We start from the raw sequence: 121,896 nt of genomic DNA, 5'->3' as shown, positions 1-121,896 counted from the left end.
TGATGAAGATAGTTTTATTACCCTACATTTAAGATTTTAGAACAATTAATTGTTGTATCTGAAGAATTATGATCATTTTCTTACAACCTATACGTAAGGCTGGACGTCTGATCAATTATAATTCGTCTTGCATTACATTTTGAATCTGGACCTTTCTGGCTATTTCCTCATTCATTTAGCCAATGGTCAGCTTTATGCGTATTGTTAAAATCATAAAACATTCAACCTATTACATGATGGAACATAAATATTGTGAAGTTCATTATGCACAGGACAGACTTTTAACTTGTTGGATTCCTCGTGCAAACTTGACGTCTACCACAGCTGAGCTTATTAATGATGATGCATTAGACGTAGATGAGTTCACTATGTCTATCTTCTATATGTAGAAACAGCTCCTTTACGTAAAAATTTTTTTTCAACCCAAACGAGCTGTTTCTACATACAGTCAAACATCGATATAAGGCGCTAGTTGGGGTCCAAAAAATTCGACCGCGTTGTATCTGATTGCGCCTTATACCGATTTGATTATATATTTGTTTGACCCTCGGGGTGAGCGATAATGCAAAATTTACGCGTCTTGTAGTGAAATAAAGAAAAACAAACAAAACTACTTACACCAATGATATAGCATTTTTTTTATTTATTAAACTCAATTTTAAGACTGAAATTAAATGTAAAAAGCAGAATTCTAAAGAAATTTATCGAATTCATTACTTTGATGGGGGCTGATATTCTAAAAGTAGTTCCGTCAGAGCAATCATGTGATCGTTTTTACGATTAGACGCTGATTAAAATTAGTTCAATTTTAAAAGTTAATACATATAGTAATTAATTTTGATAATTTATTTACTAATTATTAAAATCTAAGTACAAACTGAAGTCAAATAATTACCAGATAAAAAAAATGTCATGGCAAAGTTTAAAATACGAATTCAGTACTGAAACAAAAAACGGATTTTTCAAAAAATTTAATAACAATAAAATATAGTAAGCACATAAAACAAGTTGAAATGCACAAATTTATAGTTACTCAGTAGTCTTCTTTCTTTCAAAAGCCTCCAAAAGTGTCTGTTGTCTTCCTCCTTGGTTCCGCATCCTCTTCGCAGTTCTCATTAGGTCCTGGATCTGTAGTATCTTGCAAATTCCTAGATTGTGGTGTTCTGCCTAATATAGAAGTTGTTCTGTGTACTGTACTGCCTGAGTTGAGGTGATGCAATTCCTGAGTTCTTCTGGAATGGGGTCATCTTTCTGGTATAGTTGCTGGTAGGTCTTCTCTGCCTTTGCAAGGACCATGGGTCCTGAGATGGGAATGCTGTCTGCTCGAAGTCTCACAAACCAATCATAAACTTCCATGTCCACTGCTGGGTCTGCTGCTGTCTTGGCTTTCTTCCTCTGTAGTCCTGTCATTCTGTCTACCTGGTTGCAGAATTCTCTCAGTTGATCTTCATTCTTCAGCCAACCTCGAAGTGTAGACTCTGGAACTCCTATTTCTTTCATAATCTTGGTCCTCGCTTCCCCGTTCCGGATTCGCTGCACAATCTGTATCTTCTCTTGTACTGTGTAAGCATTCCTTTTGGTGCCTCTCTTCTCCATGGGTATAAATACGCTGTATGTTGAAAAAATATGAAAATCGCAGTCTGTCGCCACCGGATGGTCACTATCCCATTCACTCACGACAAAATTGATTCGGTCGACGAAATTCTGCCCACGAGCTGGTGTTACAAGACCTTTCAGTTATTCGGCGATATTAGAATAAAGGGAATAGCTGACGTCACAGATTTCCAAGAAACTATTTCGTCTGAAAGCTTCTGGGGGGCGAGCTGTTTCTTAGAAATTTATATGGTTTCAACATTGACGCTATCGTTTGCAGCACTTCATGCCACTGTCACTGGTGTATGAGTGTATATGACTCATCCTTCGTCATCCATCGGTCGATCAAGGATGACTTGTGGTTTTAATGAAAATAAAGTTTTGATACTTCTTGCCTACGCACTGAGAGCTATCCTATGACTGGCAGATTATGTACTTTACTGCAGTTGACAGCGCCAGGAATTATTACATGCAGGCCGGGGTTTGATCACAATATGCGGCGTGAAAACCATACAAAAAGATTGAAGTGGATTTGGTTTTTGATCACATTAACCGGCTGATTACATTAAGCAGTGGTAATATTAAGCGGCGGCCTCTGTAGAAACCCAAAAAAAATTTGGGGCCTAAGACCCCATCGCGCCCAACTGATTATCGCGCTTTATCGATGCGTTTTATATCGATGTTTACCTGTATATAGTTTTCTCTACAAGTGGGTTTTCTCGACATCACTGATTATTATATCTATCTTCTGCTGAAGTCTTTCTGGGCAGGATATTCTCCTTTGGCAGAAGAAAGTCCTGTGAAGTTCAAGCCTCCATTGATCTTATCAGAGATGGAGAAGTTGTGTTAATAACCAACTTGTTGACACTAGAAAAGTTAAGCTTTCAAACAACTAATGCCACTATCCAAGCAGCTTCATAAGAAACTGCCCTACCCGCGTCATAGCGGAATGTCTGCAGACTTATACACTAGAATCTGGCTTTCGATTGCCATGGTGGTCAGAATACAAATAGCCCATTGTGCTGCTTTGTGCTTAACTTCAAACAAAAAAAAAACTATGAGAAAGCCGAGAGTGGAACCCCTGATGTAGTCACAGAAGGTAATCACAGACCAGTCCCCATTTACATCGCGTCATTGTGAGGAGGCGGTTGCCGTCTGGACCAAGATCTGGGGTTTCTACAATAGAGAAGAAATGGCTGCAACGGATAGTAACAACACAGTCCAAGTGTAATGCTTGCGGATCAAGGACGTTGCCATCAAGGTGAACTTTGGCCCGAGACATTTAAAATGTCACTAATGAGTAATTAAATAGACAAATGCCATACTTGAGGGTCTGCCAGTGGCGCCAGAGGGGAGAGAAACGTTGCGTTTACCTTAGCTGAGTAGTGTATGTTTTGTATATGTACCTCTGTTTAAGGATGAATATGCTCCGTATTTTTTCTCCATTGTTTTCTTTACATGCATCCTGTTTATTGCAAGTGCATCTTGTTAGCCTGTGTACGTATTAATGCAACGAGTTTTCTTGCTTTTTTAACTTGAGTATAAACACATGGCATTGTTTTTTAAATGGTTTAATTTTTGCAAACATTTTATGGCTATCTTATGAAGGTTTATTTTTGTATTATTAACCAAATTAACTCAATTTTCTATATTTTTTATCATAGCACAATTAAAAGGTTTGTTGTGTAACTAAACAATTTTTACATAGACTTGTTATAATTGAACTCACTTCTGATGTATCTAGTCTCGTTGTTAATACGCATTTATTTATAGATATTAAACTATCTGTAAAATGGTTGTTTGATTCGTGTTTGAAGGTGTTCTATTGGTATTACAATGCACTAAGAACAGGTTTTTCTGTAGTTTTGGATTTTGTATCAGTTATTTTAATGTATTACTTGATTTTTCTTGGCATTTTTTCTATTTCGGAGAAACTTGCTTTAAATGAGTTACTTTTACTTTTTAGCCTAGCATAAGTTGGTGGTTTTAACATTCGATTCACACTCTACAGGACCAAATTTTGTTGCCGAACATGTTCGACTTTCAACCGTTATAAGGTTACTGTAAACCTCACTATTCATTAGAAAAGTGTAGCCCGAAAAGTTAGTTTAAAATACGAATATTCAAAAACTATCTAAAGGTCCACTGTTCAAACGGAGAAAACTTAAGTGACGACTAAAACAATTACAGTATTGATCCTAATTACGGCCCGCGCTCCCGGTAAAAGGCAGATACTGATAACTGTCACCTAAACCATGATTTTCCACTCTTTTTCGTTGTAGCATTGAAATTCAATGACACTTTGAACAAGAGTACTCAATAGATAGCAGGACCGATTCGCAGGATTTTTTGATAATGGTTACTGCATTCACAGTAATAGTGAATACTGATTTACAATATGCAAAGTTAAAGTAAATAGCCTATATTCGGTACCACTTGTTATAAATGCACGTGTTTATAAGAGGTACCATCACATGACCCAATTAATGTAGCTAGTGTCCCCCTTTGCAAAGCCCCCAAAGGCCTTAATTAGGGTCAATACTATATATTAAAAGACAAATAAGATACGAGAAGTTTATCTCCTTATATAGCAGTGATTACTTGCACTGGTCATGCAATTTAACCAACCACGCCGTTAGATATCGAAAGTATGATATATGCATGTCCAATTACAAATAGGAAACTTTAGAACTTGCATTTCTTGCACTTTATAAAATCTGGAGATAATTTTGAATAAACTACTGAAAAACACACTGTAGACGTACATCACAATTGCAGAGATGTCAACTATTTCAAATGACTGAGCGTAATGATTGTAGATAGAGCCCGTACAGATATCGTACAACCACTGGATACCGTTTTGAGTCATCCATGTCTGTGGATGAACTGTAAACACTGTTAGTAAGTGTGCTTGAAATCATTTTATCTTCACAACCCAACATTTGTACAATGGCTGTAGTTTTGGTTCTAGCACAGCCATTTTTTTTTTTTTTTTTTTTTTTTTTTTGCTATATCATAATCTGGGGACATTTTTCTGAAAAGATATCCTGCATGATCGGCTACAGTTAGGGGTAAATTATGAGCAATGACGAATTGCGTGAACATCACTTCTGCATTTATGGTTTCATATTCCGAGTTCTTACTCATAAATGTTATCTGCATCGTTTTTGTCTTCACCTCAGCCTTTTGTTGGTGAGATGCCGATTTTGTATTGTCTGGAGCAATCGTTTATCCTGCCATGCGCCACAGAAAAATCGATGCGACAAACTATACAAAACGCACGACTGTCCCCGACCTTTTATGCAATGACCAGATATTTTGCACTATACTCTTTCCTAAATATTTGATTCACAGATAGTCCTTTTAGATTTGCCAGAAACAAGACAATCTGGTGAACGAGGCCTTTTTTCCCCATCTTGTGAACAATCGCATTGGTGTTTATGCTGCTTAGAAAACGAGAAATACCCATCTACGAGAGCGCTGATTGGCCGACAAGTACTGATGACGTAACTATTGATTCTCCCACGTACCCAGTATGGAGAAGCACCGCACTCAAAACTATTGGTAGACGTCGGAGATAAATATTTTATTATTTCACGCACAAACATGATTATCACAAGTAGCCATTTGGACAGGTTTATTTATCATCAAAATTTATTTGTGTACCACTAGAAATTTTCTTTTCGCCCCTTTCAAGCCCTGGGGGAACAATTTATCACTTTATTGTATAGGCCTGTATAATATATAATAATTTGGGAGTTGCAACAAGTCGTAATATTTGTCTGTATGAGCGTATAGTCGTGATGTATAATTTGGGAGTTGCAACAAGTCGTAATATTTGTCTGTATGAGCGTATAGTCGTGATGTGTACACCAAAATTGTAATGATTGGCATCTCTGCAGTTCTTAAATTTGGTTAATTCTACAGATGGAAGATCTAGATTCTGTTGGAAACTAATTAGTATATGAAAAAACAATATAAAAACAATTTCACCTACTTAAATTTCTACGTTTTATAACATCGTATTGTGACAGTTAAAACAAACACGACTGCTGGAAGTATCCTATAAACTAATCCAAATAGTCCTCTCACGTGTTTACTGTAGTCTTGCTCTACTAATTAGTTCCAAAACAACGGACGGAAGTGAACGATTTGCTTAAGATTTTACTTGTTCTAAACATTACCACAATGTTTAACTCGTTTTTAACAAACTAAGATAAATATTCCGACGTTTACAAACACTGTCGTTTGGTTTGAATGCGAAATAAAATGTTTGAGCACTTTTGCAAAAAGAGGCACTAAAAACATTCGTGTTTTAGTCTGCAGATGGCGTAAGCTATATAGCGCGAGAGACTACATTAATACCGCAAGTTTACCATTTGATTAAAAATATTTTACAAGTGCGTTTGGGGAACCATCTTACCTTCCTTAAGCGCCCGATTAACTATGTTAACTTAAATTCATTATATAACCGATAACAAATACATCAAAAACAAGTGTATTATGAAATGACTAATGAAATGTAATATGGACTCCTGTGATGTTCTATTTACGGTGAAGGGAAGCTTTAAAAACAATTTTTGGTCAATTACTTTGATTGATTTATATGGGATTCAGTAGAAGTAATTTTTAACGTTTCATACAGTGGACGAAATTAACTTATCCATTTGTTGTAATTATGGGGGCGTGAGGAAGAAGATTAAGGTGTCACTACAAGCCCGATTTATGTCACAAATAAGAGTACAATTTGGTACTTTTTGCTCCTTGAGAAAAAGTGAGTTTAAGGTCAACCACCTTAACATCGAATGTGATACAGATACATCATTGTAGGTCAAGCAGCAATAGTTTATTTTTTAATTCTAGTTTAAAATTTAAGATTGTGTGCTAGATATTTTGCACTGAACTGCAAATTATGAGCTCTTCAGTATTAAAAGCTTCATACTGTGAGTGACTGACATTAAAAACAAATTCCAGCTTACAGTACTTTACCAGTTAAGTGCTTTTTGTAAGATGAATATAAAAATTATTTTGCAACTACCCAAGTTTACACCTGAAACAAAAATGTTGCAATCGCTTAAGAAAACAAAACAAGTTATGATTGTATTGTAACTTTATTCATTTCCAACAAAACATTCTTCTAGTATAGTTTTAAATTTTCTATAAATCTCAAAAAAACAAAAAACATGACTGACAAAAATACTTAAGTGAAATAAATTCGTAGTAAACCAAGTTATTTTACAACTAGCACAACAACAAGAAATAGTGGAAAGTTTTGGATTTCTCTAAAATCCCTAACAGTAGAGGGAGAGTACTAGTATGTGGCAAATAGTTTTATGTTAAGTTACAATGAATCAATAACTAGAAGCAAGAGTGTCAGCTTAAGACAACTCCATCCACATTGGCAGATGTACCAGTAAGGTTATGCCCGGCTGTGTATGTAAGTAATTAGATCAGCTACTCTGCAGCTGTAGTAAGGTTAGGCCCGGCTGTGTATGTAAGTAATTAGATCAGCTACTCTGCAGCTGTAGCCATACTCATTATCATACCTGAAACAAGAAATTACGTGAGAGAGGAAAAACAGTTTAGAAACAATGCACATCTCATCTTGCAATCCATAAGCTAAAACAAAGTAAAAACAGGGATAGAAACAATTATACAGATTATGTCCTAAGTATGAAATTAATCACCTGCAACCAATTCTGCAAGTTTCTACCCATGATATTGTTAAGTAATTCAGATGTCACATTACACATTCTACAAAGTTGTCAGTACATTAGTAATGTGAAGCTAGGCACCATGAGAGTGTTATTTAGCATTATTAACAACTTAAATGTGAAACCAAGAGTTAATGTTCAAGTTTGCTTGAATGTACCTAGTTTTACTTAAAAGGTGATACAGGTAAATTGGGTAATATTCCTTAGTTAAGACAAATGCAATGTGGATAACAGCATACAGTTAACCAAGTTTAGATACACAATTAACATTACTGTCAATCTAGCTACATTTTAGCAATGAGAATTTTTAAAAGAACAGCACATCTGTTCAAATACTCTTATAAATAAATACTTACCATGAAATTAGCTTCACAAAATTTTTGTTCAATGAAATACCTGCTGCAGCATCAAATATGCTGCTGTGAGAATCACCTATGAAGTCTGATGACACAACCTGGGGACAGAAGTTTAATGTTAGTAACTAGTTAATGATGTACCACAAGTTATTTATCGATTAACAACTACATTAGTTATAAAAACACAAAAGTCCATACAGATTAATTTATACTGTACAACTAATGGATTTTCTTTAAATGCTACTTAATATTCTGGAGATTTCACTGGCAACCATTTAAGACTTTATAAAACAGTTTGCATACTGAATCTTCTGTGTATCCCAAGATTCCTTTCCAGTGGTCACTTTCAGAAGCAGCCTTTACTGCAGCTTTGATCTCATCATAAGATGCTTCTTTGGCAAGCCGGCAAGTCAGATCCACAACAGAGACATCAGAAACAGGAACACGGAAAGCCATGCCAGTAAGTTTGCTAAATTAGTAATAAGTTTAGTTTATTATAGATTTTGTTTTGCATCATTTCATGGTCTTCAAATAAATGGCAGACTTACTACCTATAAAAACAGATGTCCTACAGACAGGCATGCCAATGACATTTATGAAAAAAGAGAAAAAGGTATATAGGCTGGCGCCAGAGGCGCCACAGCCTTGCCTGACTGGGGGGGGGGGGTCTGGGGCATGCCCCCGGGAAATTTTAAAAACATGGATGCTATTTGGTGTGATTTGGTGCAATCTGGGACATAATTTATGTTTTTTGACATTGCAATGTTGGAAAAGAACACAATATATATCATAAAATAACAAAAGGAAATTAAAAGACAATCAAACTAATAAAAACTATAACTTTCATTTACAGTTTTTAGCAGATTGATTTATTCTTTTAATTTGCATTCACTTTTTAGAAGATATATCAAAATATCTAAAATTAACAAATAAAATAAGCAAATAAATGAAATTTAAGATTGTTTATTTGCTATTTATTCAGTTTAATTTTTTTCTGAATCAAAATATTAGTAATATGAGTTAATAAAGCCAAAATAACTCAGTAAATATTTCAAATACAAATCATTTCATTATTATCCTTTTTGTCATCAATAACATCATCATCAACTACTGGTATGCTGCCAATTAAATGTTTTACAGTCATTGCCAATAACTACTTCTCTGCTCCATATATTCCATACAATTTTCAAATCACATAAAATTACTCTTTTGACTAATCATGACTACCTACAGTTCAAATTGTTCATCTATGCAATCTTGTCATTATACTACTGGTACCTTAATGTCAGTGAATTTTCCATTCTTTCACAAATTGACAATACAAACTAAAACAGCATATGAAGGAAAGCTATGACATTGCTTACAAATTCAACTACTGATATGGTTCAATATTAAACTACTGATATCAGTGATATGCCTCAAATTAAATTTTGTACAGTCACTGACATCAACAACTACTGCTCTGCTACATGTATTCCATTAAAATTTCTAATTACTTAAAATTACTCTACATGACTACCTACAGTAAAACTTGTTCATCTATACAATCTTGTCAGTAAATTACTGGTACCTCAATATCAGTATATTTTTCATTCTTTCACAATACAAACTGAAACAGCAAATCAAGGAAAGCTTTGACATTGCTTCAAAATAAAATTAATGATATGCTTTAAAATAAACCACTGGCACTGTATGCTGCAGATAATAAAATGTTTTTCAGTCACTGATATCAACTTCTGCTCTGCTGCATAAATTACAGTCAAATTTCAAAACACTTAATTTCCTTTAATCAATCTTGGCTACTTTCCTCTTTTTTGAGACAGGGTTTCCAGTGCTCTTCCGAGCTTTTTTTCTCTCCTTCTCCGAATGGGCAGCTCTCTGTGCCTCTGCAGCTTCCTGGACTTTCTTTAGCCAAGGTGGCTGGGCCAGATTTCACAGAACCATAGGCCTCAAGCCTTTCTGCCCTTTTCTTCCGATTCTCCCTCAGCTTTGAGGTATACTTTGAAGCTGCTGATCTAATGTCCTTACACATTCTCTAGTCTACAGGATCAAAATGAACATCTTTCCTTTTAAACATTTCAATCGCTGTTGTTTCTTTGGAGCTTAGAGAATATTTTATTGTCTGGTATGCACACGATACCAGACCACGAGACGAAAAGAGACTGCCTCCAAGATGGCGGTCAGATTTTTTTTTTTTTTTTCTGCAATAAACATTGAAAAAATACGATTTCTCCTCAAAAACCACCTACCCGGCCCCCAAATCGCTCATATTTTCTCCTCGAATTTACATGAATCTCGTGGGTGATCATTGGCCGTTTGAAAACCACGGAAATCCGCGTTTCAGCGGAAAAATGGCACGCGTGTACAGAGGATGTCCTCTCAGTTAACTGAAGTAAGCAAAAAATAGCTTAACTTCAATTTACTTCATGACTCTAAAGTAACCAAACAAAGATAACTCACTCTGACCAAAGAAAATTGGAGATAACTAATGTAATCTTATATTAGACATTTACACCCATAACAATACTATAATTTAATATTTGTCAATAACTTGTCTATTTGAAAAATTCCAAATAAATATGGAAGGGATACAATAAGACTTAACAGCATAAGGAGTGAATCTTTCAAGCTAAGTTTATATTTCAGAATTGTTTACTGGTAACAGAAAAAAGATACTTGCCCATTTAATTCTGGGATAACTTTACCCACAGCCTTAGCAGCTCCAGTTGAAGCAGGAATGACATTTTGATTGGCCCCACGACCATCCCGCCATGCCTGCAAGAGAAAGTTAATCAAGAAAAGGCCACTACCTACAATTAATGAAATTTTAATTCAGTATTTAAAATGTTAGAAAATAGGAAATACCTTAGAACTTGGTCCATCAACAGTCTTCTGGGTGGCTGTGACAGCATGAACTGTTGTCTGTTGGAGTAAAGAGTACATCATATTAATGTACAGGAGATTCTGAAGTCAAAGTATTAATAAATATTTAATTTAAAAACAGCTACAGTTTAAAACATTGTCACAAACTTGAGAAAAAAAGGCTCCACAATCAATTTTCTTTATCAAAGTATACAACTTACAGCTGCAAAAATCTTTAATGTACATGAAATAAATTTAGAATTTTTAGCTATAGTTCATAGGAAACAATGAATAAATTTGTAAGAGCCAGTTACATACTCTTGTCAATTTAAAGACATACAGCTAAACCTGGAGAACTTTTAGATTCCCCATCTCCCACTAGTAACATCTGAAAATTTAAGATCAGTTTGACTTACACACTAATCCAGGCCCCAAAACTTTTGAGGTCACTGATTTAAACATGGAAGATCAGTTACATTTAAAACTTTGGAAACAAGTACCCCCCAAACTTTTATTAATACAAAATTAAGAAAGGACCCAAAGATTCACTATCCACCCCATGTGTACTTAAGAGATTAATTTGATTCATATATGAAACAAAGGCAGAGTATAAAGCATACAGGAATAATTAACTTTTAAAAGCTGTAAAATATGAAGTGAACAAGTGATTAAAACTACAGACAACTGATTGATGTCACTTTCTCAATCTTCTGAAATTTACAGCAAAAAATTTAAAAACTAGTTTAAACAATAAATACATACAATACCTTAAATAACTGTACAACAGCCTTACACTTTCAGACTATTCCCAATGATTTATCATATATTAAAGCAATTTGATACAGTTAACAATACATCACTGTTGGCCATAAAGTGGTAGTACTGTTTTAAATATTGCACAGATCACAGCCAGACAGCATGACAACTCGTTGGTTATCAAATTCAACACAAATGGAATATTTTGTATGAAATTATGATCAAATACAAGAACAATGGTTTAAACAAAAAAAAAAAAAAAAAAAAAATTCAGCTCCTAGAAGTTACATCAACTAACTTATCTGTATGTATCATTGGCTAGTATGGATATTAACACTTACTGAGAAGTAGAGAACATTTTGACCTCTTAGGTTATCTTTTCTTAACCTGAAGATGACCTAGAAATGTCTAAACATTGTTTTCTCCTCATCAATAAGCATTACTCATATCAGCTGTTCCAAGATGCATTTTTATTTCAAGTGGGTTTCTCATCATGAAGAATTACTTATCTGTATGTATACAAGGAGCATTTAACACAGATTTCCATTAAAAGGTAGAATTATATTAAGACAAACCTACCATAAGACCTTCAACAATACCAAAGTTGTCATGGATGACCTTAGCAAGGGGAGCTAAACAGTTGGTGGTGCAAGAGGCATTACTGATTATTTCCATTGAAGGATCATATTTCTCATGGTTCACACCCATGACAAACATAGGAGCATCAGCTGAAGGTGCAGAGATGATGACTTTCTTGGCCCCTCCCTCAATATGTGGTTTTGCTTTCTCTAAGGTTGTAAAAACTCCAGTTGATTCCACAACATATTCTGCACCAAGTTTTCCCCATGGAATGGAACTAGGTTTCATCCTTGTTAACAAACAAAATACAAAAGATATTGCATTAAAAGCATTGGAAATTAAGATCTTAAATTTTTCTCAAAGAAAAACTGCAACAAGAGTGACTAGTTTATGAAATTAACTATCAATATTAAAAGAGATTAAGGCAGTAAGAAAATACTCCACTTACAAGTATTTCAGAGTTCTGTACCAGCAAGTGGCAGTCGAATACAGATATTAACTAGGTCTTATTGTTAAAACATGTGGATGTTATTTTAGGAAGAAAATGAGAGGTTGCAATCCCAGGATTCTGCATATCAAAAGGGACTTGCAAAATTTTTGGAATTGTATTAACTAATTGCAGTGGTATTGCTACAATCTCCCCACACCAGATTCATCTCAGAGTGGTAATATTTTAGCAAGTTATACAAAACCTAATTCCCTAGATAGTGTCTAGACTTAAATTACAAAAAAAATAGAAATTTAGCATATCTTGACTTATAAACTTTCCAAAATGTGGTTGCAAGATAATTCTCAAAACACTAAAGTACTACATCTCAGATTTTTTAATCCTTTATTTTATAAATTACATTTTGTATACTTAGTTTTAACTAAATGAATATTTAACATCTGACACTTTCTTTGACCGATTACTATAAAATAGAGAAAAAAAAAAACTTTACAATTGTCTAACTAGAGATTGTAAAGTTATTACTTGCAGGCAAAATATGAGACTTACAATTCCAGTTGGTATTGTAGCTATTGACATTTCAGGATTCAGAAAAGAGTGCAAATTTGGACACTCACTGTGAAGATAAATTAGAGAATAAAGTGCTTAAGATAATTTACCCCCCAAATCTATTAACTAAATTAAACCTTGAGTGGGTAGTTGCAGACCAAGTGTCATTTACTGGAGTTAAGTTAGATTACATGTGGAATACTACAGGACTGGTAGAAATCTTTTAGTTTTAACTTGCAATGTTTTGTGTTGCTATCTGAAAAAGACTGCCGATTTAGTGAGCTGGACAAATAAACAGACTTCCAATTGGGTAAGGTAATGTATGTAGGGTATCAATTTTAGTCACAAGTAGTTTTGATAAAAATAACAGTGAGTGTTATGAAGAAAAATCTTGATGGGCTGTTACATTAGTTTAAGCCATCCAAGCAATGTGCTGTTGCTAATAGCAAAGCAGATAGGATTTTTATTTTGCTTCTACAGAAATACTACACAAGTTTAAGAAAGTTAAACTTCCACTGTATAGATCACTTAAGCCACATTTTGTGTATTGTGTTCAGTCTTCCATACCTTACCTACAGAACTACATTGAACTATTGAAAGTGGTTTAGTGTGCTACTACAGTACCTGGAATGGAAATGTTGTCATACAATAACAGGTTAATTTCTCCATAATATCTCTTGAAAAATGAATTAGGGGAACTTGATTGTAGAGTAAAATTATGGAAACTGAGTGTTAATACTGAATCATTTCTTAAAAAGCAGTAGCACTAGAGAATGATTGTGACAAGGTAACAATTTTCAGTTAAGCTTTAAAGTTAAAGGTTGTTGGCCTTCAAAGACTGTTCTTCAGTTATAGTGGATGAAGTTAATTTAAGGGAAGGCTTGATAATATTTGACCAAGGGTTGACTTCAAGTATCTTAAAATTTCAGCAGATGGAGCCATCTAGATAGATAAGGTCCCTCTTTATCCTTATATTTTAACCCTCTGGAGATGAGTACCCCCTTTTCTACACAATTAAAATTTCTGTAAAATTCTGAATATGGTAAACCAATGAAGTTAATAAAATTTGCATTAGTTCTACATTATAGAAATTTTAATTACTATGTTTAGAAAAACCTTAAAAATCATAACATTATCTTATCATGGGATAAGTTCACCCTCTGAATTTTGATACTTCTTTCATATATTAGACAAACTAGATTAACTGCTCTACTTACATATTCTTTAGTTCCTTATAACACATCTGGATCAGGGAGAAATTAATTTAACTCTTGACAGAAGCCATGCCCACTTTCTAAAGTCTTAATTAAACCAGATTGTGCTTCTAACTTGTTAAGCCTTAAGGAACTTTTAAACATGCATACTGTTTGTTGTACTTCAAAATAGCTCAAAAAGTCACTAGGGTCATACTAATGTGTATATCTAATTTATATTATAGGACCACTATTTGATCAAGTATATGGGCAATATCTCAGCAAATAGACAGGACATTATTTTATATTATAGACTGTAAACATCAGTAATTTAAGTTCCTAATTCATACAAAACTATAGACTTTGTATTTTGATAAGTTGAACTACTGATGCATTCAACATAACAGAAAAAGTATTGCCCTTTTGTTTTTTCTTTAAAAGTTAAAAACCAAATGTATAATATGAGAGTTTAAATTGATCTAGTTTGATACCATAGTTAGATAACAAAGACAATAGTCCAATAAAATTTTGAATGCAAGTCTACAAATGTGATTATGTGGCCCTTGAATTGTGTTGAGAGGGTTAATTATGCCCAAATTAAGATAAAACATTAAAGATAGTTAAACTAATAATGTGTGTGCAAGTTCATCCTTAATATCTTTCAATGATTGGCAACAGGAGAACATCTAGAGCACAATGTGTAAGCAGACTATCCTCCTCCTGCTATAATCAGTCCAGTCTGCCAAAGAAATTTACCAATTTAGCAAGAATTTCAAAACCCTGACAATAGAAGACCCACAGAAAACAGATGCATTCAGTACATATTTGATGGTAGCTTACTTCTACACAAGTAAGCTTAGCAACATGATGCAACACAGTGGAACAGTAAGTGAAAACAAGGTTACAATTGCACAAATCACTGTTTCTTTCAATTCAAAGAGGTGCAATACTACAAATACAAGCATCTCACCCAAGTTGAGAAATACAGTTTAAGTTGCTGTTACTCAGTTGCATGTGTTTTTTGCTTTTGAGTTAGTTCTAAATGCTATTACAATCAGCATTATCCAATATGCATAAGACACCTTGTTACCAGATACTTAGCCAAGGTAACAAGATTACCACAATGTATGACAACCAAGTAAAAAAAGATATGGTAACCCCATCATTCCTTTTCATGACTAAAGGAGTCTTCCCAATATGGAACTTTGGAAATGTTATCCTCTACACTTGTCCCCCACAATAGGTAGTTGCCATCTATTCTACAAAGTTATCATGAATACACTGCCTAAACAATCTGTCTTCACAATGTTTTAGCACAATTAGAGACCACTCAGAGAAAGTCTGTAAAACTTTCTCACTTTCTACTTGAATGCAATATCAATTCAAAAGTGCACAACACTGGCAAAAGGTTGATGTTACTTCAATCCAAACATGGATAGACTGTTCTCTCTTACGAGTGAGAAGAGATATGGAAATTCCCAAATTGTATACACCATTAAGCCACTTGGTTCAAGGTATCTGTTTCAACAGATTAGGTTTCCTTTGTCACAAGCAGTGTTCTCCAACTTTTAGGGAGTAGAAGAAAATTATATTAGTTTACTTAGAAGATACAGCAATGACTAATACAACGATCTAAAACTGGTAGATGTTCCAATAACTTCCATGTTAATAGTAGTCTGTTCATTAATTTTTACTAGATAGTAAGACACCTTTCCAGACATGGATTTTATCTGTGCAAAGTGTTTAAAATGTGCAAATTAGCAGTTTTTAAATTAAACTTTTCAAAATGTTCTTTTCACAATCTTAATTTTTTTACACTAACTTCCTGTTATATAAATAGTTGAGATGATTTTTTCTTGTTACTTTGAGGTTAACTTTTGAAGCAATTGAACTTGCCTCTAACAGTTTAAATTGCCAAGAAGGAGACATGTCATGGATGAATTAATATTTTTTTTAGTTTTGTAAATAATGCTAAGAACGTAGAGAAACAAAATTAAAAGTAATGGACTTGTTACTTCTATCTTTCAATTCCACAGGCAAGTTTCAGAAAATTACTTACTCTTGAAAAACATGGATTTTCTGTCCTCCAACAATCAGCATTCCTCCTTCAGCTCGGATTTCACCTTTGTAACGACCATGAGTAGAATCATACTTGAACATATAAACCTGCAAAAACATTACAATTTCAACAATAGTTTAAAAAAAAAACTTGTTTCAAGTATAAGTACTTACTTTTTCTAGAATAAACTTATGCACAACACTATCAAATACACAACGTTAAGGTTCAAAAATAAAGATACAAAAAAGTACTGAAAGTGTTTCCAGATACTAGAAAAACAAACAGATTTATCAAAACATAAAAAGCACTTCCATGGTTATCAATACAATTACATAACAGTGAAAAATACCCTTCAAGTCCAAATAGCAGAGGTAAAAATTGGAAGGTAAAATCTTGAACCTTGAATAACTTAAAGGTTATAAGCACACAAGCAAATAAATTCATGCACCAGTATTATCATAAAGGTTTTTTAGGTTTCACCACAAAAGCAGCAAAAACAAAGTCATACTTAAGTACTAACATTTATGAAAGTTTGTTATAAAAGTATTAGAAATTTGATTTGGTAAGGTTAATTAAAATAATTCTCCAGTAGGTATGTTCACAAGTAGCTCATGCATTCTTACAATGCAACTTTGATTTTATATTTGCCATGCAATTTACAGCTTATATTGCAGGATTAAATGCAGTTCAAACAGCAATTAAATATTAATATTAAACAGATACAAATTGTTATAACCCTTAAACTGTTTAGAATAATGATTTTACAATCTGTAATCAGTCTAGAAAATTAAAGTGTAATTTACATTTATCTATTTTTGGGAGTAGTCACAATAGGTCAAATAAACCAAGCAGATCATGTTAGAACAGAAAAGTTACTGAAAAAAAATTATATATTCATAGCAGTTTCAGAGATTATGCATTGAAAGACAAAAAGCATTTAATCTTAAATAAAATTAAAAGAAATCACCTTATATTTGGACTAGTCAAAGACACTATCTTCACATTCCAGTGAAAGTTATGCAATAAATTTTTTATGCACATAAAATTTAGTTTACTAAGACCATACTAAATTGTGAAAGCACTATAAAGGAGTTACAGTACATAAAACTTGTGGTTACAAGGTTGAAGTGGCCTAACTCATATGAATAGTCAAAAAATGTTGTGTCATACGAGATTACGAAACTTATTTTTGTTGTTATAAAAAAATCCAAGAACAAATTTTCTTCCATACCTGCCTGCAATCAAGTGAAAAAACTGTTAGTAATGTTTAATTAAAGTGTGTGTAACTTCATGTTAACAGTTGTCACTTCTGACATCTTAGTGCAGATTCCTTTTACATACTGCTTAGTTAAGAAACAATGATTTAAAATGTTCTACAATGTAGGGTTCATATGTTTTACTGCACTAACTTGTGCAAACATCCAATTTAGTGAGCATCAAATTACGTTTACCAACATACCTATATGTGCAGAAGTAAGATTTCCATTTGAAATAAGGTAGAATTCTGTTCATAGTAGAGAAAAAGATAATTCAGTTAACTGAATCATATTCTCTACAGGGTCTAGTAAAGTAAAGAAGCCACTCTAATGAGGGTAGTTAACATACCTTACAAAACTGGCTTCCAAGGATTAGTTAATAATACTGGGATTTTTGAGCTCCAAAGTCTTTTCCATAATCATTAGAGTTCTAGTTACCATATTGCAACAGGCTCAGATTTTGTACAACCTTGTAGCCATGATGGTATACACAATGTATAAAAGTTCTTAATATATCTTTAAAAATTTGGCAAGCTTTAGTGAATCAAATATTTCATAGATCAAGAAAAGGGAATCAATTTTTAATCATGCATTATTACTAAAACTAATTTCATGATGTTAATGTTGACTGCTCCAAGTGTTTTAAGGATCAAATTGACAAACCTCAGCATGGTAAAGAAAAAAAACCATTTGAAGTTTTAGATTCTACAGATAAGGAAACTAGAATGAGAATTTAACTGAAGATACTTAATTTTTTTTTACATCAAGCTCACTTTGCACTGATTACATTTTTAATTTTAGTGAAAGCCCTCTATAAACAATTTTTATCTACACTTAATGTTTACCAAAAGCTTCTGCAGTTTTGTAAAGTTACAAAACATTACAAATTAATTCAAAAACTATAAAGGCCAATCTGAGGGTCACATACTTCATCAATCTAAACTAATCCTGTGGCAAGAGGGTTTGAAAAGTTTTTATATTTAACTTTTTAAAGTATGAAAACTTTAATTTTAGGATTTTTAAAATAATTTTGCTTGTACTCTTCAAATGTACAGTTTCTGTATACAAAATTAGTATTTGTGTAACATTAAAATAACACTAATCTTGTGTATTATTACTAGAATTTTATATACCCAAGTGTCAAAGTAAGCATGTAGTTATACATTTACTCCCATCTATACAAAACAAAGCACCTTTAGATAAAAATGGAACTGAACTTAGAGAATTACCAACCATGTAATTAACATCAATAAAAGGATCATTAACAGCTACAACTTCAATTCCTTTCTCCAAACAAGAACGGAGAACCAGTCGGCCAATACGTCCAAATCTATAAAAACATAGAAAGTAGAAGGGAATTGTTTTATAACTAAAGAATCAAAACAATATTTTAGTTTCCTTATATACTAAACACTTCATTTGTGTCTAAGGTATAAATTAATGAAGGCAATTCTGCATGTTATTTTAGCTTTGAGTTATAATTAGCTTATTTTACAAGTTAGTTGAATTTGTGACATTCATGTTTCTAATTCTTTCATCAATCAGTGAGTTAGCTATACTAGATGTGCCTCGTACTCAATGGAATCTTAACCATCAATATATTAAACAATTCTCAAAACATTCAGAAGTGTGGAGTTGGATTTTTTTTTTTTTTTTTTTTTTACTAAAAAAAAAAAATGGAAAAATTCACTACCACCCAATTCAATAATGGGTGTAAATAACCTGTCACAAGAGGTTTAAAACCATTCATTCATAAATTTATTCTATTCCAAAAATATAAGGTTTAACTTTACCCATTGATGCCAACTTTTGCCATTGTATTTTATGAAGTAGACTGGAGAGGAAAGTTAGTCCCTAAAATAAAATAAAAAAAGCCTTCAAGTACACACTTAAGGTGTCCAAGAGAGTTAAAAGTACAAGAATACTTGAAAACATTTATTATATAGTTGGAATAACTCAAGACAGTAATAATTAGAAAGTAGCTGATTATTACTAACACATTTATTTAGTGGCAACAAAATATAAGTGTTTTTTCCTTTTATTTTCCATCAAAAAATATGCTGAGGTATTTCCACCATTGTTTGGGACCTATACCAAATAAAAAATAGGTTAACCATAAGATACTCAAAATGTATTAGTTGAGACTAAAAATGCCTTACTACTGTTAAAAGTAAATTTCACTTAGGCCACAATACAGCATTAGACACTTGCATGAAGTTTAAATTTATAATTAAGTACTACAAAATTTAACTTTCATTAAAAACAGCCCATCTGAACAAAAGCTGGCAAGTTAGCACTGTTTCATCCATATAGCCCCAACTATTTTAAAGTAACAAAACAGTGACCTCAAAATTCAAATTCTGTTAGTTTACAATATAAACAATGTCAGATTAAAAAAAAAGATTAATTCAAATAAAGGTATTTTTATATCTTCATGTTGAAGGAAATAAAACCAATTATTTCAATATATACAATGGTTTGTCCTGTAAGGGCTTAAGGGTCTTCACACTTAGCAGAAATTTACCAAGACATTTATTATAACATCTAAACCACTGGGTCATTTGATGCCAGTTCACCCTGAAAAAGAACTTTTCCCAGTTCAGGTCAGATTTTCTTTAAAAAATTTCAATAAAAAAAACTCCATTATAATTTATTTAGCCATGCAAAATCCTAAAGCCATATTGCATGGCTGAATAAATCAAACTGAAGTTTTTGCTGAAATTTAAGGAAATCTGACAAACTGGAAAGCCTTAGATGAATTAGCACAGAATGAACCCACTATGTCATATTGGCTTGAAGAGTATTAGTATGAAGTGAAAAGACTCTTCAGGAATGAAGATACCAAACAATGTAGTTGATATCCATTATAAGAAGTACAAAATGGATTAATTTATGCAAATCAGGTATTTGCATTCCAACTTTTGTCAGGGTAATACATTTTGAATTTATTCAGACTAATACATAAACTTCCCCCTATTTTGTAAGTCAACAGTCACAAGATTAGCAACTTATTCACTAACTTAAGTTAGTCACTAATACAATTGTGTCTAGATACACATCATCTTTTGGTTATGTCCAATATAATATACAATTAAAATAAAATTAAGTATTAAAGTATATTTGAAACTTCAAATGCATAACTGGTTTTTGTTAGAGGGTTAGTACAATTAGAACCACATAAATGTCAACAATTATAATTAACCTAAGAGCTTAGAGTAATTGTTTAAATTAACTAATGAAAAACTAGATCTGTAAAAGTTAAAATCCTACATAAACAGCTTCAAATAGTTAAATAATTTGTAATTAAATTTAGTTACAGTTATGTCAGATCAATGCTATATTTGTTACTACTAATACAAAGATAGATGCATACTAATCTTGCAAACAGACAACTATACCAGTGGTCCACATGCCACATCAGACCTTCAAGTACAAATATTATTGTTGATATCTTACTCTAAGCTTTTCATTATGCATAATATTGTTGTTATCAGAGAACTAGGTGTTCCTATATTTTTCTGTTGCACGTATATAAAGCATAAGTGAAGGCATTTTGCAACTGTCAATTTAGTCAGAGCATGATATCTAAAGCTCCAAATAAAGTTTGATTGTAATGATTTCTAAAGTGAAATTTCCACAGCTTATATCATTACAAATAGAAAGAGTAGTAGTTTGTCAGTTGAGTTCTGTGTTAACTGAATTACTATGTGGAATTCCAATGTTACAGTATTAAAACTGGACTAACAAATGAATTTAAAATCACCAATTGCATTGTGATACTAAAGAAATAAAAAGTACTTTTGTTGATGAGGTTCTAAAGTAACTGAACTAGGCTGTGTAGACTTTCAAAAGATAGAAAAACTTAAAGCTCTAGATCCAACAAAAGTAAAGTCAATGATTTGTATACCCATTTAACTTGCTTCAAACAGATATTTTAAAACAAATGAATCATGTGTTGTCTGTATTAACATTTATTACAAACAAGTCAGACACCTATTGTAAAGAATTTAACCCCTAACATATGCCTTGGTTTAATAATTTAAGTGGAAAATAATTAGGGACCACTAAATACATAGGAATAGGCATGATTTGCAGCAGCACAATACTTAAACATGCAAAAGTTGCACTTGATTTCTACATGGATCACTACTAGGTTTACAACAGTATCAGTCCACCATGAACTACTTCACTGCTATTTGTTCAACATAATCATGCATTAGAAACCTTATAACAAAACTCTTTGCAGTACAAAGTATTTTGAATAGTTAAATATTTAGTGCTTTATTATCAACAACTGTTACCGATACCACAGCAAATAGGTTTCCAATACTGATACTAGAGGAGACAGTAAAGTGGTCTGTACCTTTCATTGATTACATCATTTGGAAGGGGTTACGGGAGTAGAATTTACACAGTTCTTAAATTAAGTTTATTACTTATAAGCTTAAGTATAAACAAAGCAATTCTAAAGATCAGTGTATTTCAAAGTTTAAGCTCATTTTACAAAATTGCTTTAGTGTCTTTAGTTAAACCCATAAAACGTGTGTTTTACTTTATTAATAATTAAGTAAACATTTTTTAAATTATTTTCATTTCATAGCCAGAAACCATTTTTTTAGTTTAATGGTAATAAATGCTCTCAGGTTTCTTACTCAACGTTAATACATTAACAATACCATCCATTCTTTAGTTGTTAATAATGCCATGGTTAATCTATCCGGCAAAATCAAAAACCACATTTCACCCCAAATAGTAGACCAAAATAGTGTTGAAAATAGTTTTATTAGTACAACCGACTTTAAATCTAGATTTTCGATTTCGAAAATATTTAACTTAAATATATCTCAGAATAAGTTACAATAAACACGTATTCCTAGAAATGTAAGGTATATAAAACCGAAAAACATTTATGTCAAACTCAAATAAAAACTTCAGCAACTTCCACTCACCTTTACCAAGGTCAGAATCAACTTACGTAAGACAAATAGGACTGCGCCAAAGCTTTTATATACAATACGAGACTTCGTGGCATTGTGGGATATAATCTTCTCCCAGGGACCACCAAATGCATTTGTGAACACGTAGGCCATTTGAACTACGTCAAGTTATTGTAGAAAAACTGGGTTGGGGTATACTGAAGTCGTAAAAAAAGATGTCGGTGTCTAGTTCTCAGCCTAAGCAACCGGCAACTATTCCTAAATACATCCGGTTCCTCTTTGGAGGAACGGCTGGGTATGCTGTATTTTATTATTTTGTAAAGTTGTCACAATGTTACACTAATTTTACAGAAATTATGTTAAAACAGAAGTATCTGGCATTAAATTCTGAATGATCTTGTAATTTATGGCTTTGAAACGTACACACGACTAACTTCTTTAATATATCATAATTTTATATTTATATTAATGGGATATAAATTTAAGGAAAACCTTAAAACAATATGCATTTTATTTATTTTTTTTCAAATAAAATATTCTGTTATATGCCTTAAAATTTATATTATAAATGTTTTGTTACTCCATCACTGGGTATGCGGGTGCATCCGAAATATGTGTACATAGTTTGTTAGTCCTAAAATTGAATATGCCCTGTTGTTCGTTCTTCACTCCATGTCGGTTTTATTATGGTTTATTATAAACCTTTTAAGGTTGCATATTAAGATCGAGAAAACATCGTGCATTTACCACATACACAACAACTGTAAGAAACCCATATTAAAGGTCAACAACTTTATTGGAAAATAAAACTATATTAATTGAGATGACTTCAACCTTGCCAAAATTTATATTTGTGCCCTTAGTCGTACCAATTTCACCATTTAGTATGAAAAAATATGAGGTATCAACACTATTGATTCCCTTAACAATCCTAATCAGATCCCCTCTTTTTTTTTTCCAAATGAAAACTATTTCATAGATCTTAACTTGTCCTCATATGAGAACTTTCCATTACAAATATCATCTTAGTAGCCATTTTGTTAACACCTTTCAAGAATTTGAAGTCCTTAAGATAAGGAGCCACATATTGTACAAAGTACTCCAAGTGAGAATCTGTATTTAGAAATATGCAATTATTTATCTGTTACTGAAAGGATCCAGTGAAAAGATGGCAATATCCATTGGCGTTGAAATATTTTTTAAAGGTTACAACTTGGACACAGGAAAAAACAGCTAATTTATTTAAATCAGAATGGGTTTAACAGATTGAGAAGGAAAAACTGATGTTTTGAACTGAAATTATACAAGTTAAAACTCATTTACCTTTTGAGAGGACATTCAACTTTCGTATAGATTTGTAACTCCTGTAATAAATTCTCTTTTTACCCACAAAAGAGGTGAATCTTCAATAAGTTGTAGTATTTGTTCTTAAACTTTGCCATTTGAAAACATAGAGTTTTAAGGAGAACATTTAGCAGTCTTGTTCCTTTATATATGTATATAAGTTGTAAAGATAGTTTTTAATTGTGTTGTGACCAATATTCCTTCTTATTTTTTCAGTCCATGTGCTGAATGACTTTTTCTTGTGCACTACTTGTGTTTGTTTTTGGAGGGTGAGATATTTTTATACCATCAACTATAATGGATCATTAGACTGCTTTGTAATTCTACCAATTGGGTATTTAGGCTTCAGGCCTATCAATTGCCAGTGCCATTAAAACCGTCAGCTTGCTAAGACTCTTCACCATTAATAAAGAGTTTGTGACACTTGATTGGTTGTTGTGTGGCTACTTAGCTTAGAGGGAATATTGGTTGTGACCGGTACAGCTGATATGATAAATGATAAAAAAAAAAAAACTTTGTGTACATTTATGTTGTGAGATACTTAAACATTTTCAAGACTGCACATAATTTTTTATCACATCAACATGTTTTTCCAAGTATTCTTACAATATATTTAAATAATAATACATAATTACCTTATATGTAGGATACTCTTTATAGAATTCTAATATTGTTGAAATTATTCTGTTAGAAGTTTTGAAGGAATTGCTTAATCATGCATGTATAATGAGTTACATTTATATGAATTTTGAAATAAATATTGATTGAATCGTGTGCAGAAGTGGAAGCATGCAAGAAAATGAAAATTAACCAAGAAAATACTGTTTATCTATTAGTTAACTAGTATTAATAAGACACTATATGTATTTTCTGGTGATGCCTGTTATTAATTTAGGCTAATATAAATAATTTTGCTATTGTGTTTCATTTACCTCTGTATTTATGAATATGATGTATTTAACCTCCTTGTGTTCTTAGTTCACTGATATGTTTAATGTTTGGAAAATATTAACCATTATTTTTTGTACTGTATGTACAAGTTAACTGTAACTATTGTTGACCTGCAGGTCCAGCCATATGCTGGAATTTTCATAATGTACAAGTTCTTTTACATTCTTTATAAGTTTATAGAATTAATTACTTTTTGAAATCTATCTATATAGGTTTATTCAAAGTATTTTTCAGTACCAGTGTAATATAACTTCAAACTTCAAATATATTAATTTTATATATTTTGTTTTACTAATAACTTCTCCAAGAATTTGAAGAAACAATATAATAAACTTTTGGCCTATCATAGGATGGCAGCAACTTTATTTGTCCAACCACTTGACCTTATTAAGAACCGTATGCAATTAAGTGGTAAGTACTACTATTATATTGTTTTTAAGGAACAACTAAATGCAATTTAGCCACTGGATAACTCTTAGGATTAACATAAATATTTTTGTCCATCCTGTACACAGTTTCATGGAGATATGTTTCACAATTTATTACATCTATATTTCTAAGTATGTTTGGTGTTACTATTAGTGAATGATGCTTACAAGTAAAGAAAATGTGTTGGCTTTTGTTAGACTATTGACCAATGAGTAGTGTGTGATGATGGTAGATGCTACAATCTTCACACATGTTATGCTCACAACAAACAGTTGTTGATGTAAAAAGTGTACATTTTTTATGTTCAAAGAATTTATTTGTAATGAGATATAAAACAGTAATAATATACTTTGTTTCTGTTTTGAAATATAACCCAAAAGTACTCATTAAACTGTAAAACAACTACCAATGTTATTTTAAAAATAAATCACCAATTCAAACATTCCTAGCAATCAGTTTTACAATTGTTAACCTGAAACTCTTAATTAATAGTTATTAAACTCTTGTATAGTTAACACTTCCTTATTAGGTCATTCAGAGCTCTACATTACTGCAAGTCGTGAAGTACAAAATGTTTAGTTGTAAGAGTTTTATGCTCTTACATTAGTCTAGTAGCTGATCAAAGATTCTCTTAAAATAAACTGCACTTTGGTTGTATTCCATACTAACTGATGTATCTGGGGCTTGTATGCATTTATATGTACTATTGAGGACAAAAGATTATAAAGTTCATTTGAGTTATTTAATAATGAACAAATCATAAGGTTGAACCATCAAAACTGAAAGATGAATAATCACTCTCTTTTGACTTTTGTTTACACATTACTATTATGTATTACTTTACAATTGAAAGAAACCAGATGCTGAAACTCTTTCTTAGTATTGTATATAAGCCAGTAATCAGTAAGTTGATTAATTTGATTGAAAAACACTTCTGTGTTACTTTGTAATATTCAAAACACAGGGATGGTTAAATGTTTTTTTTTTGTTATTCATTTGCAGGAGAAGGAGGGAAAGCTAGAGATCACAAAAGTAGTTTTCATGCAGTTAGGTCAATAGTAAAACAAGAAGGTCTCTTTGGTCTCTATTCTGGGTAAGACATCCTCTTATGGATTTGAAAGATAGTGTTAGTTTCATTCAGTATTTTCAAGATTCTCTTTCAGGTATTTTAGTTTACAGGAAAAAGTTTCAAAACAATACAGTATATATATGATACTTGCTATAACTTTCAACAAAAAAACAATATATATTTTCTGATACATTCCAAAATGTCTGATGCAGTTTTTTTTCTCATAATGTAGTGATTTCATTTTGTCAAATGTTGATAATATTTGTTCTTACAAATAGTAGGTTTTGAAATGAGGTTGTATATCAATTTCACAGATAACTTAAAATGTGTCTTCTTTATTATAAATATTAAATGTATATTTAATAACTACTTAAACCGAAGTATGATAAGCGAAAATTAATCTACAAGTAGCAACAACCTATATGTAAAATTTAGAACTGATTAGTAGCAGTAATATTCTCTGCTATCTAAACTCCTGCAGAATAATAAAATACCTTAAATTGAGATAATACATTAAAAACTATAAAAATAAAATGTGGTAAGAACGAGTTGAAATTCAAGGACTTTGTGTAAATGGTTAAAATATTAAAATATTGAAACAATCAATGTTGTATAATACACATTTAAAATTTTTAAAAATGCTTATAACTCATAAAAGACATTTTATATGTTTTGACATAATTCGTGTCATCCTCAGGGATGTGAATAGCAAATGGTTTGCAACATATGAATACAAAAAGCCATAATCTTGCAACTACTTGTTTACATATTTAAAAAAGATCACACCATTTACTTACTTTCTGATTTTCTAACCCTTCATTCTTATTTAAAATTAAATTATTTTTACTGTATTTCAATACTTCTATGGTTTCTCTAATATTTCTAGCCATCATGTTATTCAGTTGAGCAAGAAGAACAATTTTGTTTTCCACTGGATGACATGGCCAATATAATTTAAATGTTCAGTAAATGCAGATTTTTCATATTTGTTTTTAACATTTCTTGTATGTGAATTTACTCTAAATGTTAATTTTTTTCTGGTTTCACCAATGCATACACCATCAAATTGACATTAAATTTTATAAATACATGTATTCTCCATTAAGTTTATTTAATTTTTAGTTTGAGATATATTTAGTGAAATATTTAATAAATCTAAAGATGAAATTAATTTAATGGACAAAATGGGTATATTATTTTGGCTCAACTAAATATGTTTTTCATACTCCTGAGGGTCATGAACAACATACATAACTGAGTGTCCTTTACAAATGCTGAATCTTTTTTGAAATAAAATTTTTATTTTGTATCATACAGTGTTGACCACTTCAGTATCTTAATATTTTAGGTAAACAATTTTAGAGTTTAAAGAATTGTTGCACAAAATATTTTGGGGTACAAAAAGAAAGTGTTTTAAATTCAGATGATGCTTCTCTAAGCTTTTGTGATTATCATGAGTATTTAATTTGCATCTTAACAGATTATCTGCTGGACTTCTTCGACAAGCTTCGTATACCACGGTACGAATGGGAGTGTACTCTACTCTTTTTGAGAAAATCTCGTAAGTGCATAATATTAGAGGAATATGTTAATGACTACAGCTTATCAGTCTTTAACTGATAACGTATTTATAAAGAATACATGCATTTTTATAAATTCACAATAAAATTGATTAAGGTCTTTTAGGATATATTGAATGACTCTGAACCACTTTCTGAAGGTTAACTAGGGTGTATATGCAAATAAAATTAAGTTTTTAAGTCTGTTATAACAAAAATCTTTCTTATTTCTTTGTTGAATATTTATTAATTTATTTTTATTTCATACTTACTAAGTAAAAACCATTTTTATTACAATTTGTTATTCTAATGTTACTGTGTTTTTTGGAATAGAAATATTCTTTCTTTTTTTCCCCTTCCTACCTGATCACTAGTAAAGATGGGAAACCACCAAATTTCTTTATGAAAGCAGGAATTGGAATGACAGCAGGTGCAGTTGGTGCATTTTTTGGGACTCCTGCAGAAATTTCTCTAATTCGTATGACAGCAGATGGACGGTAAGTTGGGGGTTTAAGCAATGAAAGTAAACATTTAAAAAAGCAGTATTTTTATGTTCTGTTCTTCATTTAAACTTTTGCATTTCTTACATTTTAATTATTATCATGTAATAGTGTTTTCTACAGATTTATACATTATGTATAAATTATAAACCATATATGAAACCAATACATGAACATTGTTAATAGGTTGCATAATATTAAAAGTAATTTAAAAATCATTAAATCTATGAAATATAAATTTTAACTCTTTCTTTGCAGCATGTGTAAATCTGCACAAAGATATGCAAATTTTTAAGGTTGTTAGAATTAATTATTATTAACATAAAATGAAAGGTTATCATACATAGAAACAAGATATGAAAAAAATCAAGTACTCACAAATCCTTGATGTTGACACCATCTGAAAGGCATGCATCTTGAGTGAACTGGTAGTGGGTTGATACCAGGTGGAGGGAATACATTGCTCAGAAATCTTGCCACCAGTGATGACACATTTTTGTTATTTATTTATATTTATATTTACTATGTAGAATTACAATTACTTTTGAAAATATGGTAGATTTCAATTCATTATATATATATATATATACTCTTCAAAAAAAGAAATGCAAAAGGCAAAATTTGAGACAAATTGTTAACAAGTTTATCCCGGGTAGTTCTGTATGACATGTGTGAAACTTTGCACATTCACTGCTGAACATTCAAGGTCTGCAAAGGCAAAGTCCACGCTCACTAGTTGAAGTTTAACGTCACTCAATGTCAATAATGAGTATGCTCCCCCGTGAGCATCAATAACTGCTTGACATCTCCTGCCCATGGAAGTGATGAGATAACGAATCACATCCTGTGGAATGGCTGTCCACTCAGCCTGCAAAGCTGTTGCAAGCTGAGGTAGAGTCTGCGGTTGAGGTTGTTGCCGTCGCAGACGTCGGTTCAACTCGTCCCAAAGATGTTTGATGGGGTTTAAATCTGGTGATCTGGAGGGCCAGGGAAGAACGTTGATGTTGTAGTGTCTAAAGAAGACAGTGGTGAGTCGGGCTGTGTGAGGACGGCGTTGTCATGTTGAAAAATTTCGTTGACGTTCAGCATGATGGATTTCACATGGGGCCTAAGAATCTCGTCGATGGTTGCATATGGTCTGATCGGAAATCCTATGCAGCTCTGGTATGGTTGAGGCAGTAGACGTTGCAGTGGTGGTCCTAACCCGAAGGTGACATAACTGGATGTAGTAATCTTGTGCGGGCGTGGTCACACGAGGTCTGCCAGATCGTGGACGGTCACGAGTTGATCCATGTTGTTGGTGACGATTTCATAGTCTTGTGATGGTGCTTGGGTGGACATTCACAGCTCTGGCAACATCTGATCGAGATGCGTCTGCTTCCAAGCGACCAATGGCGTTGTTGCATTGTGCTTCAGTCAGTCTTGGCGTAACTGTATTGTGTGTCGGTGGCTTAACACTGAACTATGGAAACAGAGAACACGTCACTTTTATAGGGATTTTGCACATGTTGCACTTGCAGAACATGCAGATCTCTTAATCAAAAAAATTATTGGACACGAATGCGTTTTGGCGAAAGATCCGATGTTTTCCTCCGTTTTCAAAGTGCACAACTTTTATTGTCATTTTGGTTTGACAGTCAGTGCCTTAACACGTGTAACATCACATACTCTGAGCTTGTAACGTTATTACATATATTTCTCTTTAAAATAAAAAATATATCCCTTTTGCGTTTCTTTTTTTGAAGAGTATACTTTATAATAATAGTAAAAGACAATTATTATATTTCCATATAATCAAAATATTCAAATTTGCAAAATAAATGTATTCACAAAATAATTTTGATAAATCCATTTTTTATTTAAATTTTCTATATAGATTTCAGTTAAACATGTATACTTTATAATAACAGTAAAACGTAATTGTTTTTAAAATACTAAGAATACTTAAAATTGAAAAATAAATGTATAGATATTAAATTATATTATTTTCTTTCTATGCTATACTTATATAGATAATGATATTTAACAATTTACATATTCAATTCAGATTTTAGAATTTCTTCAATAACTGATAATCTACAGAGCACTGACCCATACACAATGTAACACCACAATCGTGACAACGGAATGATGCCAATTTGTGAACCTTTTTGCATTTGTCCACGTTCTTGCACATCATACAAATTATCTGTTGGAATAGTCTTTTTCCCATAGGTGAAAGATATAGGAAATGACAGGTCACACAGATTTTTCCTGAGAGCCCATTGTATGTAAATAATTGAAGTCATTCTGGCTTTGTTGATGTGAGAGTTTCATATTGCTTGAGGATTTGCAGGATGGCAATGTAACTGAACACCTGCAATTTCTTCCTCTTACCTGTCCATATCTGATGGAGAAAGACCATCTTGATGGACTTGTGAAGGCACTCTACACCACTGATTTGTCAACCATATGTTTGTTTTCCACATAGTCCATAGCTGCATCAGGTTTAATCATTTTTTCATTTGTTACATGGTGCCTTTTGCCACTCTCCTTCATTATGGCTTTTTGAATGGTGGTCGACATGTTGACATCCCTCTCGTCATGCCAATAGAAGCCTGAAATATTTCCCAATATCCAGAGATCAATGGTCCCCATATTTGGCATCCTGCTTCAACTTAGGCATATACTGTCAATTGACATGTTCAGTGCCAACTGAAATGATGTTATTTTCGTGCAAAAACAACATAGGGAAGAACTTGTATACCATTCCCTGTGTATTTGTTCATCATTTTCTTTATAATGGCACCTGATTTGCCCAAGGGATCATCAGATGGGATATCAATATCAGTTGGCTTTAATATTATCATATCCAAAATGATACCAGCCTCAGTCATAATCACATTAAACAAAAGTCTTTATGCCAAAGTGGTGCCCGTTTGATGGTATATATTGCTTGAAGAAAAGCCTTCCTTTAAATAAGATGAGAATCTTGTCTGTTACAAGTTTCCAGAAAGGATAAAAGAACTAGGTAACCCTCTCCTTCAGCATTGGAAATAAGCCTCTTAGTTTCAATAGCCAATCTTTCACAACTGGGTTTACATTATCAGGAAAATGAATGAATCTCAAAAGTAAGAAATTCTTCCTGACCATGTAGGATATCAATAAGAGGATTGTACTTCCAAAAATTGTTGAGAAACATATACAAGTCACTGATGGTTGTAGTATCGATCCATCAACTGACTCATGAATGTGGCAAAAACAGGCTTATAAGTGACAAAATATCTGTATTTGTTTGTTTCATTCATTATGTAATTCATCATTTCATCATCTAAGAAGGCTTGGAAATATCCTGTTTCTTCAACCTCCTCACTGGTTGAGAATTATGATATTTTTCTGAAATTTCAGGATCAAAAGCATAAATTTCTGGGCAAAAATTATCTTCATCATGAGACCAGACAAAGGGTCGTATATCAGGCTCAGTCATGGGACCAAGCATTGATCTACAAACTCTTCTTCTACATCAGTTGCTCTTGAATAAATTTCTTGATACTTCACCAGAGAATAATAATACTAAATTACTGAGTTCTGATAATTGTAATAGTGTAATATTCTCCCAAACAGGGAGGTTTTGTTTGAGAGTAGCAGACACACAAGATGTACTAGGTCCTTCAGCCATGACTGCATCTTGGTAACTTGAAGGTGGGCATAGCATTAATCATAGGTTAACAAAATGTATTGCTTGTTTTTACTGCAGTCAGCCAAAATACATTGAAACATACATGTCAAAAGAGCAAGTAAATGTACTTATTGTCTGAACATAAATCTACGGGACTGAAGTTGCATGATTCGAGCTAGAGTGTGTGAAAGTTGAGATTTTTCATATATTGTGGGTCACATGACAAAAAAACTGAAGTTTAATTGTTTTTAAATGTTTATTTTGAAACAAAGGAATGTGGGTCACATGACAAAAAAACTGAAGTTTAATTGTTTTTAAATGTTTATTTTGAAACAAAGGAATGTGGGTCACATGACAAAAACTGAAGTTTAATTGTTTTTTAATGTTTATTTTGAAACAAAGGAATTAAAACTTAGATAACATAAAACTTTACATTATAACATACATTGTGATATTAATATTATTAATATACATGGATAATAAAGTTGTTTAATTAAATTTTGAATGTAATTCAGTAACACGTACAGAAAGAAGTTTAAAAAGTGCATTGTGTTTAAAGGGTTAACCATAATAATAATAAAAAAAAGTTAAACTCATGTACTGTGTACTTTATGTAGAAATAATTTTTCTCTCAATTAAAGATATACTTAACACATAAGGATTCATCCGAAATCCTATCTAACCAGCTTTGTTTTCATGTTCCTAGTCTACCCATAGCTGAAAGACGAGGTTACATGAATGTATTTGATGCATTAATTAGAATAACAAGAGAAGAAGGAGTGTTGACTTTATGGCGTGTAGGTATTCAATTATTTTAAAGAAGAGTTATATTTACAAAACATTGTCTTGCCATAAGCAGTTAATGTTGAGATAAGGACGATGTTTGTAATTAAACATTGTTTGTGTTGGTAAGCTGTGTGGATCTCGAACAAACAACCAAGGAGTGTTGACCTTATGGCATGAAGGTATTCAGTAATTTTAAAGCATAGTTTTATTTACAAAAAAAAAGTATTTTGTTGATGTAAGGGCTTTATGTTTAATTAAACATTGCATTGTTTGTCTTGGTAAGCTGTTTGGGCCTCAGTAACAAACAACCAATGTCTTACTTGTTTTGTAAGTAGTAACCTACTCCAATTTTCTTTAAATTAGTTTCATTAGTATAATTAGTTATAATTTTGAGTAATTTTTATACATGTGAAGGTTTTGTAATGTTAGATTTATTGCACATAAACTTGAGTTTAAATCTCCTAAACTGATGAATATTAAAATATATTATTGGAATTATAGTTGAAAATACTGTTAACAGTAAGAACACTTAACTGATGATTTATTGCTTTCTAATCAGTATGAATTTTTAGTTTTCTAGTATATTTATTCATGACATTAAATACTTTTATTCAATTTGTTATATATAATTAGCTTCATTGATTTGTATGTTACATTTTAGTTGTTATCTGTACGGTTAGTTTACATTTGATCAGAAGTTTTTAAGAAATACATGAGTTCTTGCATTTACCGGCTGAGTATTGGGTCTTGGTTAGAGTGACCACTAAATTTGCTGTAAACAAATTTGGTAAAAGAGTTTGAATAACTTTTGTGTCATTTTTCTTTCATATGTTTCTTATAAATAACCACCTACAGGCAGATTATCCAAGCCCCTGAATTAAGTTACCCTTAGTCCTTTTGTGTTCCAGAGAAAGCAAGTCTCATTTTGTAACTCAGTTTTGTAACTCATGTATCCTACCACTAGTCCATCTCTGAATTTTTTCTTCTAGTCGATATCATTCCTGAAAGAAGAAAACCAAAACTATACACAGAGACTTGTACAGGATTAAAATAGCCTGCTCATTCTTAAATTTTAAAATTTGGCTTAAAAAATCTAAAAGCTGTATATACTGTTTTTAGTATACCTGAAGACTTTAGGTTTTTATTAACACTCACATGTAATTTATTCCCAGTTTATTTTTCCACAATACTAATGCTCTTCTAACACACAAAGTAAGTTCTTTCTAAATTTCAGTGTCCCAAATGTTTTACCTTATATTTCTCAAGACTGAAATTCGTATTTCCGATACAGTACTTTACCTCAACTCACTGGTACATCTATTGTTCATTGCTGCCCTCTATGTGCAAAAATGTTTTTACATAACACAAGCCGTGAGTTCCCACATATCCCATGATCAACATGGTTCAACTGCATCTGACACGTAAATCATCATGGCATCATCAATCACCAATAGGAGTGCAACACACCCTTCTAATGCATATGAATCCCTCTGTTTGCTTCTACTGAACTGTCACTTTTCATTGATAGTGCTATCATCATAATATATTTTGTTCGAGCTTTCTTCCTCAGTTGGTTTTTTTTTTATTTCATATCAGTTGGAAATATTTTTCTGTATTTTTAGGGTTTGTTTGTTTTTTCTACTTAAGGAAAAGCTTATCTTTATTGTTCTCAACTTTTCCTTTTGATTTTCACTGGAGTTTACGTTTCCACTCTTAAAGTGATATTGTTTACTCCCGGCACAAATACACAGGCTTCGGGCAACGGTACTTAAATGAGGAATTGTCTTCTTTTCTTATGTTAGGAAATTGATTGTTATACAAGTTGACTTTCATCAGGCCTCAAGTTTAGGGCCAACACATTTTTTGAATATGGTCCACAGACTTCAGATAAACAAGCTCTTATACTGTTATTGTTTTTGAATATTTTTTGTATTAATATTATTATTTGTAGTTATTTGGATTCAATAACAAGTTTAGTTTGAGTTGTAAATATTTATTGTAATGTTAGCGTTTCAAATTAGAGCTTAGTTATATCCTTTGTGCTACAACATTGGATTACCTTAACAAGTTTTTGTTATTTTAGGCTTATCTGCCATTTTTTTTACTTATAAATCATAAATTAAGTTAAATATATTGTTTCCTTCAACAAATACCATTTAATAAATTTTTATTATTAATACACACATTTAATTTTACAATGTAACAACTATTTTACTTTTTTGTAATTATTTATATTTTCTACTTGCAATTAATTTGGTTTGTGAGGACTCCTGGGGCTGGAGTCTGCACAACCTTCTCCCATTTTTGCTCACTTTCCTGCTAAATCTGTTGAACCCATTTAGTATAATTTTGAATTTGTCAATTTTCCTTCACCTGATTATGACTTATTTTCCCAGATCCCTACTTCAGAGTCTACTAGGCTTACCTCAGTAGTTTTTGGACATATTTTATGGTATTTGTTTTCTCTCTTTTTCCAGATGTTATGGTTTATATTGGGTATTTTTCTCCCTTTTCTTGAGAGAGGGTGTTTGCATGCCTTTCACTTTACAGTTTTTGGTTAATTTTGCCTTAGCTTACCATCAGGCAGATTGTTCTATTTTCTTGATTCTCTGTACTTAGAATCTGTTGTGTGTTAATCCTATCCTTTTATCCCTTCCCAAGTTTTCCACTCTTCAGCTTCTCCTGCTGACTCTTCTACAGAAATTTTCTGCCACACATCTCCATTCTGAGGCATTCCACTTAATTTTTGTAGATTTTCATGGGATACCTTCCTCCTCTTTATCTCCACATTGGGACAATTGCCATCGTAGTCTCTTTACATATGCATGTGACTTTTTTGCTTTTGAGATCTCCTGGGGCAGGACACTGTCTTGTACTAAGCTTGTTTACCATCCACTTCCATTCGAGACTAGACCAGTTCTTTTTCTCCACCACTCTTTCTACACTGTGCATAGAATATACATGGTACAGTTGTGGTGCAGTCTCCTGTGCAGGATATTCTACAGCAAGGATCTTCATTTTACAAGTACTCTTCAAAATCTTTCGAAGAGAGCTTCTTTTTTTCCCTCACACCTGTTCAATGTGAGATTCTAACTATATCTTTGGGCAGAGGTAAGCTACTGTACCAGAGATTATAATTTTCCTACTGAAAAATGTATTTTAGGAAGTACATACCTCCAATCACACTTCCCACTCTTTCTCCTCACTGAAAACTGATACTTCTATTTTATGCCAAAACTCAAATTGATAGTTCAGTAAAATTGAATAGGGGAAAGGAGGGTTGTTGCATTCCTATTGGTGGAGGGTTGTTGCATGGTGATTAAATCTACTTTGTGCTAAGTTAAGCAGCACTGTGTTCTCATGATTTACATAAAAAATGTTTTTTCTTTATGGATGCCTTGACTAAATTATTTTTTAAACAAAAGAATCTCAAGTAATCTGAAATTTTTAGGTGTTAATGTGTTTTGCTAGATTTTACATAAGTTTTAGAAATGTTAAAATGATTCCAGTTACAAAACCACATACCTATGTAACTGGTTTCTCTTCACAGAATGAGTAAGTTATCTCCAGTATTAATGCCAAATAAGTTAACTTTTTTTTTTGCCATACAGTCATGTTTTGAAGGAGTTAGTGTGCTATTTAATGTTACCTATTATTTCCGGGTATTTCTGGGTTGTTCATACTATGTTTATTTCATCTAGGGTTGTATTCCTACAATAGGTCGGGCTATGGTTGTTAATGCTGCCCAGTTGGCATCCTATTCACAAGCCAAGCAATTTATTTTATCTACAAGTAAGTGTAGGACTTTTCCACAACTTAGAATTTAACCATCTTGATGTTTTAAAATTGAAAAGATTAAAAATCTAAGTGTTAAGTTGTCTAGAAATAAATAAGTATTCATTCAGACGAGAAATTATTTGAAATGGTGGTAAAATATATGACAAAGGTTTAAAAACCCCACACCTATTGTAGTTTATGAAGTTGTACATCTAGCAAAAATGTTACAAAAATACAAATGGCAAAATACAGTATATCATTATAATAGATTTATCTGGAATGCAAATCAAATGGGAATAATTAGATTTAAAAAAGTAAAGAACTTGCCTAGAAAGCAGCATTGGTTGTGATAAGCTAGGTAAAGTATTTTCTTATTCATTCAACTTATTATAAGGGCAGCATATGATTCACTTAAAGCACTGAAGAAAAAAAGATGAACATTTTTAAAGAACAGATGAACAGTATTTTTGAAATAGAAAGCAAATAGCTTTCACAAAACATAATCCTCAGTTAATTGTACATTAATGATTAGTTGTAACATCTTCAACCCAAGAGCTCTTGCAGAGATTTTGAGGTTGTCTCCTAAGGTATCTAATTAAAAATTATCTAGTTCTGTATGTACCTACAAAAAATGTGAAGCACCTAACTCATCCTAATCAGAGACATCATATTTTTAGGTTATTTTGTTGACAACATTTTATGCCACTTTGTTGCCAGTATGATTAGTGGTCTTGTTACTACTGCAGCATCCATGCCAGTTGATATTGCCAAAACAAGGTAAAGTCTCTTCTTTTTTTTCTACAGGCAGTAAAATCAATCACTTTGTGAGCCTGCTGCAATATGATATGTTACTTATCCAATATATATTTTAGTAATTACAAGTAAGAACTTTGCAAAAACAAAATTAGGAGTTTTGTTTGTTTTGAAAATGTAAATTTAATAACATTGTAATTAGTTTTTGAAAATGTTTCTTTTATTAATTTTATAAAGAAATTAGCTAAACTTTCATAAAAATTGTATTTTCAAGATGGCTGATATAGGTATTAAAACTTTAATTAAAATAATGAACAGAACATTTCATCTTTCTTAGGTCATCCTCAAGTTAACAAAGAGAGTTTGCAAACCCTCTTTGTTAACCTGAAGATGACTTAAGAAGGTCGAAACATTGTTCTGTACTTTATTTTAAAGTTTTAATAGCCATACTAGCCATCTTGAGAATGCATTTTTATTTCAAGCAGGTTTCTGATCATCATGAATTATTTCACAAAGGTTGTTCCATCATATATAGAAAGCTTACACAGCTTTTAAGTGTTTGATATTGTGATATTAAGTAATATAAAAAAGAAGGATTTATATATAACAGGCTTTATGTAATTTTCATTTTTAGAATTCAGAATATGAAGATAATAGATGGAAAACCTGAGTATCGTGGTGCATTGGTACGTAGTGTGCGTCTTTGTATTTAAATGTAAAAGCATATTTAAAGAAAGTGTATCAGTATTCTTCAAACATGAAACATCAGTGTCAGAAGAAATTAAGTGTTTTACCTACTTTTAATTGACTCAAAAGTGCAATATCGTGGTGATTGTCAATTAAATCATTAGATGAGGAATATAAACCACGTTAGAGAAATGTTTTTCATAAAACCATTTTTTACCAAATTTATATTTTAGTAGGAATATCAGTATTCATAGATTTGCCTAGCTGATAAAATTTGAAATTGGAGTGATTTAAGAAAACAAGTGTTAAATTTTGTATACCCTGTACTGAATTTATTGAAACTATATTGTTATTACTTATTCCTGTCTGTATTTTTTTTATGTGCAAAGAAATGAATTTGCAAAATGTGATTGTTTTTAAAATTCGGAATTAATATGTTTTATACAAGTTTTGCAGTTGTTAGCAAAAGGACTATTGCCAATTTGTTAGTGGGAATGTGATCATACTTCAGACTATAATAATGAATCATTGTGGAACTAAAATTTCATTTTTATTTTTCCATATTGTTATGAGAAAATGAAAAGAAATAGATGATTATAAATTTAAAAACATTTGATTATACTTTTCAGGAAAGTAAATATCTTTATATTTAAATGGTATAAACTTGAAAAGCAGTGATGCTTTTCATCATGTTAGTGAGATATGTGATTTATATAATTGTGTTATGGGTAGGATTTGGGACAAAATCTGGGTGAGTTGGGTGGGCAAAAAACATCTGTGAATATCATATGTATACTATATCCCACAGAAAAGTGGGAGTATAACTGTTTACCCCCTTCCCTCCACAATATGTCTTGTTTTACAATATCATGTAAAGAAATGCATTTTCTATGCTCTTTCCTTTAAATGTTAAAATTATCATAATTGTTGTGTGTAATATTCATAAATAAATTTGTAGATTTCTTTCTACATTTATTTGGTGGTTTTCATCTTTTGTACTCTGGCATTAAAAAAATTAAATATTCATTTAAGAGTAGTGAGATTTTTTTGGTGTCTTGAACCTAATAGATTTTTAGTTATTGTTTATGATGTATCTGTTTTCATTCTGATGTTGTATATTTTTGAGTAAGGAAAAACATTAATTTAGATTTGTTTTCTCCCTCCTTGGGGGGATTATAGGATGTCTTAACGAAAGTTATAAGGAATGAAGGCTTGTTCAGTCTTTGGAAAGGATTTACTCCATATTATGCTCGTCTTGGTCCACATACAGTGCTAACTTTCATCTTCTTGGAGCAAATGAATAAATTTTACCGAGTGTATGTTCTCAGGGATGAGTCAGCAGGAGGTGGAGGACTTTAATAATAAGATCCAGTGTTTTACTAGAAGTGAAGACACTGGCATGTTACAGAACATTCATTGGAGAAATAAGGCACAATGTTTTGTTGAACCTATGTAAATTGAGGGTATTTTTGCACATTTTTTTATAATATTCCCATAGCATTCCACCAAATAATGCATATTTTTATGGAAAAATGAGCTTTTATGCTACATAAACATGGTTGAATTTACATAAATCTGACCATGGTCTCACCATTTTGTGTGGGTATAGTTTTTTATATTGTTTTATGAAGAATAACTATATTTTTAGACAAAATAAAATAAATAATTTGAAAGTATTTACATGTAAAGCCAATTAATTGTTTATGGTTTGAAGAAGTCAGTTTATCTCCCTTAAAGAATTATCAGACAGTTTGATGGTGAAAATAATTTGTAGTAAAGTAAATAACTAAACTCTATACATGAATATACTCATAACTAAATCCTTATAAGTTCAATGCTTATTCAGAACTGTAAATTGTGCTGTATTTAACTCATAAATTAAGGCTTATAGTGTAAACAGTTTTATCCTTTGCTGCTAAACATAATTCTGCCTGGTTGTTTTGCTACCATGCTTCTCTGATACTTGATAAGAAACGAAATATTTTGGAAGGGTAAAAAATATGTTTTAGTTCTGAAATTAATTTAAACATAAAATACCTAGTGTAACTGATACTCAACAATAACTGGACTCAATTCTGCTTCCTTATCAGTTGTCAAAAAAATTAAATCTTCTAAGTGACTTGCATAATTTGGAACTCCAAATTTGACCTAAAGTTTCTAGAAATAAAAAAATTATTAAAGTTACTGAGATTCTGATGCTTTAGGCTTAAACTCTGAGGAACTGATTATTGAGCACCTGTTGCATTTTTTTTAAAACTGTAAAATGGTTGTGATTGCAGATTGAGTTACATCTAGTCAATTTATGACACAATTTAATATTAGTTATATACCATCAGGTTTTGAGTCAAATTAACAAATAGCTCTAAAACAATTATTTGCATGCACTAATGAAACAATAGCTAATTAGTCCAAAACTTCTCAGAAGAAGTGTGTAAAATATTGGAACTGTAATAATTTTTTTCTTTATTGGTTCACTATTAAAAAAGATGAGGTACTTTGACCAAAAATGCTGATAGGAACAGAATTGGTGGGTAGTTTTGTTTGTTTGTTTTCATTTTTCAAGGGTCTCAAGTTCAACTAAAATCAAATGTTTCCAGTTTATTTTGTCTTGCCAAGTTTTTCCCTGAATAAGAAAGGTCCACCTTTTGGAAGTGCTTTGACTATAGACTCATATTTTTATATTAAACTGATTATTTGAACCTACTTATGTTTCTAACATCATTATTACCAGGTGTTGTTGTATGCTAAGCAAAACTTTGATTAAATAGTTTTGTTTTGAATTCACTTTTTGATTATAAGCATTAGTTTATAACAATGTACAATTTTAATAGCAAGGGACAATATTTTTTTAAGAACAGTTATGATGTATCAATCGCTAGTGCAATCATCCTCAAGTACAAAAAATTTAATAATTAAAACTTATGTACTTGAAAATTATTGTTCCAGTGATCGAAATGTTGTGCCTATATAAAAAAAAATATTCTTCCTTACTATAAAAATTGTAACTTGTAATAAAATAAATCTTTGAATCTTGTAAAATTTTGTAGGTTTATTACTGTATTATTTGTTTTAGATCTGCCTTGACATTAATGCTGCATTTTGAAAATGACATTCTTGTTAAAATGTAACTGAGGAACATAATTCTTATATAGGAACTTGCAAAGATGCTGTAGCTTTCTATAGGATGTCTGTTTTTAAAATAGATGTAAAATAGTAAAGCTGGTTCAAAGATGAATTAAAAAGATATTTCTAAGAGATTCCAACATAAATATGTTTCTGAATAGTATATTTTGTGGAATAAGCATTTTTTGCATATAATGGGAATGAAATAGGTTATACTATTTTTGTAATGAAATTTATATAGAAAAATGTTTTTATTACACTAGCATTGACAAAAAAAGATATTTTACACTGAATCAAATAACAATACTTTTGTTCTTTGTATTTATATCTTCAAAAATAATAGATAAAAAAGTTTCTGTTCTTTTGTGTTATTTCTTATGCAATTACATTAACCTTCAGTATTTAATTGTATGCTCAGTTAACAATATTTTTATTATTTTGTGCCTTCAAATTATAATTACTAGTACATTACTCGAGAAAATTCAAAATTCTTTGTACCTATATTTTCAAAAATAATAGATAGATAAAAAAAGTGCTTCTGATCTTTTTTATTATTTCTTGTACAATTACATTAATGCTCAATATTTAAAATTGTATGCTCAGTTAACAATATTTTTATTATATTTTGTGCCTACAAATTATAATTACTAGTATATTACTCAAGAAAATTCACAAAAAACAATTAATAATTTACATATTACCAAGTTTTTAGTATGTGAAGCCAGTTTTAAAAGCTACTTAAACACCTGCTGATCCACCATTTAGGTTATCAATATGAAAATATTGAACATCTAAAAGAAGCTTCTTATTTTGAATGATCTTTTGTTTAACCGTACCAGTTTTCATTAAATCCATCTATCCAGCCCTGAAAGTTGCAAATCCATTTGACCCATATGTTTGGTAGTTCAGGCTTACAATTTTTGAAAAACTCAATTTTGATTATTGGTATGGAATATATCTATATCTTACCTATATCTATAGATATTATATATCTATATAATACCAGTTTTCAAGTGAATTATTTCAATCATCCCTGAGAGCCTCAAAAAAGAACCTTTGTGTCCAATCTTTAGAGCCTCTATCACAAGGTTCTTTCAGTTATATTTTTTCCTTGTTTAAATTATTTGGAAATCATTTTTTTTGTTTGTTTTTGAATTTCGCACAAAGCTACTCGAGGGCTATTTGTGCTAGCCGTCCCTAATTTAGCAGTGTAAGACTAGAGGGAAGGCAGCTAGTCATCACCACCCACCGCCAACTCTTGGGCTACTCTTTTACCAACGAATAGTGGGATTGATCGTAATTTTATAACGCCCTCACGGCTGAAAGGGCGAGCATGTTTTGTGTGATCGAGATTCGAACCCGCGACCCTCGGATTACTAGTCGAATGCCTTAACACACTTGGCCATGCCGGGCCATAGGTACCAAAGCCCGTTTTCTAGCGGTATAAGTTCGTAGAAATGCCACTGTACCTCTGGGGAGCTTGTTTGTATAAAAAAAAAAAACAGCCCAAGAGTTGACAGTAGTGAGTGGTGTTGGCTAGCTGCTTTCTATTTGGTATATTACTTTTAAATTTGAGAGCAGTTCGCAGAATTAGCCCTCGAACAACTATGGCAAAATTGTTTGCGATATATTAATTTTGTTTCTGACAGCACTCTACTGTTTGTAAATTGAGGATATGTTTGAGCTCTCACAGATAGCCACATTATCAGAATGCTTTGCCACTCTTGGAGTCATCTGTGTTTATTCTATCTACGTAACTCGCAATCTGAGGGTCACGGTTTTGAAGCCCCGTCAAAAAAAATGCTTGTCCTTGATATTTATATTGTTTGGAATTAACGTTCATCGCAGGTAAACTTATTTTTGGACTTGATCAAACTTGAAAATGTTACTGTGTAAGAAAGTTTTGATTCTTTACTTGATTGTTGTCAGTCTTACAGAATGAGTGAATACTACCTGAAAAGTTATTTACTTTGTGTGATATATGATGATGCAGCCAAAAATGTGAGGAACAAGAGTAAAGAGACTTATGAAAAACAAATTTTCTTCTGTAATTGGGTAGCACTATACTAATCACAGATGGCACTTCATGGCCAATTTAGCTGTTTTGGAAAAATATGAAGGGTTAGTGCAACATTTTGAAGAGAGCATGATTCAACAAGAGACAAAAAATAGCAATGACAGCTTATAGCGAAAAATTACAAGCGCAGAATTTCTATTGGATCTAGGGTTGATAACTGATGTTCTCCAAGAATTATCTGAATTAAGTTTGGACTTACAACAGCATAATATAGACTTGTACAAGGCTGATCAAAAGATAGAAGCTCATGTACAAATGTTTGAAGAAAGACTTATTATTCCAGGCCCAATATTATAAAAATGTCGCTGAAGCCACCGAAAATCTTCACTTTCTGGGAGTTTCACTTCACCACAAAGATTGCAAAAAGAATCCTCAAATTAATATTGAAGTTTTTTTAAAAAAACCCTTCCAAAATGGATCGATAACAGGTTGCTTGAGAGTGAAAATGGTGTTATAGCACAATGTACAAATGTGCGTGATAAAAAACATTGGCCTGGAAACGTTTATACTCATTTAACATTTGGTGAGATGGAGATCAGAAAATTATCACTAAAACTTCAGCTAAATTAAAGAGATACGATTTGTAGCTTTCATCAGTTACTGATTGAAAAGACATTTCTAGGAGAATTGCAACATTTGAAACATGCTCTGAGTTCCATTCCCATTTCTTTCAGGGAATGAGAATGAGGGGTTTTGCATAAGAATGTGATTGCCATCTCAACCAAAGTTTCTTTGATGGCAGAAACTATTTCGGCACAACTGTTTTTTTAAAACCTGTTGAACCACCCATTCCACACTTTGACCAAAAAAGGTATGTAGAGTCATGATTGCTCCGAAAAGGTCATTCAGTAGCAGACATCAAAAACCAAGGAACGAAGTTGGAATATTGCATCAGATGAGAATATGATGAAAATTTGGAATTTTCTGTAAAAAATATGATTCAGTATGATTTCATCTCTTAATTTCTTACATATAAGGTGTATGTAAAGTCAGTATCTATTTCTGCAAAAACATCGATAATAGGTAAAATTCAAGCTTATCACGATAGAACGCATACATTCAATGAATACTAATGAAAATGGTTCTACATGAGCACCATCAGTGTCTCTACAGAGCTCGGATCTGTCAGCAGCATTGGAAAACACATTTTGGAGAATTTCAGTGGTTATTTTTAATAGCTGTTACAATATGTCTATCGTTTGATAGACAATTATTTTGATAAAGTTCCATGCAAAAAAATATCGAAGGGTATTAGATCTCGAGATCGAACTGTTCGTGGCCTGTTTCCTTTACGTCCGATCCATCGATTTCGAAATCATTCATTCAGGTATTCCCGAATAATTATTACATGATGACAAGGCTCTCTTTCTTTTTGAAAGATAGTTGTGTACGATAAAGTTGTGTTTCTAGGAATTGCTGAAGCATTTCCAGATAAATAACGCCCGTAATTGTAGCTTCAGCAAATAAAAAGGGCTAATAAATCTTAGATTTTGTCATACCTAACCAGATATTAACGTTAGGAGTGGCTTCTCATCAGCTCATATGCGACAATTATGAAGATTAACCTTTCCGCCCCCAGCTAGTAGAGCGGTAAGTCTACGGATTTACAACGCTAAAGTCAAAAGTTCGATTCCCCTCGGTGGGTTCAGCAAATAGCCCGATATAGCTTTGTTATAAGAAAACACACACTCACATTAACCTTTTCACAATGTGGTTCATTAAATTTTCTGTTTGAATGTGTTCAATGAGATTAGCACACATTACACTTAACTGTGGATAATCCTCTTCATGCAAGTCATGTAAAACATGAAGAGGGTAGTTTTTCTTGTTCAAGTGCAATTTCAAAATTTTGTGGATAGTTGAATTGAGTATTCCAATTCTACATGATGCAGTGCGAATTAACATACCTGGGTCTTCATCCATAACATTTGTTACTGCATTCACAACATGCTCAGAGGCATATGGGTGTCCAGATAATGGCACATAATAAACAAATCCTGTTATTTTGAATTTATTAAGCAATTTACGTGTTGTTGTTTTTTTTGTTTTTTTGTAGAACAAAGCCTGTTAAATTTTCTTTCAAACTCCTATCTGATTTCTTTCCCATAATACGTAATTTTACAACCATCACACGCTCTTTTACATTCATCTTCATAAATAAAAATAAGTAATTTACCGAAATAAATACTTACTTTATGAACACCCTGTATATGAGTATCACCACTTTTTCCAAAAAAAGAAAAAGCACTGCTCATACGACTAATACCCGCAATACAGCTCAAATACATCAGTTAGTTAGACAACTCCATTTGCGGAATAGGCTGAAATCTTCATGAAAAAACAAGTAACAGAACCAGTGACTAGTTTTGAGCATCATTTGTTGCATTTTTAGTGAAGAAAAAACGGATTTTTGTCCCCTAAGCTATTAAACAATTTTCCACTGTAGCGGGTCTATTTGTAATATAGAAAACCGATCAAGGAAACTACAAAGCCCCTCTCATCTTGGTTATTCATGGTTTATCTGAGTCTTCAAGGCCTTCATACATATATTATCTTTAGAAAAATATTACTTTAGTAGAAGTTCTTCTGTGATTACAAGAATTGATTTGTTTTAACAGCCGTCTATTGAACTGACTGTGGTGTTTTTACATAATTATTGACATTAAGTGATATTATTTAGCAACCCCACACTTATGTAGATATATACTTTGTCCAATGTAAATGACACTCTTCCACATTGCATGTACTAAATACAGCTCGCACAGCTTTTGAGAGGTGCTCTTTCGTTAGTTTGTATTCCTAGGAAGAGGCTTGTGAATATAACTTTTGTGTTGCTTTTGTAAAGATAAATCCATATGAATTATCATATTTACGAACTCAACATATGTTCTCTCTTTTTCACTTGCAGTGAACCTGTGACTGACCTGACTGTTGGTCATATGGGAACCTATTTACTTCCATTCTGAGGTTACACAATCTCCAGTTTAGTCGATTACGACTCAGTATCAGAGACGTGCTTTTCTTCGATATGTTAAAATTTCCGAGAGTGCGTGTTTCTGTTGTTATGTCGTTAAAATTTTTTACAACACATACTCGAAACTTGCCTTCCCAACAGGGGTTTATTTTAAGTACCATTTATTGTTCAAATGAACTGGAGCAAAAAGTTTTCAGGATTTTAATCTGTGTAGACACAAACCATGCACAATTACTGGATTTCTTGATGACGAGAAACCCACTTGAAATAAAAATTTATCTCAGAACGGCTGGTATGGGTATTAACACTTTTACTAATAAGGAGAGGAAAGAAAAACGTTGTGACCTTCCTAGGTCATCTTCAAGTTTACAACCGGTTATGGTAAAATACAAACAACCCTTTATAACGAAAGCAGGACGGTTATAACTGTAGTAGATAGTTCATTAACGAAAATATTTTCGTTTGATAAGTTGAATCAGAATAATTAAATCTGAACTACCATACTCCTGTAATAAAATACAAAGATGAAAGTTTTGCTGATACTTTATATCTGCAATATTTCATACTATTATTAAATCTCAAAAAATAAAATTCCGAAATTAGACATATAAATCAATATATGAGAGTTTTGTTTGATTACTCTTAAGCGCAATTTTAAAGCAGTAGATTAACTGTGCTCCACCTCTGGTATCGAAGCCTGATGTTTTACTGAGCTATCGTAGGCAAGATATAAGAGGTTGTAAGTATAAAATTTATTGTTTATAAATTTGTCGGTTTGAATAATGCAATTACTTGAGAAATATATGCATAAAATAATTATATTAATTATTAATGCAGGATATTCAGCATAGGTAAATTAGAGGTCTGAACTTAAATTTCAGTTTATATGTCAATATTCGTTTTTCCTTAAATGTTTTAAATACCTAATAGAAATATTTTACAGTTGTGCAAAAGAAGTGTAAAATTGAAGTTATTTATTTATTATTTATTGTAATTTTTATAGTTGACAGAGGGCGCTATAGAAATGTATGTTTCATTAACTATTAATGCAAACTTATAAATATAGTCATATATTTTTGACATAAAAATTTAAAAAGTGTAGTTTCATCAGGTTTATTATTAAGTGAAATGGCTGGTGTAGGCGATTGGGCTAAATACACAGATGAGCAAGAGAAAAGTCTATATAAGAAGGTAAGAGAAAACAACGCGACATATAATTTTGTATGTTACTTATCATAGTATTAGTAATACTAAATAAATTGAATACCCATTGGAATCTCGCACACGTGTGTCACTCCCAGTTAAAATTAAATATGCTTAGTAAATAACCATTAATTACTTTTATAGTGGTTTCTAAAAACATTTTAAAGTAAGTTTTTGCTATGTTCAATGCCACACACTGAACTAGCTGCCTATGATATTTTTTAAAGTCCAACGAGGAGAATCCGTCATAATATTCATAGGCCCATCTGTTTTAAATAAAATTGTATGTTAAAACTAAGTAAGAAAAGTTCAAAAGATAAAAAAACAGTTTAATAAAGAAAAGTGGTAAATTAAGTTTAAAAGATTTTATGAATCAGTTTTGTGTCAAATTACATTGGATAAAATAGTGACGCCTTTTATTACATAAATACAGTGATGATTAATATTAACGCAATTGTAGTGGGCTTACATTTTATAATACTTTCAAGTAACAGTAACACTGATAGTTCTTTGTGTGTAATGTTACTATATACTGATTTAGGTGACATTTATTTAACTGTTTCATACTGTATTGAGATTTCACAATTATAAGTTACACTGTTTCATATTTTCTCTATATTGATATGTTACATTTAACTATTGATTATAAATCATTATTTTGCAATAGTTATTACAGGTTTTCTCTTGTGTACCATACATTAAGATATGATAGTTGTGGTATAAACTATCACATTTCAGTGGCTACCATTGACAGGCATTGTTAACAATAGTCGCAAAGTCCAAAGCACAAAAACTGGAGAACTTCAAACAAGCTTCTTAAACTGTCTTCAAATAAGATTAAAGTAAATTGTTAATTAATCATCCACATCTGCCTTTAACTTAGAACTCCTGCCCCAAAAGAGTTTATATTTCTATAAATCTGTTTTAACTCTATGAGTATTGCCATTTGATAACCTTTGATTCATTTCTTCTCACAGTAAAATTGGAAAATTAAATATTTGGAAAAAAAAAAAATAAAAAAATAACTCTCTTATGTTCTTTCCTTCCCATTACTTTTTAAACTGAGGGTAATTAACTGTATATTTAATTTGCCTAATGTTATTTTTGAAATACTGTACTTTTATGAAATTTGTAATATTTTAATTTTAAAATAATGCATTTATAAAAAAATGTTATTAGTCATAAGTTGTGATAAATTCCACATTTGAACTATCACAATTATTAGTCAGAAACTGTATATAACATGTAAGGAAACTTAAACTGTACTATATTTGGTTCATGAGTCAGAGGTGGTTTACATTTAAATAGGGTAGAAGCTAGCTTGTTTACAAGAGCTATTAACACAACTGTAAGGTAACGTAAAGCTAGGAGTAGATAGTGGAAAGACCTGAATAATGGAAAAATGAGATGTAGAGAGGAGTACAATGTGATAATAAAGTACAAAGGTAGTTTTAATGGTGGGGTAAAGTGTTATTATTGTAATGCTAGAAGTATAAGAAATAAAATGGATGATGAGAGCACTGATTGGAACAGAAGATTTTGATACAGTAGGAATAGCTGAAATTTGGATAGATGTAGACAGTATTGATGTCCAAATTTTATTTGAAATACAGGGATATATATGTTACTTTATTGAGATAGAGATTTAAAAAGAGAGTTAGTAGTAGAATTTCATGTAAAATGCAAGTTATAACCTGTTGAAGTTGAGAATATCAAAGCTAATGGTTGAATCAATTCAGATTTCTATTAAATATTTATAAGGGGAGAAGGAGTTTAGGTGAAATTTGTTACAGACTGTCAGATGAAACTGATGAAGTGAATGAAACATTCTATTATACAATGAGATAAAGAATTCAACTGTTAATGAGGTTTATATTATGAACAGGTTCTAGATCTAAATAAGATCAAACAAAATGATCACATTAATTCTGAGCATGTTAATAAAAAGTTGGGAAGTCTTAAAGAATCACAAGGCTTCTGATCCAAATAATATTTACACAACAGTTTTGAAAGAGATTAAGGATTGGATATGTGAGCCACTTGCTACTATTTTTTGTATGTCCTTAAGTAGTTGGCAAGTACCACTGGCTGATGTTTCCCCTCTCTTCAAGGAAGGTGATACAAGTTGTCCCAATAATTACAGGCCTATTAGCTTTATATCAGTAGTTCTGGTGGGAAAAGATTTTTAAAGTGTGATTTAAAAAAAAAAAAAAAAGAGCTTTTTGAAGTCATTTAACAAAGTCAGCATAATTTTACTAAGGGGAAATCTTGCCTTACAAATCTTTAGCCATTCTTTGAGAGAGTTAGTCTTATGTAGATAAGGATAAGGGTGTAGCTTTTGGGATGTCTGGATTTTCAAAAAGCATTTGATAAGGCTTCACATGAAAAGGTTTGTCAAATAAGTTATTTCAGTTGATTAGAAAACTGGCTTGATACAAGAAAGCAGAGAGCTATTATAAATGGAGTTTATTTGAACTGGATTAATGTTACGAGAGGGGTACCTCACAACTCAGTCTTTGCATCAATTACATTGATAAAGAAATGGTCAATAAAATATTTAAATTTGCCAGTGGTATTAAAGTTTTGGATAATGTTTACTGTAAGGAAGATGCTGCTGCCTTAGAAAATTATTCTTGTTATACGATGAGTTGGGTGAATAAATTGCATGTGAGATATCACAGTTTGAATTAGGAAGATAATTTTGGTTGGAATAACCTTAACAGTCCTATGGTAGAAAAGGATCTTGGTGTAGTGGTTGATCAGTTTGTTTGTGGTATGGAAAATAGGATTTTAAGTTGTATCTACAGAAATATTTAATACATAATGAAATTATAACCTATTTAAATATATATGTCATTGATTAGGCCACATTTGGAGTATTGTGTTCAGTCTTGGGCTCTTTACCTTAGGAAGGACATTGAATTGATGGAAAGAGTTCAGAGAAGGGCAACCAGGATGATATCTGGGATGGGAATGTTGTTATATTAGGAGAGGTTAAAATCCCTCAAGTGGTTTTCTTCTGAGTTAGAGGTTGAGGTGTTTCAGGTTATAAAGAGAAAAGAGAGTTGATGTATCATTTTTCTCCATACTGAATAATAGGACTAGGGCTACAAATATAAATTTTGGTAGGATAAGAATTATCTTCAATTTAGGCAGGATTGTTGGCATCTGGAATGGATGCTGTCAACTTAAGGAGCTTAAGGGGAAAGCTCAATAAATATTTGAATGCCAATTGCTGGCTTTGAGGTGGTTTTGTTTTTATTAAGAGTTTCACTTAATTTAGTGGATAGGATAACCTAGATGGACCAAGAGGTTTGTTCTTGTGCTTTAATGTTATATTCTATATAAAGATAAGAGGGATGGTGTAATAATTTGAAGTAAAAAACATTTCATAATCTTGGATCTTAAATAAAAAATATGCAGCAGTTATAAAGAGTAAAGAAAAGAAAACTTTAATGGAAAGTAGGGATTATTAGTTATTCATAGAATTGCTGTAAGAAGTATCCAAAATAAAATAAATGCTGCATTACAAAAATACACAAACAAGTCATGTTATACTAATTGGATAGATTTAAAATGAATATGAATTATTACTTTGGTTGGCAAATTTAGACTGCTTCATTTAACTGTATGGATTACAATTCCTACCTTCTTACAGCCCTGATGTAGTTAACTTTTAAGAATACTAATATTAGTGATGAAGCTATGAAATTATGGGATAAACAATATGATAATATAATACACAAGTAACTAATGTGAATTGTACAATGATATCCGAGATGGAAAAGTTATATGAGGAGAGGTTAAAATCCCTTAAATGTTTTTTTCTCTTGAGATGGATTAGAGATTGAGGTGTTTCAGGTTATGAATTGAACAATTATTGTCGGTATGCTTGTTCCATTTTTGGACAAATAAGTTTTATAATTTTTGGCATTAGGTATGTATCTTATTTTACACTTCTTTTATATATATATATTTAGTTGTAATAAAGGTTGAAAAATAAATTCTCCAGTAGGAAATAAATAGAATAAAGAAAAATGTCTAAAGGTTTTGGTCTCACATCTGTTTTGAAATTAAGATTTCCAGAACAGGTATAATTTTTTTAACTGTGTACTAAAACACTACCTAATTGACCAGGTAAGTTTGTTTTTTAGATTGTTTTTGACCCACAACAAGAATTACCTTTTCAAAGTTCTATCAGCATTTATGTTTAATTCACAAAACTACTACAACATCATGAGTACAAGAAACATTCTTTAAGTAAACTTTTCAATGAGCATCTTAGTGATTACCTTAAGGATACAATCATCAACAGTGACATGGAGAGTGCACACATACCTTGTAAGAGAATACCATTATTGTCTTCTCTTGTATAACATGCTGTTTCCTTTGTCTAGGACACATTCTCTTGCATAGGGATCACTGTAAGCTACAGTAACTGTACCATCCTTTGTCGCACTTTTCACTTTTGTTTGTGTTTTGTTGGAATGAATATTGATTCACACTGCTATATGCTGTGTCCTATTCCTTTTATTCTTTGTAACTCAAAGTTGGAGAATAAAATTCAATTCTGCTTTGCATTTTTTGTCAAGTCTCATAGTTATATTGCAGATTCTAAGTGACTGAGGGAAGTTAGTGCATTTGACAATATCACAATACATTCACCCCCCTCGTACAAAAGAGATGTGTTTGTGAAAAAGCTTCTGTAGTGTGAAATTCCGTAACTCAACCTTATTTTCCCACTAATTCTCATGTTGAAAGTGTAGATACATTCTTATAGAAATGTTTTTATCTACAAAACTAATAAAAATGCACACAGGAATGTAAGAAAACATTTTTAAACACATTAAATCAACTGACATAGTTTAATAATTTTACTCACCAGAAATAATAGTGGGTACACAAAAATAATTACATTTTACACAGGAAGGAAAACTCAGTACTGGTAGTGATGTCTGTCTCATCCTGAGAATCATGATTGTCATCATCTTGATGTAGTGTAAGCTCTGTTGTTTTGATGAAGAATATATCAAGAGTTGTTTGCTCTTTCTGCTGCATCTTCTTGTACAGAACTTTGTAGTTATGCATGACATCATATAGTCCTCTTTTAGGCTGCTTTTGTGGCTGGGATCATTAGCACTAAGGATTTGCACAACTTCTTGAAGGGCAAAGAATTAGGATAAGTGGTTGGTAGTCATCTGAAGTTTCATGGGTAGTTTTAATGTTATCGTCTTCTACAGCTTATTCTTGTTCCAACGTTATCAGATCCTCATTCGACTCATCTTCTCCATGGGACTTTAATAACTCCACCACATGATCTTTGATATTTTCAAGCCCAACCTGTTTTGCCACAATGTTTAGATGAACTTCTCTTTCTGTTTGAAATTGTTGGTTGGAATTCTCTGGCTGCATGTTTTTCCACACACCATTAATAATTAACTTCTTTATTTCATTCCACAACTTGGTGATGTTACCTGTTGCATTCAAAATATTATATTTTTTTCAGAAATCATGAACTTTAAGCTTATCCTCTCAATCAGTAACTTTAACGAGTTGTTTCACAGTTCTCTGTTAGTAATATCTCTTGAAATTGGAGATAACACCTTGATCCATTAGCTGGAACAGTACAGTTGTGTTGTTGTGAATGTACTTGACTCTTACATTATCAGAAAGATCAAGTTAACTGGGTATCTTAGTACATTGTCTGAGATGAGCAGCACCTTGTTGGCAATATTACATTTTTTATGGTACTTTTCAACAACAGGACCAAAGAAATTGATGAACCAGTCTTGAAAAATACTTTTAGTCATCCAAGAATGACCAAGAATGATTTGAGCACCAAATCACTGGTACATTAGGCTTGGCATATCTCTTTAGAACCTTTTGAAACTGTTCAGTAGTAAGGGCTTTATTTTAAATTTTCCAGCAGCATATGTTTCTATAACAAATCCAATGAAGCCTTGTTCTGGATTGTAACCCATTCATCAATAATTTTCTTGAATTCATTAGGGTATCTTCATGCGGCTTCTACATTATCATTGGCAGCCTCACCATTCAGTTTTATGTTGTGTAAGTTAAATGATTCCTTAACATATCAAACAACCATTTATTTACCAGGAAGGGAATTTCATCAGAAAGTTTAGCACTTGCCTTGATTTCTTCTTTTTTATCATGTATCTCTCTATCATGTAGAGGTATCAAGCCTTAAAGTTTCAGCAATACAGCTAAGTTTCCTTCTGACATCAAATCTCCTAAAACACCAAATTTCATGCCCCCAAGTAATCACTTGGTGTATTACTTGCATTTCAAACTGATACCCTTTTTCTAGACAAATGCTGCAAAAAAACAACTGTGTGACTGTATGATGATTGTCATGAAAGTGTTTACTGATATGAACAAAGTGCACCACCTACATTATTGAAGTTTGGAAATGTGCTCTGCATTTCTAAAACAAAATGTAATTTTTGGCAAAATTGTTTTTGCATTTTATATGTTTAATTATTTTTTGTTTATATTTACCCCAAAATTATGTAAGAACAAATTTACAGATTGTACCTTGAATTTATTGGTCATGCCATATAATTTCCATTTGGGCAGAATTCCAAAACCCAAATGGCTGTAATGCAAGGGCAAACTGTATTTATAAAACTGATCTTTGAGAAACCTTGATCCAAAACTCTCTTAATACCACTTTTTCATACTAATGGTAGCAATGCACTAAATTATTTTTATTTACTAAAATAATGCGACAAAAAAACATAGAGTAATAACATTAAAAAACAATGCCCCATAGCTATCACAATTTTTCTGGCATTTATAGTGACACAGTGTGAACCATTAAAACACCATCCATCTATAGAATATTGTTTCCATGGGAAAAACATTTTCTTAGGAAATTATCTGCAAATATCTATACAGAAACCAACATATTATAGTACATTATTTGGTAGACAAAAACCTTGCTTGTCTATTGGCTATAACTTATATAGTTGTAAATGTAAGAGAGAACTACATGTATTGCTAATCCTGAAAAAGAGGATGTAACAGGTTGGTGTGGCAGGAGGGATCTAATTTTCTATTTGAAGAAGTTTATAAAACTTTTTCTTAAGAACCGTATAAAATAACATTTACCAAAGCATTCACACTGCTAAAACAAATCCTGTCAAAACTTTTTAACAAGCTGATGAGATAAGAAATATCCTTCCTTGTATCACATCGACTGTTATGAATATAAATCCATTTGTTTCTATGCCTTTCTGTGATTATTTTTAAATATTCATTTAAAAAGAATATAAGCCATCAAGATTTTTCTCATAAAACATGTTACCCAGGTTATTGAACAGTTATGAGAAATGAAAAACTGGAAACACATTAAAAATGAGCTATTTAGTATTAGTATTTCATTGTTTCCTATTAGGTGGCATAAAATACCTGCAATCTGTGACATGATTCAAAGATCCTTCGTGATTGACAGAGTCCCAGTGTACTATCAGCTTTCTCCTTTATCACAAGTTATTTCTGTATCTATCCAAATGGAGGTCTATACCTGAGCACACACACCAAGTTTGATCTTGCTAGCTTTTGGTTGGGAGCTATGAACATATTTACAAATATGAATATTTTGGAATCCTGAGGTTCAGAAACACAAAATTTGATGCCAGGTTTGAGCTCAGTGGCCCTATTATGTCTCATTAAACTGTTAAGAAACATTTTAGCCTCACTTGGTACACACTAGGCAGAGATGGTCTATACCAAATAGATTAGGACACTACCAGGACATGTAAAGTCTGCCTGTCAAGTTTGTTCCATCTAGCTCCAGAAGCAGGAAAAACTAACTAGACATATGTAAATGCAATGCTACAAGCTGAATTAACATGTGATAATATGCCATTATTGAGACAATATACAAATTAAGTGGAACAAAGTTTGTTCTTTTTAAAACGTGTGATTATTGGATTTACCTAAGGATCTATGTTTATTTTTTTGTCATCTGTACTGAGGTGGAAGATATTAAGCTATCTCCAAGTGGCAGCGAAAAAGTTAATGTTTCAGAAAATGAAGGACCAGGAGATACTGAGGAACCAGGTTGGTCATGTTCCATACTCTTAAATTCTATGGCTTTTTTCAATTGTCCACAAATAATTGTTAGTTTTAATTTTTATAAATAACTGCAAAATGCAAGCTTATTAATTGTATGTGGTGTGGTAAGATAGGTTTTTATGCTTTTGAAATTGATACAGATAGTTTATAGAAGTTTATTCTATCATTTTATCTACATTAATGTTAAATGTATTATGAAGTTTAAAACACTTTCTAAGGGAATTTCTCAATCTATTATACATATAAGAAAAGTTACTTTGAAATAGGCTTTTCATAGGACATATTTGAAGTAATCTTGGCACAAGTTATCAATTTTTGTTGCAAGTTATACAAAGTTCTCTTTAAAGTTATAATTATGTTATAAATAATTAATAGTTGGTGTTCAAATTAAATGAATGATACTGTTATTAATTCTTACTTTAATTCATATTTCTAAATGATTTAAAATGCAGTTGATAATAATTAAAATTCACTTAATGTCTTTCATAACATATATTCTGTTCGTGAAATTAATGATATAAATAGTGCCTTTACCACTGTATGTTTGTTGTAATACAACAAACTTAATGAGTCCTGCAACTGGGCAAAAGGCATTTTCAGTGCTGGCTGTAGCATATATAGTGTGGTTGAAATATTATTATATATATTCTTTTGTTTTACTTTCAGTCATAAGTTTGTAGAATTACATACTTCATTCATTGGAGTAATGAACAAGCTTGGAATTACTTCCAAACCATGATTACTTGATTTAGTTGTTTTTTTTTAGCATAGTTTATATAATAATAACAATGAAAAAAATAACACTAAGAGTAAGCCCTCTGTTTAAATCAAGTGAATACTGACAAAAATGAAGTAATCATATTAACCACATACACACTTCTTATTCAGATTTGTCCATTATCTAAAATCATTCTTCCTAATAAAAGTATTCTGGTTGGACAAGTAAGAATGAACATCTTTTAAATCACGTTTTTCTCCTTTAGTTTAAGTCTTAGACATAGTAGATAACAATTAGAAAAGTGATTGATTTACTGAACTTGTATGGGTTTGTAAGTATGCATTCATCACAAATAAAAAAAAAAAAAATGTTGATTATTGATTATACAGAAACATGTCTTCTCTAATTCCATGACAGAAATTTCTGCAGCTGAGTTATCTCTGATGAAAAAGATCCTTCGATCCAAGTTAATTAAAAGCACCAATGATGTTGAAGTCCAGAGAAATGATCCTAATTCCCCTTTGTATTCTGTTAAGTCATTTGAAGAGTTAAATTTGTAAGTATTTGACATGCAGAGACATATGAATGTTCCATTCTTAACATTGTATCAAAATATATTCCATTTAAGTGCAATCATTTATCTATTCGTGGTCTGGTGCTTTTGAGAAAGTTTATGTTTAATAATGTTTTGTATTCCTCTTGTAAATTTAATTGAGATTTAAACCTAGAAGCGTTAACGTGAACTTGTAATTATTTTAAGTATAAAGTGAAAGTGTTAAAAATAACTTTTATTGTATTTAATGAAATTATCTAACATTTACTTTGTAAATGCAATATGTATAAGCTTGTCTCACATTTCTGAAACTCATTTGTAAAGTTAAGTACTGTGTGAAAGGGTACAAAATTTACCATATAATATTCTATTTGACACAAGCAAGGTGAGATACCGTCTTGTATTGTGCAAGAGTGTATCTACAGACAAAATGTTTCAGAAAAATCCATAAAAACTGTTAGTATATTGCTGCTAAGTTGAAAAGTTTATCATGATTTGTTGTTTATGATGAGAAAGGAGTAATCTGTGAAATGGAGTTTGTGACTTTTCAGTACTTGCACAACACTCTTTGTATTAAGGACCACAGTACCATATGAAATTCATAAAAGCAGCACTTAATGCTGGATTTCTTTAAGAAAAGTGTTGGGAATAGATGAGGTGGCCAATAGATGAAGTGTATATACATACACACAGACATACAGTATTACCAGTAACTGTTTGAGGTTGTGTCTAGAAACCCAGGAATAGGAAGGAGTATTGGTTTTATTTTGACCATTTCCTGTTGATTTCTTTTGAAACTTTTGTCCTCACTGAATACAAGCATACTTAATTTCATCGTAAACAATGGTAGGACTTAAATATTCATACTAATCCTTTGCTAACTGCAATGATCTTTCTGCAATATTATTTTAAAAAAATGTAAGATTTAATTTACTAAAATCTTTTGTCTGTAATTTTTCATTTTATTTAAACTTTCTCCATACAAATAAACTGTATTTTCCATCCATTTTTTTGTACATGTTATCAGACTGCAGCACTAGTACTACTAAGTGTTCTGGTGTTCTCCAAGTTGCCCCTTTTAGAAAATAAATTGTATCAGAAAAAAAAGAAGTACAAAACTTAAAGTAAATTTTATTTTTAGAGCTTTCTAGACAATACTATTCTATATACACAAACCTGATGGCTGCTTCTGGTGGAAAAATCTGAAAATTAACATGAAATGTTTTGTTTGAAAAAACAACCTTTATTTGAATGACTCCAGCAGTTTCTTTTTTAGCTAAGTAATTTCTTCATAGGTTGGGTGAGTGTTTGGGTTCATTCTTGTTAGTAGAATTCTTTACTGTGCAAATTACTGGATGGATCTGATGGTATTTATACTGGTCTATTGGTCCAACTATTTTGCAAATATCTTCTATTCCCTCAACAGAAAAACACCTCCCAATTCATCACATTTCCTTCTCTGTACTTCATAGTAAGTGCTATACATTGAAGTATCTTTCAGCTTTCTTCAAGCAGTTGTACAACCTGTGCTTTGACTCAAATATTTCAATCTTGGACTTGTCCTTCCATCCCTTTTTCAATCATCAAAAGTTCAGTTTTGGGGTACTGTGACAGTTATTTCAGACCATAAATTTGATCAGCATGTTCATTTAAGCAGAACTCTTATGACATGCCTTTAGTCCAAGTGTGTGGGAATTCTACAGAATAAGTATTCTACCCCATGGCTCATTCAGTTGTTAACAGGAAACAGTGAAGTATTACAATAGTGTTACAAATTTACATTTTGTTATGGCATTGAAGAATTAGCCCCATATAATGGAAAGTATGACAATATATTCTCTTGTCCCAAAGCTTTTAAACAGTAATGTACTTCATAAAAGTGTATTGCTCATATGGCTCAAATACCACTTGATAATTGCAAACTCTCCAGAACAAAGTTCTATTTGTTTCTCAGCTTTGATATCACTAAGTAACTGGAACAGTATGGTATCTTTGTTTTCAACACAAGTCACCCATATAGTAAGCTTCTTACAAAATACTTTGACTCTATCTTGTTATTTTATAATGTTGTTAAAACTTTGTGCTTAGTTATTTAATTTATTCAACTCACTTAATAAATCAATAAGGTGAGCCAGCCAGTACAGCCAAGTATCTTAAAAAATACTTGCTACACCAGGTTTCATTTCTAAAAGGAAATTTCAATTTCACATCTTAATTCCTACGATTGAGTAAGAACTCATCCATGAGATACTATTGTACATGCGTATGCAGTGGCAACGTAGTCTAGAAAGATTATCACAATGATGTTGAGTGCTTCTTTATCTGTCAGGGAACATGAAAACTATTATGAAGTGGGTGATGGAGCATTCCAAGCAGCCTGAGTCTTTCTCAGGCCTTGACATGGACTTCTCCTATTGTTCCAATCTATTAGGACATGGACTTTAGGTAGTATTTTCCCACTGCCTAAATTTGAACACAATTTTTAAGTGCAGACATGGATCTACCTCAACTTTCTGCATTCTGTCATGGCTTTTCTTCTAAAGTATGCTGCCTCCTATTTCTTATTATTCTTTACTTTACCTTGTTTATTCAGCTTCTTTTTCAGAATATTATGTTGTTCTTCCTCCATCTCATGTCTGATTCCTTGCTGAAAAATGTTTTGACTTCACTCATTTTTGACTGTTTTTTTTTATCATTTCCAAACTGGAGTATCTTCATCAGGCTTAGGACTCTCATCCATTTTCTTCTGTTAGTCATTTTTGAGCTTATTTTTCTTGTGTCATTCTCACTACACTTTTATATTATTTATCCTCAATCCATCTCCTTCAGGAAGCAATCCAATGTTTCCCTGTGTGGACTTTGGCAAACACTGTTTTTTTACTTTGAAATATTATTCTTTCTTGTTCTTGTTCCTTTTCACATGGCTACTCTGTTGCTGGGATTTGTTGGGAGGGATGCCCTTCTTGCCAAGATTTATTTACATCCCTCTTATCTGAGAGACCTTCACTTGGTTCCTTTTAACAGCTAATGGGTTTTTGGTTGGATAGCAAATGCTTTGTAGTCACAAAATGAGGCTGCACACCAACATTTTTTCTTTACTACTTTTATGTCTTATCTCTCCCAAGTTTCTTCTAATTGCTACTTATAATTCTTTCATCCTATTTTTCTTCTCCCATCTGTTCTTCCACTACCTATAGGTTATAACTTCAACAGTCTGGTTGATGACTATCTTCTGGGCTCAGGAATAGTGAAGGCTCACTTGGCTCAACTTGTGGATCTGTGGATTTTATTTTGTGACAGACTGTTGGGGGCTATGGGTTCTTTCTATTGGCTTTACCCTTCAGTTTACATCTTCTCCCCTTTTTGGGATGACGAGAAACCCACTTGAAGCAAAATGTATTTCAGGATTGCTGGTGTGGGTATTAACACTTTTACCAAAATAAAGCAGAGAACAACATTACAACCTTCTTAGTTCATTTTCAGGTTCTTTGTTAACCTGAAGATGACCTAAGAAGGTTGAAACATTGATGATGTTTTCCAAAACAGCACTTGAGGTACCTTTGATGTTTATTTTCCTAAGTGAGGTTTTATCTAAACCTTCTTGAGTACAGCAAGTAAGGGATTCAAACCTATTATCCTTGTCTAGTTTAAAACCTAATGCTGGCTTGCTCTTAAAAAACAGTTTAAATGTCATATCTTGCACCACCTTGCTTTGATGTGCTAATCTATATATTTCCCATTTTCATTTTTTCTTCTAGTGGAGCAAATGAGTCCTTGCCAGTCATCAGTTCCTGGTCATTAAGGTGGTGAAGCATGGAAGATGCTTTCTGAATGTCACCAGTTCCTCTCAGTAGAGAGTAGGGCAGTGGCATTCTATCAATGTAGTGCATTTCACCTCTCTGAGTAGCTTTACCCCATCCTACCAGTACTACAAAATAGGATACATTGGTAGTCTGGTATTGAATTGGTGCAGAGCCAGCCAACATAAATCCTCACTCATTTGCAGGGCAGATATTACTTTCCCATCCTGCATCACTGAGCTTGAGGTGGAGATGGTAGTGACCTTCCTTCTACCACAGAATAGAAGCCAAATTCCTGGTACTGCCTCATTTTGAACTGGACTTCACCCATGACGTACATTATGACACATCTCAGTCACTTTACACATACAGTACTTTAGAAAGTCTGATAGAAGTTTTTGACTGTGCTTGTATCTTCTTACTTTTCTAAGTAAAGAGTGTACCATGATACAAACAAGGGGCATTCTCTCTCAAGTGTGTTCCTATACTGATCCAAGGTATAGGGTTTTCTTCAGGTCCTTCTCAACAGGGGCTCATCTATATAAAATTTTGCCCTTCTGTTACTTTATTATGGCATTCTTGCTAAATGTGAGCAGATTTTACATAATGTATGAGAAAATAACATTTTCCAACACTGTAAATGTATTCCTAATAGATACTCATCTCCTCTTCAGTGCTGCTGCATTTTATTTTCCTGAATAATTTTGAAGAGATAATTGAATAATTGATATAAAGGGAACCAAATGTGCTAGGAGGCAGTGTCACATTTTTATTGGTGGAGAGTTGTAGCAAGCTCATTTGCATTTGACAATGCAGCAATATCATTTGAAAACACATGAGATTTGGTGGGAATCTCAAGGCTGATGGTATGCTGAACATTTTGCATACAGAGGGCAGTACTAAATCAGGAAAGCTAGATGTAAGAGTTGGTGAGTACCTATCAGAAATAATTTTAGCATCAGAAAATGTTAACTGCCTGGCTTTCATTTCCTACTGGATCATCTTATTTTTCAACCAATCATTTTGTTCAGTTACATTCCACACTCCCATTTCTTAACTCATGTAGGTGAGAAAGTGAAAAGGATAGAGCAAGTTTGTTTTAATCATGAGGCTAATGGAAGGTAACATTTTGTGCCAGAAGTAAAATTTTACTGCTGCTTACTGCAGAGCACATTACTTTTCTTGTGTGTGTAATTTCAAACCCTGTAAGAGTTTTTGTTTTGCATTTACTGAAGTTGTTTAGTCATGTATACTTAGTGGTAAAGTCTGTATTTCTCATAATAATAATAATTAGAAGATTAAGCTACTTTATACCTCCCTACTAACATTTAAATTTATTTAACTTGGTCTTTTAATTGTTTGTGACACATTTTTCAGTATATCAACTTTTTAAGTAGGTAATTTAAACCATATTAACTTTTAAGCATATTATATAATTTTTGTGATAGGTTTATAGGGTACAGTAATTATTAATTGCATATATAAGTTCTAAAGTAAAACAGAAAGAGTGTAATATTTCATCACACAGATCGAATGCATAGTCATAACACAATTTGAAATTTATATTTTCAGAAATCCCAACCTTTTGAAAGGTGTTTATGCCATGGGTTTCAATTCTCCCTCTAAAATCCAAGAAACTGCTCTTCCAACATTACTAGCAGATCCGTGAGCAAATTATTTTGACTTGTATAAAATAATTTAAGTATGTTATATTCACATTTACTTATATAGATACTGGTATCCCTCAATTTATAATGTTTAGTTTTTATTTTGTTGCTATAACATAATTAACTGTATGGGCATGTTTTTTACTTGTTTGCATTTTTTGCTGTAATAAAACTTTACGTAAAAGTCATAACAAAGTTTTGCCTGTTATGAAACAGATTTTTACTATTATAAAATACAAATATCTATAAAGACATTTTTCTATGCTACAATATTGAAATACCTTTAGTTATTAAGCTATTCTTCAATACGTTATAATTTAAATTCGGTAGTTGATGATCTCTTGCTGTCTGTTGAAGCTCGCTTGCCAGTAACTGCTGTAACTTCTCTTTCCTTCTGTCACCTTAACAAGCAAAGCAACAACTATTTGGCAAGTACAGTACACTATGTTTTGTTTTTATTTCAGGTTTTTTTTCATGTTAATTGTAACAATATTTTTGTTATGTTATAGTGGTAGAAAATATTACGTTTGTGTGGACAAAAATTGTAGATCAGGAATGCATCCCCTGTTGTTTATCTTTAAAATAACAGGAAAAGCATTTTCAATTTACATTTTTAATTATATGTTCTCCAAAAAACGTATCCATTTCATAAATCAAGGGATAGCTATATATCATTCATATGAATGTTTATTTAGCTGAGTGTACAGTAGGTTTCAATATGAAATTTCTCCACCACAAACAAATTGTGGAACTGTGACCTGTAATTATACGGAAAAGAACAGGTTGTCAAATCTATTATTTTAAAGAACCATTTCAGAGTCCTTACTCTGTATCTACTTCAATTCTTAATTTAGAAGTAACTAAAGTAGATGTGGAAAGTGTTTGAAAATTATTCTTAAACAATCCATGTATACATCTGAAAAATAAAATACTGGGAGAAATTTTTCCAAAAAGTCCTAAAGAAGATTTTGTGAATGAGCTTGAAGGCTTGCAATAAATAAATTTATGATGTGAAGTTTTCTTGGAGGCATAATCTTATTGAATAAATTACTTGGAAATTGATAGTTATTGTTCCTTATATACAGTGTAACTAAAGGTAGACTGTGTTGGCTCAGGTGTTACTGTGCATAAGAACATCATACAAATCTTTGAAGAAACCAAAAATAAATAATGCTGAGAAATAAAGCATTAAATAAATTTCTAATTATGATGTCTGAGACATGAAACTTAAGTAAGGTGAGAAAATGATTAACAGAGTCATAACATTAAGTTCCCATGTCTTAATAATTCTGAGTTTGTCACTTTTCATTATGTGGTGTTTTTGGGCTATATGTAAAGTTTTTAAGTTTCCTCGAGTACATTTAGTTTTACTAACTGTTTTACTTAGCATTATAATATTGTGAAAATTATTTTCCTTTGTTGTCAACTAACATGGGTTAACTCTGAAGTTTTACCTAATAAGTATGATATTATGGATTATCTACTCTGTTTCCAAACTTTCAAATTCTTAACTAATATATTTTTTCTAACTGCTATGTTCAAAACTCGTACACATTCTGAACAAAGAATATGCCACTTTATACATTATGGAGGATGCTACAAAGAAAAGGAAGATGTTATTAAAGCTAAGCTTTTGAAGAATTTTGAATATCATTTAACTCTTTTGTAACAGGCTCAATATAATATACATAAGCTCGTCTACACATTTGCACAAGTTAAGTGTTTGCATTGTAACTCTTGATACAGTTTGTGTGTCTTCACAAAGTTTTGTAGACTTTAAGTGACGATTACAATTTTTTATACACAAAAATCAGATTTTTTAATGAAATAATTTTCCTAAAGATTTGTTTGTGAAAATATTGAGACCGTTTCATTATTTGTCTGAATGCAAGCTGATTTCATGTTATTACTGAAATGACTATTCTTTGTCCCAAAAATCTCAAATATAATTTGCATAATTTTTAAAACCTCCTAAATACATTTCAAACGTTTGTTTACAGTAAGACTTTGTATTTTATTTCTTACATCCATAACTACGTGGGGTCTGTCACTTGACTAACCTTGTAACTATCATTAAAAAAATTAGGAAATAAATATAAATTATGCTTTTTTTCATGCTAGAATGATGACATACAACACAAAAATAGAAATGTTTAGTTTAAGTAGCCTTAGTCTCATAACACTATATATTTATTATTTTTTATTATACTGACATTCCAGTCATGCCTAGCTAACATTACATAAGTTGCATTAATGTGGTGCACATGCACTCGTGTTATGCATTCAATACTATGAAACTGATCTTTAGTCTTCCCTGTGTTTTAGTGGACTAGTATTTTGTTATATACATTCATCTTTCAATTATTATACATTATACAAGTGTATAGATTATAACTATTTAGAAATAAATTATTAAACTTGTTTTTCTTAAAACATAGAACAATAAATAAAGTAAAGCAAACAATTATCTATTCTAACTATGACCTTTGAACTCAGTTGCTGCTGGACGTAAGTTGTTAAGCCTTTTAAAATTTCACACATAGAGGATATCAAACAAATATTTTTTAGGTTTTTTATATGTATAGTTTAATGACCAAAAAGATCATAAATAACTATACAGATACCATATAATTCCATTATAATTTATTAAACTTAGTAACTAAGATATATTTAGGTTTAAAAAAATAAATATATGAAACTTTGAGCGCATTAAAGACACGACCTATCTGCTTGAAATCATGGTTCAAAACAAACTTAGTATTTTCGCAAATTAAAATGGCTAAGAAAACCACTAGAGGACATTCTAAGCTGTCAATTGGCTATTCACATGTTATAAATTGAAGTAAGTATATATAAGGAACCATTTCCAAAAATTGAAAGAGGTGAACAGAGCCACTGTGATTGATTCAGTTCATAAGCCATATCTCAGCAAAATAAAATATGACTTTATTTTATATTCTAGCTTGGTAATATTGGTCATTTGAGTTCCTGATTTGTATGAAATTAGACTTAGTATTTTGACATCACAAATTTCCTATTTTTCCTACTGCTTAGGATGTGTAATGCTACTTTAGGCATATCTATAATTCAATTTATTGGTAAATCATAAAACATATTAAGTACAATATAAGACTATTTGGCTTTCTCTTCTTATTTTAAGGATAAGCTGGATTACTTGAATTTACTCCTGTTAGATTAAATTCAGCTTATATGTAGGTTATAAATCAGACTAAATACATTATATTATTGTATAAATACCAACTAAAGTAAAGGGTGATTTTTGTCACTTCTGTATTGTAAAGATAAACCTAATTTCTTTAGTGTGAAGGTAAAGTAGTGATAAAATACTATAATATATATTTACTTCTGAGAGTAAGGTTTAATAGTGTTGTTAATAGGCTACTCATACTTAAAGTTACAAATACAGTGGTTAGGACTAATGCAGGAGTTAAGCACTCAAAGTTTGTTAGGTGTAGATGTTTCTTGTTTGGGAACTTGACACTAGAAACTTCAGAATTTGCAGGTTGGAAGAGAAATTGAAAGCTATTCTAATTAGAGTATGGACAATAGATAAAGAGAAATGTAAACTGTGGGAAATGGCAGCAGAATTTCAAGATTAACTAAAGCTTTTATATCCAAGGTATACATCAGCTAATAATGACTTTCAGGAAACTAAAAACAGTATTATTAGGTCCAAAACTGGTGGATTTAACTTTAATGAGTTTGTTTTATTGAGCAACAGATCTTATACTTTAGCTTGTACAGATGAGGATCTGTTGGAGGGAAGAAAAGGATGTCAATGATAAATTTAAGGAGGCTATAGCTATAGATGATTCTTTGACTTGATGTGGATAGGATAGTCTGTGGGTTATATATGGAGAAAATAATTAGATTATGCTATCCAGAGAGATGGGTGAAGGATATAAAAGACAGAGTAAGAGGTATGATAACAGGGGTAAGCAATGATACAGTCTTTGTTGTGCACATAGGGGCTAATGATGTAGGGAAAAGTTTATCAGAAAAGTTACTTGATAATTATTGGAGGTTGATAAAGGCATTTAAATCAAAAGGAAAGGGTCTTAGCCTAATTGTGTCAGGTATACTGCCAAGAATTAGTTGCAAATATAAAATTGTATTCACTAGGGCTGAATACTGGGCTTAGGTTAATATGTAACAATGAACAGCTTAGACTTGTGAAATCACTTCAGTGGGAGCCTCTAGAATTGGGTTGTTTACCATTAAATAGGATGGGGTCTGTCTTGTTTGCAAGGGTTAATAATTCAGCTGTAAGGGAAGCTTTAAACTGGGAATAAACAATGGTGAGACTCAAGATAAACTAAATGCTGAAAAAATATGTAGAGAAAAGTTTAGCATGGGAACAATCTATAAAGTAGTTATAAGGGTAGACTTAATTGTTCCTATTGATAAGAAATAAATTACAGCATTGGTAGGAATGGGGGATTTTGATATATTGGAAATAACTGAAAGGTGGTTAAATGTAGATGATTGTGATGACAAATGAGGTGGTTATAGAGTACTGAAGAGAGAGAGGGGAGAAGTATGTAAAATATGAGTTATATCCAGTTGAAATTGAGGATGTCAAGATAATAGCAAACATGTCAAATTAATTTGGACTTCTCTCAGCAGATAGAAAGGGAAAAGTATTTTAATGGAAATTAGTTACAGACTGTCAGATGATATTGATAAAATTAATGAGAAACTTTACAGTGAGATGAAGATTTCAACTATCATTGAGGTCATAATTATGAGTGATTTTGATTTCAGGCATATATTTTGGGAAATGAGAGTCAAACCATGGAGAAGGGAGGTTTTAGAAACTGTTAAAGATTATTTCCATCACCAATTGATCAGGAAACCTACTAGGAATAATGCTATTGTAGATTTATTGTTAACTTCTAATATAGAAATGGTTGAAAGGATGGAAATTGGGGAACATCTGGGTGCAAGTGATTATTGCTGTGTTAGGATTGATGGAATTTGGGAAATATGATGCCTTGGTTACAAATTTTAAAAAAAAAATTGAAGGGATGTGACAATTTTCAGTTGTGAATTGGACAGCTGAATTATTTGGAATATTTGATCAAGTTTGGAAAATTTTTAAATATTCTAGATAAACATGTTTCTTATAATAAGAAAAGTTTGGCTGCATGCAGAATACTGGGTTAACTCACAAAGGATGAAATTTAAGAAAAGCATCATAAATTTAAGAAATTTAAATTGACTGGTATACCAGGAGATTTAGAAGATTACAGAAGGTCAAGGGAGTTGGTCAAACATCAAAAGGATGTATGAAGAAAAAAGTTGCCTGAAAGGGTAAAAACTAATAGTAAGGATTTCTTTATGTACATTAAGGATAAACAAAACATTAAGACGGGAGTAGTCGTTTTGAGGAATGATAAAGGAAAGTCTGTATTTGATGATAAGATGGCTGGCTTATTATATTTTTCTATTTCTTCAGTTTCACTAATGAAGATTTAAGCAACATTCGTCATTGTGAACAGTTGATAGATGAAAAGAAATTTGAACAAGATGATCACATTAATTTTGAGCACGCTAAGAAAAAAATTGAAGAATGATAAGATTTCTGGACCAGATAATATTTCCCCATGAGATTTGATGGTGGTTAAAAATTGGATATGCGAGTCGTGTGCTTTTTTTTGTTAATCATTGAATAGTGGGTGGGCCTAGCATGATTAAGTGTTTAGGGTGATTGACTCGCAATCTGAGGGTCACAAGTGATTGTCAGTTTCCCAAAAGAGACATAAGAGTTGGTGGTGATGACTAGTTGCCTTCTCTACAGTCCTTCACTGATAAATTAGGGACAGATAGTGCAGGTAGTCCACATGTAGCTTTGTACGAAATTAAAAACAAAACAAACCAATAGTAGGCAAGTGCCAGATGGTTGTAAGCTGACTAGTTTTATTTTTAATTTCAAGGGATTTCATAAAAATTGCCCTGATAATTATAAATCGTACATTATTGGTGGGAAATGATTTTGGAAGTCTGATAAAGGATGTTTTGAAAAGTCGTTAACAAAATTTAAAATTTTATTGGATAGTCAACATGGTTTTGCTAAGGGAAAATCATGCATTACAAATCTTTGAAAAAGTTTAATGCTTGTATGGATGAGGGTAAGAGTGTAGATTTGGTGTAACTTGAGTTTCAGAAGGCATTTGGCTAGGTCCCACATAAAAGGTTTGTCAAATAATTTATCTCTATTGGATAGAAAAATGGCTTGTTAGATGAAAATAGAGAGTTATTGTAAGTGTAGCTCAGTCAAACTAGATTAATATTACAAGTGGGATACTTAAGGGCTCTGTTTTAGGACCTTTGCTCTTTCTGGTTTACATGAATGGCAAAGATGAAGGAATTGTCAATAAAATTTCTTAAATTTGCTGATGGTATTTAGGTCGTCAGCGTTGCTATATGTGAAAAGGACACTACTGCTTTACAAAAGGATTTACATCATTTAGTGAGTTGGATGAATAAATGGCAGATAGGTTTTGATTATAATATGTTCAAGATAATGCATGTTGATGATCATAACTTAAATTTTAAGTATAATTTTGATGGAAATAGCCTCAATGGTGTTATGAAAGAAAGGTATCTTGGTGTGGTAGTTGATCAGTTTTAAGCCATCTAAACTATGTTACTTGTGGTATGGTAAGATTTTTAGCTTATATATGCAGAAACATTGAATACAAGTGTAAAGTGGATATAATTTCATTGTTTAGGCCACTGATTAGGCCATATTTGGAGTACTGTGTTCAGTCTTGGGTTCCTTTCCTTGAGAAGAACACTTATTTGTTGGAAAGGGTTCAGAAGAGGGCTACTGGATGATACCTGAGATGGAAAAATTGTTACATGAAGAGAGGTTAAAAAACACTGAAAAAAATAGTTTTTCCTTAAAAAAAGAAGTTAATAGGAAATCTGATTGAGTTGTTTAAGATTGTTAAGGGAAATTGATAGTATTGATGTTTTATCTGTGTTCATATGTAATGTTGAGAATGGTTAGGACTGAGGACACAAATATAAATTGTGGTAGAGTATGAATCTTCAGCTAAGACAGATTTTTCAAACAGGATAGTTAACCTCTGGAATGAATTGCCTTTGAATGTGGTGGATGTAGTTAATTAGAGTTTCAGAGAAAGCTTGAAAAAAGTATGAATTATAAAAGCTGGCTTTAAGGTTTTTTTTTCAATATTTTTTGTTTAGTTTAGTGATGGGACAGCCGAGATGGACCATTAGGTCTCTCTTTTTTATTTATAACCCTAAATATTATGTTATATTCTAATGTCATTCTGTTAATATTGATGTTTAATCTTTTTCTGAAAGTGAAAAATTCTCAGTATAAACTATTTGTTTTGATTAATGTATCCAATAATATTTAAATGCACAAATATATTCAATAAATATTATTAAATCATACAAATATATACTGCTATGAATATCTAGAATTCAAATGTTTTGTTATTCAGAGTACAGATATCTATAAGTATTGAAATAAAAAATATGAAAATGATAACTTAAGATTTAAAACAAATAATATTTTACAATTTTATAGCCCTCAAAATATGATTGCTCAATCACAGAGTGGAACAGGCAAGACTGCTGCATTTGTATTGGCCAGTCTTAGCAGGGTTGATCCATCTAACTCATTTCCTCAAGTAAGTTGTTTAAAAGGAACAAAAAAAAACATGAAGAATGTGGAAATTAAATTTTATAAAAACAAATATGAGGATTAACTGAGATGGATGTTGAGTAGGGAGAGAATTATATGAGGTTGATAGTCCCTTATAGTGATACTTTCTAATGAGGACAGAGTATCTAAAACAACAAAGGTGTTGCAATAATTTCATCATTTACTAAATGTGACTTCATGAGTGTTGAGATATTAATTTGTTTTTCTTAACAGATGAAATTCTCTATTTATAAACAGTCAGCAGATAAGTTATGAACATGATATTCAAGTACATTGATTTCCAATAGTAAGCCACCAGTAATCTACAATAAACAGTGGATTCAGAATTTTTTTTACAAATAATAATTTGAACACGAGCAGCATATATGAAACAAGAAAATTTGATTTCACAGTTGGGTCTTTCTTTCTCTATCCAGCTTCAAAAGTCATTGTATGACAGTAGTTAAAAAGAAATAAACCTTAGCTTGCAATAACATGTAAATCTCTATACTACCACTAATTTTCCTTAGGGGAGAGATTATTCAGAAACAGGATCAGTTGAGCTAAATCTTTACATTGTCATGTAACCTTCACCTGAGATAGAAGGTTAATGATTTATAACCTTTTGCATTAATTAAATGCTGAAAACATGCACAAACATTTTTAAATATATATAAATATATATTTTTAAAGATATATTATTCCATAGTAATGGAAGGGGGGAATATAGCAGTTTCTCATTTGCATGGTTGATGATTGCACATTTAATGTATAATAAGACATCCAGATAAATTATGTTCTTGAAATTGTTACATTTACAATAACAAATACAAGTAAAAGTATTATATTTAATAACAATTCAGGTTGAATGTCATGGAACAATCGTTTTTGTTGTTTTTTTGGTAGTAAAATATTGATATAATGTATACAATTATGATTGTTTAAAATATTATACTAATGTTATTAAATCTTTTAGGAATCTGTAGTATGTAAAATAGAATGTTAATCACACCTCGTAAATGCAGACAAATTGCACTAAATCTCTACTTTGAAATAGCATTCAAAATATTTTATTGAAATTGTCTGTACTTCAATGGTTTTTAAAAATTAAAACAACAGGTGCTAAATGTCATAATAATAAGTTTGAAACTTGAAAAGACAGGTCCTGCTAGAACTTTCAGCTTAAATATAATTGAACAATATACACATCATCACATGGTTGTTTTCAGTGTGAGTAAAGGAAATGTTACAAACATAGAATGCAAGATTACAAAACACAAGAATAGTTTATTTTCAATTGTATTTAAATCATGTAAAGAGAGTAAAAAAGATCATTTGTTTAAAATAAAAAGATAGTCAACAGTACACATACAGATGTTTTATGTTCAGTGACATTTATTGAAAATCATCTTAAATGCTGCAAATTATGCAGTATAATTGAATAAGCAACATTATAGGTCATTTCATAAAGCTAATATTTTATATGTTTTTGAAATGAACTAGACAGTTTTGTCTTTTTTCTAGAATATTCAAACTTCACAGTCTCACAAAAGTTGAAAACCGTTATCATTTTTTGTATTTTTTCTCGCTACTAGCAAATGTGATTAACTTGAGAGTTAATAAAAAAAAACTAGCTTTGTATCTACTAATGAAGTAAATTATTACATTCTTATGTTGATACAATCAGTATTTTTAGTTAATTTACTATTAACCAGTTTTAATAAGATTTATAGGCTTAGTAAAATGTAGCAGCACTTGTGTTGACATAAAACTATTATATATTTAGGTCTAATCCACAAAATGTCAAACTTATAGTAAGTATTTCATTATTTAAACTGTTATATTCGTGATAAATGTGAAATTATATTTTAGTTTCTATTTAATGAAGTTTTATGTATTTTTTGCACCAGCTGAAAGTGTTGAATAGTTTTAATTTTTGTAGTTCATTATTTCTTAACCTTTCTTAGCAGCAGTGCTGCCCAGCACAATCAAAATGCAATTTTTACAAATCTTTATTTACACAAAAGTGCATGGAACATGGTACAATGTAAGGCCTTGAATTAATTAACTTTATTTTTAATGCAGATCTGTTGATTAATGGTTTGGAATTGCTGCTGTAGCTAAAAGTTAAAAAAACATTTTACCAAGCAAAACATTTCACACATTTACATACATTTTAAATAATAACTAGTTAAAATGAAATGTGAATATCTAGCCAACATAAACTAAACTAATTTCCATACAGAGATCCCATTTCATTACTTAATTACTTTGAAGAAAAAGTAACCACATAGCTAAAATTTAAATACTTCATTGTGTAGGTAATCATATTGTCTCCAACTTATGAACTAGCATTACAGACAGGAAGTGTGGCTAAACAAATGGCAAAGTACTGTGAGGATATCAAATTCCGCTTTGCTGTTAGGGGAGAGGAAAGTAAGTGTTTTTCTTAAAGTTTGTTTACTTGCAAAATATGTAGAATATCTTAACATTGTTTAAAATTTAAACAATAATAACAAGAATGATATTAATTTTTATTGTTAAGATGATATTATTTTGACAATACCCACATGCAAGTTTATTTTAATTCTTATTTTACCAGCATTGTAATTAAACAGTTCAAGAATTTCGTCAATACTCCCTAATTTTCATTATCTGATTTATTTTTTTTTTAACCCTTTTAATGATCATTAAGTTCAAAAACATGTGAGGAAGTAAAATGACCATTTTCCTTGGCTTTGTGCTTGTTTTTTTAAGAATGAAAGTTATTTTTATCAACATGTCATAATTACTCATCATAACTATAAATCTTTATTCGTCTGTTAAATAGCTATGATTTATATAAGGTCACATTCACCTCTGCCTGAATAAGAACTGGAATATAATAACCACTTTGGAAAATGAAAACAGAATGCAAAGCTATAAAGTGCAAAAAAAAATAACTTGTATTTAAATTTTGATATGAGGTTATACATATGTAAAAATACCAAGAAAGCATTGTATGTTATTGTTTATTAGTTGAGTGTTGTATATTTTTAACATTTAATGTTCAGACTCTTATGCATAACTAATTTTTATTTAGTCATAATTTTTCTAGGTATTTATGAGTCTTAGAGAAGAATATGTTTATTTATCTGTTTGATATATTCTTAAATTAATAAATCTCTTATCTAGTCTCAAGGGGAGAGACGATTACAGAACAAGTTATAATAGGAACACCAGGAAAAGTGATGGATTGGGCATTGAGATACAAATTCTTTGATATTCGGAAAATAAGAGTGTTTGTACTAGATGAAGCTGATGTGATGATTGCTACCCAAGGTCACCATGATCAGTCCATTCGAGTTCATAAGTATGTGATTGTATGTTAAACACATTATCAATTAATTTGTTAAACACAAATTATTTTATTTATATCCTTAAATAAGCTAACTTTTCCTTCTCTGTAAATAAAATCAAGGTTCTCTAGCTTACTGGAATTCTTGTAAAGTTTTGAAGTTCAAATATATGTCTTAAATCTCCTGGAAAGTTAAGATAGTCTCCATTGTGACTTTCATCTATGGTAACACCAGTCTGAGAGAATCTTTTTCATCAGTGTGATGCTTACTTTGCCTGAGCTTCCACTGCATCTTATTTTAGGCCCTTAGTTTTTCATTAGATTTTATTTCTTTTACTAATATGGATAAATTCTGATACAGTATCATATGATAGTTATTTTAAAATCAATCATTATTTTTCTGTTATTTCATCCATCACAGCTACATCATTTAATAAAACAAATGATTAGTGGAATTGGCTAATTGATTAATCCAAGAGCTCATTAACTGGTTACTCTCACATGAAGCTTAGAAAGTTGAAATAATCAGGCACACTAATTTCAGTTAATTATTTTTAGTAGTTGTGCTACTAAGAACTTAACCTGAACATCTTTCTGTTAAAGTTAATAGTAAAAAATTCATAATGACAAAATTTCCTTTATGTGGGTATTTGTAATAATTTAAAAAATTACAGTAAGAAACACTAAATTTGATTATTTTCATAATAATAATCAATTTGATTATGTTTTTATTCATTGCATTTTTCATGTGAAACTAATTATTGTAATTGATGCTTGTGTAATTGACTAACTTAGATGCTCAGCTCTAGTTCAAACTATTGGAACAGGCATACATAAGTCATGTTAATTCTGTACATTGTTTATATTTCAAAAAACAATAAATGAACTATTAAAAAACATCTTAAGAGAATTCTTTTCATTTTTCAAATGTTGCTTGATTGTTGTAGCAAATGTAACACTGTCTGCTTTGATGTTATCTGTTTTGATCAGTTATATGGTCTGACTATTTTTTCATTTTGGTTTTAGCTTGGGTGTTTATACAATAGAACAGAAAGTGGAAGAAAAGAGCTAGGTACAATGGAGTTTACTTTGATAAAATTAAACTAGAACAATACGTTTAGAATCGGTCTTTCTGATTTACTTATGTCATTTGTGAGTAAGGTTACAACATAGACTTATATATAGTATTAAAAACTAACACACAAATAATCATACACCCCAAAAAAGTGATTTTCCGTTACTAACAATGTGTAAGTATAAGTTACTGTTTAAAAGCTGAACTTTATTTCAAAGTTATTACATTACTGCTTCACTGCTATGTCTGTTCTACTTTATAATCACATCCTTAGTACTTTTGACTGTTGTTTTAGAAAACACTGAATAAATATATCATTTTGAAATGATACTATGCAAACCACCACAACACATGAATACAAAGTAAAATAATAATCACTAGATTTATATATACGTATTGAATTGTACTTTTTTGTCAGTTGTTCTTATATTGTTATTGTGCTCTGAAATAGCTGTATTCTTTCACAATATTTTTCACTCATCCTATCTCACTAAATTAGTTGTGCCTTTATCTATCTTTGTTTAGTTTTGAATACAAAAACTTGTTATATGTTTTTGAAATGAATAATTGAATAGAATATATTAATTTATTTTATTGTTAATATTAATTTAAAAACATTTGCTAATTATTGATCCAAGTTGGTTGTGTCATTTCTCTGTTGAGTATTGATAAATTGTAATTGATAAACTTACAGTGATTTGAAATGAATGGAGAGTTGTAGCAAACTGTCTTCTTTTGTTTGAGATTCAGTAAGATAAATTCAATTATATTGTTGCTGTGTTTATTTAGTTTCCTATTATTAATTAAAATTAATTGTAATAGGAAGGAATATTGGGTCTTGTTTTTTGTTCAGAAATGAAAAGCAATATATAGAATCACATATAAACCAATTTTTTTAATACCTACTCAAGAAGGTAAACAAGTTCATGGATATTTTTAGACATAATATATGGTGTATTGTCTGTAGCAAATAAAATGGAGAACACAAATTTTTTGGGTGCTTAAAATTTACTAAATGATTCATCACTGAAAAAAAAAATTGACAGAAAGTAACAAAAACCTATCTTTTAAAAATTCTTGCTCACTTTCTTGTGGGATTTGGAAGAGTGCTGTTTTTAAAATGTTTTAGAGGATTATTAACCTTTAGTAACTTGTAATTTGTTAATGCAATCACACCTGCAGCAGCTTTGACCCCCATGTACTGAGGTAATAATGTAACTTGTTTACTTGTGTTAAAGAGGCATCTTTTGCTCCTTTATTATTGTGAAAGTGCCACAACATTAGTAACAGTTGAAACAAACATTCGACAAAAAGGTATTGACAAGTGGATTAGTTGATCAGTAATCCTTTCAGTAGTTTTTTCATGATGCCCATGATGAGAAGAATGTCAAGAGAATTTCTCATTACAGATGTATCATTTGCAGACCACTAACACATTCTGCTTTTAGGCTTTAGGTAGTTCTATTCCAAGAACTGGTCAGCAAACCTACTCATTTCGAGGACTAACATCCTCAGCTGTAAATAATTTGAAAATGTAAACTGGAATGGCCTCTGGCAGCAAACCTGCAACCACTTGCAGCTGTGCAGTGAAAAAAATATCAGTTTGGCTAACATATGTAGCCCAGACAAATTTCCATTCATCAACTGAAGCTGGTATTCCAGTGTCAATGTCAGTGTTTGAATTGGCAGCATCAGATATGGACAAATTAACTTGAACATATATCTGATCTGCACAAGCTCATCCAATTTTTTTGTCATCAGACTCACTATTGTTAGCATCATAATTACTGCCTTTATCTAAATCATCTTCCTCACATTACTCTGGATCAGATTCTTGTAAAATGCTTGAAATTTTACTTAGAGTAAAATGTTTGTGTAAAACTGAAATCTTGTAACTAAAACAAACCACTGAGAAATCTAAAGTCATGTAACATTAAACTTTTGTGAAAAATGTTTTCTGTTATTCATAAAAAGGCAGCACACATAATCATGTTTGGTGCTAAGGGACTATTTCTCTGTACATTTATACATAGACCATCTTTACTGATTGACTTGTTAACTGGTTAGTAACATCTGACAAATAGAAATGATTGATACATTAACACCTTTGCAGAGAATGTGTTAATACTATTGTGTAATTAGTAAGATGTTTCTTTTTGTTTTAATGGTGTGAATATGGAAGACAAGTTTGTTTTGTGTAAATGGTGAAATAATTTTGTTACTGTATTTATTGGGGAATGTGTATGTTATACTTACTTTTGAATCAATTTTATTTTTAAAATGATTTATTTAATGTTAATTTATTCTTTTTTATTACTCTATTCAACATACAAACATATTTTATGAAGATAATTTAAGCAGTTAATTAATATGGTTATCTAAATGTTCAGTAAACAACAAGAACTAGAGTTCAAGATATAGTTTTGATAAATCTTCAAGTTTGAAATACTATTCTAATTTAGCCATAAAACCATTATTTATTTATTTTTTTAAATTTGAATTTTTTGCTCTAATATAGACAGCTTTCTAAGGATTGCCAGATGATGCTATTCTCAGCCACTTATGACCAGGAAGTGATGGACTTTGCTGAAATAATTGTTTCTAATCCTGTTGTCATCAGACTACGAAAGGAGGAGGAAAGTTTAGACAACATCAAACAGTTCTATGTTGTCTGCAAAAACATGGATGAAAAGTTTGCTGCTCTGTCTAACATCTATGGAGTAATTTCGATTGGGCAAGCAATTGTTTTCTGTCATGTGAGTATTTGGATTACTAGTAGTCACTCTAATAATTTTGTTTAAGTTAACATTCTGAAATTCCAATATGATATTTTACCTTCCTTCACAAATAACTTTTCTCAATGTCATGATATAAAAGATTGTTTAATGTAGATAGTATTAAGTAATATATTTTGTGAGTTAATATTTTTTTTATTGTTTAGTGTGTTTTATTTTATAATAAAAGAGATGCTTGTTTGAAGTTGTGTTTGTAATTCATTGATGTTAAGACTATCGAATGTTGTATGCAATATACTGTTGCAGAGAATATAGAGATTTCTAGAAGGCAGGCAGATGATTAAGTAATAAATGCAAAAATAGTGTGAGACAAGCAGAAACAACATACAGACAGAGTAGGTGAGAAATGAAGTCACATAAAACAGACATTCAGACAAAGAAAGGCCTAATGATTAATGCAGGTGTACCGATTGATATATGTTGCAGATATACTAACAGTGTTGAAAGAGATAAAAAGAATAGTTTATTTCATCAAGGAGATTTCTAAAGTAACTGAACTAGCCTCAGTGGACTTTGACAAATAGACTCATAATTACTGAAAATACAAAGAGAGAAAAAAAGGGCATATGAGTTTAAAATTATAGGATACATCTTTGGTGACTTACAAAATGTAAGTGAATTATCTTCAGGTAGTTTGATGATAGCAGAGAAAAATTGTTTGGCTTGTTACCTGAAATTCTAATGAAATTGAATAGGCTGAAATTAACTTTTGGCAAGAAGTAAAGAATTATATGGAGTTTGTGATATGCTTATGATATACATAGTGTAAATAATGTGTTGTACATACATTTAACTAGTTCTAAATATGTATGTATGTTTTGAAAACAACTGAAAGGAAGGCTCTTCATTCATCTTTCCAATTAACCACAAACAGGTGACAGATACCTACTGTAGAAGAAACCTTGGTACAACAACAATAATAGCACAGTATATATTTATACCATTAAAAAGTATAAGTAAAAACCTTTAACTGGCAGATGTATCATATAGCTTGATTTATTTTGTCACATATAGGTGCAAATTTTTGCTACCATGCAAATGATCATCCAGCAACTCTCCAGTTATAGGAGTGAAACACAACTCCTGTCATAATTATTGCTGTCTCTTCTGTGCAAACCATAATTTCTTCTTGATTGTCAGTCTTACTTATAGAACATGTTTTTGCTCATACTTTCCTACTGTTTTTCTTTTTTCAGATTCACATTTATTAGCTCATTACTTGTTCATGTTTTTATTATAATTCCAAACATATTTTTTCCCATGTTTTCAAACCCTTTTTTTAATTTTCAATGTTTTATTTTTTAATTTTTGGCATCAGTATTTTTCTTACTGAGAAAGTAATAACTCTGTTCAAGTGGAGTTGGCTATCTTTATCTAGTCTTCTGAGTCATCAAACAATTATCCTCTACTACTAGAGGATGAGAATTTTAAAAGCCTAGCTCCTCCTCATGCTGTGCTTCACTCTCAAATTTCATTTTTGGGGAGATACCCAGACTTCCTTTTCCCTTTGTCAACTTAATAATTCAGGTATGTTTCTTTTATCCTTCTTTTCCATTACCTGTGATTCCTGCACCTGCCCTTCTCAGTGTCATGCAAATGGGCCAACTTCCTTATCAGATATTGGGGTTCATGCAAGACATTTTAGAGACCATTTTATTCAGAGATCAGTATGCTGACTTTGGGAAGACCATGATTTGGCATATTACTGTTCTGCATTTGCCTGTTTATACTCACAGCATTTTGACTCACTTGTCCATTTTGGGGTTCATACCACAGTATTTCAGGTACCTTCTCTCAGCCTCAGTTTTCCTGTTTTTTACCATGACAGCATAATTTTACAAGGTGCCATCGAATGGGAGATTCCTCTTATCCACATTTTTTTCCCATCTGTTCCTTATCCCCAGAAGACTGGGACTGGTGCCCTGTTATCAATCCTTGGCTCTTAATGTTACCTCATTTCATAATGGAGTCATACTTGTTCCTTCAATGGGTTTTTATTCCTGGTCTATGAGAGATGACAGTAGCTGTTTCAGAGGCATTCCTTCACTTTCTTTTCTTCCCCTCACATCCTGATATTACCTTCATTTTATTCATAGAGGTTGTGTTTTTCAGTTCTGAGCTCTTCTGTTAAGGCTTGCCTCGGTTCCCTGTGTTTTTGTTGAGTGATCAATGTTTTTATCCTTTTTATTCATTTCCAGAACCTTTGTTTCAACCATTACATGGATAACTGGATACTTCTAGCTTCCTGCTCTTCATACCCAGTTTCTCCTACAAGAAGCTGCTTAGATTGTTTGGTTGTTGGGGATAAAGAAGTCTTTCCTCACCCCCATACAGTATCTCCTTCATCTTAGGGTATTGCTCCACAGTCATGCCCAACCTTCTCTTTTTTGTTTGTAGGCTATTGAGCTACTAGTTTTCAACCTATTTTGCTCTTATTTTACTACTATGTAAGAGATCCTGTTTCTTTTGGGAATGCAGACTCCTGTGGAAGCCCTCATCCCTGTTGCCTTTAGTGGTCTTTAATGAACCAATGGAGTCTTGTTTAGTATCCATTGGATATTCCTCTTCTTCCTTACAAACTCTCTTTGCCTGGTGATTGGGTCAAAACAGCACCACTGGGGGTTTTCTCTTTCTCCTCCTAATCCATAATGTCATCTCTTTATAGATATCTCTTTCCAGTTGAGATACCTACCTAGATGCCCATTAGTTCTTAGGCTGGTGGACTGTATCTGAGATTATAAATCTCTTGAGGCTCCTTGCAGTTCATCAGACATTGATTCACTTCCTTCTGGCTCTACAGGACTAATCAGTGTTGGTTTATTCCAATAACTTGACTTTGGTCTTGTAAGTATCCTGGCAAATGATCACTCAGTCATGAAATCTTTGTTTTCAGACACTGGGCCTTCTATATTGGGCCCAAAGCTATCATATTCATTTGGTGGCTTGTAATATGTCAGTTGCCCTGACTTGGATTGCTTACCTTGTCCTGACAAGATTCTCCCCATAGAGTTGTCACTGGACCCATTGATACTTCAGTAGTTTGGTTCCTAGTAGGGTGTTCCAGAGCTGCATAACTTTTCCTCACATTTGAATTCCCAGCTCCCATGGTTTTGGTTTCTTGTTACACATTTTTTTACTATGGCAGTAAATGCTCCAAGTTGGATGGGCTTCTACATGTATGCCTGCCCTCCCATCTGTCTGCTTTTTTGGATCACTTCCATCATCCAAATCACTCCGTATACTAGTTTTTAGTGGCTTCCAGTTTTATGACACCATCAGAATTTCTACTACTGCAATAGTTAATAGTGTTGCCTTCTTTGCTGCTCCCTCTTTCACCCATTCTTTTACATCATCCCCAGTACAGTATGCTTCTTTCCATTTCCACACTCTGCCTTCACATGGTACTTTTGTCCAGTCTTTGGGTGGGAGACTGGCCTTTTGCAGCTTCTGACATCTTAGGTTTTCCATGTTTTCTTCCTCCACATGTGTATGGCTTGATATCATCCTCCTAATATGGACTGGACAATAAATACCCAATTCCTCCTAGTGCTGGGCTGGAGATGAGCTTTACCTTGCTGTTCACCTTCCTACCATCCCTTAAATCTGCACACATGATGATGTAGGTTCTTGGTATGGAGGCTCATCTTCACTACCAGTTCCTGCATCTTAGGTAAAAGGTTGAGGTCCATCTTCTTACCATGGGGTGGATATCCCTCTCACATCTCAGTTGGTGTTGGATGAGATAAATTTCCCCTTTACGGTCAACATGCCCTAACCACTCTACACAAATGTCTCTTGATTCCATAAATTATTTCTTTGATTCTGCTATTATTGTGACACATTTTTACCTGGTCAAAGAGTGTATAGCTAGCTCAAAAGTGGTGGTCTCCCACAGGTGGGTTGCCTTCTGTTGCTTTGAACATCCAATGGTCTTCCTGTGGGCACTTTATAAAGGAGGGATAATTTTCCCACTGGATCATCCACTAACTCGGTTTGGGATTCTAGCTATTTCTGAGAGGAGATAAAATGTATCAGAAGTAAACATTTTTCTACAGTAAAAATGTATTTCTGATAGATACTTGCCATTTCTCATATTTCCCATGTGACCTCCCTACTTCTGGGTTAGGTTTTTTATGTACTGCCAAATTCTGAAGTAATTACAGACTGCACAGAAGAGAGTAAATACTTCAACAACATTACTGAATTCACAGATTGACTCTCTCCACACACGCTTGGTCAATTTAACTAACCACATGACCTTTTTGTAGTCATGTAAAGCCCTTATAGATTTGATACCACTATCTTTTAATATTTTGTATATATCTTCACAAAATTTTGAAGTCTTTTAGTAAATATTATAAACTTTTTACATATAAAAAATCATTTTTAGTGAAACATTTTTAATAAACTAAGAAATTTCTCCTTAAATATATCGAGTATTTGTTTTGAGTATTTCATGTACAAAGTTATTTTCATTTTAAGATTAAAGATTCTTTTCTTCATCTCAAAACTCTCAAATTTCATTTATGTAATCTTTAAAACCTCTTAAATATATTTCAAGTATTTGTTTTCAGTAAAACATGTATTTTTGTCTCTTATTTTCTTTAACTCTATAAAAGGTTGGTCAATTTGACTGACCTCATAACCACCAAAACAAAAAAATTAAAGAAATCTAAATTATTTTCCTTGTCTTTCTAGAGTTAATTCAAAGGGAAAATGAAACTACTTAGTTTATCCTAAGTAACTTTAAGCTCCTAACAGTATGCATCTATTTATAATTAAATTTTATTGTTTTATTGCCCTTTGAACTGTGTCTTACTACTATTTGTGTTATTATAAGTTGTAAATCACTTTGATAATGTGCAGCTTATTTTACACTTTTGAATTACATTACCCAATGAGCTACTTGCATGCATGCCTCATGAAATAATTTTATTATATTATTATTATTTATTTTGCTTATAAAGAATTAACATGAAAAACAAGGAATAAAGAACTTACCCAAGTTTTTTTTGCTGTTGATTATCAATGACACTTAAGCCTAATTTTTTTATAATAATGGTAGTAATGCATTAAATAATTTTTATTTAACTAAGTAATGCACCAAAAAGCACACTAATAACATGCAAAAAGCAGACAATTTTCTCTAACAATCGCAATTCTTCTAGCTTTCTAACTATGCCACAAGATTCATTACAAATTAATTCAAGCTATCGTCATTCCTGAAGTGAAGTTTACTATTCTGTGTTTAGAACACAACATTATAGTATACATCATTTAATAGATGAAAACCCTGACTTTCTATTAGTTACAGGTAATATATAATTAAATACAAAAGGGAACTTTTAACAAATCCTTTGACATGTGGAGGTGACAGAAGGGTCTTATTTTCTATTTTATAGGTCTGTAACCAAACAAAATTGAAATCTATAAAGATTATGGTTTGTTTGAACAATGACAATTTTATAGTGGGTAATTTACATTTAATTTCATAATTTCTAAGGGGGGTGAAAAAATAGAGACAAGACACCTAGAAGAAATGTGTCGCACAAGGGGAAGTTCGGGATTAACGTAAATATTACCTTATAAAATTAAGAACTTTAAACTTGTATACTATTAGAATATGGATTATTAGCTAAGATTTTGTGCTATACTAATTAGTATAATATAAAGAAAAAGTAGTTTAATAAAACAAAACTAAAACCTTGTGTCATGCACAGTATAGGATACCCATGGCAAAAGGGTTAATGTGAATTATTTTTCCCTGATCTAAATACAGGTTTAATCACAGTTTCCAAGAAGGTAGAGAGTTCTTTACTTGTTACATTGTGACAAGCAATTACTGTAAAACAAACAGTAACGTAACATCATCTAACGTGGTGGGATCCATGTTGCTGCCTTCCTCCTCTTCCACCTTTTCAACACATTTCCCTTCACAGATTTTGAAGGTGAAGTTGAGGAGGTCAAAATGGAGTGACATTTCCACCCAGTAGTTTTCTACCTACTGAATAGTTCTTGACATTTCCCACCTTACATATGCCTTTTATCTGTAGTTTTTTTTCTTCTTCCCTGTTAGTGCAATACCTGGCATTTGCTTCAGGAATCAATTAAATATTAATGTTTACTTCTAGTTTGTTACTTCCTCACATATAACGCAGAATATATTGTTAACTCATAGTTCCTTACACACAGTGGATGATGCTTCAGTCTGGTTTCTTTTTATCGTGTATACTAAAATGTTTACATTTAGTTCTCTTTCATTATTCCTTAACATTGTTACATTATTATAATTTATCTCAGGACAAGTCTCTGATTTGTTATGTTAATGTATTATTATTTCAAATGACCAGAAATATGAATTTAGGAGTTAATTGAATGTTAATATGTATCAAGTGTTTTGCCAACAAGATTGATACAATTTTCTTTCTTAACAGAAATATATTTTAATATACAAACAACAATACAATTTATAATAATGGTTATTACACATAATAATTTATATACAAAAGTTTTATAAACAATACCGTGTCTTTTATTTAGTATGGAACTGAATATTTTATTGACTGTTCACGATGAATGAATTAATTCTATGTTGATACACAGCTACACTTCTCTTGACGAGAAGAAAGTTGGCTTCTTGACTCTCAAGTTTGTTTGTTTTTTCCCCAGTAAATTTACCTAATGTCCTAATAGAAATACTAACGTCTGAAGTTAATTCACTGATGTTTATAATGTTTGAAATTTGTAAATATTCCTGATCAGATATCTGTATTTTCCCATTAATAAACATTTGCACAATTATAACTTCCAACTGTATATATACCCACTGTAGTAAATCACCAATATTGAAACTGTCTTTCCTTGTGTTATAACTTATAAATTTTAAGGTGAGGTTCTGAAAAGTTCAATTGGCCCAGTGTTACTGGTAATTATTTAGATATATACATTGTTGTTTCTTATGCTCAAGAATCTTCTACAAATTTAGAGAACAGACATGACTTTTGCAGTACACTTAACCATATAAGTTAGATACATTTCTGAATATATATTAGACTGAAACAAACATAGATAGTAAACTAATTACATAATAATAAATCTGTTACAACATGTACTTGTAGAAGCTAATATTTCATCATTGTATATTCTTTCTTAACTTACTATACTATGGTAATGTTTAGTTTTCAAACATTACTCCTTCACAAGTCGCACACAGACAATACTCCTTTTATCCCATATCTTTTTCTTCAGTTTTCTTTTTGGTGTTACTTTTGTTCTAAGTGGGCATTCTTGTCCAGACCACTCAGTGTTCTGTCATACTTTTCCTCTTGATGGTTACTCTTATTGTATATTCATAAACTGGGAGCTCTACTTGGAGCCTTTCTCCTTACCCTTACCATCTATCATGTATTTGCCCTTCTGACAGCAGGTGTGTGTATGCTCTTTCCAGTTTCCTTTTTTCAGCTCTCTCCCTGAGGATCTAGGCACATTCTCTGGTTTCCCCTATACAACCCCCTCCTCTTTGAGTGCAGCATGCGAGACTCTTTCTACTCTGGAGTTCCCAGCTGCTGGGATAGTAAACCATGAAAAATCCTCATTGATAAGGACCTCAAAATGGATGCTGTTAATTTTGATCAGAAGTTTTTGGAAATGAGACAATTATTATGCTAAAAATATTCTTTTAAGTTATTTTAATATTCTTTACAATACACAATATACGCTTTTCCATGCTGCTTTCTTTAAATTGGAATGAGTTATTCAAGTGTCTTTGTGAATATATATATTAAAAAGTAACCAACATAATATTCCGGTAAGTGCTACAAGATTCACAGTTTTAATAATTTTGGAAGTCTTATTATGCTTAGCTATGTTCCCCGTTCATTCTTTCATTATCAATGGAATTCTTTTTTTTAAATTTAAGCCTTAATGAAAAGATATTCTGCTAAAAGATTTTTTTTAAAGAGATACTTATTTTGTATTAAATGGACTCGTGTTAGTTAACCTACTATGAAATTTAAACAAATAAACTATCAAAACAGAATGAAGCAGACTTCAAAATTATCTTCTTTTGCAAAAGTTTTGGAACAAGAGAGGAGGAAAAATAAGGTTTATCAGTCTAGTATATGTGATAAAATCATAGTTATATTATTTATAGGTACTTTACACACCTTAAAACTTGTATGCATTAAAAACAAGAAAGATAAAGAAGAGAACTGTGAATAAATGTAATATAACTACATGTCCACTTAGATTCACAAAAGTAAGAGTAATAACTTGTACATTGGTAAGATTAATTTGTACTTCATTGCCAATTATATGGTCATTAATATGACGTAAATACCTATACTTTGTTATATCTTGATACAAAATATGATATTTTATATAGCTTACATCAGTTATTTGTATTTCTTTCAACATGTAGGAGATACTTTCTGTAACAATAGTTATAAAAGTGTTTGTATTCTACCCCACATGACCTTTCAGACTTGTATGTATTTAATAGACAAGAAAAACAGCATCCTGGTTGTCAGAAAAACTTACCAAAGAAGGACATGCTGTAGCTTTACTTTCAGGAGACTTGCAGGTTGATCAAAGATTAGCTGTCTTGAATAGGTTCAGAGATGGAAAAGAGAAAGTCCTCATTACTACCAATGTTTGTGCTAGAGGTAAAATTATATTGAATCTTAAATGCCTGTGTATTCTGTTTCAAATTTGATATTTTACATTTTAGAATTTGTAGTAGTTGGAAATATTAAACAGAAATGCTAGATTGTTTATTAAAGGGAAAATAATTGTATATGAATAATGAAGCAAGAAATGTTCAACTGTTAAAGTGTAATGTAAATAGACATACTTGTATGTAATTTTAAATTCTAATAACGTTTTCAATTATAATGTAAATGTGTGCCAAGATCAAACTGCAGATCAATATATCAAACATTTATCAGTACATCAGTGTATTTTATTTGGAAATCAATACTTTTGAATCAACTGGATATTACTCTAAAGGATATTTGTTAGAATTCAGAAATTTTGGAATTTTTTTCTTTTTTGTTTTCTCTTTCTGTTTTCCTTCTGTTCTTGGCATAAACTTACTTTTTAGAATCCAAGTAACAGATATCTGAAGTTTGAGGTTAAGCTGATTAAAATAAATTATTTTCATTCTATTCAAGTAAACTATAACAACTTCATTAAAATGAACACAATGCTGACTGTGCAGCAAATTATGTGACATTTTTTAGTTCTCCACATTCTAATGTTTAAACTGTAACAACTTCATTAAAATTAACACAATGCTGACTGTAACATGCAGCAAATTATGTGACATTCTTAGTTCTCCACATTCTAATGTTTAAACTGTAACAACTTCATTAAAATGAACACAATGCTGACTGTGACATGTGCAGCAAATTATGTGACATTTTTAGTTCTCAACATTCTGATGTTAGCTTCTTTAATATCTTTAATAATCTTGTTGGAATTATGTAATGCCTATAGTTAATAAGAAACTGAGAGGATTTGGACATTTTTATCAGAAAAGCGTTATCATTAGTACGATATGTTCTTAGTTTTAAAAGACTAAAAATGTGGTTTATACTTCTTAAAACAAATGCAAAACAAATTTCACGTATGTTATAAAAAAACAAACTTATCTTTGTTCACTGCATATTCGTTAAAATTGTAATACTGCTAAATCTATAAGTAACTTTAATAACTAAATCAAAAGAAATAGTACAGCTTTATGAACAGATGATGGGCCTTATATGAATATTATAGCTGTGAAAACTTGTATGTTGGTTGATATTTTTTCAGTTTATGTAAATTTAAAAATTTATATCAGTTGTCATTGGATTTATTCTTTTGATGATATATATTTAAGTTTAATATTTATGCATTATCAGTATATCATTAACATTTATGATATATCTGATATGGTTAATTAAATCTTCCTCATTGATTGCAGTACAGACAAAACTGACATAGAAAAAAATGTGTTATGTTTGGGTAATAAAAAGCTTTGTTCCTCATATTACATATCTAAAGCTTTTAAACATAACACTTGCCAAGTTGGGGGTTTTCTGGAGGTACTAGAGGCAGTGTTCCCATTTTGTTTAGTAAATTTAAATCTAAGGTGGTAGGCATTGAAGACAATGGTGAAAAGAGTCAATTCTGTTTTCAGACGTGGTGTAGTAACACTTGATTTGTTAAAATGAACAATATGGTCCATAGAAAGGAATTCATTGTGAAGATTATATACTAGTTCAGTAGTTGTCATTCTGAGATCCATCCTCCTGTTCTAAATTGCTCTTAAAAAACACATAGAGAACTAAATGAGATAGCAGAAATGATAGTAGACAACTTTTCTGAGCTCAGCAGAGTTAATGAAAGAAGATAGACATAATAAAAGCAGATTGTTCTTTCCAGATTTTTGAATAAATTGGCATGTAGAAAACTTTTTGAGGGAGAAAGAAAAACCTGATGAAGCAAATTTAAAAACTAAATTTTGTTCAATATGTTTCTGCTTCAGGAATTTTTTAATGAGAAATCAAAAAGTTTCCATTTTGTTTTGATAAAATGACATAGTTTAACCCAAGTCGTTGAACAAACTAGAAGGTGTATAAACAATGCTTATATTCATGCAGGATGAAGAACTCTCATGGAAGGTAAAATCTGGTGTTCTTGTGAGAATGGATAATTTAAATTTCAAAAATGTGAAAACTAAATATCTGACAGATGAACAAAAACAGGTTGTTGGTAGTCATTAGAATACCTTGGATAAACATTTTAAAGGTGATCAAAACTGAAATATATTTTACAAAAAGAAATATGCTTTGCAAAAAGTATTTGCACCACCATAATTTTTGTCTTTTGTAGTATAGGACAAGTTAAACATATTATGTATTATGTGGAAAACAATGTTTTATAATAAATATTAAAAGCGTCATTAAGATAGACATTTTGAGATTTTCTTAAATTACATCATTGGCATTAAGATTTCAAAAACAAATATATAAACAATGTTTTATAATAAATATTAAAAGCGTCATTAAGATAGACATTTTGAGATTTTCTTAAATTACATCATTGGCATTAAGATTTCAAAAACAAATATATAAACAATGTTTTATAATAAATATTAAAAGCGTCATTAAGATAGACATTTTGAGATTTTCTTAAATTACATCATTGGCATTAAGATTTCAAAAACAAATATAGCTCATAATATTTGAATTATGAAAAAAACAACATTAGGATTGAGCAAGGTTTTGTATTCAGGTGGAAGTTTAGAATGAACAGATTTCAAAGGTAACAGTGTAATTGTATGTATGATGAAATGTGTGGCAATACATGTGTTCAATAAATAACATTGATAGAATCTATTTATAAAGAAAGGTTTAAATGTAAATATATAAATACTGTATCTTTAAAATAGTATTTAATATTAAATAGAAACTGAGAATCCAGAATTGATTACACTAAGGACAACAAGAAGGACTTGTTATTAATTACTGTTAGGTGATCATTGAAAATGGAAAGGTTTCTTTAATAAAGATTGTCATTGTGCTTTCAGAATCAACATTTTAAAAGTTTTCTAGATGTATGGGATATTTGTCATTCTCACTGTGCAATTTGATACAAGACTTAGGTCGATTATTTAGTTTATATCTGCTTCTTACTGAAATTCTCATGTGCATGCATCTGCAGGTAATGTGTAATTTTACCATAATAGTTAGCTTTACAGCTACTACAAATTAATTTATGTATGACCTATGAACACAAGAGTGTGTGGAATGTCTTTGGTTTTAAATATATTTTTAATTTTAAATGTTGATGTAAATACTAACCATAACTTGATGTAATATGTTTGATTATTTTTTTAATTTGATGTTTGAGTTCAAAACTTTGCCAATGAAAGGAGGGATAAGAACTAGTGGATATTTTGAGATAGTGTGTGACTTTTTGATAGGTTCTATTTTATTTATTAAAAATTTTTGTGTGATAGAGTGTAAGAAATTAAGGGGATAGCCATTACTTTGCAGTATGTTTTGAATTTTTGAAATTTCTGAATGAAGATAGAAATCATCATGACAGATGTTATACACCCTGTTAAGAATAGGGTTATGGTTGAAGAAGTCTTGTATGAAATTGTCAAAATGAGTGTATAAGCCAGTAAATGTTTTCTTGCAGTAAATAGCTGTGGCAAAGAGATTGTTTATTTGAACATCCAAAAAAACTAATTAATTGTATTTTTCTATCTCACATGTAAAGTTTATATGTGGATATTGTGATTTTAGGTATTTCAAAAACTTGTGAATGGGATTAGTATTGTGAGACAGAAGAAGAGTGTTATCAGCTATGTAACACTGATTTGTAATAAAAGGAGCAGTTATCCAGCCATTGATGTTCATAATAACAGAAAAATATTTGCTAAGGTCAGATCTAGAGGTGATTCCATCACCACTTCATCTATCTGGTCATAAAGATGACCATTAAAAATGAAATGATTGTTTTTAGGGCAAGTTTAAGAAGCTGTTCAAATTTTTGTTGGTTAAAGTTATAGTGCAAAGGATTTTTGGTGGGGAATAACTGTTTATTAATTATTTTAGTTCTTTCCTCAAGTGGAATGTTGGTGAATAAAGACTAAATATCAAATCTGGCTATAATGAATTAGTCTGCATTAAGTAATTTAGATATCTCTTGAGCAAAGGAAAATGAATTGAAGCATTTCCTCACACTTGAGAGTAAGCTTAAGCCTGTCATTATCAAGGCTTTAAACTTGACTTTGTCATAGGTTGGATAATTTCCCCATATGTTACAAACTAGTGTTATATAGTAGGTATGTTGACGTTACTTTTGTACTCTTTCACAACACTGGTATCACCAAGAAGTCTTTAGAATACCTAAACTCGCAACATCCATGTATAAACTTTGCAATTTTCTAAAAAAAAAACACCAGCCATTTTTGTACTTAGCTTTTTATTTTTTATGACACAGGAATTGATATAGACCAGGTAACTGTAGTGGTCAACTTTGACCTCCCTATTGACCAGGCAGGAAGGGCTGACTGTGAGACGTATCTGCACAGAATTGGTCGGACAGGACGTTTTGGAAAGGTTGGACTTGCCATTAACATGGTTGATGGACCACGAACACTTGCCTTATTGAAGCAAATAGAAGATCACTTTGGTGAGCTCTTAAAACTTCTAAATGTTTAGTAGGGTACAGAATGCTAGATTTGAGTAATAACAAGAAAGTAAGTGTATACTATCTTATATTTATTTTTTTATCTTAAAAGCTTTGGCTGATGAGTTTATAAAATGTAGAAATTGCATGGTATGGCTTGTTTAGATTGCAGGTTTGTGTCTGTTGTAAAGTTATTGCTAGGACTAGGTATGTCATACTTTACTTTACAGCTAGAGATAAAGTTTACAGAGAATTTATTTTTTTCTTTTAGGGAGAAATATTTTAAAACTGGATGCTGAAGATGTTGATGAAATTGAGAAACTGAACCAAGACTGATCCACTGTATAAATTTACAACAAAAATAAATAAGAAAATGAGAATGTGTAAAGAGCAATATACATCCTACCTTTGTTGTTGTTGTTTGTTTTTAATCTTTTAAAATAAGGAATGCATAAAAGGATTTTTTTTAAAGAATGTAAAAGGCATCTTTTTCAAAATATTTCAAAAGATACATTTTAATGTGTATTGGTCATTTTCATACCTATCCCAAGTATGTATGGGGAATATTATTGTGCCTTTCATAATATATTAGGTATGTTTAATCCTAAAGTTTTTTTATAATATGTATTTTATGAATATTACAGAAATAGTCAGCTCATCACTAGTAAATTCTGATTTAAGTGTGCATATAGTTCTTTTTAAAGAATTAATTATGGGCTATAAGATATGCCTAAAGCAGATTGACGTGTTTTCACTGTGATGGTGCACCAGTGATAAATTAACTACATCACAAATTACCATAAATATTAACTTAATTGATTTAATAGTAGCCTACCATAATAGAAAGCCAAGTTTAGTTTTTAGAGGCCTAATATAACTTGCAAATACATTAAATAAAATGGATATATATATATTTTAAATTAAATGGTTTCTACTTTTTATTTTAGCTGACCAAGTATTTTTGTGTGTCCAATATTTTCTGCAAATTTGATGTCTGTTTTATTTTTTGTAATTTTATTTTAACTTTGACTAAATGTCTTGTATAAAAGACATAGATAATGTTCACCTTTTTATTTCTGTTGTTATTAAATCCCTAACTGAATACCCTGCTTTGTCAAAGTTAATATTTGACTTATTTAACTAATTAAGTTTTTGTCTTTTAAGTGAGTTTTATCCCATTCTCAATTAAAAAAAAACAAACACATGTAACCATTGGACAGTTGCCTGTTATATTACTAAAAAAGTATGGTACTTAAGCCAGCTAACTCTGGGTGATTAATAGTAATGGATGATCTTTATGGTAAGAGTTGTGTCTAAACTATGGTGCCCAATTATTGGTGACATGCCAGGGAGTGTTTCATGCAATTGTGTTTTTTTCTGTTCTAGCTTGCAGTAATTATCATTAACCTTCCTATCTAACAGATTCCAGGAATGTTATTTAGAGAAGGAAATAATGCAGACAGAAGAAGAAAAAAAAAAAGTGTAACAAAAATAGTATTTTTATTTATAATAGTTTGTGAATTGTATTTGCTGACTTATTTCTCTATTTATTATTTCCAAAACTGGTTTTTGAGGCATAAAAAAGGCTTCTAAAAGTAAGAATAATGAAATACAAGGGTTCTAGTGGAATATCCCAAGAGTTTGAAATTACCTACATTACTGATCATTCCAAATAACCATATTTGAGGATGTTAATCATGTAAATTGAGTTAACTGTCACTAATTTTCTGCTGTAGGATACCCCTTGGAATGAGTATTACCTCACTTTCTGGAAATACACAGAAACAGTGTTAAGCAAGCATATATCCTGTAAAACTATTGTAGTTTGTAACATTTGTCTAATGTGGAAGACGAAACATCATCTGTACATCATGTTAATGAGGGTGTTGCACAACTACATGCACAACACCTGCATGAAAAATTTCAAAATATTGCCACAATATATCTGAATAAAAGTGTATCCTATATAAGTTACAGAAGAGTAAAATTAGCAGTTCTTTAAACTATGTTACCCCTAAAGTTTTCAGAGGCTTAAACTTTCCAGCTATTTTTTTGTTAAATGTTACACCAGTATAAGAAAGTAAATGACAAATTAACTAAAAGACAAGATAAGTGTAGATGAAATGCAATTGTTTTATTTCATGGTTGTTACTCTTTAAATATCTAGTATATTATGGTAAGAACTTTTTGTTTGTCAAGTAACTTTATTAAAACATTAGAACCAACTTTAGATAAAAAAAATTTAAAACACATTGTTTTAATGGATAAGAGTAATGTTTTAATATAATAAACTTTTGATTTTTTTATTTCTTACATTCACTGTTAATAAATAAAAAGTACTCAACATTCAAATCTGGTTAACAATATTGTATTCTAAGTTCAGTTTTTATTTCTGTTGTGTATAAAAGCTGTTAATAAGTCTCATAAACTGCTCTTAAGTAGGTGAAACTTACTCATAAACTGTGTTTTCCATCTTGAAAGTACAACTCTGTCAACTGAACTTAATATTACAACTAAATAAACAGTTATTTCTAGTGAATCTCTTATTCCATACTATTTTATTATATATTACCAGTCTTACTGTCCTTAAATAATCATTGTAAGAAAACTTAATTTTTTGTTATCAATGACAAGTGGTGTGCTTACAAAGCAAACCAAGACTGCATACTTAGGTAAAATTGATTTTCAATCCATTAACATGATAATATTATATTTCCAAGATTTAGATTTAAAATGTTTACTTTCACGTGTTTAGATGTATCCCTCATAAAGTAAAATGAAATTAATTTTCAACAGTAAAGGGCCTGTCATGGCCAGGTGGTTAAGGCACTCAACTCGTAGTCTGAACGTTGCGGGTTCGAATCCACATCATACCAAACATGCTTGCCCTTTCAACCGCGGGGGCGATACAATGTTATGGTCAATCCTACTATTCATTGGTAAAAGAGTAGCCCGAGAATTGGTGATGGGTGGTGATGACTAGCTGCCTTCTCTCTAGTCTTAGACTGCAAAATTAGGGACGGTTAGTGCAGATAGCCCTCGAGTAGCTTTGCGCGAAATTCAAAACAAACCAAACACAGAATCCTCATCAAACCTCTATCTCCATCATCGACTTTACTGGTGAATTTCGAGATTGAAACATGAGTCATTCTGCACATTTAAACGAAGCAGCGAAACGGCTTGTTTAGTAGTTGCCATGAAAACAACGACAAAAATAAGAAACCTTACCTATTCTTTGCAAACCAAGTATTTCTCAAAGACAATGGTTTATTTATTTTTTATTATATATTCAACACTCTGAGTTTTACTTATGGACGTCAGTTGCTGGCTTTGTGTTAATTTTATTGTCATCTAGCACAGCTATAACTGACCAGTGTTGCAGTACATAAATAAATCGTTCTGGTGAAAACAGTGTTTTATTATACGTAACCAATTTTGCGGTTCATAGATAAATGATTTCAATGGTATCATTTGTTTGAGCAATTTTACCATTGCAGTTACAACAGTGCACGATGTAACTTTTTTGGATCAAAGTAATAATTGAAAGTTTTGTATGTACAGGGTGATGCAAAATTCACTCACAACAATGATTTTCATAAATTCTTGTATTTATTTGAAATGTGGGCTATTGATACCATAACATAATGTCACTTGTTCAGTTTGTTGCTTACATGGCGTTGATAATATTACGAATGATCATGCTTTTTGTAACTTTGTTTTAGACCTAATATATTTGAACATGTGGCAAACTAAATGTTTGAATGTATCCCCAGGAAAAAAGAGTAATAATATAAGATGAAGAGGGAATGTTTGTTAATCTCACGACCCACAGTGTCTTATCCATTTGTTAGTAAAAGCGACATCCGTGTATTGTCCAGTATCCAAATGATCAAATGCGTTGTAGGGTGGCCCAGTATCTTGCTTAAACTGCATATACAATCTGTATTTTTTAAAAAAATCCACGATTTGCATGCCAACATATTTATGCAAAATTCCAAGATGACCTTCGTCAGTTGCATTCAAACGATGGAAATGGTCCAACAACAATGCATTTTGCTGTTGATGTAAAATAGCGCCTCGCCTGTTGAAAACAGCAGAATGTTCAGCCAGTTATTCCTGCATTATGAATTGTTCATAAAACTCCACACAATGGTGTGGATCAATCCATTTACATTTGTGTAGCTCTGTTGATTCAGAATCAGTATGTACTTCTTTAGCTCATTCATGTTGTTTGTACGTGGCAAGTTAATCTAATTAGATTTGATAAGAAGCAGTCTACCACTGTGCCCGAGAGGGCCTTATTCATTTCTGTAGAAGGTACTTCATTATGTTTACTCACGATCGGTTACAGTTTCTAACCACAACAAACAAAAACAAGAGAGAAAGAGAAAAAGCTGACGTATTTTGCAAATTTCAGTGATATATAAATCAGTTTATATATTTATATATAATTATATTATATATATATAATTGTGTATATATATATATATATATATATATATACACAAAAAGTAAAAATGAACTAATCACGAACTTGATATATAAATTAAAGCGTCACAAGACGATATTAAGGTCGTTTATTTGCAGTCACGCGTTTCAAGCGTCACTGATCACACTGCAATATAAAATGGCGGGTAAAAATAAAACGTTACTATATTCGATTGTTGATGAGAACGTCATCAGAATCACGTGATTTGTAAAGTTTTCATAAAATTATTCATACCACTATTTTAGAGAAATTTCATTTAATTCCAGCTTATATTTATGGATAAAATGTTTCTCCATAGTTTTTCTGGTTTGCTCACAGTCTTTCCCAATATTATAGAATGGTACTACACTGAATTTCGGGTGTTTCTTTTTCCGCACATTGGTCTAAATGTTTACTCAGGCCGATTTGTCGCAATTCTGGGTGATTTATCTGTTGTCTGTGGATAGCCATTCTGTTCTTTAATTGGTCACCGGTCTGCCCAATATAATTCAACCCACAACCTGCACATTTTACACAATATATTAGATTTTTTGATGTACAGTCCATCTCTGTGTTGATATGAAAAGTTCCTCCTGGACTTCTGAATTTTAAGTCTTTGCTTTCCTGAATGAGTTCACATGTTTTGTAACGTGGGTGACCGCATCGTTTGGCCCCGTGTTCCTTGGTTTGCTGCTTAAACTCCAAATTTGTAAGAATTCTTTTTAAATTAGGGGCTTGGCTCTGGCTTTTCACCATTTTGTAGACTTTCTTTTTCTGATCCGTGGAGTATTTCCTTTGATGCTTGGATTATCTTGTAAATATCTGGATTATTTGGATTGTGCGTTTGTACAAGTGTAGTTTTTTGTTATCGTTTTCTCTTTGTTTGACTGTCCCCAGGGTTTCTGCTTGTATATTGCTTCACTTAAGTTGATGCCCTTGTATGTCTCATCTCTACCCAGTGATCTTGCATCTAGTAGGATTTTATCTTCTATAATGAGGTCATTGCCTTGACATTCTGCTTCTATGATAGCCACACCCGCCATTGTCATCTTTGCATAAGGTCTTTTACTTTCTCGAAGTATCTCTTCAACAAATTGGCACGTTAGACCTTGCTTGTCCCATCCACTTTCACTTTATTGTGCATTCTGTTGACCATTTCCTGTCTTCCGTCCGACCTCAAAATGTAGATTCTTTACCTCCTTGTTATATAAGTGCTTCTTACTGTCTTGATGTGTTTAGCTCTACCAGTAAAACTGCTTTGATTAGGTCGGTTCAATATTTCTTTCTGGTCCTCTGTTTTGTATTCACTTTCCATTTTATATTGTGTTTGATTTTCCATTGGGCATTTCCCCAAATATTTTGCAGAAAAGAGTTTTTATTTTATACTTTTCTGTTCCCGTAGACCGTCATTCAGAATGTCACTCTTTTATACTTGCAAAGGCTTCACGTCTTGCTATATCTTCTTTCCTTGAGCTCTTATAGTGATTGCAGATGCCTAATTTTTCTTCTTTCTGTCTAATTCCTCCAATTGCTTTGTACCTGGTATGTTTCCAATCATCAAGTCGTATATTGATGCCTTGATGCACATGGTGTTAAGGTCTCCTACATAATATGGAGTATCCACCTTTATTATTGGAAACCTTCTCGCTGTCCCATCAATTAGCACCCACAGATGCACCATACCTGCCATCTGGTTATCAGATACTAAAATGGTTCTCACTGCTACATTCAGTGTCTCGTAGAACTTTTACTTTCTTGTCACTGACATAGCCTTTGTCCATTGGCATGTTGTGATTTGTTGGCATTTATCAATATTTATTACATACTCCAATCACAACTGGCACTGTTTATCCATTTGCTAACTTCAGCATACCATTAGTCATACACTTTTCAATCATGGAAGTGATATTTATTTTTGTGGTGAAGCTGACATGTTTTCTTGATTCTGTTTCTTCTGAGAGTAACATCCAAGGTGCCAGTCATTTTTCATGTTTATTACTAGCATTACTTTTGTAGATTGCTCTAGCTGCTTTATGTTGAGGTTTCTGTTGTTGCTTACTGGTGATGTATTTGCACTTTTGTGCGATGTGTCCCACTTTATAACAAACATAATCTTTCTTCTCCTTTCTGTCTGTCTATTAATTTTCTGTCATCTTTGATAAACTCCTGCTTCTCGTCACTCACCACTGGTTTCGATTTTAACTAGGTATTCTTGGAGTTTCTAGTTATATTCCTTTCATGGGGTTCCATACACTGCTCTGCCAGCTTGATCATCTCTTTCACGTCTTTTGATACTCTCTCCTTCAATAACAGTGATAGGTCATTTAAGCACGTGCTTATGAACTGTTCATGTATCAGTAGATCTACTCTCTCAAAACTATTTTCATACTTGGTCAATTCAGTCCATTTCGTGGAGAACTGCTGTAATTGTGCTGTGTTGAAATGCAGTTTATCCCTTGTTTGGTTTTATTTCTCTGAATTTCCGACTGAAGACTTTTTCTGTAAGTTTATATCTTTTCAGCAAGACCACTTTTAATTTGCCATAGTCTATGACATCTTCTGGCATCATACTTATATTCACTTGTAGACCTTTTCTTGTAAGAGGTGGGCTGAGACAGACGTCAGCTTTCTGTTGGGTGAACTCTGCAATATCACTTTATGCTCTTATTCTCGCACTATTTCCTGTTCTTCTTTCAATGTGTCTTTCTCTCTTCTCTGTCTCTCCTCCTCTCTCTTCTGTTGCCGCTCTTCTCTCTCTCTCTTGTTGTTTAAGACACATTTGTAAGTTGCTGGCTGACTCGCAAAACATCAGAGTTCTAGTATATGAGTGGGTTGAGTATCATTCTACAGCAAGTGTCTGTAACTTTTTGGCGATAAATTCGAACAGTATATGGACGGCACACAATCCACTTGTTTTAAAATAACATTAAAAACAAGTAAAACACACGTACAAAACTTCTTTATGCAATAGAATATCACAGTTTTATCCAAAACTAAATTTTCTTTTCTTGTCAAAAAAATCCACTCAGATTGATTCAATTACTTTAAAATCCAAATGACAAGATGATTTTTTTCTCTGCTCTTATCATAATAGTATCAGTCAATAATTCATTTAAGTTACTTCGTGGGTTACTTTAGTTGTATCCTTAACTTCAAATAATTATCACCTTTTCGTCAAAGCTCACATAGACGGGCTCATTTACTTTAGAACATTCTTTGACAAGAAAAATTATTCTACTTATCTCTGTCGAACTGTGAAACTTCACTTTAAATAATCGCCCGTTGTGGTTAACTACTCATAATACATGCTTCTTCTGACTGAATTTGTTCTTGGCTTGCGCTCACTTGATCGCTTATAAACATGTATTTCCTAATTGAGGACTCGAAGTTTCTACAAGCAACTAAATTCCACATTTTAATAATACTCACTTAAGGCAACGAGAAAAATACTGTAAATTCGATTAACGTGACGTCAGTTTATTACAACTGAACTATACACACAACGTACAACCCTTACTGATTTACGTAACAAAGTTTATCGTAACTATTTCCTTTAACAAAATCAAATTTTAACTCTTTCGTTGTGAAAACTAAATAATCATTAAACTCAAATAAATAATAACTCTTACACTAAACAGTCTTCTATATCGAACAATTAAAAAGACGATATAGCGAAAATACTTCAAATATTAGAAGAAAATATGTGTATATTAATTAATTCTAGGTTCTCTGGTATCTCAGCAGTAAGCTTAAGAACTAATAATGCTAAAATTATGAGTCTGACGATTGTTGCGAACACAGCGCAAGTAAACTAACACGTAGCTTTGTGTTAAACTAACAGTCACTCCGTCTCCACCTGATAGAAAAATACTGTATTTGATAAAAAAATTATTACTTTTTTGAGAACAATAAGATATGTTATAAAAATGTTTTCTTGCATCCTCAAATGTCACATTTTGGCTTTAGGTCTGTATCTTACACAGTTGAATGGGGCAGAGATGAAGATAAAACAAACACTCGTGTATTTACACAAAAACGCTGAGCACGTACGTATACACCAACGAACAATGAATTTGCCTAACAAAGTAAACAAGTTGTAATTCCGCAGTGCCATTAGAGGGCCAAAGTTGTTGTTGTTGTTTTTGAAATTTCGCACAAAGCTACTCGAGGGCTATCTGTGCTAGCCGTCCCTAATTTAGCAGTGTAAGACTAGAGGGAAGGCAGCTAGTCATCACCACCCACCGCCAACTCTTGGGCTACTCTTTTACTAACGAATAGTGGGATTGACCGTCACATTATAACGCTCCCAAGGCTGGGAGGGCGAGCATGTTTTGGCGCGAACCCGCGACCCTCAGATTACGAAGCGCACACCTTAACGCGCTAGGCCATGCCAGGCCCGAGGGCCAACGTAAATAAAATATTAGAAAGTAAATTCTTCGCAAACGCAGAAAACGAAAGTAAACTATAGGTTAGTTCAAAAGATAACTTTAAGCGTACCTACTTAAAGTAAAGGTACTTTAAGAGTACCTATACTCAGAGACGGTAAATGGGGCTCCATAATGATAAGAAAATTTAGAGATATATGAAAAGGCATAGCATAGGGGGCCATTCCATGTGTGTGGCCCCGGATAATTGCCCAGTTTGCTCAATAAGACCGTCTATGTGTGTACCATGATCAGTGTTTGTTATTCCAGTCACTAACAAGCGGGTAGGCACACTCTTAGATACACTGGTAACACTTTTTCTTGTATTTCATTTTAAAGAGTGTCTTTCCTTCTTTACTTTTCTTCCGTGTTGTATAAGTGAGCAACGCGTTTTCTCCTATCAGGAGGTATAAAAGACACCTTGCACTAAGCACTAATTTAAATAATGTAATGATAAAAATACGTACTGAAAATTTTCACATTTTATTTAAAAGGTGAAATTAAATTACTTAAAACGAGTACAATATGCAAATACCATAGCCTAAGCCTGTTTATGAATTAGAATGTGAAAAGATGCTCACATAATTTTTCAAAATTGTAGCACAGGTTTTCCTACTCAGTTATGAATTCTAGACCAACAGAATACTCCTATCCTTGGGCTTCGGTAACCTTTCCATGTTTTTATAAATTAAATCCGATAACACTTCAAAAAATGATGCTTATGCTCACCATACTTTCAGATGGGGAAAATATTGGAGAAGTTGTATTACTAGTAGATTATTTGCTTTAAGAGTTTGTTCTTGATCAGAACAGCTGTACCATTGTTGCCATATGACAATGTTATACCTAAAGAGATATTAGTTACAATAACAATGCTGATAAGTACTATATATATATATATATGAATTTATATGTAAGGGTTTCTTGAGAGTGTTATTTTTTTTCAAATATGAGGGACATTTTTTACCGTGGGATATTTCTCACCTAGAAATCAGGGACAGGTGATAATCACCTTACCTTAAAAATTAGCTTACACCCTGAAAAGTCTATTAGCACAATTAGCCAATTTATTAGATAGTTCATCGAGCTTGTCTCAAAGGTTATTTGGGAAGACACTTATGTATCGAAAGGGAAAAGTTAGAAACTTTGATTTCCCTCTTCTGTTAACTGGGCTTGTAAGGTGATGTGGAATTCTGGAAAGTCTTAAAGAATCTGAGACACGTTCCACAGCTATTTCTTGGTCAGAATACCCATACTGTTGGTTAAAGTTACTTAATATTTTGTTTTCATTTAACAGACATACCACAACTCCCGCTAGTACAGTGGTAAGTCTTTGGACTTACAATACTAAAATCAGGGGCTCGATTCCCCTTGGTGGACTCAGCAGATAGCCCGATGTAACTTTGCTGTAAGATCACAGAGCAGCAGACTGTAAGAAGTCAAAACAAACAAAAAAACATTGTGTATAAACGTCTGAGGTTGCATCTTCTTCCGTGTCAAATTTATATGCTCCATATAAGTTTGTTTCTTTGCGAAATATCTGTGTCTCGTCTTTTATTTTAAGCATAATTGAATTAAAAAAAGTAATATTTCTCCCAAATTTTTCTTCAAAATTTAACATTTCCATTTGTTTTCTTTGATTGTTTGAAAATCACTATTGTGTAGAACATTTATAATCAATACCAGTTTACAACAGTATTTTTTAACACCTCAAATATTACGTTGTGTGTTTTAGAGGATAATTAAATACATCGTCATGACATTATGGTATTGGAGACAACCTAAAACTTTTATCATTTTGAATTAAATTTATATTTTCCACAGAATATGTCAATAATCTTAGTTTATATTCTACACATTATCGCGTACTTCCACCAGAAAAAACTCACTGAGGTGTTGTTGTTTTGTTTTTCACGCAAAACTATAATGGTCTATTTACATTAAACAGTAAGCCACCCGGTCAGCAGCGACTCGTTGACTTTGTACATTTTGGATATTCGTACAAAGCTATCTAAGAAGCATGTGTACTAGCCATCTCCGATTATGGATTGATAGACTAGTCACGAAACTAACGCAACCCAATTCACGGGTTCCCCGGTGGACTTAGGATTTTCTGCGTTAAAATCGGGGATTCGATTCTTTTCGATAGACACAACAGAAAGCCCAACGTGGCTTTGTTACAAGAGAACACACACTTCGAGCTCGCTGATAGTTTTTTAATTGGATAAAGTGAATATATTCTGTTTCAGAAATAACATAAAATGATTATGAAATGTATACATAGGTAAAATAAATAATTCAAGTCTGGATCTTTGATAAACCCAATGCTTTATTGCACTGATTTTATAAAAATACCCGAAAGTGTTTTAAAATCCAATGCTAGAAGGAGTTACACAAAATCAATATAAACATTTTGACGTATAACAAAATAACTACATTTATTATTATTATTATTATATATATATATACACATCGGTCTGCACTAATTGTTCTTTTCTTGTCCCGAAATTGTTTGTCGACGAAGCTACATGTAATATTAAACAATGTTTGATTTAAAACAGTAAAACCATACCTATCAATTCTTCCGATATTTCACCCTCTTCCCGACAAACGTCCCAACCTCCCGAAGATAACATCAAAATATTAAATGTCATCACATTTTCCTCTTTAAAATAATACGATGTTTAAAGCTACGATTTTATAAGAAATTCAGATAAACAAGTTGGCATTAATTTTAGCAACACGTAGTTTATGAAAGTAACAAATTGCAAGGAGTAAAAGGCACTCTATTAACAGTCTCAAAAATCTTATAACATCACTTTTCAGAAAGAAATCCACAATAGTGTCTGTTAGTTCCACTAGATACAAATGTTTGTTTAACGCATTTATTTGTTGTGTATTCTAATTACGACTGACTCCACGGTCGCCACATCTTGTTATTAAGAGGCTGCTTCAGGAACTCTGGAGAATCGTGCTCACCATGGGCGCTTCTTTGAGATGATGTAGCGACCTGGTTCTGCGTTTGTATAATTCTAATTCTAAGATGACTATAATTCTCAGCATTATCGATACAGTTTGTAGTTCTGGAATGATGACCATATGAGTCTCTGATATTTTCGTTAGTATTGTAAACAGGCCAGAAATAGTATCCCCGCGAAAAAAACCCGGGCCCAATGATGGTACTTTTAACTGGGAGTTGTACAGCTGATATGCTGTTAGGATTAAGTTCTGAAGTTTTTGAGCTATCGTGGTGTTCCAGAGATTGAGCTGTTTGAGTCATTGTTTTTGACTGAGTTTCAAAAATTCCTGATATTAAAGTTAAGTCTCCCTCCGTATCTTTCTCTAATTCATCTCGGTTATCATTGTTTCCAATTTCCCGAAGCCGACTATTCAGGTGGCAAAATAGACGGGCCATGAACTCTGGTGATTCGTCCAATTTATTCGTTGACAAAAACTGAGCAACCTCAGTCATACATTTTCTGTAGCCGATATTAAAACTGTCAGTAGGTATAGGTAAGGGATTATCTTCTAGAAGGAAATAAAAAAACAGAATCAAAAATCAAACAAACCATGGACCTAACTTCAAAGTAGGATTATTATTATACATCCATGGCAAAAATGTAGAAAAAACATGTTGACATGCTTACCGTTAGTATTTGAGATGTATAATAACCTAAAACAGAGAGAAGAACAAGCTGAAATAACCTTGACAATTTTTTAACAAACTAACAAATAGTTTACTAACGTGCTATGGTTCCGTCTCTCATGTTCTCCAGTTGTGCAACAGACCTTTGATATCAGTTGTATTTTTTATGCAAATGATCTTTTTGAGAGCCACTTGTATTACATAATAACATTAAAATAAATTCGGACAAATAATTAAAAATGCAGCAAGAAATGATTTGGCCGCGCTATCTTTAGCAAGTTATGAAAGGAGTTAATGTTGCTTTATTAGAAAATCAATACTTATGCCACAGTACTGCTGTAACTTATATCAGAAAACACGTTTTCAGAAAGGAATATCACAATAAGTTATGCCTTTCAGTACACATATGATCATAAAATCACTTTTGTTTTTTTCATTGTTTAGCACAAAACTACACAGCAGGCTATCTGTGTCTTGCTACCACAGATATCAAAAGCCGGTTTTTAGCGTTTAAAGTCTAAAGCTTGCTATGGAGAGGATTTGTTTGTTTATTTGTTTAGAATTAAGCACAAAGCTACACAATGGGCTATCTGTGCTCTGCCCACCACGGGTATCGAAACCCGGTTTTTAGTGTGTAAGTCCGCAGACATACCACTGTGTCACTGGGGGATCGTGGGGAAGACATTACATCGTTGTGTTTATATTGTGTTTGCAGAAAAATATTTTAAATTCTTATTTTCTGTACTTATGCAATACATTTTTGTATTTATCATAAAATATTTTAATAATTTTATTTAAGGTTTTTATTACATTTATTAATTATTAGTTTTTGCATCCATATTTCAACATTAATCATGAAATGTCGTAACTTATTACAAATTGTACAGAATTTGAGCGATTGTAAAGTTGTGATACATATAACAGAAGAATATGACATATTACTAAGAGGAGAGAGCAGATTATATATTGAAAAAGAAAACTTTATTTTATCAAAAACATTTAACTTAACACTGTGCTTAATTATTTTAATTTCTATATCTAAATAATGCGCCTTAACTTCTTAAGCAGAAGTGTTTTAAATTTCTAATTATGCCGGATAAATAGTGTTAATAAAATTATTTATCTCAGGATTATTTATATTAATTAGATGATTAAAAAATGTATAAGTTGAAGAAAAAATTATGCATTTTTGATATCTCAATAAATTTATTTTCTTAGAAATAAATATTTAAATTTGCTCTAAAAGTAAAATAGTTAGCTTGCTTTAAAATTCCTATTATGTGTTTTAATACCTAATTATTGAAAAAAATATATAATTATTATAAACAAAGAAACTTGATATATCTTTTATATTTTTGGAGGTACTACGGAGGAATTACAGTATTGTTTGTTAATAGTTTGTTTGGGAATTTCGCGCAAAGCTACACGAGGGATATCTGCGCTAGCCGTCCCTAATTTAGCAGTGTAAGACAAGCGGAAAGGCAGCTAGTCATCACCACCCACCGCCAACTCTTGGGCTACTCTTTTACCAACGAATAGTGGGATTGATCGTCATTTTATAACGCCTCCACAGCTGAAAAGGCGAGCATGTTTGGTGTGAGGGAGATTCTAACCCGCGACCCTCGGATTACGAGTCGAACTCCTAAACCCACCTACCTGGCCATGTCGGGCCTGTTTAATTAATATATTCATAAATTGCTTTAAATCTTTCAATGGAACTGTCGTATATAAGGTGGTAAATTTAAATGTTTGGATACTTTTTAACTTGTTCACAACTATTTTAGTATTCTAATTTTTTTCAAAAAATGCATTTATTATTAAAAAGTTAAAATTTAAGGAACTTATGTAAATATTCAAAATATATTAAAATACTCAAATGATCAATGTGTACAATAATTGTTTCAACTATTTATTTTTTAATTCTTTCAAATAAAATATTAAGTAATCGATTTAATATAATAACCAGTTGTCTTCAGTGAACTGGAAATAAATCTAAATTTAACCGATTCAGTTTGGGAACAGCATGAAAAAGTCTAAAAAATAATTTGTTTTAAAATGAAGTTTTCAAGCTTTAACGAAATTATTTATTCTGTGACTAACAAATTTTAAATGTTTGTGTACTATTAATTTCTTTATCATAAGTAGTGAATAATTAAAAAAAAATAAACCAAAAATTACAATTTGCTCTATTTATTTCCCTAGTGACACAGCGGCATGTCTTCTTTATCTTTTACAATTTTTATGTTACTAATAGTAATATGTTTATGGGGAGTATCAATAAATATATTATTTTTATATTCATAATAATCATACAGGAAAAACTAGGAGTTTAGCAATGAGTGTTAAAAATGAAAGCCGCCTTGAATAAGTAAATTAGGTTTAACTGAATAGCTAAATGAAGATTATAGTAATATGAATTTAACTTAAAGAATTATAAAGTTTAGGACTATATATATATAGGTAGGGGTCGCGAAACAAAAGATAAATTGTTTGTTTTTTGGAATTTCGCACAAAGCTACTCGAGGGCTATCTGTGCTAGCCGTCCCTAATTTAGCAGTGTAAGACTAGAGGGAAGGCAGCTAGTCATCACCACCCACCGCCAACTCTTGGGCTACTCTTTTACCAACGAATAGTGGGATTGACCGTCACATTATACACCCCCACGGCTGGAAGGGCGAGCATGTTTAGCGCGACGCGGGCGCGAACCCGCGAATTACGAGTCGCACGCCTTACGCGCTTGGCCATGCCAGGCCTAGTCAAAAGATAAAATAAGAGCTATTAATCTGGGAAGACTAATGGGTTTGCAGGGACTCTTATCTTCGAGGTTGACAGAGAATGTTTAGATCTCTAGAACAAACGTGCCTCGGAGGAAGTTATTGGCAGTGATAATGATACATTCAGTTCGTGAAAGTTATGCTGCTGTTTATAAAGGGACCGTCGTTGTTGGAGAAAATCCAAATTTTAAAGAAATCAGTTACGAAAGTTTATTTTCCTGGTCACAAAATGAGAATTTGTTCATAAGATCCTGAGAAATTTGGATTATTTATATATTTAACATTAGTAACTTTTTATCTAAAACAAGTTAACTCTATAAAACGTATTTAAAAAAAAGTGATACAATTTTAAATCGTATTGCTAGTTGAGAGATAGTGAAATGATAGAATAGCGTTTCGGTCTCTACGACGACGAAGATTACCTCAGTATAAAAATCGAAACTTTTACTTCTCAAGAAACAGCAGAAAAGTACTTTTACTGAATTCTTGCGTTCCACAAAAAGCTCACTTCCAAGTAAATTAACAGCAATAAAAGAGGCTAATGAGCAAAAATTATAGCAAACCGTCCACAGAATGAAACACACAAGAGATATAGATGATAGTGATGTATGTAGATTAAGACAAATGGTCATTAGTTTTGTTTGTTTTGAATTTCGCGCAAAGCTACTCGAGGGCTATCAGCGCTAGCCGTCCTTAATTTAGCAGTGTAAGACTAGAGGGAAGGCAGCTAGTCATCACCACCCACCGCCAACTCTTGGGCTACTCTTTTACCAACGAATAGTGGGATTGACCGTCACAGTATAATGCCCCCATAACTGAAAGAGCAAGCATGTTTGGTGTGACGGGGATTCTAACCAGCGAATTACGAGTCGAGTGCCTTAACCACCTGGCCATGCCGGAACATTTAAAACTTCGGACATTCGTAAATAAAACAAAATATTCTCTCAGTTTCGGTATTTATTCAAATATAACGAGCATTCGGTCCGACGTCAGAGTTCTGAAATCAAGTGCTGATTTCACTGTGTTTTACGACAGGAGAGATTTGAAAATTTGGCTGATTCTGGTAGACACTCGATATTCATAAGCAACCCCTTTTAATTGTTGTGTACAAACTTGCTCACGTAGAGATAGTTTATACAGCGGTACTCACACAGTTAGTGAACAAATAAAGCTGTGTGAAGTCAACTGCATCAAAGATACAAGAAGGTCATACCTGAATAATATTCTGTCTGGAGGCTCCGTAGGTATATAACTAATTTTTCCAACATTTCGGCCTTTCTTTTACTACTGTAAGGTGCGGACTTCTGTAGAAAAAAAAGGTTTTTAAATGTTGTTGTGCTAAAGTTCCGTATTATACCATACGTATGGTTAATATCCCGTGTTGCTGATACAAATGTCTGAGTAACTTGTCTAAAGGATACATAAAATTATGATGTAATTTTTTACTGTATCTTGCTTTAGCCTGAGAAAAGAGTAAAACTGTAGACAAAGTTTTGGAACGGAATATTTCAGAATAAATATTCTTAATATAAAAGATAAATAAAAAAATAGAAACATTTCTACACAGTTTACCTCACACACTTTATACGGGTTTGACAAAATTAGCAGATTTTTCAATTCCGTAAAACTTTGATTAATTCTTTCTCGTCTTCGTTTTTCAAGTCTGGCTTTGCTCGCCTAGGTAAAAAAGAAAAAAGTAGGTAGTTAGTTAACATTCCAGAGACTAGATAGTATATTCTTCGGGATTCTCTTCACAATTCTACCTGTGGCTATTAAGCTTACCATACGGATCTATATAAAAAGTAACCTATTTGAACCTCAACAGTGAGTCAGGCTAACCCATAATATTTGAAGATTAACAGCTGTGTTAAAAATATTACTCCATCTAATATAATTACTGAAATTAAAGTATAATGATTCCACACTTTTCATAACAAGCTTCTTGTAGGAATCTACCTGTGAAATATTTCGACAGATGTTGCTGGTATATGGATTTATCAGATAATTGTAAATAATTTTTTAATAAACAAAAGCGGATTTTTTTTTTTACATATAACTAGCATAAAATATAACTCACTTTTCGACGTTCTTGACGAGCTTCTACCAGGCTTTGTGAATCTGCCATATTGATATATGTCAATGCTTCCAGGACAGGTTGGATGTGTTCTCGCAACTTTAGGCCCCAGACATCAGCGTTTTATTATGTTGTCACTACTTTGTTACTTTAAAGTTTCTTTGTTCAATATCCTTGTCCAGTAACTTCTGGAAGGTCCACCTATCGTGAGTGACCGGTGATCAAATGATTACTGGATGGACACAGCTGACGTTTCTGTCCTGACAAGTAACCTGTTCTCTAAGGAAATGGGTCTCGCGCTGTTCGAGTGCAACAGCGTTAATGCACCCTACGGCTGTTCTACAAATCAACATCATACTTTACCGTCACCCATTTTAACACCTTTACGTTTCCTTCATATATTCCTACCAACCTTCACGCAAACATTATCTTATCTATATTGAAGAATTAGTATAATCCTCGGTCGTGGAGGGTGGAGTGAATTACCCCGGTATCTGGTCTGTTACTTTACATGCTAGCAAAAGCAAGTATTTCATTACAGCAAATTGAAAATTAAAACGGCTAATCATTCTTTGTATCCATATTTTTCAAGCTTGATAAAAATAGTTTCCCGTCCATGCTAATGTTCTATGTGGTCAGTTTAGTTTTGTCAGTTTTAATTCATTATAGCCGCTTTCAGTGTAAATCACTCTCACAAAGGCCACCTACACAGTTGATAAAGTAAAAATGTGAATATATTTATTTACGTTTTTCAAATCTAATTTCATCAAGCCACAATTAAGGGATAAAATCTAACAGGAAAGCTTCAAGACAGACAAACACTATATAATAACAAAATGAAGGACTACTAACTTGGTGGTTTAGATTACAACAAATAGAATGTCGTATTCTACACAGAGTGCGTTACAAGACTAACAACTGAACAACTAATTTGTTTGTAAGCTTAGAGATTATTGTGATTAGGGGAATGTTATATGTACGTCATTTAGGTCAAGAAGTGCAGATGTTTTCTTACCCTGCAAGTCAGAGAGTAAGTATCCTGTCGCCTATTTTATCACACATAGATTTATAAAGAATATATGCATTTTAACAAGTATTCCAACATCCTAAGCCTAACAGGAACCTTATAGTATTAGTACTTCACAGTTGCAATATACTAAAGGTTTTTTTGTTTTGAATTTCGCGCAAAGTTACTCGAGGACTATCTGCGCTAGCCGTCCCTAATTTAGCAGTGTAAGACTAGGGAAAAGGCAGCTAATCAACACCACCCACCGCCACCTCTTGAGCTACTCGTTTGCCAACGTATAGTGGGATTGACCATAACATTATAACGCCTCCACAGCTGAAAGCGTGAGCATGTTTGGTGCGACGGGGATTCGAACCCGCGATCCTCAGATTACGAGTCGAACGCCTTAACTCACCTGGCCATACATACTATAGGGAGGTAAAAAGAGCTAACTAGCAAAACGGGTTCCTTTGAACAGCCTATATATTTATATATATGAAGCATAAAATAAAACTGGCAAAATAACCTCAAAGAACTTTGTTAACACATTTTTGATGATGAAATAGTGTGCCAACTCTATACAGCAACCCAGTGGTTGTCAATAAACACTAAAAATCAAGTAGTAATTACACGGATAATTTCAAAACCCTGTGGCTCAGGAAGTATGGGAGCTAGAGAAATAACCGGTTATAGCATGCATCAAATATTATGGTTTGGGTATAACTTACAGAAGCTATATAGACCATAGAGTATAGATTGAGTCGCAGTGCTAGGGTAGTTTAAAATCAACTATCACCAAGAAATATGAACACAGTCGCTATATTAGTAGTACAGCCAAGGATAAACATGATTGGAGTAGCTTAGTAAACTATGGATATAGAAACATTAACATAGTTGCCGTGTAGAACTAGATTAGTAAATTATGAGCTGAGAAATATAAACACAATTGTAATGTAGGGTTTGTTCAGCAAACTGTAGATTAAAGAATATAAACAATTACAAAAACAGCAATGGAATACTGGTTCTTCAAAAGGTTCCCATTGGACTGTAGAATTTGAATTTTAGTTCGTTTGTCTGTATTTTAGCTTCTGTGTGTGTGTGTGTGTGCGTGTTTTTTTTTTCTTATAGCAAAGCCACATCGGGCTATCTGCTGAGTCCATCGAGGAGAATCGAACCCCTGATTTTAGCATTGTAAATCTGTATACTTACTGCTGTACCAGCGAGGGACTTTTAGCTTCTGAGAAATATTCTTAAATATTTTTAGGTTTAGATTGTTTATTTGTTTGTTTTTTAAATTTCGCGCAAGGCTACACGAGGGCTATCTGCGCTAGCCGTCCCTAATTTAGCAGTGTAAGAGTAGCGGGAAAACAGCTAGTCATCACTACCCGCCGCCAACTCTTGGGCTACTCTTTCACCAACGAATAGTGGGATTGACCGTCGCGTTATAACGCCTCCACGGCTGAAAGGGCGAGCATGTTTGGTGTGACGAGGATTCAAACCCGTGACCCTCGGATTACGAGTCGAGTGCCCTAACCACCTGGCCATGCTAAGGTTTAGAAAAGCATGTTTTTGTGTAGTTGTACACATAACTGAAAATGCGGTGTGTACACTGTATTAATTTTGCAGTTATGATTTTCTCGTTTGATTTTAAATATAGTTTTGAGCTTGTAAACAAATGAGTATCAATTTTTAAAAATAGCTACTTATTTGTTTGTTGTTTTGAATGACAACACTTTAAGTCGTATTTACAAACACACACATACACACATATAAATGAATATAATATATGAATTTAAAAAAAAAACTTAAGCAGAAAGCAATCGGGTTAGTACATAAAGTGTACTAACTGACCGACAAACTTCAGAATTCTTTAAAGGTTAGTTGTGTTTAGTGTTAAGCCATGCTGAATTAGTTTTTCACTTAATTTATTTAGCACTGAAGTGCAACGCCAAATTTTAGAAGACCAACTGTTTGTTTGCAGTGTGCTATTCGGCCATAGAGTCGGCTATAGCTGATTGTTTTAGAAATATACCATACCAGATATAATTCTGTCAGTTCTTGGAAGGAACTGCGGGTGGTGCCTCGGAACTAGAAAGTCCCAGTCAAAATTTACGACCGCCGGCACGTGCCTTTCGACAAGTATTTAAGCCTTCTTTCACTGTTATTATAGTTGGTAGGTTGACTATACTATTATAGGCAGTGAGAACTTTCTCTTGACGTCGATGGTTGCTGCAAATGTTCAGTCGACCATCACTCATTCCTAAGATGACATTTATTATTCTTCCGTTGAAAACTAACTAGTGCTATTACGTGGCATTTTCTGTCGATTTAGGACAAGGTTCATCTTCTTGAAAGTATTTTTCTGTGTTCACTTGTATGAGATCAATGTACCGCCCCTATTAAAAAAAAGGTCGGGCATAGTCTAGTGTTTAGTGCGCTTGCTCGCATTCTGTGAGTAATAGGTTCGAATCCCATCACAGACATTACTCGCCTTTTCATATACTGGGGAGGGGAACGCTATAAGTTCAGTTAATGCCACTATAAAGAGTTGACAATAGTAAAGGTTCACTAACTGCCTTTCTTCTAGTTTATCACGAACCATAATAGTTCATAATAAAGATCGCCCTGGAATTTTCACAAGAATTCTAGTAGAACATACTAGCAAAAACCATCTTATAAAGCAGATTTATTCTTCATACCTTCTATTACAATGGCTGAAAATATTAATTATAACAAAAAATATTTTTCAATTGTTAGAAAAAAATCAAAATTCATCCATTTCTTCTTCATATTATTCTTGTTTTACAGAAAAAAAGGTAATGAATATTTTATTTAAACCTCGTAACAAATTTACCGTTATAGTTTATTTTAATACCTGCACTTTTTTCAGTATAGTTTTCTTTTTTGCATGTGACGTATATTCTTGACTGTGTATCGCACAAGTCCCGCCTGTTCTCGAAATTTGTAAGAGTTTCATGAGAGTAAGAATCAACAGTATTTGGCGCGTTTTTGAACATTGTTGAAAGTTTTAGAAACTCGTGTGAGTCGTATAAAAACGGTTAGCCGAAAGACAGAAGAAGATTATTATTAGTCAGCTACACTCAGTGTGCTATAGGCCTTGGAAGCTTTAATTAATCTGAAAACTAAAGAATTTGACCAGAGACTTTTATAGGTTTAGAACATGATAAACCATTCAACTTCAGTGAGTTACTTCGACGTTATTATTTTTATGAGGACATTATATATCTTCGCCTAAATAAGTCAGCCTGCAAGTGCGTTAGGCCAAACGAACCAGCAAGCTTGAGTGAGATGTGACAATATCAATTTAGAAATAATTTATTCGTCGTGAATCTAGATCGTTGCTAAAATATTCAGTTCTAGATCGGATATAAAACTCAGTATTATTTGAAAATTTCTAAAACTCTCGTATGTAAACCATCGTTTGTAATAACTGTAAGTAATAACGTTATTATAAATTGTATTTTTTGTTTGTATATTAAAATAAATTTGGGTGAAAAAAGAAAATTGTGTGTATCAATCTTGTTGGCAAATAAAATAAATTTGATACATATTAACATTTAATTAACTTCTAAATTTGAAATCCTAATACCTAGTACACGTAACATAATAAATCGCAGACTCGTCAGAGACAAATTATAATACATAACAACTTGGACGAACCTACTAAAACCTTATGTACAGGTCATAGGACTATTTTAATCTTGACTTTTGAAGAAGAAGGAGAGATTTGATTTAATTTTCAATGCAACTGACCAAGTTTCTCGTTAAAGCCATTTGAGCACTGAAGTCTAACAAGGAATACCTCTGTGCCACTAGGGTCTTAACTAGGTGTATCTTGGTTTGTTTTTTTTTCGTCCTGAAGAACTTCTCTGAGCCCTTCACTTTCTGCCATTGAAAAAAATCCGTGATTTACTAATGTGCATTAATTGGAAACTGCCACGTTGAGGATTCATCACTTCTCGGGTTCGCTGTTTTACTTTGTCTATATGTGGTGTTCTGCGACTATTTCAGTGAGTTTTCTTACACTAGACAATGACCATAGTAGTTTTTTTCTACTCTTGTGAGTGATGGTTTATTTTCTTTTCGTACTTGACTGAAATTGTCAGTGTTTATTTTACTGTTATTTTATTGTTAATATTATTCGTGTTTTTGTTTACAAAAAAAGTCGACTGAGTATTTTGCACCAAAATCTAGAAATATATACTATAGGCAACATAACCTATTAAATATATACTATAGGCAACATAACCTATTAAATATATATTATAGGCAACATAACCTATTAAATATATACTATAGGCAACATAGCATATTAAATATATATTATAGGCAACATGATCTATTAAATATATAGTATAGGCAACATGACCTATTAAATATATATTATAGGCAACATGACCTATTAAATATATATTATAGGCAACATGACCTATTAAATATATAGTATAGGCAACATGACCTATTAAATATATACTATAGGCAACATGACCTATCAAATATATACTATAGGCAACATGACCTATTAAATATATACTATAGGCAACATGACCTATTAAAAAAATGTTGAATATTTCTCGCTGAAAGTTCATTTACGTGACTATAAATACATAATAGTATGTTGTTGTGAGCAGCTTCCTTTGTACTTAACGCTCGTTAACTGTATGTTTATACGAAACCTCAGGCACTAATTGTCAATTTAAAAAGAGAAATAGGGGTCGTTAAAAAGTAGTAAAACAAGTTTAATCAAAATACAAATATTATATTAAATATATTAAATTCATACAACTAGAGACTGTAAAAAGAAAATAAGCAAACTAAAGGCCTACATTATTTTCTCAAGCTACAAATCCCTATTTTGATTCTACTAAAATTGATAAGTAATGTAAACACGAAATTTCTATTTTTTATTTTTTTATTTTAATTTCGAGCAAAGCTAATTTATCAGTGTAAGACTAGAGGGAAGGCAACTAATCATCACCAACCACTGCAAACTCTTGGACTATTCTTTTACCAACAAATAGTGGGATATACCAACACATAACGCTCGGGCGAGCATTTTTCATAGGACAGGAACTGGAACCCGCTACCCTCAGATTGTGGGTCGAGCGCCCTAAACTCCTGGCCGGTTCGGGCCAACATGATGTCAAAATAGAGAATTGTAGCTTGGTAAAATAATGAATACAGTATTTCTGGTCTAGTATGTTGACGTTTTTTCAGTCTATATTCATAGACTCGAAAACATAATATTTGCATTTTGATTTTACTTACTTTTGTACTTTTTTAACGATCCCTATTCCTATTTTTAAATGAACAGTTTTTTATTATTTTGCCATTTATAAACTAGGGACGTTTAGCGCAGATAGTTCTCAAATATCTCTACGCGAATTTGAAAAACAAGCAACTATTTACATTCGAACCAGGCATGAGGAGTTCTTAGTGTGCCTAGACTGTAAAGTTGAAGGTTCATGGTTTACATCCTGTTGCAACAAAACCATGCTACGCACTTTGGGCCATGAGTGCTCTGTAACAGCAAAACTGGCAAAATAAATAGGGTTAGAATTTCCAGTCGTAAAATGATAATATATATTGTGAAATAGTTGTATTCTAAAGCTATCTAAAGGAATTATACAATGATGGAAGCTGAGATTCTATTCAAACATTAAGCTTTCGATAGACACTTATTACAGTATGGTCAGTAATGCAGGAATTTTTATTCTCCTTTTACAGTCGAGTCGGCTCAGTCTGTTATCTGATCATCATGTTCCCTTCCATCCCTCTTTTGTTTGGTTCCTTCTTCGAATTCAGTATTCAGTCCTACCTAGTTTTCTGATTATCTATAAACTGGATATGATTGTGATAGCTACAAAATCTACAAAAATACCTAGTAAAATTCCACGTGATCACTCTGCTTATAGTGTAACAAACCTAATACCAGATTAATCGCTGTGTCACTGATTACTTTGTAATAACAGTATGTGTGTGACGCGCATTTGGCACTGACGTTGCGATAAGCATCCAAAAGGCTTTATTATATCTTCACAATCGTTGTCTGACGGTTTCGTTCTTTTGTATTGTCACATACTAAATATGGTCAGTATCGAACAAAAGAGATAGACACACAGTACACCAGAAAGGGCAAAGATAGAACTATGACCTGTTTCCAATCTTCTCGGCGACTTTTGCCTCCAGGTTAGAAAGTGACGGAGAGATATTTAAGCTGTATTTATGGTTGGATAGCCCATTAAGCGTTTTACGACGTGCTATGAAAAGCGTGGTTACTGCTGTACGCTAATAGGCAGAGGAAACAAAACTTACCTAAAGAGGCCATAGTGCGGGGCGGTATGGTCCCCAGAAAATGTGATATTTATAGCATTCAAAACATATATGGTAACGGACGAAATGTAACGTATAGCAGTCTTAAAATTATAAATACGTATTAACTTGCTTTAACTGGGCGCAAACCTGGAGATGTTATCGCTACTTACCCCCTGGTTCCTCTACCTATGCCGTTGGTGTGAAGGATTTCAGTGAGGAATGGAATAGCCCAAATTACCAGTTGCTTTAATTAAGTAATTCACTCAATCATTTAGAACTGTAGAGTTATACCTGTGCATTTTAAATGTTATTGCAATACAAACAGATTGTTAGAGCTTACGCCTTATGGTAATATCTTTGTTTACATGAATGCACAGTGGTTAATTTCTACTGAATCTCTAATATCCAAAACCTAATTTTAAAACTGCTTCGGTTGCATTTCCTACCGACATGTAATTAAAACAACCCATTACATTACATCCGTCTTTTTCATTTTATTTTCTTATGAAATGGCATTTATCAGCTCTGAAAATGTTTAAAATACAGTAACAAACCTTTCACACTTATTAAGTACTCGCGTTTTAAAATCACAGGTAACCAAAATTTACTGATGCGCTTCTTTGTTATATTCTTTGCGGCTGAGCAGGTCTTCAAATCTTAGTTCCGGTAGCTACGTATATGTCAAAATGTGCATTTCAAACTCACAATGAGGCGAAAAGAAAACGGGACAATTTAATACGTTTACTCTTTGTGATCAGGACAAGAAAAATAAGTATTAAAACTGGGATTGTCTCAGTTTTTCCAGGACGTCTGGTAACCATACTCTAGCATCATATCAAATAGTAGTCTAGTAACGTTTAAATTGTTAACTTCCAAAACCAAAATTCTGTCAACAGGGGACGGTTCCTACTATTCTTCTAGAAATTAAGAGCTGTAAACTCTCAGTGCCTCTGTATAATAAATGCACATAATCACAGCGTAAAACTGTTTGCAAACACACCTTTCACTCTGCCCTCAGTGGCTCAGCGGGAAGTCTGAAGGCTTATAACGCTTTATGTCTAACAACAAAACAAATCCCTTACTATAAGTTATATGCAATACCATATTTAGCATAAGTTATATGTAATACCTTTTTAGTGTACATTACATGTAATACTTCTTTTTTTAAGTTATATGTAATATCTTTTTATGATGTAAGCTATACATATAATACATTTTGGTGTAACTTATGTTACACGTTCACATTAAGCGTTCATCTTCTGTTAATCGAGAACGGCATACATAGTTATTTCAAATAATGTAACATAAATTAGTATCTTTAGAGTTCAACGAGGATCAGAAAATTCGTCTTGTCAACAGTTTCTGTCGGTTGAAAGTAATGGACACACGTACAGGAAATATCTAGCATCATACTACCTTACTTTCATGTGAATTTGATTGAAATATCTAGCATAATACTACCTTACTTTCATGTGAATTTGATTGAAATATTTAGCATAATACTACCTTACTTTCATGTGAATTTGATTAAAATATCCAGCATAATACTACCTTACTTTTATATGAATTTGATTAAAATATCTAGCATAATACTACCTTACTTTCATAAGAATTTGATTGAAATATCTAGCATAATACTACCTTACTTTCATGTGAATTTGATTGAAATATCTAGCATAATACTACCTTACTTTCATGTGAATTTGATTGAAATATCTAGCATAATATTACCTTACTTTCATGTGAATTTGATTGTTCATTGGATTTCGTTTCAAGCCACTTGAGGGCTGTCTGAGCGAGCCGTTCCTAATTTAGAAGAGAGAAGACATACTCAACCCCACCTACCGTCAATTCTTAGAATACTCTTTTTTTTTCAACAAAAAGTGAGATTGATAGTTACATTACAATACACTTGCGGCTGAAAGGGCGAGCAACGTTTGATGAAGGGGTTCGAACCTGTGATCCTCATATTGTGAGTGAAACTTCCTAAACATGACGTCATCCAGAATCGAATTTGTAAATGTTTTGGAATACAGAATATAGACGACATGGACCTGTCTTTATGTATAATAACTGAATCTGATATTTTTGTTTTAAAAGCAAGAAGAAAAACAAAAAGCCGCGAAAAAATTATCGAATAGCATATGCAATCCAAAGTTGTATGTTGTAAAAACCTCTTTAAGAAAGTTATTTTTCATAAAAAATGACATCACATTTGACTATAAAATACTTTTCTACACGACTACCGATAACTGTATCTTAAAAGCAGCAAGATTTACGTAAAAGCATCTTCACGACAGTTTCTAAAGTTCATTTTAGGCATTCTTAAATAAAACTACTTTTGAAAGTTTGTTAATATTTTATTTCTAAACGCAAAATTCAGACTTTAACAGTGACTTTTGAAGTTATCAGTGTGTAGGATTTTAATATGGAATGAAAATAAGTTTATGAGCTTTACTGATGCACCTTTATAGTTATGATCTGACTACCTACCGTCGTAGGTAGAAAATTAGATATCTCAAATTACGTATCAGTATTTCCTGATAACTGTAAAGTTATCAGTGTGTATAATTTTAATCTAAGACAACACATTTAACTTGTTAATGCATTCGTACTGTTGATGATCCTTGGGAAACAGTATTTTTTTACTTGCTAATTTCTTTCTAATGCATAAGACTTCTCGAATCTTTTTTACTCCATTAAAAAAACAAACTCAAAGTCCGCAACGCTTGGACTAACTAACTCAATAACTCATTAAACAGTCTCTACATATAAACACCACCCTCATATAATTTGCGTTTTCATGCTTTCAAATAATTTTCAACACTTTCAAAAAAGTTTTAGACATTAAGCCACTTTCCAATGTGTGACATCAACACTCTGTGTTTTTGGTGAAGTAAAGGGAAACAGATGTGAGTATTAGGCTACAGGTCTACGCCTGGTATGAGCAAGGTAATTCTTGTTAAATAACTTTAAGGTTACCATGCACTACATTTTTTCCATTAGAAATCAAAAGGCATTACATTTCCTGGTGGTCAACTTCCTTGTCTTCACATTCAAGTCTCACATGCACTTTAGCCACTTCAAATAGTACCCTCTACCTGTGGGAGTCTTTAGCAAAACAAATACAATTACAAACCTCTAACTATGTACAAAACGTTTTCTGCAACAGTAGTTTCATTAACCTTACATACAATACCAACGGAGTCATTTAAAAGTGAAAAAACAGGATGATCAATAGGTGTTACCAGATCACGGGATTTACGGGAAGTGCAAATTCGCATCAGTGATGTCGAGAAAACCCACTTGTAGAGAAATATATATGCAAAAACGGCTCGTTTGGGTTGAGAAAATATTTTACATAGAAGAGCGAACAACGTTTCGACCTTCTACGTAAAATATTTTCTCAACCCAAACGAGCCGTTTTTGCATATATAAATTCGCATCAACCATTTTGAAAATCAATCCTTCTATTGTTTTGATACCTGTGATGAGTGGAGTACAAATAGCCCATACTGTAGCTTTGTGCTTAAATTAAAAACAAAGAAAAAATCCGTTGTTTTGTGTATCTGGTAAAACGAAGTGAATACATTGTAATATCTTAAAAATTATATCAAAGCAATTTAAAAGAAAGACGCTGAGGTAACTTTATACAAGTGATTTTGTTGTTTTCAATCCCATATTATTCCAAGATTGCCTGGACGGCTTATTAACATCGAAGACTAGTTTGATCATGATGTGAATTCAAAACGCAATCAGCTTCCTTATGCTGTGATATCTGTGTGTGTTTTGTCGAATCTACCAGTAGATAAACCTACAAAATTATGAAAGACTGTAAAGAACTTGGATGGTTATGAATTATTTTTAGCAGGATGGGTCTCAGACATGAAACTAAGAGATTGAGACTTGTGTCTTTGTAACTGTTAGGAATAGTTTTGTTTCTTGTAGCTTCCAGTTTTATACCTTCCATAGTCGCTATTACGAGCATAAAGTTTGTTATCTCAGTATAATTTATTGTGATGTTCCCTAGTGCTTTTTTGGTTTACGACGCAATGGAATCCGATTGACTGACACTTAGTCTAACGACAGTACCAATATCACTGTAATGACATAAATTACTCGATAGTGCCCGTACATTATTATATGGGTCCTTTATCAAATATCAATAGTTTCAATAATTAAAAGATAGTATGTTGTTTATACACTGTTTAAAGTTTACATTTATACAAATGTTACTTAACAGATTTTACACTGTAGATACAGGAATACAACGACTGTTGCCAGTTTTGTCTCATAATTTCAGCAACTCATGCACATTTTCACTTTTTTTTCTTTTTTTTTTTGGGGGGGGGGAGGGTCGGCTGGAAATTTGTAAAACAAATATACCCGGTTCCGGTCCCTGTCTATTGGTGTAGCCAAAAGCAAAAATCATGAAAAGGCTTTTTCGAGTTCTTCTGCTGGCCAGAATATACCCTTGCTGCCGTCCAATTCGGTAGCTACTAGAAGAAAACAACAAGATCACGTGATGACATGACGCTATTTTGGAAAGGCCAATTCTGTTTCGTTAGTACAATTTGCTAGTTTCTTTACCATTCAAGGTAGTATCTCAAAACGGCTGGTATGGGTATGAACACTTTTATTGATAAGGAGAGAACAACGTTTCGACCTTCCTAGGTCATCTTCAGGTTAAGAAACAAAGAGTTTGCAAGTGACCTTTGCCAACACATCACTTAGGAACGAGAGTATATACGGGTACGGAATTGTATGGGCCATTGCAGTTGGATATTAGGTTATTCATTAATATAAGTGTAAAGATGTTCCTTTATATTGGTTTAATTTTGGTTTTAGTTGTTGTACAAGGTAGTTCTCTACAGCTATCACGTCGCTCTTGAATTTGCACACAACGTTATGTGACTTAATTAACACAACGTTAGTAATTAACACAGTGTACACTGTGACTACAACATTTTTACTCATTCGCGATTCGTTACATGCTGTAATTGTCAATATGTTTTATTAAAAATAAGTACAAAACAGTCTCTAATATTAAGTACATCTACTTCTGTTCCCTGATAATTATTGGACAGAAGATGAATGATATTAAGATGTGAAGTTAGATTTTCAAAACGGTTTGTTTGTTCTAAGTATCATTTATAGTGATTTGAAGCTCGTGAGCAGTTCATTTAAGATGTGTGTAATTAAGAAAGAAACCAATTTAGACGTTTGGCAGACATAGTTATGCTTGTTCCAGTGTTTGTTTTGAATTTCACATAAAGCTACTCGAGGGCTATCTGCGCTAGCCGTCCCTAATTTAGCAATATAAAATTAGAGGGAAGGCAGCTAGTCATCACCACCAACCGCCAACTCTTGGACTTCTCTTTTACCAACGAATAGTGGGATTGACTGTCACATTATACACCCCAACTGCTGAAAGGGCGAGCAAGTTTGGTGTGACGGGGATTCGAACCCGCGACCCTCGGATTACGAGTGGAGTGCCTTAACCACCTGCCATGCCGAGCCTTTAGTTATGCAAAAACACCTATGTTTTCCCAGTATCGGTTTCAACAGCCTAACCTACCAAAAATCCTTAGACGACTTCGCAACATGTCTTCGTATGGAACGTCATGAATATGAATTTTTTTCTCTCCTTTCTTTATCTATGCAACAGTTTAACTGCAGATATGAATAGAAGTATTATCTTAGAGAACCCATGCCCTGTTGGTCTCATTTCTAGATAGGATTTCGTCATAATTGGGTCCCTTAGTCATGAAGACGGCTTTTGTCACTGACCTACATATCTGTACATATCTGTTACAAGATGCCTTAGTTTGCTTATCGTGACTGTGGTACAAATTATTCCAGGGTTATTTTTGGGCCGTCCTGGTGCCCAAAATGAGCTATATTATTTTCTTTTACGATGCAATTAATTGTAAGAGATGCCCCAGTTTTAGATATTCTAAATTCCCAATTTGTGTGTGTGTATATATAAATACACATACATTGCGTTGAAAAAACTTACCTTTTCCTAAGACAAACAAGTTTAGGGGTGCTACACGACGTACACCAACTAAATAATGTTTATTCATTGTAAAACGTAAAGCAACGCAATCTGTGTTTTTCTAAGGGTAGTATCGAAACCTGAATTTTAGCGTAAAAAGCTCACAGACTTACCGATAAAGGCTCCAAACAATGTAACAATGTAGTTTTGATACGTATATTTCCACCAATACTTTATGCAATGGCTATTGGTCACGTGACTTGCCAATTTGTATTTTTTAATAATGATTTTGATATAAAGTACTCAAACCTCTGCATAATAATAAGTTTACCATTGTAATACATTCACATTATTGTCTTTATAAGTAATCATTCTTTTTACAAAGAATGTTTTTCTTCAAAAACATACAATAAATGAAGAAAGATAATAAATTATAACACACGCTTCCCAAGTCGTATTTATTAGAACATACGTCAGCAGAGACTATACTTACTGTGTTATTAATGTGTAAGATAACTTGTTTTTTAGAGTTGTAAGATCTAAAGTTTGCTAAGTAAGTTATAAGGTAAGATCTTAATGTTTAGTGCTTTGTTATGAAATTAAAAGAGTTGATAAACAGACCAGTTTGTAAGAAAATACATATTATCTGGTGTGTGAAGAAATAAAATGATTAATTTAGCAACATATGCACGTTAAGCAAGAAACTCAGTTCACACACAGGCATGAAAAAAACAAAAAAAATAAAACTGTGGCACAGTGATATCTCTGCAGATTTACAACGCTAGAAACCGGTTTTCGATACCCTTGGTGGGCAGAGCACATATAACTTATTGTGTATCTTTCGGCTTAACTTCAAACAAGGCCCATCATGGCCAGGTGATTAAGGGGCTCAGCTCGTAATCCGAAAATCGTGGGTTCGAACCCCTATCATATCAAACATACTCGCCCTTTCAACCGTGGGGGCGTTAAAATGTGACGGTCAATCCCACTATTCGTTGGTAAAAGAGTAGCCCAAGAGCTGGTGGTGGGTGGTGATGACTAACTACCTT

The 121,896-nt window shown here is 32.1% G+C and overlaps 3 protein-coding genes across 4 annotated transcripts; 2 read left to right on the top strand and 1 right to left on the bottom strand.

The window, feature by feature from the left end:
* Positions 1-6,685: 6,685 nt before the first annotated feature.
* LOC143250824 (glyceraldehyde-3-phosphate dehydrogenase 2-like) lies at positions 6,686-22,430 on the bottom strand. The gene is made up of 10 exons (XM_076501879.1): positions 22,315-22,430; positions 19,159-19,219; positions 18,599-18,695; positions 16,110-16,216; positions 11,861-12,149; positions 10,529-10,585; positions 10,344-10,438; positions 7,967-8,132; positions 7,664-7,761; positions 6,686-7,139 (listed from the first exon to the last, which is right to left on the bottom strand). Exons 2-10 carry the CDS (start codon positions 19,179-19,181, stop codon positions 7,070-7,072), a joined length of 1,002 nt encoding a protein of 333 aa, XP_076357994.1. The 5' UTR covers positions 19,182-19,219; positions 22,315-22,430; the 3' UTR covers positions 6,686-7,069.
* Positions 22,343-41,299, top strand: LOC143250830 (mitochondrial 2-oxoglutarate/malate carrier protein-like). 2 transcript variants are annotated; one of them, XM_076501891.1, is made up of 10 exons: positions 22,343-22,597; positions 24,947-25,008; positions 26,029-26,119; positions 27,576-27,656; positions 28,029-28,151; positions 32,519-32,609; positions 36,300-36,390; positions 37,053-37,152; positions 37,763-37,814; positions 38,995-41,299. In XM_076501891.1, exons 1-10 carry the CDS (start codon positions 22,518-22,520, stop codon positions 39,172-39,174), a joined length of 951 nt encoding a protein of 316 aa, XP_076358006.1. In that variant the 5' UTR covers positions 22,343-22,517; the 3' UTR covers positions 39,175-41,299. The 2 variants fall into 2 exon arrangements, with proteins under 2 accessions (XP_076358006.1, XP_076358016.1); XM_076501901.1 differs by having other exon boundaries at positions 22,461-22,597; positions 24,906-25,008.
* Positions 41,300-46,988: 5,689 nt separating this feature from the next.
* Positions 46,989-92,660, top strand: LOC143250818 (DEAD-box helicase Dbp80-like). Its single transcript, XM_076501869.1, has 11 exons — positions 46,989-47,180; positions 55,193-55,277; positions 56,428-56,566; positions 61,936-62,028; positions 69,616-69,718; positions 72,054-72,168; positions 72,907-73,084; positions 76,663-76,900; positions 85,440-85,602; positions 89,933-90,124; positions 90,393-92,660. Exons 1-11 carry the CDS (start codon positions 47,118-47,120, stop codon positions 90,455-90,457), a joined length of 1,434 nt encoding a protein of 477 aa, XP_076357984.1. The 5' UTR covers positions 46,989-47,117; the 3' UTR covers positions 90,458-92,660.
* Positions 92,661-121,896: the final 29,236 nt, after the last annotated feature.

The sequence above is a fragment of the Tachypleus tridentatus genome, chromosome 1 (genome assembly GCF_004210375.1).
Source record: "Tachypleus tridentatus isolate NWPU-2018 chromosome 1, ASM421037v1, whole genome shotgun sequence".
NCBI classification, from domain to species: Eukaryota; Metazoa; Arthropoda; class Merostomata; order Xiphosura; family Limulidae; genus Tachypleus; species Tachypleus tridentatus.
The sequence above is the reverse complement of the archived record's forward strand: the minus strand, read 5'-3'. Positions and strand labels throughout refer to the sequence as shown.

Coding starts and splice junctions, on each gene's coding strand:
- LOC143250824 (XM_076501879.1), bottom strand. CDS start 19,181: ATGGCAAAAGTTGGCATCAATGG. Junction 10,586..11,860: donor GTATTGTTGAAGGTCTTATG/GTAGGTTTGTCT, acceptor TTACTCCAACAG/ACAACAGTTCATGCTGTCAC. Junction 7,140..7,663: donor TTTGTGAAGCTAATTTCATG/GTAAGTATTTAT, acceptor TTCTTGTTTCAG/GTATGATAATGAGTATGGCT.
- LOC143250830 (XM_076501891.1), top strand. CDS start 22,518: ATGTCGGTGTCTAGTTCTCAGCCTAAGCAACCGGCAACTATTCCTAAA. Junction 25,009..26,028: donor GAACCGTATGCAATTAAGTG/GTAAGTACTACT, acceptor ATTCATTTGCAG/GAGAAGGAGGGAAAGCTAGA. Junction 32,610..36,299: donor GAGTGTTGACTTTATGGCGT/GTAGGTATTCAA, acceptor TATTTCATCTAG/GGTTGTATTCCTACAATAGG.
- LOC143250818 (XM_076501869.1), top strand. CDS start 47,118: ATGGCTGGTGTAGGCGATTGGGCTAAATACACAGATGAGCAAGAGAAA. Junction 47,181..55,192: donor AGAAAAGTCTATATAAGAAG/GTAAGAGAAAAC, acceptor ATCTGTACTGAG/GTGGAAGATATTAAGCTATC. Junction 55,278..56,427: donor AGGAGATACTGAGGAACCAG/GTTGGTCATGTT, acceptor ATTCCATGACAG/AAATTTCTGCAGCTGAGTTA.